This window comes from Punica granatum, chromosome 3 (assembly GCF_007655135.1).
Source record: "Punica granatum isolate Tunisia-2019 chromosome 3, ASM765513v2, whole genome shotgun sequence".
Classification (NCBI taxonomy): domain Eukaryota; kingdom Viridiplantae; phylum Streptophyta; class Magnoliopsida; order Myrtales; family Lythraceae; genus Punica; species Punica granatum.
In genome coordinates this window covers 2,290,919-2,432,178 of record NC_045129.1, presented here as the reverse complement: position 1 = coordinate 2,432,178, position 141,260 = coordinate 2,290,919, and the positions used below count along the sequence as shown (strand labels likewise).

Genomic DNA, 141,260 nt, shown 5'->3' with positions numbered 1-141,260 from the left:
TATTAATGGAAAAAAGAAGAGGGGATAGGCTACGTGTCAATTGGCGACGACAGTATCTCGCGGAAAACCTCATCCACTTCATGCAGCCACCGACACGCGAACATAAAATGCTTCTATTCATTTTGCGTATTGGAAAAGTATTTTTTTTTAAAAAAGGACAAATAGAAAGTATGTATGACATGATAATTCGCTCGAGTGGAGGCCATTTGTTGCAAGGGGCTATCTGATGTATTCGAATAGTTTCATGACAAAAGGCTGGTAACTTTCCTATCATGCAATGCAATATGCAGCCCTACTCTATCATTGTCATGGAAACAACGTTATCCGATGACAAGATTCCTTGTCACTTATTGATCAATCCATCGTATGCATCTCACTTATATCTAATAGAAAACTCGAGATGTACATTAAATGACTATTAACTATATCTCTTGTTTTTTTAAAAAAAATATATATACCAGCTAATATTCGAAAGTTTAATAAGTTCCGATTAATATAGATATTCGAAGCCCTACAAAAAAGAAAATCGAAATTTGAAGCACGTCAGTTCATTAAGAGATAAAAACTCTACCGATCGTTGATTTTCTCCATTCACAATATTCAAATTCGAAATCTTGTTTAAGAGAAACAAATACGAAATTACTCAAACAAATCCATGTAGATTTATGTATTTTTATTTACTAGGGTTGATATGTCAATTGTACACATATATAGCTCAATCCACAGAGATCGAGAGCCCATGTGTTGGGACGGTTTCTCTCCAATATGGAGAATGGTGAAGGTAGGTATTGAAGGTAATCTCACATGAAAAAGTTAAAAGGAAATTCATAGGTTTATAAAAGATAATGATATAGTAATCTATTGACTTAAACTTTTGAGTTGTGAATAAATCGGAGTTCGAAGTGGACCCGTGAATTTTTTCCTAAGACTATGTTGGTATTTAAAACTTGCAAGAATTTCCTGCCAGTAATTTGATCTGGAAAAGGAGGTGGACATGCCTTACCTTCTTGCCAATCAATAATGAAGACAAGATCAGATCACCATGACATCATATAACCAAAATAAAAATAGAAACTTAGGAATTATAACTATACTATACGAGAAGTTATTAGTTGATTCTATCTCGTCATGTGACGTGAGAAAGCACCAATTAAATTACATGAAACTCGACACTTGGTGCTAATAATTCAAATAATTATTATAATTATTTTTTATTAAGGAATTCTTATTAATTTTTTCTTATCATATCATTTAAGGTAAAATTATCTAGTTGAGATCCAAAAGTTATTACTAGGTGGGCTGCACCGTTTTATATAAGCTTTTAAATTGATTTGTGTATATTTTTAGAAGCAATCATCATATATATAGTAAAAAGAAATTTAGTAATTGCGAGTGCTTTTCTAGCCTTCATAATTATTGAAGGATTTTTTTTTCTCTGGTAGTTACGCAAATGGACAAGCAACAAGTATGGAATTAATAAATAAATTACCAAAAAAATAAGAATAAAAATAAAAACCACTTGATTCCAATTTTCCATTCATGACCTCTCCCTCTCCCACTTTATCCCCCTTGCACTCTCACTACAAAAAGCAAAGAGAAGCTAAAATCTTCCCATACCTTGCAAAATCTCTCTCTCTACAATCCAAGAAAAAAAGGAGGATAAGAAAGGGGAGCAAATGGCATCACCACAAGGCGGAATCACCGTCAACACATCCCCGGAGGGCCTCTCCGGTGATGCCGAATTGCCGAAGGGAGGAGGTCAATGCCTCTGCTCTCCTACCACCCACCAGGGCTCATTCCGGTGCCGGTTCCACCGCTCTAAGTCATCTGCCTGGATGAAGCGCTCGAATTCGATGCCTGCTAGAAACGGCAACTCCGGCACCGCGGTCTCTTCTTCTTCCTCCTCATCTTCCTCATCTTCCTCCTCCTCATCATCGATATCTCCGAAGTCCATCGAGTCAGCATGAGATCGGAGGTTAAATCCACTGGAGAATAACGATAACACACATATAGCTACGCGTTCCTGTCGAATAACCATTTGTCGTGATATGTTATCAAGTAAATTCATGTGTACATACGGCTTTCCAGTGATTTTTGTTTTTTTCTTATTTTCCTAATGATGAATTATTTAAGGTATAATATTATATGTTTCCTTCCGTACATGCATGTTGAATTTTATTTTATTTTTCCCCCACGGTTTTAATGATGATGCATGTAAATAGATTATTTGAGCTCAAATTAAAGGAATATATAGCATGATACGCATCAATTATTAATTTCTTTGGATCACATGCATCTCGAATATTTTATTTATATAAATATAAATATGTATATATGTATTTCTTCAGTATATGCGATGAACATATTTCATTCTTGTCATATCTTATATAATCTAGTTAAAATTTAATGTCAAAAATGAAACTTTAGGCAAGTTCGATTCTCGACTGAAAATTCTAATATCTCGAGCAGTTATTTTGAATTTAATTAGGTCGTCATTCTTCTTAATAAGGTAATCGAATCTAATATTAATATATAATTTTCTTGTTATCTCGTGGGCAATTATTTTCTAATTTATCTTCGCTTTTCTTTTCCTTTTCGTCTTTTTTCCCTAATATTTTACCTTATTATAAACTCTTTAATTAATTTATTCTCCTATTTTCAAAGAACTAAAATAAGAAAAAGAAAATTCCTCTTAATCCGGCACATGAACAGGAAAACCGTGACCCCACTCTTTATTGTTGATAATCTCATGCTTATACTGTTTACTTAAATTGCACCAAAAAAAAAAAGAGCTAATCAATAATTCTAGAATTTAGGAGTTTAAAAACAGAAAAGGTGGTCTTATTAGAATTTAAGTGTAATATCACTTTCACTATATCTTATCGACATTTTATGGACTGCAACTGAGGAAGAACTGGGATGTGCTTTGAATGGCTTAAAACAATTTCAGGACCCACTTATTTTTTAAAATTATTAAATTGATCTTTGTGATATATTGAGTCTATGAGGAAGATGGAAAAAAATCGAAGTTTTCCATACCTAAGGCAATAATCACACGAGGGCCAATAATTGAAACATAATGTTTTTCAATAAAAAAACAGAGGGAAAGAGGAGGGAGGCCGACCCGGCTGGGGGCTCCCTCGACCCTTGACTCTGTTGCCGACGTCTCTTCCTTCTTCCTTCCGCCTCCTCTTTCGGGCACAGCTCCACCAGTAGGTGTGCTAAGAGAGAAAAGAGACAAGATTATGGGGTCAAATTTAAAATATAAGAAATATTAGGGTCTTTTTAAAAAAGCTAATGGGACCACAAGTCCACGTGTTGTTGTCTTATTAGAGCTTAAAAATCATTAGTCACGTCACCAGTCATTATCATGCCATGTCAGAAAAATTGACGGACTAGGACTAGAAATGAATGTTAAATTTGGACTATGCTAGATTTGAGGAAAAAAAGAATTACTGCTAGATTTGAAAAAAAATAAAAGTTAGATGATTATTTATGAAATTAACCCTAAAACATAAAAAGATTCCTTTAATTATTGAAATCATATCACATAATATGTTCCATAATGGGATATAGATAATATTTTACTTGAATAATATAGCATATGAATTTGTCTAGCATATCGTATGTAAGTCTATATTGTATAATCAAAGGCGCACCAAGTACCCAATCAGCAATGCCTAAAGATCAGATCTCTGAATAATATTTCTCCAGCAAGTCCGCTTTCAATCCGTACTTACTACAAAAGAACACGTAACAGTGAACATTGATGTGAAAGGAACACGTACCAGTGAATATTGATGGGACAATCTCCTACAATACAAGGACGAGCCCAGAATTTTGGTCGGGAGTGAGTCCTTGGTCTGCCGAATTAGAGTATCGAATATAAATAATTTCATTAAATATGAAAAAAAAATTTACGATTTTTCATATCATATTAAAATTTTAGGTAGAGCGATTATCACTCCTGGCCCTTCTGAATTCATCCTTGTTATTATATATTATTGGTCACAACTCATATAGCTTAATCCAACGCACGTGCTACGTAAATGTGTGCAGTACGTCCATCCGTTATTTATTTATTAATTCTAGAAGGATTAATCCAATACAAATAATTATTGTAAGCTCTTGCTAATTAGAACTTAATTACGTGGCCTTGATCCTGTGATGATGCCAAAAGGACCCTACAATGGATCATGTCAGAACATAAAGTAGGGGTCTTGGTCCAATGTTTTTAAGTTCTAATTGATTATAAGCATCACAATGCCTACCATTCGATATTCTGTATTTGCAATTATTGTCCTTTCTTCTCTATTTTATTTTAATCTAAATGCTCAGTTACATCGAATTTTCTTAAGAGAAAAAGTGGTCATGTGCCACATCATCCATATCTATGTCTATACTAAATATAAAAGTACGAGGTTGGCTCCTCTGCTTCTCCACATTTATCTACCAAAATTGTCCCTATCAATGTTATATTATTTCAAATATACCCTCTCTCTTTCTAAAAGGCACCATACTGAAGGAACAACACCGATCACTGATTCTGCCGCCTCCAGAGATGTCTCCCGCCCTCCCAGCAGTCATCTCCTGCCGAACCTGTCTATACATATATTATTTATAGTTTATTTTCCTTCAAATAGTGGATTCAATAGGCTATTATAAGTATTTTGCTTCACAATTGCAATAGTTGTTGCTCGACGTAAAATCTCATTTTTTGCCCAATAGTTTTTCGATGATATGCTTCTCTTAGTAGCCATGAAAAATTTTCACTTTCGAATACAGAGCTTACTCTAATCTTACTGTCAGTTTGCTAACCATTTCTAGGCTGCCCGTTTTCAGAACGGTTGTTGTGGACCTGTGCAATTTTGCCTTATCTAAATCGGGATTAGTTCCTTACAGTCTTGCGACAGTGCTCTTCATTTTCCAACTCGTGTAAAGCATTCTAATATGGATTTGACCGAGTATGCAACTAGTTGATTTCTGCAGCTGCCGATTGCTTTTGCACGATTTCATTGAAGTCTTAGGTACGCGCTTCTCTTAGTCGGCCTGAGCATATGATCCGACTTTTACACCTCTAAATCTGAGATTGCTCAATCACTGTTCTGTACATCTCCGTCAATTGCTTAGCATCAAGATGCCTTTTTTTTTAATTGTTTCTGTAGATGAGTCTAGTTTTGCTTACCTTGATCAAGATTAGCTCTTTTTAATTATGGAATTATGCTCTTTGTTTTCCAACTCAAGTGTAGTAATCCAATACGTATTTGAAGGAGTGGATACCTAATTGTATGCTGTATTATTGACTGCTTTTACATGATCTCGGTCTCTCTTTTTTTAAAATTTACCTTAAGGGCCTTTTGCAATGTTTGCCTTTAAGGGTAGGGAAATTATATTCATTATATGCCAAATCAATTGACTGATTTTTATCTATAGCATTTTTCTATAACAATGATATATGTGATTTATATTGTGGTATGTACTAAGTAAGTTATTAGTACAACTTCATTACTTATTATTGGAACCGACTTGTCGTCCGCCAAAAGATTAACTTTGTTTTTCCCTGGACCTCTAATTTCATTAGCATTTTACTAAAGACTATTTCTTCCTACTGTCAAAAACATGCTTATGATATTATTGAAAAAAGTGCCTCGTGTTTGTTGCAAGCAATGCATCCCAATTCATAGTATTATCCTAATGCTATAGTATTTTCATGAGTTTCATTTAGCATGCATTGGATGGGCATGGGCCTCAAAATGTTTTCATTTATATTTTTTTTTGGCCAAGGCAAAGCCTAGCGATTTTCAACTAAAAATCATGACAATAGCCACTAAAGAATTTATCTCTTAGCACGGTATAAATTTAGTGATCTTGAGGCTTTTATGGCTACACACACACACACATATATATATATATACATATATTGTGGAATTAGGGGGGACACTTGGGTCATGATCGGAGGGATGACACTTTTGGGAAGTGGATATTGGGATTTACAGTTGGAGAATTATCTCTTAGATCTGCTAATTGTGTAATTTACTTGCACAAGAGGTCAAGAAGTTACAGATTTCATAATCAATTTGGTGAAATGTTCAGAAGAAGATTCAAGACAAATTGATCAGTTTGTGTCGTAGGAGGTTGGTTTTTTGTAATTTCCACTTGCCAGTATAACAGTTTCATTTCGTGTAATAGCATACCAAGTTATTAGCTTTTATTTCAACAGAGCATCAGATGTTATATTATTTTATCTAATTGAAGATATATAGATGTTAACATTTATTATTTGTAGCGAATGATATTCCTTCAGGTGATGTTGTATTACTTGACGGTGTTCAGTGTCCTAATATTGTGTGTCAATAGTTATCAGGGCGTAATGTGAATTGATATTATCCCTATAAATTGTACGAATCGACCGTGGGCTGTTACATTCATCTTGGATATCCTGAATATTTGTTTGACAGCTTCCATTTTTTTTTCTTTCTGTAATGATTTGTTTGATGTTGTCATGATGGAGATCCCAATTGACTTGCTTTACCATGTGCGAGTCTTCATCAGTGGAAAAAGTAATATGAAGGAAACCTTTCTTACTCTATCCCCTTCGCGAGTGAGTTTGAATAGTAGTTTAAGTAATTATTATTTTAACCGTAATGAAGATGGGAAAAGAATGAATTTTTTTGGGCAATTCTTTCTCAATCGTGTGGTTGCTCATTTCTTCTACATTTGTGGATACTTGCACAAGATGGATTCCTATTAACTGCCGGTTTTTTATCTTTAGTCATTTGGCTTCGTCTTGATCTCTCTCGTGAGCACATTTGGGAAACATTGTAGCATTTCCTCTTTAATATAACACTCTTCACCCATGTTGTGCTACGCATGGGATTACATGAACTCAATTTGATAAATGACAATTATGGGAGTTAAAAGAAAGTAAAGAAAAGTGAGGGGCTTTACGAAAGAGAAAAATTACGAGAGAAAAAGCAGGGAGAGAGTGAGAGTGAAAGAGGGCCACGTGGTGAGCTAGATAAAAGAGAGAGAACATTTGTTTAGAGGACAAAAGTTATATTGTCATATCATCATTTTATCCTTTAGATTGGTGATTTATTTTGTTTTTATTCGATGGAGAGTGAGATTTTGAGGATAATGTCATCAAATTATACAAAAAGTAACTACAGTAAGACACCAACTCTTTCATACATACATACATACATACATACATATATATGTGTGTGTGTGTGACTTAAATAGTAGGGCAAACATTGACATCATATGGTAAGGGAAAGAACTCACGCTTTCGGAAACACTGTAGCACTTGAAGTCTATGAATCGGAGCACAAACCGACTGGATAAGTTAATGTTAGAACTTAGGGGCCATTTGTTTTGTTATGAAAATCCCCTGAAATCGGATACGGAATCATTGATTCTGATTATTGATGTTTGTTAACCAAAAATTCGATTCCAATTGCCTTAGATACAACAGTCCATCTCCCCCAACAACCGGATTTAGAAAACCCTCATATAGTCAGGGAATCAGAGGTAGGAATCAAAATTTTAACGCTATAATTTCATGAAAATCTCAACTAACTTCCCGCTTCTGCAACTCATAATTATCACGAATATATTAATTTTAAACAGATATTTATAAAAAGAATTAGAAAGTATCCAATTTCGATTCTAAGCTAAAATCAAACAAAAATCAAATTTTATTATTCTGCTTGCAATCCTGTCCTATTCCATTTCCATTACCGTTTCCGAATCCGAAGTCTGAAAACAGCCCCTTAAAGAATTTTGCAAAGGAAAATAGTTTCTCTGCCAAAAAGTTGGTCTGCCGATCTGCCGATGTGAGGGATCAAACAATTAATTTCCCATGATTAGGCCTTAAATTCATATCTAGAGAGAGAATTTTCTCATTAGTTGTTTTCATGTCATCCATATTGAAATTTTTTCCATATATACAAGATGCATGTCCATGCTATGCACAGTTTGTCATAACTTCTTTTTGTTGAAAATTCTCGATCGAATGTAATTATCCTTTTAGGTTTTTAATGATTAATTAAAGTAATTGAATAATAAAAAGATTGGAGAGAAAAAAGAACGAGAGAAAGTGAGGGGGAAAGAGAGAAAATAAGAAATAGGAAGTTGAAATTAGATTTTGATTTTGATTTTGAGTGGTATAAATGGGGTTCACTTTTGACTTTGTATGTGTTATGTTGTTTTGTTGTGGGAAAAAGTTGTATAAATGAGGCCCACTCTTTGACTTTGTATGAGTTATTTTGTTTTGTAGTGGGTATAGTTAAGTTAGAATTGTGATTTTAAAATACCATCTTGAAACCAAACAAGCCAGAAAACTGGTGGTTAAAGTTAGTATCTTGTCCTTTTAACTTCATCCAAATTTAAATAGTTCAAATTTGTAATTTTATTCTCAAATGGGCAATTTCAAAATAAGAAAAGTTACCCAACTGTCATCCTATTTCCTTTTGTAATATATATATATATATATATATAATATTTATACTTGTCTATATTGTTGATATTCATAAATATTGAAATTCATGTTCCAATTTCTTCTTCTTTTTTCTTCCTTAACATTTTATATTGTGCCATTAGCTGTATTACTTATAATTTCATAATACTTTTGCAATATATTATCTGCTTTAATTTATTAACATATAAAGAAGAAAGCAAAAACTAATAACCTTCTCCGGATTAAAATTAAGTACTTTCACATGCAACGTAAGCAATTACCTACTAATTATAGAATATGTGTAGGGCCGACGGGATATAATCCCTCCTAATTTTCACGAACAATATCACTTTTGGTATTTAATGATATCTTAGAGAGACATCATATTCACTCATTTGGTCGAACAACCTTTTCCATCTTTTCGTTCCGTCCTGCTAATTTTATCGCATTTTACGAAAAAATGAGGCTAACTCAATACGTTGGACACTTGGACCATTAAAAGAAGATGTGGACCTCCAAAATTGAAAAGTGCAGGGAATGATGACATGCCTAAAAGAATTCATAAACCAAAAATAATCAAGATTAATCAACGTAGAATTAGTTCTTGTGGTTTGGCATCCGCTCTCTTTAAGCATGGTCTTTGATTCGAATTTTCTGAATAAAAAAAAATCACAATCGGAAGACATTTGCTTTTTAATGGACCGACCTGCCTAGAAGCTGGATTAATCATAACTCATTGGACTTTTAGATACTAGATAGCGCACACTGAAAAGTAATCAAGACTTGTAAAATATCCAGCCATTGATCGACACACTTTGATTGCCCTACATTAAACTTGGTATTTTGCGAGCTCACACAGGTTCGCAAATACGTGAAACGTACTCTAATACAATGTGAAATATTCACCCTCTAAGCTTATAAGAGATTTGGTCAATTTTCTACTAAAAAACTCAATTATGATATCCTATCTCTTGTAAACTTGTGATTTCTATTTAAGTTTTTCACGTGAGACTTTCATCAAGACTATTGATTATTAGTCAGACTTCTTTTATATAGATGCCACATTCACGACCATCGACAAACTAAGTTTAGGAAAGATTACCGCTAAACTACTCCATTCGCCTCAATTTTCAACGAAAATACATATATTTTTCTCTAAGTTGAAAAATTACTTCGTTTGGTTTCGCAATCGAATTTTAAGATTTTAATTCTAACTTTAACTCTACTCACTACACAACAAAAATCAACTCTTTAAAGTAAAAAAGGCGGACCCCATACATAAACTCACATATAACTCTATTATACTCAATTCAATTTTTAATACTAAAATCTCTCAACTATTCATTATTTTTTCACACTCTTTCTCATAATTTAACAACAAAATCATTACAATCTAATTAAAATTTCAACTCAACTCAACTCAAACTCTAAAATCAATCGCACTATTATATTTGTATTCGTGATTAACAAAAGACCCCACCCCGATTCAAATCCTGAATCCGCGTCACACTATGCTGAAATGTGTCAAATCTGATGTTTGAGGTGGATGAATAATGTGTCAGTAAAAGCACAAGAGCAAGACAAAGGAACCGCCCGCCCAAGCTTTTCTTACACCCCCAACCGACAGAGCAAGTGAACCTCAGTTAGGACATGACGAGGAGCAGACTCAGCACCCAGTCATCACTCCTCCAAGAAAGACAACATAAAGACAAAAAATTTCTCTATTTATTCTGAAAAAGGAATCATATCTGCCCAATTCAGTCACTGTCTGATCTGCTCTCCTTCGAGAAGAAAGTTTGTGTTGAAATCATACATGTAGTTAATGGACTAATAATAAAGCACAGGAGTGATTTTGCTACTAAGAGAAAATTCGTATCGAAAACATGCATGTCTTTCTTTCATCTCGCAGGACAATAAAAAAAGTTACGTGAAGATTGCATTCATCGATCAATTATCGTTCTGGTCTCTTATCAATTATCAATTATCGCAGGAAAATTTGTGCTGAAATGATACATGTAGTTAATGGACCAGTAAAGCACAAGAATGATTTTGCTAGTACGAGAAAATTCGTATAGCAAAAGGAGAGTTACGTGAAGATTGCATTTGTGGATCAATTGTCGTTCTGGTCTCTTACCCTTAGATGATCGATACAAGCTAAATTTTCCTCCATAGCACCGCAAATTCAAATTATCGCATATAATGCAATAGGAAATCACGAGCGAACATCTTATTACTCAATACAGGTTACGCGCATTAAATGGAATAATCAACGATTTTTTTTCCCCTCGAAAATCAGATTCTTAGGCTAGAAATTATTTAATGTATATGTATATGGATCGTCTTGTCTTGTTAGGACAAGGATGAAACAAACGTGCGTTTGAAAATGCAATAATATCAAAATAATCATAAATTAATTACTCAGCAAAGAATCATTTATAATCAGATCATCCTATATATGGAGCCCACATGATTTATAATAATTAATTTGCCCTCGTACACCGATTTCACTATGTAAATGCGTATATATAGAGTCCCCATATCTGATCGATCACCCAGCTAGATAAAAATTGAAAAGGGCGAAGAACAACGCGAAGAAGAGAACTGATAGATCGATGTGCCACCCACAAGGAGGGCAGTTCGTCTGCCTCAAGAGGTTCGTTTTGCAGACATCGAGACCTCATAACAGCTCACCGGGCTTGCAATTAGTCGAGACTGTGGTCAGAGCAGCCAAAGGTATCGGTGGGGCTTCCGCCACGAGCAAGGGGCGGTGCGTGTGTTCCCCGACTAGGCACAATGGATCCTTCCGTTGCAGGCACCACCACGCGGATCGCTACGTTTGGGACAAGAAGAAAATGGGCAGATCAACCCGATGAGCACTATGGGTGGAAATTCTATATCGTACGAGAAACTTGTTTATGCTCAATGTACGAGAAACTGTGTGTTAGCTTTATTTTACAATGAATCAGCATGGATGCTCTTTAGTCGATCTAATTTGCTTCAGTGGAACCCATTTTGATAGAATCCCGCATAGGATATATATATATATATATATATATATATATATTTGGTTCATTAAAGCGCTTAATTAGTGACACGTGGCAGTACATATTGCCGGGCTTGGTGACGCGGGGTTGTGATCCAATGTCGCACGGCGACATTAAAGTGTCGGAACCAGCCAACCAGGAGGGCCTGCTAGGGCCTGATGCCGAGCGTGGCAAGATAAGATAGGAGATGAGATTTCTTTTATTTTTATTTAGTTTATTTCCAATTTAAGATTATTTTGTTTTTAATCTTATCTTATAATATTATTTAAACGAGTAGTTTTGTAACTACTTCCTAATTAATTGGATAGTTAAATAATCCAATATATTCTTTATTATTAGTTCATATATTATACAATTAAAAATAAAATAGATAAGTTAAACGATTCTATTATCTATTTAACTTTACGTTGTTCGTCCTCTCTCTTTCATTTCACAAGTCTATCTCTCTTATTTTTTTTCTCTCTACTCTCAAATTCCTAATCCAACGTTTTATCATATTAGTTTTCCTCTTCTTAAAAAAAAAAATTTGTCACCAAGTCTTACTTTTATTTTCTTACAATTATTCTTTTCCTTCCACGGTCGTCATGCACTACGCGCTGGTAGAATCTAGTATTATCTGAAGCAGAAGATTGGGTTTCACCCAAAAAAAGAAAAGATTACCAAATTATAATTAGCTAATAAATTTTTAAAAACAAAAGATCCTAACCATTAGTTTGATGCCCCCAGAGGCTTGATTGAATAACAAATCCTCATCAAGTTCTCCCCATCTTTTTCCATCCCTAGTTTCTTGTGAACATCAATCCTAATTTCTCGAGAAAACTATTACTGTCATCCCTTTACTTGTACCTTGCCACCACTTAAGTCCCTCATCAATTTTTGCCATCAATTTTGCTTAAACGTTGGGGTTCCATCATTCAATTTAGTCCCAGCCGTCAATGTCACTAACGGATGTCTGACGTGGCTGCCTCGTTGGACAAAACGGTGCCAAAAAAATAATTTTTTAATCTGACTTTCCAAAACTATCATTATCATCCTTTTACTTTTCTTGAGCCACCAATTTAGTCCCTCCTCAATTTTTGCCACCAATTTAGCCCAAACATAGGGGTTCCATCTATTAATTTCGTCCTTGCCATCAATGTCGCCAACGGATGTCTGACTTATCTGCCTTGTTGGAGAAAATGACTTCAAAATATTATTTTTAATCAGAGTTTCTAAAGTAAAGTCGCTTTTGGCAGTTTTTTGAAAATTTATTTATTTATTTATCTATTACTTTAACGGATGAAGGGGTAGACTAGCGAGACCTCCCTAGACCACGGGGGCAGTGGCCGGCCAGGGAGGGCCCAGTCGGTCTCGCCCCCTTTTTTGAATCCCTCTGTTTTACTCTTTCAGTGAGGGTGATGCTGCTAATTGAAGGAAGAGATGCATTAGTTCGTTGGAGAGGAGGGAGGTTGCTCGGAAGGGCCTGTGACTGAGCTGCTACGATGGAAGAACACTGAAAAGGGACTAAAGAGGCAACCTGAAATTCGCTATAGCTTTTAGGTAAGGGAAATTGAGGTTAGTCGTTAGAGTTGGACACGAGGCTGAACTGGGAATGACTTCGGAGCTCCTGATACTAATTAATCGGATAAGGAGACGGATTAGTAGTATCAAGAGCTCTGAAGTCATTCTTAGTTCAGCCTCGTGTCCAGCTCTAACGACTAATCTCAATTTCCCTTTCCTAAGAACTATAACGAGCTTCATGTCGCCTCTTCAGTCTCTTTCAAGTGTTTCTCCATCGTAGTAGCTCAACTGTAGGCCCCTTCTAGCAGCCTCCTTTTCTCTAATGAGCTTATGCATCTCTTCCTTCGATCATCAGCATTACCTTCACCGAAAGAGTTAAACAGAGGGATTCGGGAAGGAGGGGAGACCGATCGGGGCCTCCCCGGTCGATCGTTGCCCCTTGGTTTGGGGAGGTCCCGGTGGGCCTACCCCTTCATCCGTTAAAATAAATAAATAACTTTAAAAAAAATTACCAAAAGCGACTTCGTTTTGGAAACTCTGATTAAAAATAATTTTTTGACCTCATTTTTCTAACAAGGCAGCTACGTTAGACATTCGTTAGCGACATTGACGAGGATGACGAAATTAATAGACGAAACTCCAACATTTAGGCCAAATTGGTGGCAAAAATTGAGGAGGGACTAAAGTGGTGGCTTGAGAAAAGTAAAAGGATCACTGTGACAGTTTTAGAAAGTCATATTAGAAAATTATTTTTTTGACACCGTTTTGTCCAACCAGGCAGCCACGTCAGACATCCGTTAGTGACATTGACGGCTGGGACTAAATTGATTGACGGAACCCCAACGTTTAAGCGAAATTGATGGCAAAAATTGATGAGGAATTTAAGTGGTGGTAAGGTGCAAGTAAAGGGATGACAGTGATAATTTTCTCTAATTTCTCCGAGACGTCACCGGCAGAACGTTATGTATCTACATCCTTTTCCCCTTCTGCTTTATAATTTTGATACCAGCAAATGCTTGTTTTGTATCGAAAATGCAGGATTCAACAATATCATTTATTCTCAAATATCAACGAAAAAAATTATATAAGTTCTTCTTTTTTTTTTTTGGGTTCCTTTCTTGAAGTATTGGATCTTGTTCATGCCTTATCAACCAAATGTAATATCTAATAAATTAAGAAAATAAAGGAAGAACAAGAGAAAAGAAAGAAGCCAGACGGGCAACACGATGGATATCGTCTCATTTCAAGAATCGATCTTGAAATTCTAAAAGGTCTGTATATCCTGGTATCTTTCTTCTTCTCCAGATTAATCGGCATCATCGGTCTCCTTAACAGGTTCCTTGTCACAATACCACGATCCACATCCCCATGCAATCATTGCTACATGTGCAATCATCTTCTTGCAAACCGTAAATTCGACTATATGTAACCCGCCAAAGCACTTGAAAGGGGATAAGCTTATGGTGTTCTTAACCTCCAATGTCGTGGCTGTTCTTGCATGTCCATCAATAATTCTTAAAATAATGTTCGATCCGGTTAAACCGCTGTCAATGGTTCTGCGATTTAATGATCCAAGATCTTCGATAAGAGTATGTTGCTGGTGACTATTGGGGCTGTGTGCGTCAGTTATTTCACAAACGTGTCCGACCACTTGCTATATATATAGATTTTCTGCGAAGTAGCAATCATGGTCATATGCTTTTCAGGAAACATGGTCATTTGGTAAGGATTACCAAATATAATTACAAGGATTATCATTGAGATGCCTAAATGAAAGTTTGTAAGATAAATTAATAATTTAGGTGTCAAATCATAATTACTTAAATTAACTATTCGAAGGACTAAGTCCAACATCAGAAAAAAGAGATCCTTGTAGCCGAAAAATAAGAGGGAATAGAAGGGGATGTTGCATAGTGGCACACGCCTTCGACTGTTGCATGTCCGATACCTAGTAGGACTATCCGTGCCATTTTATTAGTTATTTGAGATTTTTCTTTCATTATATTAAGTCTTGAGTCTCTTTTGTAACTGAAGAAAAAAGAAAATAAGAGAGGATAAAGGATTATGTAAAATGATTATAACAGAAGATTCATATTTCTCATTATTTTGTTTCATCATTATATGGCGCTTTACATGGTAATATTTTTATTTTTATTATAATCAAATGTATATAATTAATACAAATATGGTATGGATAAATAAAAATAAAAAATCAAATAAATACTTCTTCTAATGTTATAAAAATACAACAATATATTTATATACGTTAGTCGTGTATATATGTATATATATATATAAAATTTTCCTGTATATATATATATATTACATTTTCCTTAAAGAGATGATACACGGTAAAGGTGGATAAAAAACTAAAGCCAATCGAAAATATATGTGTAAAAATATATTTTTTAAAGACTATCATTTATAGAATTTTCAGTTTATTGAATTTGAAAAAGTATCTCGTACCTTGATGACTTTTTTAAAATATTCAAAAACTTCAAATTCATAAAAGACTCATAATTATCTATCAATATATACAAATAAAGTGGACATATATTCGAATTTTATGAAATGTGAAAATATAGCTATGAGAATCTCCTCATTCAAAATTAATTTTTTTGAACAGTAAAAAAGACAATAAATCACGAGCTGTGGGTTTTAAAATAATGGCCTCTCAAGCAACTGAATACGTCTCACCCAGCTAAAAAATGAAGCTCTCACATTTGGTGATTCGACTTTTATATATTATATATATATATATATATTGATATATTTCCTTTTCCAAAGAGAGACGTTAGGTTCATAATTTCTTAATTTTTCACAGAACAGTGGTACTTCTGCTATTTGTGGAGAGTTTGGCACAGGCAAACATTCTTCCTTATTGACACTCATATAACATGTTACAAGAGGCGGTGTTCACCACCTCTTGATTTATAAATATATGGCCTAATTAATGTACAAATATTTTGTTCACCAAAAAAAAAAAAAAGTACAAATATTTTGCCCAAAAAATACGATCCCGAAGTTGGAGCATGAAACTACAATTTGAATGTCGCATTATTACTGAATCCCTTCCAATACGTTGTTCCATCAAGCCATACAGTATAGCGGGAACCGTGACATTTCTCTCATAATATCTTTTACTTAAGCCTGATAGGAACTTCATTCACAATCGAGGTTGATGTTGTATTCCTGCATTTACACAAACAACTCGAGATCTTAATGCGGGCGGACGATTGATAGAAGTCCTACAGTACTCTCTAGCACTAGTTTATGAAATCTACATATTTTGAAGAACTATAGCTCAAAAACACGGTGCAGATGATAGATATAAACATTTATCGCAATACCGAATTCAACATCAAGGCAAATTTAGAAGTCCGAATGCCCAAAACCATCTTTGTCGAATAGATCTAATTTTCCTCCCCTTGTACCTATTTAACTTTCTTTTCATTGGATTTGGCCTCATCGCAAGGAGAAGAACCCCACACCGAAAGCTTTTTAACTCTTTACAGCAATCATATAAACAACACGTAGCGGCATCTACCGCCGAGGCTGTAAACGAAGGGGGCTCTCTTGCCAACCCATCAGGACACGGGGGCCAGACGAGGCTCCATTCGGGCCAGCCACATCCCAGCGATCCATGCCCACTCGAACCATTACTTTTTGGCTCAATAGATTGCATTCGATAAGTATTTTTTACTTTTTGGCCAACGAATTAACAACTCTTTTTTTTTTTTTTCAATTTTATTTTCTTCTGATTCTTATTATCAGCTTCGGACCTACCTGGAAGTTACGGCAAAAACTAGCAATCCATGGCAGGAGGGAGTTTCTAAAAGCAGGGCGTGAATCCCGCGCCCCTGTGTCGGGCTCAAATTGGTTTCCACTGAACGCTCGATAGTTGTTATCCTGTGTTGCAGCATGCAGCGAAGCTAGCTTCTGCCCAAGAAATTGCTTACTAGAGAAAGCACAAACACATTCTACGCAAATAGATCTCCCATAAAAGCACGCGCCTCCAGCAAAGGACGACACTCGTGTACGAAACAATCTCCGAAATTGAGTAAAATTGTAGAGAATATGAGAAGGAAATAACGCCCGGCTGCAGAATTCACCAGGAAGGATGGATGGAAACTTTTCAGTCAAGAACTTGTTTTTCTATACTTTATGTTGTCTGTACATGAAACGATTTTATTCTCAAATTTGAGAGTGAGATTATCCACATAGCATGAACAATAAATAGTTACACCAGTGAGCAGTGCGTGTAAGATTGCTACAAAATGCCCTAAGCCTCCATATGCGCCGAGTTGTAGGACCCTTAATTTCATAAAAGCTAGGGGTATCAACATCACTGCACCAATGAAAGACGTGAGGAAAAAGAACGGTCAGCTGGTCTTTGTTTACAAAGTGACACCAAGGACTTGAAAAACTAAAACAGCAAATATATGCTGAGCCAACATCTGGCCATCTTCACAAGTGATTATTAATCCAGGAGTGTCTTACCTCAGGGGAGCAATCTTGATGGACGATAGTCTGGTTCTTCGTATTTACATATACCTCACAGGATACTTTTGCCTGATACAACGCGAACCAGCACAAATACTTGATCAGAGAGGAGCTCGATCTAGCTATTGACATTGAAACAAATCAATACTCATTACAAGCACCTGATCACCGTGATGTGTACTTGGCTGAGTACAATTCCAAATTAGATCATGGTACAGAGACCCAATAGAAGATAAGCTTTTATGAGCGAAAAGTAACTTTAAGTTTCTTCCTGGTTCTAGGGGTGAATTGGTTAACAAAGCTTTCACTAGAGGTTCAATTCATATGTTACCTTGGAAAAAAAAAGTATTTCGATATTGTACGACCTAACGATCACTCTCTAGCTTCAATAACAACAGAGCCGTATCGTGCATAGTAAGTCTTGACATTTCTTCTATTCATCCAGGACAAGGTTGGCACATAATTTAACTGACCTAAGGAAATTTCCGCTGGAGTAAATTCGTACCACCAATACTGCACATCCCGTCTCACTATTGATCCTACAAGAATTACCATTGTCCTGCCTTCTCCACTACACCTCATTCGTGCTTTCCAATTTTGCATTTGTGATTGAGGAGAGAAATTTGTCCTACTCCTGCCTTCAAGAGAAGGACTTTCAGAGCTATCCCAGCTCCCCCAAGAACCCAACAACCGATCTTCACAACTAATAACAACAGGTTTACCATTTTTTGCAGTATTCATAAGTTAGACAAACATCCGAACCTGCATTCGTGAAAACTACGCAACAACGACAACTACAGATCGTCTCAAAATCCCATCTTTCTTCCATTGGATTCTCTAAATTTAAGACAAATTTCCGACTGAAATGCCAGAGCTTGACTAGAAACATCGGCATTCAGCGAAAATTAACGAGTCTACAAGCTATCACTATCACTTAATCGGAAAATGCAGCAATTTCATAGCTTCAGTTCAACTGCTAATTGGCGATTCACAAAGTGCAAAGAAGTAGCAGATGCAGCAAGTACCTTGATTGGAACGCTGAAGAAGAAAAGCCCTAGCTTCCCTTCGACCTGGGAAATCGTATCAAACGGGATAACTCCCTTGGACAAATCCTCAATCAAGTAGATCACATCGTGCACGACCTCGAGGCCGTCGAGATCGAGCGTCGCGTTCACGTACGACGAGCCCCTAGCCTTAATTTTCTCCCCCTCCGACGTCACAACCCCGAGCTCCCTCCCCCTGTACCCGACCGAGACCAGCAGGGAGTCATAGTACAGGGAGAAGAAGTCCTTGTTGCGGACCTTGATCGTGAGTGAGAAGGAGAGGTCTAGGGTCAGGCTCGGGGAGGAATTGACGCGGACGTGGTTGAGGTGGATGCGGGAGAGCTGGACGGTGGGGTCGGAGGGGAAGAGGAAGAAGACTGCGACGGCCAGGAGGAGTAGAGCGGCGCCGCCGTAGAGGCATCGGCTGAGGAGGCGGTGGCGGCCGGGGCGGCGGGGGTAGGGGACGAGGACGACGACGTTCTGTGGAGGGAGAGCGTCGTAGGGGACGGAGGAGAGAGAGGGCTCGCGCTTGGAGGTCATGTTTGGCTCGGTCGACGAAATGCGGCGACCCTGAATTGGGGCTCCAGTCCGCTTCGGAGCCTTATTTGGACGCGGCCAAACAGTACCGTTACACGCAATCTAGTAATCCAATCCAACTCACCAGCTGCACAGATTCTGAGAATCGGAAAACGAGAGCGTCCGCTGCAGAAAACGATCTCCAGTTTTCCGTTTTTAACAAAAACAACAGGTTTTCGGGTTCCGAGTTTCTCTCTATTTTCCGAACCAGAAGAAAAACTGGAAGATGGAAACATTGTTCCCGTTCTCCTACGCATATTTTGGTCACTTTAACTACATCTAGAATTTTATTCGAATCGAATTCTCGATGCGCCCTTTTCAAGGAAATTTCGTCGCGTAACCAGTTCAGTAGCTCGCTTAAGTGGGAATTGGTAGGTATATTGTGTCTCATATGTAGCTTCACTGATATGAGAGTACGAAATTATGCTCTCATGAAATAATTACATTGATAGAACGTTCATTACGCCACACGTATTGCCTAATATGGATCGGACTGGACAAGAGATGGCCCGCATAAAAGGTCGGAAGTGGTTATAGCACTGTAAGATTTGACCCGATACCTAAACAAACAGAGACAAACTCGACAATCACATCTGAGTCAAAATCAAATTCGATTTTGGTCGCGTTCGTACCGACTCTTCCTCCCTCTACTTTTCCTTCCCTAGTTAACATTCTCTAGAACCCACTTTCCTGGAAAATTCGAAGTCAGTGACCCAACACTTTCCATCATTATATGTGCGTCGCCCTAGCTTGCATGAGAAAATAAGATCAGATTACAATTTATTTTTCTTTTTTAAACCATATTCACTAGAGTTTGCCACTCTGAGATATTCAGAAGAACCTGAAGATGAGTTCCATTGGAATTAAGATCAGCGAAGTTTTCGCGGTGGCTGTATTCGTGATCTTGATAATGACGTTCTTGCAGGTGCAATCGGGCTTTGGGCAGAGCATTGCCATTTCTCCGGTGCCGGAGGGCTTCATATCCGGCAATGGTATGTGCACATTTACTGACTACAAGATCATCAAGAAACCCTTCTGATCAGTATAGTAGGCAAAAATTTTCATTTTCCCAAACTGGCTTTTAATTTTTTTTTTCTTTACCGACAATTTCTAATCATTCGGTAATTTTGCAGGCAAGACAACTGATCAAGGAATTGCTTACACTCTCCTGCTAATGGCACTGATATTTGCTTACGTCTTCCATTGACCATATTTACACCACACAGTTCACTGTAATGAATAAAAATGGTATTAAAAAAAGAAGAAGCAATTACAAGGAAAAGATGCCTCTGTCATATATGTCCTCCGAACTTGTATTTTAGCCTCCTATACAAATAGTAAACTTAAGAATAGGTCTGGCTATTTGTGTCCCGTCGTGTCTATGTGGGTTGAGTCTAAACGAGTTCGTGTAAAAAATGTCTAAATCCGAACACGACGCGTTTAGTAAACTTTGTCAAAAACTAAAAACCTGGATACAACCCCTTTATTCCGAATTGACATTGATCTACCTACTTAACCTGTTTAATTAAATTTGTTTAATTGTATAAATATATGCATGCATACCTACACGATACAACACGAATACCTAAATTGTTTGTAGTGATGGTGGGCGGTAGAACACCGGCATGGCTCGCGGAAATCCAACCTACACGGCTTGATCAGATGACTCTATTATCCTTACTTTGGACGAGAAAAATGAAGGAAAAGAGAATAAAAATTAGTCTGAAATTTTCAAAAGTTGATATTCGATAATTGTCGTTCCTTCCCTTACTCTATATTTTCTCGATTCTGGATTCAAAGAGAGGGGAAGATAATTGAAGGAACAGAATAATGGAATTGGTTGTTAGGTGATCCACCGCACATGTCTACAGCAAAAGGACACCTACTTTTTAGAATCTCTTCTATTATTATTGGAGGTTTCTTGCGGTTTTTTAATTTGGCTCAACAACAATTTTTTTTTTCCGGTACGCCTCATAACATTCTAAAATTTCATGAGTTTTCAACTAATTCGATTCAAGTCAAGTTGATAGAACTTTTTTAATATATATTTTAACCATTCATAAGATTTAAATTTAAGATCTTAAAGATAATAAGCGCTGAACCATTTTAATCAATACATAATTTTGAACTCAAATATTCCTGAATAATTAAACTATTATACATAATTGTTTTCTTAATGCTAATATAATAATGTAAGAAATAAAAATAAAAAATCTCTCTTTTTTTTTTCTAGGTTATATGAAAAGGTCTATGAGCCTAATATATTGAAAAAGAAATCATAATAGCTAATAAATAGTCATATGTGATTCCAACGAATATTGAACATGAAATCTCTTATTTCTCAGGCGAAGTCATATGTCACTGTACTACACTCTCTTTTGATATTCTTTTTTTTGTTTTTCATTGGCCGAAAGAATGAGAAAAACCATATTGTTAAGTGTTGGTTGTTGGTTGACTTTCGAGGATTCGCAAATCAATTTCATGGGAAAGCAATAGCAATTCTTTTGCCATATGGATGCAAATGACGAGTGGACAACATTATAATATGCGATATACATAGGGACTTAATTACAAGTGTTGATGGGTATACCAAATGCACAAGACATGTTGTTTAGGGGTGCATGCAATGTTTCAAGAACGTAGCAACACGTACATCGAAGTCACTCCATTTATAGTGTCAAGAAGAACGCGTTATGAGACCTCTTTTAGCTCGAATAGTGTATGTACATCCAACCTCAGTAACTGATGGATCGGCCGGATCATACATACATATATATATATATATAAATAATATTAGGGGTATTATAGGAAACCTCTTTGTAAATTGTATATATGAATATGTTATACCGACACTATTCCGAGACAATCGGGGAAGGTCATATATATTTGCATCATATAAAATGCCATCAATTGTTATGGACATAAATATATTTATGGTCATATAGGTATGTGTTTTACGATTCAAAATATATATCGAGCTCGGTCAAGCTGGACCTTGAAAATTTCAATCGATTAAAAATAATTATCTAGCGTGTCCAATAATTTAATTGATTTGAACTTACACCAGGTTTCAAAGTTAAGTGATCCATTGTTTAATTTCTCTAATTTCAAGGATAATCTTATATTTTTTTTATAAAAAAGAAGGCTCAATACATATATAAGAAATAAAACGAAATAGAATAATATATAAGTTTCACTAGTGAAAATCATATTCAAAACCTACCCATTCCTCCAATATTATAGAATTAATTTGTTCATCTTTCTCAATGATCGCAACATATATTAATTCCCTATTGAATTAGACAAAACATTAACCTCTCATGTCTGTAGAGCCTATAAGAACCTAACGTGTCGGTTTCTCTCAATGACTAGGTCGACCAAGCATTTTCTCTGTCTTTGTCGCTTTTGAATGGACCATGGACTCGATCAGAGACCACGTTCACCGAACCGATTTGGACGCAGACACACCCCACATCGTACGGGGTCTAATAACGTTAAACCTTATTAGATACGGGTGATTTTATCTATTCATTACTCAATACGGTTTTTAAAAGATTAATTTTATTAAATACGGTTGTAGGGTTAATCTAAATAAATCGGTCACTGGCTTTGTGTCTTTTTCGGTTAAGCACCTTCATTTTAATTTTTTTTTTCGATTGCAAAAATTGTGAAAGAATTACTCTCGCAATTCCAAAATATCGAGCATTTAAGATTATTTTCTCTCCCAACAAGTGAGATTCCTGGACTCGAACTTATGTTCTTCTTCTTACGATGGTTGGAGCTACTTTTTTTTTATGGGTATAAAGGCTAGGTCGGATTATTAGTTTGTTGTGGCTGCCCCAACTAAGTGAACCTAACCGTCACAGAATGTTCCTTTCGCCATAGCTCGCTGAGACTTTGGCCCAACTTGGTCACCGCAGCCCTACCAACAAACTAGTCAATTAAGTCCAAGGCCCATTGGATCAAGTATTATGAGCCGGCCACCGCCTTCCCATAATACACCCATATAGTGGTGAGCTCTACATCCTCAGTGAGGTTCGAACTCGTGATGTTCAAGTGGAGCGCTTGATATTTAACCACTAGACCACCGTGCCGGTGGTGTGGTTGGAGCTACTTAATTACTACTCAACTAGTACTTTGTTGGTATCTTCATTTCAATTTTAATTATTTGAATAAATCAAGGCTCTCAATTAATTTTGAAGAACATCTAATCTGCTCCCGGTCGATGCCGAATGAGCCGCAACTTGGTAACATACATGTCTTCCTAGAGCAATAGCATTGCCAAAGGACCTTTAACCGGGCAATTATTATGGACTTGGTCGCATCTCTTGAATGATGTTTGGCGCATTATCAGATTACTAGTAATTTATTAGATTTCCACTAAGATAAATTTTCATTTTTAAAATTACTGATAATGTTTATTACCGTGTTTGGTAAACACATTACTGATAATCTTGTTGGTAATCTAAATAGTCACCCCAATTGGGAAAGTATATTACCAATTGAGTGAAAAAGTGTATTACCTTGACTATTCAGATTATCAGTAATCTGTTTCGACTAAACATGCATTGGCTCATACCAAATGCCCTTTAAGGACTTGATCATGAGAAAATTGACGTAATGGAACCTAAATCAATTATCCCCAAGTTTAGGTACCGTTTGTGCTATATTGTACCATAACCCATAATGGTAAACTCTTGTGATAACCGTGTGACAATAACTGAATATAACCGAATCAAAATTAGAGGATTTCACTGGATTTGATTCGGTTACACTAATTAGTAGGGGTGAGAATTAGAAATGAGAAAGGGATGTATAGTGCGAGAAAGTCTTGTATGTGACGGAGGTACCACATAGCATGTGTCGCAAATTAACTGATGTTAAATACTTCAGTATAAGTGGTTATAAATTTATGAAATGTTGCTGTTAAAAAAATAAATATTCTGTCGTGTCTTGTGATGCAGTGTCACGTGATACCTTCAATACATGTAAGACTTTCTCGTATAATGCAGCGGCGTATATGTAAAAAAAAGTTTTAAATTTGATTATCACAAATGAGATTATCTGCGATCATTTATTTAACTTTCTATCTAGATCCATTTTGCCTCATTTGAAAACATGAAATAATTTTTTTTTAAGGAAAATAAAGTTCGGATTTTTTTTTTTCCAGTTGGGAAAGTCTAGAGATTTACATTCGTCATAGATCATGTTGTGATTATAAATATTATTGCTCATTGTGAGAAGCCCGCAAGGCTTATATAAGTATATATAGACATCCATAGGCAGTAACGCTGACGTCTTGGCTTGGGGACGATAAGCATAGAAAGAAGATGGCAAATCATGAGCAGCAGAGCAATGGAAACGGAGAGATGAACCAACTCAAGATCCCGGAGATAAAGTTCACCAAGCTCTTCATCAATGGAGAATTTGTCGACTCCATCAAAGGTCAGCAGATCCATCGTCGCGTCTCTATATACATCTTCAACTTTTTTCAGTACATGAATTTCATTCTCAGGCGATGAAAATATTTCGGAGGATGAATATTCTTTGTTCCGGGTTTCTCAGAAATTCGAATAGTACCGATATAGATAGATTGGCTAAGCCAGAGATGAATACGGGTTACGGTTTTGATGCTTCCTTTCATCTTCTTCGCTATATATATATATATATATTCATTCTACGGTTCTTGATCGTTCCTCTGTTCTCTTCCTTCCGCTTGAGTTAATTTGTCATCTTGCCTTGGCTTGACGATGACCCATATCCAATTTTCTTCCTTTTTTTCTTCTTGAACAGGTAAAATGTTAATATTCATACGATTTTGTTTTTTTTTCTGACCAGAGAAATGAATTGAAATTCAATCACTCTCTCTTGTTTCCTTTTGATGGATGAATCCAAAAGGGCTGATGTCTATGGTATGGTACCTTTGGAAATGGCATGCAGAATATGACTCTTTCTCATAAGTCATTAAAGAATGGGCCCTTTTATTACGTCTCTAGCTATTATATAAAGATTCCCCATCGTTGATTTTGCTTCCCCTTTTCTTTTTTTCCCCCACCGAAACCTCGAATATTACTCAATTTTGTTGTTTCCGGCACTTGCCAATTATATAAATGTTTAATTAAACTATCTTTTATTTTCACGAACTAATGGCCCGTTTGGTTTCAAAGTAAAAGTAACTTTAATTTTGATTTTGATTTTGATTGTAAAAAATGACAAATGAGATGATATTATAAATTTGACTTGGGAAACGTATATTTTTGTTGTGTAGTGAGTAGAGTTAAAATCAAAATCATGATTCTAAAATCAGACTATGAAAACAAACGCAGCCTTAATATCCAACGATTAGAATTTCGAAGGATAATTTTTATATTGCACTCCATAAACTCGAGATCATGATTATTTAATTATTAACCAAACAGTCTGTCAAATATCGTGTGTGTGTATATATATTCGAAAAACAACATATATATATATATATAGACACTAATTTTAGATTTTGTGTAAAAATTATATAGGACGAAACTTCGAGACGGTGGACCCAAGGACCGGGGAGGTCATAGCAACTGTCGCAGAGGGTGATAAGGAAGATGTTGACGTGGCCGTGAAGGCAGCCCGCACAGCCTTTGATCAAGGTCCATGGCCCCGGATGTCCGGCTTTGTACGTCTACTATGACCTTTCACAATTTATTTGATGATGAATTACCAAATTATTGAATGCAATGGTTGAACAAATGATACCTTCACTGATTGTCCGTACTCTTCAATTACTCAAAAAACAGGGTCAGAAAGATTCTAATAATTACTTCATAACCTATTATATTGGATAGTTACCGATAAAAATAATTTTCAATTAGGTGGAAATATAAGCTAATTTCTTTTTTGAGTGAAAATATAAGCTAATTAATTAATAACTTCTTTTTTAGTGCATAAATGGTGATACCAAAATTATATCGATTTATTTTAATCCAACTCCGAATGATGTGGTCGCTCATAAGTTACGGCATTAGTGAAAAGAAATCGCACAAAATGATTTACACAATTTATACATGTTTTACAACTTGTAAACAATCGATCACCAGCAAAGGGCAAGGATCATGGAAAAATTCGCGGACTTAATCGAGCAAAACAACAATGAACTGGCGGCCCTGGACTGCATCGATGCCGGGAAACTATTTATGATGGGCAAGTTAGTGGATATACCTGCAGGAGCGGCCAGTCTGCGTTATTACGCAGGTGCGGCAGACAAGATCCATGGAGAGGTTCTCAAGTCCACACGATCACTCCATGCATACACCCTAAAGGAGCCAATCGGGGTCGCGGGCCACATCATCCCATGGAACTTCCCGACATCTATGTTCCTCATGAAGGTCGCACCGGCCTTGGCCGCAGGTTGCACCATGATCGTCAAGCCCGCTGAGCAGACCCCCCTGTCTGCCCTCTTTTATGCTCATCTTGCTAAGCAGGTCAAAACCACCCCAGCTATATACAACTTTTCTGATATTCTTTATACCATGGACATGGTGCATGGTTCGACATTCAATATCACTGAAATTCTTCAATTTTTGATGATTTGGCTAGTCTCATTCAGGAAATGATTGTTATATGAATTATTCAGGCTGGTGTTCCGGATGGAGTGCTTAATGTTGTAACGGGTTTTGGACATACAGCCGGTGCTGCTATCAGCAGTCACATGGACATTGACATGGTAATTATATATATATATATATATATATATATTTATATGTTGTTTATCTATCCTTAAATCATTTGACAAACGGCAAGACTAATGGTAATCACTTTCTTAATTAAGTAAACAACAATTTGAAAAGATAATTAATTAACTATTATGAATTATTAGGTTTGCTTTACGGGGTCAACTGAGGTCGGGAGGCTAATAATGCAAGCAGCTGCAACCAGCAACTTGAAGCAAGTCTCACTTGAATTGGGGGGCAAGTCTCCTCTTATCATCTTCGACGATGCTGACTTGGACAAAGCTGCTGGGCTGGCTCTACAAGGCATCGTCCATAACAAGGTAACCAAAGCATGCTTCTTGCTTGAAGAATGATGGAATTTCCCGAAAATAATTTATCCCTTCGTGAATTGGATTGTATATATGAACGAAGGCCAATCGAAAGAGAAAATATATTGATCTAGCGAACTTCTTAGCCAATTATTATCATTTAAACCTATTCTACTAGGGTGAAGTATGTGTGTCGAGCTCTCGAGTTTACGTCCAAGAAGGGATCTACGATGAATTCGAGAAGAAATTGGTTGAGAAGGCGAAAGCTTGGAAACTGGGTGATCCTTTTGATCCGAATACTCGTCAGGGACCACAGGTATATATATTATAGTGAATCAAACCAAGCATGGCGGTGTGAATGATTAATAGTTCACTATATCAGTTAGGGGTATGATGTGTTTATACTCGGTGCAGGTCGATAAGAGGCAGTTTGAAAGGATACTTTCTTACATCGATATCGGAATGAAAGAAGGAGCCACCTTGTTGACAGGGGGTAAGCCTTGGGGATCCAAGGGGTACTATGTGGAGCCTACAGTTTTTGCGGACGTTAAGGTACATAACATATATCTGTTCATGTCATGCTATGCCAATTATCCATTTCTTTGATTTTGTCAAAGAATTAATTAACCATTTCATGTCAACAATGTCAAACAAATCACCAGGAGGATATGCAAATCGTAAGGGAAGAAATCTTCGGACCGGTTATGTCGCTCATGAAATTCAAGTGAGTAGACCCTTCTGACGATGACATGCTAATTTTACCGGTAAAATCGTGCTTACGAGGCAAGTATAGTGAATTATCATGTATAACCATTAAAATGGCTCTGTTCTAGCTAATAGATGTAAGATCTCCTCATCACTGCACAGGTCTAGTCGTTATTAGTGATACCAATCAAACTCTGATGGGCCTTTTGCAGGACTATTGAGGAGGCAATTGAAAGGGCCAACAATAGTAAGTACGGCCTTGCAGCGGGAATCGTGACGAAGGACCTGAACGTGGCGAACAGAGTCTCGAGATCGATTCGTGCAGGGATCATCTGGATAAACTGCTACTTTGAGTTTGACCTCGACTTCCCCTATGGAGGCTACAAGATGAGTGGCTTCGGGCGAGACTTAGGGCTCAATGCCCTCCACAAGTATCTTCAGGTCAAGACTGTCGCGACCCCGTTGTACGATTCTCCTTGGCTCTGAGAAGAAGCAAGTAAAGCCGGGATTTGAATCAGTTGGTTTCCAGTTCAGAATTTTCATGTACGAATAAATTTTCTGTTGTTTCAATTCTTTCCTCACGTTGAGGCGCCATTGTGAGTCGATGAAAATGCAGACATGCAAATCCTTATATGGTTAGCAAATATACTAACTTCCATATCATTTTTTGAGCTATTTTGTGTGCCTTTTTTGGTTTAAACACCTCCGTTTTAAGTACCTTTGGATAAACGATCCCAGTTTTAAAGTATATATGTATCTAATTCCATCCCTTCATGAGAAGCACTCGATATATTTCTGCGTTCTCAATAGATGCCAACCCACTGGTGAGCACGTCTTCCTAAAGCAATAGCATCGCCGAAGGCGAAGGATCTATGGATGGCCATGGTCATATATGTATATATATTTTGGATAAGTGGCAAATTTCATTCAACTCAAAAAATTATATATATACAACAGTGAGCCACAAATCCAAGTGCAACTCAATTCCGAGCTAGAAGAGACTCGATCATGAGAAAATTGAAGTAATGGTCATATATCTAAGGGGACTTGATCAAGCACTGTCTGTGATCTCTGTAATCCAGAGATTTTGAGTTTGATTGTCATCTTCTGTTTGGCGTTTTATTTAGCTTTTTTTTTTTTATGCAAATGCCATTAAAATATGCGTAGCCTGTCGTGAGAAGCCCGCAACGCTTATATATGTGTGTATATATGGAGAGAGACATATATATAGCGACACTGTTATCTTGGCTTGGGGAGGAAAGAGAGTGATAAGCATAGGAAAGAGATGGCAAATAAAGAGCAGCAGAGCAATGGAAGCGGAGAGACGAAACATTTCAGGATCCCGGAGATTAAGTTCACCAAGCTCTTCATCAATGGAGAATTCGTCGACGCCATCAAAGGTCAGAATCGAGATTCTCTATACTATACACATTCTTTTTCGAAACAAGAACTTCGGTCCTTTTCCTTGGAGGAACTTTTTTTGTTCCGAGTTTCTCAGATATTCGAATTTATACCACCGGTATAGATCAGTCGATCTGCTCAATCGGGATGAATATAGGTTATGGTTTTGCTGCTTCCTTTCGTCTCTTGTTCCCTGTAATCTATGTTTTTTGGTTGCTCTTCTGTTCTTTTTTCCAGTCTTCTTCTTCTTGGTTGCTCCTCCCTTCTTTTTCAATCACTCCTATTACTCAATTTTTTTTTTCGGTTACAAGAGAGGCTATGTGCTTTGTCAGCACCCAATTTTGGTCCACTGGCTTCAGAGGGGCAGAATCGTCGTTTTTGCCACCCGTGAGGGATGTATTTCCAATTAACTACTTGAGTATTCACGACTTTTTGAAAATGATATTTTCTTGATTTAACACCAATTTTATAATTTTTCAAAAAATAATACTATTTGGGGACGCTTTTGAATTTCGCGTACATCGACGTCAATTTTTAAAATTCGAGACAAAATTCGAGATTGAAAATATTTTCATCGCATAATATCGATCATCAAATTTTTCGGAGCGTGATGGTGGTCTCGAATTATTTTCCGACGTCCGATCAAGAAGACGAGATTTTAAATTTGTACGCCCGTCGATCTTGAAATTCGAAAAAAAAAAAAAAAAAAAAGTCCCGTTGCCTGACTTCTCATCATTCTTCCTCCTGTTCTTCTTCTTCCTTGTTCTTCTTTCCTTTCTTTTCTTTTTCTTTCTTTCTTTTTCCTTTTCTCCTTCCGCTCCTGGACGGCGACGAACCCGAGCCCGTGACCGCGCGGCGTCAGAGGCCTGCCACACGCCAATTCCTCTGCACACTCCAACGTTTTCCTCTGCACACGTTAACTCCGGCTCGCACGGAAACTACCAAACCGGCTCTCTCTCTCTCTCTCTCTCTCTCTCTCTGTGTCTCTCTCGTTTAAAACCCGTACCTCGGCTCACCGGCTCCCTCTCCCTCTCGGCAGCTCACAGTTCGGCCGGGAGGTCACGAAAAAATCCCTCAACTCACACGCGGTCTCCCATAGCTCACGGCCCGCAGCTCGATTTTTCGCGGAAACCCGGAGCCCGTTCGGTCCGGACGCTCGCAGCTCCCGATCTCGAACCCCCGCAATTCGGATCCCGGTTCTCACGCCTCCCTCCGCACATTCTCCGGCTTTCCCTCACCTCGGCTCCCTCAGCTCCCCGTTCGGCCCTCAGCTCACCCGAGCTGCCACCCGAGCCGCCCCGAACCTCCTCCCTTCTTCTCCTTCGTTTTCATTATTTTTGCTAACCGTCGGCTCCTCCTCTCCGGGCCAGCACAGGCAGCCACCCAACCGCCCAGCAGCCCAGCCATTCGGTCCGACCCAGCGGTAGCCGTCCAGCCCGGCCCAGCAACAATCCCGTTCGGCACGGCCCGACCCACCGACGGCCCAGTCCAGCACCCAACAACCCAATCGGCCCAGTCCAAATCTCAAGGGCCCAGTCCGGCCCAATTCTCCCTCAGCAGCCCAACTCCCCGGCGAATTCTTAATTTTTTATTTTTTTTATTTACAGAATCACCCCTCAACTTCCCGAACTAGGTAAATCTCCGACTTAGTGGCATGTTTAGGGCTCCGATTCTGAATATTAATGCTTGCTTGGACGAATATGATGTGAAATGAGCGTTATTGGGTCGTGCGAGTGATCGGATTTGTTGCGAACTCGATTTTACGAACTTTTCATTTAGTCTCATTTCAGTCCAGAGGACGCATTTTTATTTTTCTAGATCTGTCCCAAATTTTAAAATTCCTTTCAGCCAAGTCCCAGTCATTTGTACCATTTCCCATTCAGTCCTGGAATTTTTCGAATTTTTCAAGCACTCCAAGGAACTTTTCAAGTTGTTTCAATTTAGTCCCGGGGTCATTTTCGCCTTTTTCAGATCAGCCCTGAATTTTGAATTATTTCGGTTCAAGTCCCGGTCATTTTAATATCTTCGAATCAGTCCCTGAACTTTTCGGAATTTTTAAATCAGTCCCTGAACTTTTCGGAATCTCCAGATCAGTCCTGAACCTTTCGGAATTTTTAAATCAGTCCCTGAAGGTTTCGGAATGTTCACATTAGTCCCTGAACTTTTAGAATTTTCACATAAGTCCCTGATCGTTTTGGAATTTGCAAATCAGTCCCTTAACTTTTCGGAATTTTCAAATCAGTCCTGAACATTTTCCAAAGACATCCGGCCCTTCCTACTTGGATCACCGACCGACAGCGCGTGCGCCATGTTTAAATATTTTATTCTTGTAATTATATGTATACGGCATGACAACGTGTGTGCTTTGCATGATTTTCCGCTTTCCATGAATCGGTGCCGTTTTATCGATTTCGTTGATATCGTGTTTGCGTGTATGTTTGTATGTGTTTATCATGATCATGGCGGCACCGGTTATATAAATTTGTATGTTCGCCGTGCTTGATGTGGTGATATGCTCTTGATCTGTGCTTAAAATGCTTTATCGTTTAAATCGAAACCTCTCATGAATCGGGTTAATCATGCAAACTCGACTTAAAATTAATTTTTAAATCCTAAGGCGATCGGGAATTAGGATTCGCATCGGACGGTCCATCAATGATCGGCTCGACGGTCCGAAACCCGAATATTTAGAGCATTTGGCAAAACATTAATTAATTTAATCAATAATTTCACTAACGGGGTAATTGGACGTTCACACGATTAATTAATTCACTTGGCCCTAATAATTTTGTATGAATTGGTAATAAACCGGTAACACGCGTCGATAGGTTGCAAACATGCGTTGGTGCCCTTCTCAAAACTTGCAAATTTTATAAAACTCGAGACACGTAGTTCGATGTGACATGGATGTCTAGGAAGGACTTGCGCGTCTTGACTCGAGGCCTCACCTGATTTCAGGAAACTCAGGTCTGGACGTGGAAGTTCTTCTTAGATCACTTCCGGATAGATTAACCGATCTTTTAGCTCTTTTAGGGTTCTTGACAATCCTGGAAGGTCCAGGGGATCGGTTAGCGCCGGTCACAGGCCGAGGTGGCCCGCACCGCGTAATCTCTCTTTCCCGAAAACAATTTTTATCTCGAGGGCAAAATCGTCTATTTGCAACCTAGCGACACCCCCCTAAGGTTAGAATAAGAGAAACATGCGGTATCAGGGTAGGGATGGGCTACCTATCTAGGCGCAGGTTCATCTGCATAGCCCGCCCTATCCGACCGATGAGTTTTTGTTATTCTAGCATAGTCTCGGGTAGTTAGTTCGGGTGGATTAGCTCAAAATACTGCTAGTTCCACGGGGCGCAACGGAAGCGAAAAAGGAACAGAAATTCAAAATTTCCTACCCGTGAAACTAATTCCAAGACCTACTAGAAGAATAAGAGTAAATAAAAACGTACCTGGAATATTTAAAGTTGTCGACCGAGCGTCCCACGCGTGACGCCTCTACTGGAATCCACACCGACTTTGTCGACGAGTCTTCGAGATCGGCGGTGCTAGCGACCAACACTCGAAAGAAACACCGATGCGACACCCGAAATTTTCAGACTAATGGACCTAATTTGAGTTGAACAATTCAACCCAAAATATATATATTTTATATGCACACATATATGCACGTACATATATATATTAGCATATATATATAATGTGTGCGTTTTTATATATAAGCATATATATATATAATCATGCTTACTGCCCCTTTTTATAAGCAATATGGGGGGGTGAAGATGAAATCCCAACCGATGTGGGATTTAGGGAATTAAGGTTCCCTTATGACATGTGTCCTTACACATGTTAATCCACATAAAAGCCATGTGTCACCATATTAATCGTGCATCAATTTGGTCCATTTAATCTAATAAATCGAGTCTAATTAATCGACAAATTTAATCTCATTAAATATCCAATTAATTAGTCGCACCATAAATCATCTAATCTCTATTAGATGATTTTATTGTTTCAAAATATCTCGTCAATTTAGTCGTAGTGTGTGACCCTGTAGGTTCCCAATTACGTTGACAGTAATATCAAAATCTCTATTTCAATATTACAAACAGTGAGTGGCATCTAGCAATGCATCACTGTTACTCAAGTAATCGGAAAGTCAATTTCTCGACGAACCTTGTGACCTCCGTTACCGTGTAATATAATCCCTTTGTCCTCTATATCTCTATTGAGCCCAAGGCATGGTCGATGACATCCTTGTATGGCTCAATATCTCTTTTTCTTGGTTTACCGGGTAAGTCTATCAGAACAAATGAGCTCGATATCATTATATCGACTCATTTGGGTATGCATACACTTTTAGACTTAACCACCAAGTGGCCGTGAGATATCGCTCCCGTTTCGTAGGAGGGACAAATCCTATCTTGATCACTCACATTCCTCTCCATGCTCTGTGGTATACCCAATAACTGTCTTTATAACCATCCTGTTACAGTGGCGTTTGACAGTATCAAAGTATATGACATTACATGTAGGAATCTATGGTGACCTCAAGTCAAAGGACCATTACACTATAGTCACTTTGAGATATGCTAATGACAGTCACATAACAACCCATGTAGCAATCTCATGGCGGATCAGTCCTATACACATTACTCTTAATGTATACATGTGGTGTGATTTGATATCTCCATATCCATGACCTATGAGATTTGATCATCAATCAACACTTACACTAATCTAACCGTATTATCGTTGTCCTAATTAACGATAATACTTTGACTATGGACATTTAGGAATAATGTTCAGTAATTATAGGATCTCACAATCAAGTCACACTTGATGCCTATTGAACCTACTATTCCAATGACATTATTGTGTAAAATCATATTTAGCGCAATCTACACAATAACAGATATGCCTCGTAATATAATGAAATACATGTCATATTACAGAACTGATGATAGATTGCATCTAGGACATACACCAATTCCCAACAAATACAAATACCGAATTAATTGTATACTCGGCTAAGACAAAATGGGCAATAGTGGGATAGGCACTACGTTTTAGGATGTACAGGCGGAATCAATGTTTGGTAATAACCTGTAACAACCGTAGTGTCACAACATAGAACAACCCTAAAAATAACCCACAAACACGAGGCTTGACAACAGACGTCACGTACGTCAGGTCCTCATAAAATAATGCCAAATGCGAAATACCTTCCCGAGGCGTTCCTTGATCGATTCACACCTTGTACCTACTTTGTTTGTTTTAGGGTAGGATTTGTATGCCAAGATACCCCGGTTAATAATTGGTTAATTCACGTAAATTCGGCAATAACAAGATCCCATTGTTTATTTATGTCCGCTTGTTAACATTCTTGCACTTGTTTGTTATGCGGATCGAGCCCGATCCTTTAGGATGCGACCCATAGGGGATCCAACGCCCCACCGTAGATCACGGGGTCTACCCCCCCTAACACTGAGCGCATCTTAATTTCAATTCCGATCTTTTCAAACCACACGGTGAGCACGAATGGAATAATAACCGAACGCGATTCGACCGGGATTCAGTTGCTGTAATTTGTATTTTATTTATTTGAGAGGACAATGTAAGGATTTATGTTGTACATTGATTCATGTAAGAATCCCGGTCGGAGAGTGGACGGTCGGAGTGTTCCTTCGAATTTACGGTGTCAAAACGCGTAAGATGAGCGGAACCTAATTAAGCGGTAATTAAATTAAAATGGCAAGCCTAGACAAGCTAGAGTACCGATAGGGCATGCGAGATATAGGCTCGCATGTAACAGAACCCCCGAATTCGGAACCTCAGGTTTCGCAGACCATATGCCTTAACAATTAGGTGTACCCCGTACCCCTAGACCCGGGTAACTTGCCGGCCCTCGACCTTTCGGGTCGTAAAATGGCAAGTGGCGACTCCTTCTCACGTGCGTCCGTCGCGCGTCCCCGGGAAGGTGGACATTCCCAAGCCGCGTTGCATAGGCGCGCGCACGCGTGCCCCGACGAGATGAAATTCGGGTGCGCACATGCTTATTACAATGAAATAAAAATGTCATTATCTAATAAAGGAGTATGAGTAATCTCATTTAAGTATCGAATCTAAAACCTATTGATCATTAAATAAGGACATACGCCACTGGGTTATTTCCTTAATTTGATTTTTCCTACACTTGCATGTGGTTCATCAAATTGTCTAGAATTGCACAATAATTATTATGAATGTTTCGTTAACTTTTTTTCCCCCTTTCCGAAGCCATTCAAATTCTTTCCCAAGATTGGAGTTTGAACGAATAAAATATACAAATTTAACATGGAAAAACCCGAAATTAAACAAGTCATATATGATGCCAAAAATCCTTTACCACAAAGTTGGAGTGTCGGCCACCGCACTAAGCATCCCTTGACATATATATTTTTTCGGTGTGTATCCTAATATTTGAATACCTAACATGTTTCAATTAATTCAATTTGATTCGGATCAACGCATTATAAAATAAAGTTATCTCAACGTGAATTTTTTTCACTCATACGACTCCAATCTGGGACTTTACTTTTCAAGAGTCAATTCTTTCCCCCAATAGTCGTGATTATAATTAAGGCGAAGAAGGGAAAAAAAAATACAATTGTAGGGACATCACTTGTCATCCTAAAAAATAGGACGTTGGCCCAATGTTGTCGAGCGTGCATAATGCGTTTATTAATAATTATTGATTAATATTTTTTTGCTCGAAATAATTATTATATTGATTGATAGATGGTTTGGCTCTGTGGAATATCACATGAGTGTTATAATATAATAGCTACAGTTAAACTCGAGATCCGACTTTTCAATTGTAACAAATCAGTTTTTCATGTATAATTACATATACACATATGTGTACATATTTTTCTACCAAAAACAATTAGTACGTATACTAATTTTAAATAAGTTAATTTTGGGTAATATATATATGTGTGTGTGTATGTAGGACGAACCTTCGACACAGTGGACCCAAGGACGGGAGAGGTTACAGCAATAATTGCCGAAGGCGATATGGAAGATGTCGACGTGGCGGTGCAGGCGGCTCGCACGGCATTCGATCACGGGCAATGGCCCAGGATGTCGGGCTTTGTACGTGTACTTATCTTTCACAATTTTTTTGGTGATATGTTACCCAAAATATTGAATGGTTGAATAAATGATAATGCATATGGTCAGCAGGTCGAAGAATTCTGATTGATTAATGGCAACCTCTGAGTTATAATGATGCATATGGTTAAAAATTACATTTTTCGATCAAAGAGGGTGCAACGCAATAGTGCATGTCATTACTTAATAATTAAGATATTTCAAATTTGATATTCAAGTCAGACTACTCGTGTCTATTTATTAGATTATATTTTTCAGTGTTGACTGCTTGGTATCTGAAAACTTAGCCCCAAAAATTTAATTTCTAAAATTTTGACCAAATCTAGATATATTTTGGCCCCCCTAAAATTTATCATTCTTCATAATATTAGCCCAAAAATGTTAGTTTCAAAATTTTGCCCCATATTAAGAAGGTTTCCACCTCTCAATATACATGGAAAACCTTTTAATTTTGCCCCAAAAATATTAGATTGCTATACTTTAATATTTCAAATTTAGCCCAAGCAAAATTATTCACATGTCTTAGATTTGCCATTAAAATTTTATGGCCTGTTTGGTTTGAAAGTTAAAATCACTTTGATTTTAACTGTAACTTTAACTCAACATACTACACAATAAAAATACACATTTTCCAAGTAAAAAATTTTAACTTTAACTTTAACTCAATACACTACACAACAAAAATACACGTTTTCCAAGTCAAATTTATAATCTCAACTCATTTGTCATTTTCTACAATCAAAATCAAAGTTACTTTTAACTCAGAAACCAAACACACTATTAGTATTTATAAGGCTCAAATCATAGGCTTCAATGCAGACTAATTCGCAATATAAGTAAATTTTATGTAAGCCATGATTTCTCTATCAATTTTTTCCTAAAATATAAATCCTCAATATCTAGACATGAAATTGCATCCTCGAGCTATTTCCTTATGGTTTGATAACTTCTCGCTAACTCCAATTAAGAAAAATCCATGGTCATTCACTATAAGCATTTTTAGTCTATTTCAACGATATCGTATTCTATTAACTCTATTAATTTATTATTTTCAAAATGAGAAGTTCATCAAGGGATAATTCTAAAATTCTATAAGTTTTATGAAAACCTCCTATTCATTAATGTAAATATTTTTAATGTAGTTTTACCATACAATCTATGCATGAGTAATATATGCCTAATATATGTCAATTCATTATTTCGCCTTTGTTGAAAGAAAATTCTAGCTCCATTCGTATCCGAAAATTCAGTAGATCTTAACTAATTTAGAATTGCACCAGACCAACTCACTAAGGGGTAAAACTCTCTCAACGTAAACTTTTTATATTAATAAGACTCAAACTTAAAATATTAACCTGCATTAGTAATAATAAATTGTATTAAATTAAGGCAGAAGTATAAGCTAATTAATTAATAAATTTTTTATTGAGTGGCACAAATTGTGATATACAGTAATCCTTTCATATTATTCAGAACAAAAAGTGTTGGGAAATCCATATGCTTATTTGAAATTGGACTATCCGCAATCCAAAAGTTTAAAACAAGTAATTGGATCTGATCTCCCTATAAATTTGTGAATTTTCTCTCCCCAAGTCGATATGTGACAAACCTTTTTGTCCCTCTACTCCCAACAAAAGGTAATCCTTTCATCATGTTTATATATTGTAGATGAAAGTAATTCTCTCATTCGCAATTCAAAAGTCTATGTCAAATGGTTGAGTTCAATCCTCTTATTATGAATTTCCTCCCCCAATCAATGTGCGACAAACACTTTTTTTTCCCCTTGACTTTACCACCGACAAAAATTAATCCTTTCATCACGTTTATTTATTGTTTTTTTTTTGGTAGGATGTATATATATTGTGTTTGCTTGTTTGTTTGATGGCTGACAACAGCTGTCACTCATGAATTATATAATTTTTGTACCAAACCTTATTGATATATACTGCTTAAAATTAAGAATAGAAACAAATAAACATATATATATATATATATATATATGTATACATTGTCATAGATGTAAAGGACAGTGTTGGACGTATCAATGAGAGTTCCTCATGGGTTGGTTTTTTTGTTTTGGTGTGGTGTGTTGGGGTTGGGGGGGTTTACACCCTACAGCAAACAAACATAAATTACTATCTTATGATCTAGAAGTCCAATTATATTCTAATTCAACTCATCATTTGGTGATTCATAAAATACACCATTACCGAATACAACTTGTAACAAATGATGATTTCCACTCACTTTATTCTTGATCAATTTTTTTCATCACAAAAAAGACTCATAAATCTAGTATAATTAAATAATTTTTTTTTATAATAGGTAGTCTCATCAAATATCAAAGTTGAGACCTATTGATTATCAGATGAGAGCATATACCACTGTGTTACATCCATTGTGATTATTCTCAATCAATTTTAGACCTAATAAATATGTATACATGCATATAAGTTTCTTCGCACGTATATATATATATATATTTTACAACTTGTAAACCATTGATCAACAGCAAAGGGGAAAGATCATGCACAAATTTGCGGACTTAATCGAGCAAAACACCGAGGAACTGGCAGCCCTGGACTGCATTGATGCCGGGAAACTATTCATGAGAGGCAAGTTAGCAGACATACCTGGAGGAGCAAGGCTTCTACGGTATTACGCGGGTGCGGCGGACAAGATCCATGGGGAGGTCCTCAAGTCCACACGATCACTCCATGCATACACCCTAAGGGAGCCGATCGGGGTGGTGGGCCACATCATCCCATGGAACTTTCCAACATCCATGTTCTTCATGAAGGTTGCACCAGCCTTGGCCGCAGGTTGCACCATGATCGTCAAGCCCGCCGAGCAGACCCCTCTATCTGCCCTCTTTTATGCTCATCTTGCTAAGCAGGTAAAAACCACACCCCGACTATAGCTTTTATTTAGATCTTCTTCAGTAAACTTAATTTCAAGTTCTTCACAAATGTCGATCTGGCTAGTTTCTCTTATGTGAATTATTCAGGCTGGTGTTCCGGATGGAGTGCTCAACGTTGTAACAGGCTTTGGAAATACAGCCGGTGCCGCTATCAGCAAACATATGGACATCGACATGGTATTTAATTATATATTGTTTAATTATCTACCTAGTAGAGATCCTTAAATCATTTTACAAACGAAGAAAATTAATGATAATCACTTCATTAATCAAGTAAATAACAAATTGAAATTTTATAATAATCATTTGATTAATGGTGAAATTTTTATCTACCAGGTAAGTTTTACGGGGTCCACGGAGGTAGGGAGGCTAATAATGCAAGCAGCCGCACTCAGCAACTTGAAGACAGTCTCCCTTGAATTGGGGGGCAAGTCTCCTCTTATTATCTTTGACGATGCTGACGTGGACAAAGCTGCTGAGCTTGCTCTAAACGGTGTCGTTTATAACAAGGTAATACCAAAGCATGCTTATCGATTAAAAAGTGTTGAGATTTCCCAAAAATAATATTTATCGCCCTCGATGAATTTTAAAAGTGTAAAGAATGATGTTAAATAACTTCTTGCTCGATTCTCATTTAAACCTATTATACTAGGGTGAAGTATGTGTATCGAGCTCTCGAGTTTACGTCCAAGATGGGATCTACGATGAATTTGAGAAGAAGTTGGTTGAGAAGGCGAAAGCTTGGAAACTGGGCGATCCTTTTGATCCGAGTACTCTTCAGGGACCACAGGTGGTAGATATATGAGAATTCGAGAGCAAAGATTGCCCGGTAGTATCGACAATTAATAGGTCACTAACTAGCTGTTAGTTCGGGGTATTATGTGGTTATACTCGATGTTGGTGCAGGTCGATAAGAGGCAGTTTGAAAAGATACTTTCTTACATCGATATTGGAATGAAAGAAGGAGCCACCTTGTTGACTGGGGGTAAGCCTTGGGGATCCAAGGGATACTATGTTGAGCCTACAGTTTTCGTGGACGTTAAGGTACATAACATATAACTGTTCATGTCATCCTATGCCAATTATCCATTTCTTTGATTTTGTGAACGAATCAATTAACCATTTCATTGTCAACAATGTCAAACAAATTGCCAGGAGGATATGCAAATTGTAAGGGATGAAATCTTCGGACCGGTTATGTCCCTCATGAAATTCAAGTGAGCACACCTTTCTGATGATCACATGGCTAATTTTACCGGTGCAATCGTGCTTACGAAGCAAGTATAGTGAAGTATCATGTCTAACCATAAAAATCACTCGGTTCTAGCTAATTGCTGTAAGATCATCACCTGATCACTGCACAGGTGTAGTCGTTATTAGGAATAACAAAACCGATTTTATCAAATTCTGACGGTCCATTTGCAGGACAATAGACGAGGCAATTGAAAGGGCCAACAATAGTAAGTACGGCCTTGCAGCAGGAATCGTGACGAAGGACCTGAACGTGGCCAACAGAGTCTCGAGATCGATTCGTGCAGGGATCATCTGGGTAAACTGCTACTTCGAGTTTGACATCGACTTCCCCTATGGAGGCTACAAGATGAGTGGCTTCGGGCGAGACTTAGGGCTCAATGCCCTCCACAAGTATCTGCAGGTCAAGACTGTCGCGACCCCATTGTACGATTCTCCTTGGCTCTGAGTGGCATAGAGCATCGTTGGGATTTGAATCGAGTGGTTTCTATTTCAGTAGTTTCATATACGAATAAGCTTTCTGTCGTTTCATTTCTCAACTGCTATGAGATGCTAAGATTGCGACGAATGAATGTCAAACAGAAGTAGAGATTCTCTTACCCGCGATAAGACCAAATGGGCTTTTGATGAAATCACGGCAGTGGATGATAATTTATGAAGAATCGAAAGCGAAAAATACGGAGGTGAACCATCAAACGTCGTGTTTGTTTACGCGTGGAGGTTCTACCAAACGATTGCTCACTTCATTATCTTATACAGGGATCAATACTTTAATATGACAAAGGCGATCGCGTGCCAGATTAAGTATTGAACCAATATTGGAATCCGTATTATTCATTCATCAATAAAAAAGGTCGATCTGCAATGAAAAGCAAAAGCAATCGCAAGGAAAAGAGCATATCGCCCCAAAGCAAGAGATTTTATATTTATTTTGATAAAGCCCGTTTGGTACGGTTGAATAGAGAATAATGGTGATTTTTGAATTGATATAGAAAATATGATTGAAAGTTAATAAAACACTTATACATATTTCTCATAATAATAATATTCTAAACATAATAAATAAATAAATAATTCATCTATTTTATTTTGTTTTCAAAATCCATTGAATTGGTGGAAAGTTTCTTTAATTTTTTTAGAGAATATTCATTCCATTAAATAGATGAAAAATGATATTACAATTCTTAACCATATGTGAATTGGATGAATAATCTTCATAGCTCAACTTCTATATATATATATATATATATTTGGCCAGAATGACTATTTTTATTCATCAAATAGACCCGTAGCCATTCCTACATCATCAAAGTCTCGAATCTACATCAGATACTGAAATCGAAATTATATATGTTAGCTACTACTTTATATCGCCCGGAAAACGAGGCTATTAATTTATTTTTATCTTTATAATATGAAATCAATTATCATGACAGGCTCAATGTCGTAGCTCTTTTAAATTGGACAAGTCGGGGAATAAAATAATGGGAATCGGTTGTCCATCGCTATCATATCATATCTATACAAAGAAAAACGGAAATTCTAGGACACTCTTTTTTCTTTTTTCAATTATAGAGTAGGTTCAAAATATAATACAAGAAGATAATTTTCTTAACAAAAGGCTTCAGATATTCTCATTGAGTGAAAAAGTGAATCAATTTATGATATCTTGGTCAATTCATTTTTGGTGAATTCAATTTATAATATCTAAGATACTTAAGTAAGGATGCGCGACGTTAGACTAATTTCTCTTTCTAAAAATGATAAAAAGCTCCAACAAGAATATATTCCTATTAATGGTTGAATGTTTCTTGCAGCATTTGGTTTGATTATTATCATTATTATTATTATTATTGGTAGGGGAAAGGGTAAGAATCGAAATAGAAAATTAAAGCATACAAAAGTGGAATATGGAAGCTCTAATGATATCATTTAATATGTGATGACCAAGGCTGTTAGAGCCAAATCAATATAATGTACTTCAAGTGAAAAAGATGAAGTTCTTCGTGCAATCCGTACAGCTATTACCCTCCCGGTATATGTGAATATGGGCCGTTTGGATTCAGAGTTAAAGTTACTTTAATTTTGATTTTAATTTTGATTGTGGAAAAAGACAAATGAGATGTGATTATAAATTTGACTTGGGAAACGTGTGTTTTTATTGTATAGTGTATTGAGTTAAAGTTAAAAGTTGAAATTTTTGAATTGGGAAATGTGTATTTTTATTGTGTAGTATGTTGAGTTAAAGTTAAAGTTAAAGTTAAAATTCGATAACTCTGAATCCAAACGGGGCTATTTCTCAACTTTCCAATGAGCTCTCTGATTTCAGCAAGAATAGGTCGAACATTTGGAGATCCAAGGTGACAAACAGTGGACGAATCGACTTTAATAATAAGCTTTCGACATCCTATTGACCAGGCAAGTTGACGGCCCGATCGACCTCCCCGCATCTCCGCTAGGACGGATGTTGCATTTAGTTTGACTTAAAATCACATAAATTCCAAACTCAAAACTTTCCTGAAAACACTCAGTGGGGTTGTTTTATATATCGTATCGACAATGCACCTGAAATCAGATTTAGCTAGCTCCTCAAATTTTTTTTTAGTGAATAAGGATCGAAGCCCAATTGCATTAAAAATAAATCTAAACAGTAATAAACGAGTGTGATGACTCCTATGATATCCTCATACAAAAGAAAATCAAGCCCAGTAGGACAAGTACTTAGTTTACGGACCCCGATGGTAGTGAAAATGCAAAATTTGCTAATAAATCCACAAACTTGTTTTCTTCATGATATCCATGTTTGATCGCTATCGCCCAGTCTCGATGAACCAGAGCCTGGATGTCATGGACTAGAGCTTCATGGCCGCCCAATTGAGTTGGATTCGAACGCAAGGAGTTGCACAGTACCTCAGAGTCTGCCTCGAGGATCTACTTCCGAAGTCCGAGCTCCCAAGCCAGCTCGAGTCCGGTTTTCACCGCCCATAATTCAGCAGCTATAGAGGTCGTAATCCCAATGTTTTGAGCAAATCCTCCCAACCACCTTCCATGTTCATCCTCCAGCACTCGCTTTCCCGGGGTTGCCCTTTGAGGCTCCATCTACCAACACGATCCACTATCCACGTAGGGAAAGAAGTCTCTATACATATGTAACACTATGAGAAAATAGGAACCTATCTTGCAAGCTCCGTCTACCACTATATTCAGGAGGTCTGCACAATATATGCAATGTGCAATAAAATCAGAAATAATGAAAGTGCAACATTTACACTAGGCTTTACAAGCGATTGATGCCATCTCTAATCCAAAAGCACCGGCAAATAGGAGGAGATGATTGATGACCCAGGCATTTTTTTTTTCTCCGCACTTGAACTGATTAATGATCACGAATTCCACTATCAAGGTTAACTAACTTGAAGCGCACATTGGCTGTCTTGAAACTAGAGTTATGAGCCCACACGGAAGCATATTCCATTATGATATACCATGTAGAATTTCACTTGATCTACAAGCGATCAAGCTCATTTCCAATGCAAAAACTCGAGTTAATAAATTATGTATCCGATATCTTATTGTGAAGGATTTCTTTCTATCTTTTAAGTGAGATTAACAACTTTCAACAAAATATAAAAAAGAAAATTACAGTGATCGCCTGTCATGTAAGGAGTCTTTTAAAAAAAAATTGTGCAAATCTATAAATAACTAAGCAAAAGGTGAGATATTTGCATGCGCGGCTGAAAGCCTGAAAAAGCAATTAATTATATCATTATCAGCCCTTTTTTGGGTAAGAATAAAATAATGGAAGACATTGCTCTTGCAATTCAGGGAGATCGAACGTGAAAGGTTATTTTCACTTTCAACAAGTAAGTTTTCCGGGACTCAAACTTGCGTTCTTCTCCTTATGGAGTTGGAACTGCTTGCCACTCAACCAACACTTTATTGGTTTATTAGCCATTATTAAGAGAAGCCCCCGGAAGGCTTTTATATATGTGTGTGTGTGTGTGGATATATAGATTTAGCGACGCTGTCCTCTTGACTTGGAGAGAAAAGAGTTGGGATAAGCATAGAGGAAAGAAGATGGCAAATCTTGAGCAGAACAATACAAGCGCAGATCAGTCCCATTTCAAGATCCCAGATATTAAGTTCACAAAGCTCTTCATCAATGGAGAATTTGTCGACTCCATCAAAGGTCAGATCGATTGTCTGCACAAAGATGTACGTTTTCGATAACTTAGTTCCATTAATTCCATGGAAGAAAATTCCTTTTTTCTGGGTTTTCTCCAGAGATATTCCAATATGTCGGCTTAAGACCGGTATTAGCTAAATCGGGGCCGATAACGGTCATAAGTTTTGGTGCATCATTTCTTCTCCTTCCCCTCTATTTTATGTTTTTGGTTGATGATCTGATCTATTCTTTTTCTTTCTCGATCTTCTTCAAATCTTACTCAAAAATCCTTATTAACACTAATTAGTTCACTATATATCGATAAAGCAATGAAAGGTGCCATGATTTAGACGTGCTGTAAGAAGCATCCCTCGACATATATCAGCTTTTCAAGAGTCGGATATATTTCTCCGAACCGAGAATCGTGTGTTTATTATTAACTCGAATTCGAACAAGAAAAATGAGAAATTATTCTACATCGCTAATAATCTTCTCTCTAGTACGCCCATGGCCAAGAAGATCAATAATTTATGTCACTGGCCTTGTGAAATACGAGTCTTTTCCCCAGTTGTCGATCATGCATTATTGGTAGATCGATTGATTGTGTGTGGAATTTGATTCTTATATAGCTAGTCAGTCTTTCAGCTATATAAATGTACACATACTTCAGCAAAACATATATATATATACATACATTCCCTATATTTTCTAATGTTTAGGTTTCGTCCAAAACTATAGGAAGAACCTTCGATACCGTGGACCCAAGAACAGGGGAGGTCATAGTAAGAATCGCAGAGGGAGATAAGGAAGATGTTGATGCGGCCGTGAAGGCCGCCCGAGAAGCATTCGATCATGGTCCATGGCCCAGGATGTCCGGTTTTGTATGTCTACTATTACCTTTCACAATCTTACCTATCTGGACTGACTCCGTTCCAGTGAGGTTTTCTAAAGTAACCAATAATAATTAATAATATTTTTTTTCGCTTAGGCAATAATCATATAATATATTTATGCATCCTTTATTCAATGTTTATATGTTGTGTTTGGTGGTCTAATTGTTTCATGGCAGACACTTCCCTCATAAACTATAAATAAAGTCCTACCAAACTTATCATATTGATTCTTTTCTAAAAAGGAAGAAATTATATATATCTAAATAATAAAGGGTGCTTGGCTTTAGAAATTAAATAATGATCATTTACCCAAAAAATAAAGAATTTACCGAAAAAAACAATTATCACTGTTATGGCATCTTCAACCTTCCCCTGCGAGTAACAGGGCGTATGCAGAAATTAGGAATCAGGTTTACTTTTCTATTGAACTTGGGTTTCAGCCCCTAATTCACCAAAAAAAAAAAAGAAAGAAAATGGGAATCAAGTTTAATTAGTTTCTCAGTAACATATATATACCATGCATGCCATCTGTTGTAATTCATATCGAATGTCCATTTTTTAATTCTACTCCATATCATATATACAGCGATCCATAATTAAATTATCTAATCAGCTGTATTCCCAATCAAAATGTTTTTTTTTTTTGGAGTGAATCATCAAAATATGTTTCAAACATCCGTATATGTTTGAGTCTAATCACTAGTAAAATATTCTAACCAGCAAAGGGCAAGGATCATGCTGAAATTTGCGGACTTAATCGAGCAAAACATAGAGGAACTGGCGGCCCTGGACTGCATTGATGCCGGGAAACTATTTCTCTGGGGCAAGCTTGTGGACATCCCTTTCGGGGCGAGGCTTCTGCAGTATTACGCAGGTGCAGCGGACAAGGTCCATGGAGAGGTCCTCAAGTCCTCACGACCACTCCATGCGTACACCCTAAAGGAACCGATCGGGGTGGTGGGCCACATCATCCCATGGAACTTCCCAACATCAAACTTCTTCATGAAGGTCGCACCGGCCTTGGCTGCGGGTTGCACCATGATTGTCAAGCCTGCTGAGCAGACCCCTCTGTCAGCGCTCTTTCATGCTCATCTTGCCAAACAGGTCATCAAAACCATCCGCAACTAAACTTGTTCCTCAATACTACAAACGGCCGTGGTTCAACACATACGGAGAATTTTTGGAGTTCTTCAACTTTCCAAGATCCTTCCTTGTCTAATTTAGGAAATGATTCTTATCAATAATTATTCAGGCTGGAGTTCCGGATGGAGTGCTTAACGTGGTAACGGGCTTTGGACATACAGCCGGTGCTGCTGTCAGCAGCCACATGGACATCGACATGGTAGTCCAATGTTGTTTATCTACCTAGTAATAGAGTTCCTTAATCATCATTTGACAAACCTCATTAATATGGTGATTTTTCAGGTAAGTTTTACGGGTTCTACTGAGGTCGGGAGGCTAATAATGCAAGCAGCTGCAACCAGCAATTTGAAGATGGTCTCACTTGAATTGGGGGGCAAGTCGCCTCTTATCATATTTGACGATGCTGACGTGGACAAAGCTGCTGAGCTTGCTCTAAACGGTATCCTTTTTAACAAGGTAACCAAAGCACGCTTCATAATTGAGAATTTTCAAATTTCCGACCCGAAGATATGGTCAATCCATAGCTTGTTAATTCTGATGTTAAACTAACTCGAAACTATCTGATGGTTAATTGAGAAAAATCTATTCTGTTAGGGTGAAGTATGTGCAGCCAGCTCTCGAGTTTATGTCCAAGAAGGAATCTACGGTGAATTCGAGAAGAAATTGATTGAGAAGGCAAAAGCTTGGAAACTGGGTGACCCTTTTGACCCAGAAACTCGTCAGGGACCACAGGTATAATAATGTATGAGAATTTGAATCAAAACAATTTCAATTCGAATCAGTTTAATGCTGCAGGTTATAACTCGATGTTGGCGCAGGTCGATAAGAAGCAGTTTGAAAGGATACTTTCTTACATCGACATTGGGGTGAAAGAAGGAGGCACCTTGCTGACGGGGGGTAAGCCTTGGGGGTCCAAGGGATACTATGTTGAGCCAACAGTTTTCGTGGATGTTAAGGTATATAAGTTAATGTTCATGGCATTTTTATACCAATTATATATTCCTCTTCTTTTGGGAACAAATATAATTAACCTGATGAAATCACCAGGAGGATATGCAAATAGCACGGGACGAAATCTTTGGACCGGTTCTGTCGCTCATGAAATTCAAGTGAGTATATATAGACCTTTCTATGTTCATATATATAGCTAATTTTACCCCTTAGGCAAGGTCTCGAGTTCGAGTTTTGTAAATAGAGAAAATTCACTATGAGAGAGTTTTATTAGTGGGCCGACCCGGCTCGATTAGATTAGTCCGGACATAATTGAGCTTTCGGATATCAGGTGCACACCAAAGATAAGATCGTGCTTACGAAGTGTAACTTGCAGGACCGTCGAGGAGGCAATTGAAAGGGCCAACAACAGCAAGTACGGCCTTGCAGCGGGAGTCTTGACGAAGGATATGAACGTGGCGAATAGAGTCTCGAGATCTATTCGTGCTGGAATCATCTGGATAAACTGCTACTCCAGTTTGGATGTTGGCTTTCCCTTTGGAGGGTACAAGATGAGTGGCTTTGGCCGTGAGTTAGGGCTCGATGGCCTCCACAAGTATCTGCAGGTCAAGACTGTTATGACCCCTTTGCACGATTCTCCCTGGCTCTAAGGGAGCACGTAACAACAGCCGTTGTCCGAATTTTAATCGACTGATGACCTGCACTGGTTATCTCGACTGTTGTTTGGTTTACCTCCTCACAGGTTATCTCGCCCGTGCAACGGGTATATTTCATGTTTATGTTCGACTGCTCTGAAGTTTTTGGTCAAAGAATTTAATATCAAAGTTCAGACTCGGTGTTGGTGGGATCAGGTCATTGTTTCAGAGGTGCTAAAGAACGTCTTGAACTATCATCATTATCTATACCCATCCACTTATCACATTCACAGGTAAACTTACTTTGATTTAGGCATGATGCTCTCTGCTTAGACTGTCATTGCTGCTCAATCTACATTTTCATACATCGAGTTATTTATTTTAATTATTTTAATAAACCAAATATGATTTCAACTGAGCAAAAGATTATATGTGAAGTATATACTGCATATATTGTCTGTAGTGAATACCACCAAAATGGAAGGCACGATGAGGACTATTATGTATATGAATTCTAGGTTTTCTCTAGCTGTCTAGTCAAACAAAATATCCTTCTCTCTTTTCCTATCCAAATCTTTTATTATGAGCATGAGCTGCATCCCGGCATAGAACTATGACCGACAATTGAAAAATATTGTTGCATCAGCTGAATCGGCAGGATTGAACATTTCTTTCTTAAAGAAGTCTTGTTTCGGAATATTCAAGATCAATAGAGAAAACTGGTTCTCTTGTCCCTTTTTCTCTTCGTTATCATTAAACAAAGAAGAATATATGATTGTGAATTGAAAAAAGCAAGAGCCAGACATGATCTTTAGTCTAATTTAATAATTCTTCTTCTGTCTGCACTTGATATGCTAAACGCTGCATTACTTGTTTGCATGACATAGAGGTTTGGCCTTTCAAAAGTACGTTTTTTTCCTTCAAGTTTTGCTGCAAAATGTTACCGATGTTCTTAGGCCTGCATGTGTTATACGCCTATCAATTGATACACACGAAGTCAACATCACCTGCAATTGCAGTCTATAATTTGCGCCTCTATAATCGAGTTGTGATCCGAGCATATGTACTAAGGGGCTATTATATATTGTTATGATTTGGACAAAGTAAAGAGTAGAAGAAATATACAACATAAACAAAAAGTTCATATCTATTGTTGTAAATAAAAAAAACATTAATGATGATGAAGTTATGGAAGTTGAGAGAATACTTTGATGTACACAATATTCTTAGTGTAGCTTGTGTATTTCTCATCATTCTCCACGATGAGTATTTTGAGTGTTTGAGGGGCGGTTACCCTTGACAATGTAAATCCATGAGAAAATACAAGTTTTGGCAAATTCAATCCGACAGAATTCAAAGAGTGACCTTGACTTTTTATTTATGGTCATTGCATAGCAAACCTATAGTGGGAATTGTTTCCTCCGCAAAACAAAAGGCCACTTGGAGTTCTTTGTTGTCAAAACTATTCGCGGGATGAGCACTTTTGCACCAATATTGGTTCCGCTAATTATCTTTGCTTCAATTATCCAAGTCCCCAACTACGTGATGATGAGTCTTGTTCCGTTACACATTCCTAATGCAGGGTTGATGTTCCTGAGAAGCATAATTGGCATTCTTTCTTTCAGTTGCAGACAATGATTTGGAATTCCCGAGAGATTAAGAGTATTTAGAAATTCAATAGGACGCGCATAATTTCTTGATTGGCGATATTCTCTAATGCCCGGTCGATCCCATTTGAACTTATGTATTCCCTGCTTGTCCCTTGAAGAAGATGAGAAATGTAGTCATTGATTTCGTCTACACTATCATTCACTGGGGTGAGAATTGCCCTTTCTCTTAGATATTCTTCATCTCGATCATGATTTCGAAAATTCTGATACGTACAGTCCTCCCTGATTACTTTTCTGCTAACAAAAATAAATCAAAGAAGTTAATAACAGTTATGAGACTAAAACATAGTAATTAATAGCTACAGAGGAAGGCATAATCAGCTTCTGATTTTATAGCTAATGAACACAGTAATTTCACTTTCCAAAACTTATATAAAGAAAATGGAGTTTTCACCCACTTGTTGAAGTATTTCATAAACGATGACATCGTAATAATTGCACGACCAAGACCAGTTATCCTTTTCTGCAGGGCAGGAGCAAGACCAAATATCCTTTTTCTGCCGGGTAAAATTGTGGGATATTAACACACATCATCTCATCTTATATATCCATCGTCATCACAAGTCTAGAAACGATGAGAATCCACCACCAATAAATACACATGAATCTTAGTGCTTTCATACCTTCGTTCATCTCATTTGCTCTGTCTCTTCAAATGTTGACCGGTTGGAAAGATGCTTGGATTGTTGTGAGGTGTTTCAGAAATTGAATCTCCATTGATTCTCTTCATGGAAGGCCGAACATAAGACCGAGGTTGAGAGATTTTCGCAGTCGTTTACTTTGCTCTGTTGTCTTTGAGGTTTCACTTGCTTAAGAGGCTAGGGCAAACTTTAGGGTTTTCGAGGTTGTGGCTGATGAATTTTCTCTTCCTTTTATGTCGGCAGCATTTTCTCATTATTAATGTCATTATTTTTCTAATTAATATATCACCCATGCACAATGACAGTGACCTTCCTTATTTTCTATTTGTAAATCCATATGTATTCAGTAGGAAGATATATTAGGATAACTAATATATTAGGAATAATATACATGGAAAATATTTGTAAATCTATATGTATAAAGTAGGAAAATATATTAGGATAATTAATATATTTGTAAATTAGGAAATATATTAGGTTAATATATATTTGTAAACTAAATATATATATGGAAAATGTCCTTTTACTAAATTGATTAGATAATTAGCCATATCATCCGTTAATAGGACATTGAACTTATTATCCGTGTGTTATATGGAAAATGTCCTCTTGCTAAATTGATTAGATAATTGGCCATATTATTAGGATATCGAAGATAATATTTATGTGCTGCACAGACTGTTTGAAATACTTATAGATTAGATTAAATTAGTGTAATTAACTTATAGCGTAATTATCTTATAGTGTAATTAACTTTGTCATATATACGCGTAACTGATATTATTTCTCGGTCTCATAATTTCGATTATAAGATGTGTTGATTTGCTATCTATGGATGTTAAAAATACTTGATTGGAAGGTCAATTACGTAAAATAAGTAATATTAATTTTTTCTTTTCTTTTTAAACTCAAGATTCTATATATGCATACGCACTTAATAATTTGCGCGTTACACATTGTCAGTTCCTAATATATGCACTGTGCAATCAAATGTCTATAATAGGTCTATAAATAAAAATATTTCTGGAATTAGCTCACTACGATGTGGCTTAATTGTCTTTAACAGTTAAGAGCTTTAGTCCTTTCATTTGCATAAGATACATACATATATATATATATATATATATATATACGTATCTCCATAGGGACGGATCCAAGGGGGCACCGGGGGTCGCCTCCTTGGACTTGAAAAAAATTACAATTTTTTAATATATTTTAGTAAATTTGATATTTTTTTATGAAATTATTATATCTCGTCACCTTAACTTTACGAATATACTTTTTCTTCACCTTCTCTTTAATTTCGCTCCCTTAAATTGAATTTCTAGATCCGTCCCAGATCTCCAATGTCCTCCTATGTTAGTTTCTCGTGTTTTAAGATGTAGCGTGTCGCGTGTGCCTTGACATGTACGAAGTATGGTCCATATTTAAGCAGTTATACCCAGTTTTAAGACCCATATCGTGATTCTTCTTGCGGCGACGAATTGAAGGGATAAAAGAAAAACGATGCTGAAGACAGACTTGCCCGGTTGACATATCAATAATTCAATGTGATAGGACAAACACATGTGATGGTGAAAGACCCCCCCTTTCTATAGTCAATGCAATTAATAATTATATGCAAACAAGACTACACGTACGCTCGATATGGTGATATTATGATATTTCAATTGCATTAGCATTTCCTTTGATTCCGATAATGTGGTTGCTCCAGTTAATTTGCGCTCACTTCAGCAGTTATTTAATTACGTAGCTAGTCATACACCGACGGCTTCTAATTCGGTACCAGTTTCTCATACAATGAGTATCATTATTAACGTTTTGGCTCATATATATGGGTTAGTCTAACTTAATTATCTCGATTTGTACGTAGCATGGAGTATCTATTCACCAAATGATATCATTTTCGTCCTCACAATTAGGGGGCAATGTATTACATTCGGTTGGCTAAATAAATTGATTCAATAAAAATATCATGTTAATTTTTTTTTCATTCATATATTCTCTATGTTCGGTAGTTAGTAGTTATAACAATCCCTTTTTCTTTTTCTGGTAATCAAATTAATTTTTTGCGGTTCAAATTAAAATTATTCATGAGAACACAGCTGCACCTAATCGAGCATACATATACATATATAAATTCGGGGACTGCTGCTTGTCTTTCCGTCCTTTTTTCCTCCCCCGCCGCCCGCCCCCCCCTAAAAAGCATTTAATGATTCGGATTCGCTCTCTGGTGCTTGAATCTATTGGACTTACATATATGTATAATAATCGTATAAATATAAATATATATAAATTATTACCCAGAAATAATATATGTATATATGTAAATGCAATACAGCGGGTTTTTTGTATGATATTTCTTTTGACATATAAATGAAGGATTAATTACAGTAAACTACGTACTAATGAAGTACACAGGTACTCATTTCTTCACGTGATTAAATCACCAATATATATTATACATTGTTTCCCCTTTTTATTATATACACAAAAATCATTATTGAGTTGATAATATCCCCGAAGAATTAAAACTGTCAACATCATCATTGATTTTACCTCTTAATTTAATACGTGTAATTAACAATAATTAAATCAAAGTCACTGTTTTTCTTTTTTGTCCTGAAGGGCAGGATTCGCGAGCAGATCACATATATTTCATTTAATAATAGTAGTAATATTATAAAGATAATTAATAATGGGGGGGCCGGCCAAATTAATTATCGGAACAAACGGTTGACTTGGAGAGAGTTTTAAATAATACTACTCACACTAAAGTGACAAAGAAAAATCAATAAAAATTATTTAATAAAAAATAATTATGATAATTATTCAAATGATAAGTATCGATTTCTCTATTTTATACAATTTAATTGGTGGTTCATCACGTCATGTGACGAAGTATAATCACCTAATAACTTCTCGTTGACTTATTTATATATTTAATCTAGTTAGGTAAATCAAAAGTAAAAGTTCAATTAAATTTTCGTGGGCCTGGCATGTTTATATCTATGCAGCTCATATTTATATCGATCTATGCAACTTTTTTTTCTTGATCATCCCTTTGTCATTTTGCGTGGCCGCGTAGTCCCATTCCAGTTCTACGGTATTAAATGTTACTAATTTAATCATACAAATGATGTTGCAGTTAATGGATGTTACGTACGTAATATACGAGAATGAATGAAACTAAGGATCGAAAATAACTCCAAGTGAAGCGAGAAATCGTTATTCTTGCATCGGGCAGTCTTTTGAATTAGGGTTCGAAACAGCATTATTTTATCATGCTGGATCCAAACACATCGATATTAATTCCACTGCAACACATCAACGACGTCCATAAAGTTTAATTTGCAGTTTTGCTGTGACATTTTGAATCAAATATCTTTCAAACGGCAACCTTCACTACCATTAATGTTTTTCTCATGGTTTTCGAACCGTACGTACGTCTAGGACTTGGTATCAGCTTCCCGTTTCATGCCCCATATGTCAATACTAATTCACTTCACTTTTATTTTCCTATACGATCCATATAACTCCGGAAAAAAAAAAGACGTGCTAACAAAAACAACGACGTGGCAAAGTACATTGTGTCTCCATTCTACAGCATTTGGATGGACAGATGCCACGACTAACAGATGCCACGATCTTCTTTTTGCAATCTACAAGGTAAGAGATTTGTATTTGGTTTTAGAGTTGAATACAATTGAGTTTTGGTTTTAATTGATTTGTAATAATTGTGTTAAAAGTGTGAAAAAGTAATGAACAGTTAAGAGAAAGTAATGATTGTGTTGTTGAATTGTGGAAAAAATAATGAATAGTTGAAAAAAAGTAATAATTGTGTTGTTAAATTGTGAAAAAGTAATAAATAGTTGAGAGAATTTAGTATTAAAAATTGAATTGAATAATTAAAAAAATTGAAGAAAAATAAAAAAAATCATAATTATATTGTTGAATTAAAAATAAATAAAATTAAATGAAATAAAGTTCCAAACGGGGGTAAGCCGACCCACCAATCCGATCCATAGTATTTCCACCCCAATCTCTTTGGGATGCTAACAAGTCATAAGGGAGAATGAGATTTTTGAATCTGACCTAGATGCTATTAATTCAAGCCGAAAAAAAAAAAAAGAAGAAGAAGACATAAATGCTATTAAATATGCGGTTAGAGTGGGCCCAATCGAGTGAAGAGAAGTACTCTTCTTTGTTTTCTTCCCCCTTCTTTTGATAGTCAAGAAGAAGACATAATACGTGTGTGTGTATATATAGGGACACTTCTCTGGGATCGGGGAAGAATAATAGAGAGTAGTAAGACCATCGAGAGCAAGAGATGGCAAATCACCATCAGAGCAGCAATGGAAGCGCAGAGATCCATATCGAGATACCGGAGATTAAGTTCACCAAGCTCTTCATCAATGGAGAATTCGTCCACTCCATCAAAGGTCATATTGTCTATACACATCTCATATATACATACCTAACCATATCAAAGCTTCTTTATCTCATCTTCATTTCCCCCCATATAAGAAGCTAGAATTGTGCTCTTCTGATTATTATCACGAGAGGGTCGAAATGAAAGGAAAATGATTATCTTTTGATTTCTGCTCAGTTTGTTAGAAAATAATAAGTGGATACGTTAGTATAGAATATTCATCTATATATATATAGATATGCAAACACTAGACCATCACGATCATATAGTATCAATATACCGAAAAAATACTATTAATTCCTTTTTTTTCCATGAACAAGTAAATTCGTGGCCAAACAAGTAATTTAAGATTATTTTCAATAAAACGCTACTATTCACCCAAAAAAAAAAAAGAGCATCCTGTCGGGTGGACCCGATGTTACTCATTATTTAGGTAATTTAGCCAATGGTATTTCCTCTCCCCCACCTTTTTTTTTTTTTTTTTTTTTGGATAAATGATGAAACTTCATTGATAACAGATGAATTTACATCAGAAACCAATACCATTTTCCTCTATACGGAGTAAAATAAAAAATACCCAAGAGCTACTCCCAAGTCAACTAGTTGCAGTATCAAAATGGTGAAACATATGCCTCGCAATGATAGAGTGTGCAATTTTGCATGAGAATCGAGGGAGAACAGACAACTTTGCTTTCACATCCGAGAAGATCCTTCGTATTATAATTGTTGGAGGCGAGACTTGATTCCGGTAGAGCCTGGCGTTCCTCTCCCTCCAGATGCAGTAAATGTAGTGAGTCCAGAGAAGTTTAAGACAAATAATATCCAGCTTCTTTCCACGGAGAGAGGAGACCCAGCAAAGTTCCGTATTCCAGTCGACATTGTGTTTGTTCATTCCAACACGGTCTAATAAACTTCTCCAAATCCCTTGGGTGATAGGGCATTCAAAAAAGAGGTGATTTCGGGTCTCCAATTCCAAACTACAGAATTCGCATTCGGGTGCAGTAATCGAGATTCTCCAACTCATAAGCCTATCTTTTGTACTCAATCTATTATGAATACAAAGCCAGCTAATGAAAGAGGATCGAGGAAACTGCCCCTCAAACCAGATTGCGTTCCTCCATTCCATCTTCTGGCTTCTGGGACTAAAGCATTTCCACGCACTAGCAACAGAAAATGTCTCGGATTTGTGAGCCGTCCATGTGACCCTATCACGATCAGAGAGTTGAATTGCATTAGCGAGATCACGGAGCAGGCCAGCTTGCAGATCCGAGCTTCTAGGCCAATGCCAGCATCCATCAACCAGAATCGAACTAACTGTTGCGTGCTCCCTAATCGACGGAAAGCACTGGAGCCCCCTGGTGCAATAGTTTATTAAAGAACCGACCGGTAACCACTTGTCATACCAGAAAGATACATTCGTACCAGGGCCAACACAATAGCGGATATAGGGAGACATCAAAGTCCTCAGCTGCAAAAGTTTTCTCCAGTTCCAAGAACAATCACCAGGTATCCTTAAAGACCAAATACTTCGGTCTTTGATTAAATATTTAGCAACCCAGGCCACCCAAAGAGACCCTGAACGCACGAGGAGAGACCAAAGGTTTTTGAGTACGCATACCTTATTCCACAGGGTTAGGTCCTTGATACCGAGTCCTCCATCAGACTTTGGAAGACATAGAGTTTCCCACCTTTTTGGTCTTGTTTGCTACTATTACTATGAGTGGTAACCTGTCGGGTGGACCCGTCCGCAGGAGACTCCTTAGTCCTTAGAATATGTTTTGACCTTCTTCTTTCTTGACACATGAAAATGGAAATTAAGTCTCCTTTTCTTCTGAAAGTTAAAAATTAAGTTTGAATAATCAAATATACTCCTAGTTTCATAACTGGCTGTATAAAAGAGGATGGTCAGTGTTGTGCCCGGGTCACCGTGAATTTATATCGTGTTCCTTTATTAACTATTATGATTATAATTTTTATTTCATCATGATAGGTTAATGAGGCACTCTAAAAACTGACTATATATTATTTCTTAGTTTTCGCGATAACGCTGAAAAGCCTTTAAAACGATAACAATCATCTACTATCAGATTTAAGTTTTATTGCGGATATGACTATTCGAAACCTTTCCGATGCTCTTTGTGCGTCGAAAATTTCTCGGTTTTTCTCAAGATTCATTCATGCAGTGATTATTAATTTATTCATTCACTAACAAAAATATTTTCCAAAGTTTAAGTTGCTGAAAAAAAAAAGACGTCATTTTAAGAATTCCTTTGTCTTGTATTAATTCCATCTCATGCATACAATGAGAAAAGGAAAGAAAATCACGAATTGTATATGCGTTTCTAGAGGCTCCGCCGCACCTTTTTTTTTTTTTTATGTTGCCCTTTTTCCTTAAAATTTCCTCCAAATCAAAACTCGCCCAACGCCACCCACAGCTCTCTCTGGTTAATATTTGACATAAGAAAAATAAAAATAAAGCGAAAAACCGGAAATTCGGAAAACCTAAAACCCTAAAAGTCCTTATGGATGGTTTTTAAGCGTCTGTAAAATTCACCCGAAAATAATGGGGATCGATTGAAAATTCCGCTGGTAACCCACCCGAAAAATCATACATATATATATATATATATATATACACACGTGTTTATATATATTTTCACTAAATTCATTCATAGATTGCTGAATTTTTTGAGAAATAATTATATTGTAGTGTTATTATACACCTAAATTCATTTGTGTGGCAAAAGAAAGAAAACTTACAATATATTTTTTTTGTGATTCCGGATTGTTTTCGAAAGTTTTTTAATTGGTCTTATAATTTTTTTCACTTTTGGTCCCAAAAAACCACTTGAAAAAATTGAAACCACGGGCGAGCGTTTTTTCGTATTCTAAATGGTTTTAGGGTGATTCTTTTGTTCTAAGAAAAGGGTTCGAACTCAATAGGAAACGAAATATTTTGAAAAAAACCACCCGTACCCACCATTTTTCACCCATACTTACAACTGATTTAATCAAAATAATATACTGTAGTTCGTGTAAACTATGTGTTGTTAGAGTTTAGGATGGAAAATAAATTGAAATAATGAATGATATGTCTTTTTTTTTTTTGCTCAGAAGATAAATTTGAACAATATATAAGTCTCATCGATGAGACCATTCGGGATCTCTTGATTCCAAGTCGGCTATGTGTGACACTACGGCCCCTTCCTCTAACTTTTTTTGTTTTTTTTTGGGTTAATGTTTGGTGCCAAAATTGCAGGGAGGACCTTCGAGACGTTGGACCCAAGGACGGGGGAGGCCATTGCAAGAATCGCAGAGGGTGATAAGGATGACATCGACGTGGCCGTGAAGGCTGCCCGCGAAGCATTCGATCACGGCCCATGGCCCAGGATGCCCGGCTCTGTATGTCTACTTACTTTCGTTTCCCAGTTTGGTCCCTCTCAACTTTGTTTCTCTCAATCAAGTCCTCATAGTGACAGCATATGTGCCAATCCATCCTCCCCCCTCCCCTCCATTAACAAAATAATGTTCCCAATCTGTACATGTACGATAGTATTAAGTAGTAAATACTATTCGATGTGCAATTATATGGTAAGCTTAAACTTTTACATCCATAATGCTTTCTTTATATACAGTTTTGGTACGAGTTCCAATAGTTATGTTAGTGAATGTAAATTATGATTCTTGACTGTATGCGCGTGTACGACTACGATCTCGCGACCATCACCAGCAAAGAGCAAGGATCATGCATAAATTCGCGGACCTAATAGAGCAACACGCCGAGGAACTGGCAGCCCTGGACTGCATCGATGCAGGGAAGCTATTCTTCAGGGGCAAGGCCGTGGAAATCCCTTCAGCCGTGGGGATGCTTCGTTACTATGCTGGTGCAGCGGATAAGATCCACGGCGACGTCCTCAAGTCTACGCGATCGCTTCACGCGTACACTCTGAAGGAACCGATCGGTGTGGTGGGCCAAATCATCCCGTGGAACTATCCCACAATCATGTTCTTCATGAAGGTCGCCCCAGCATTGGCCGCGGGTTGCACCATGGTCGTCAAGCCTGCCGAGCAGACACCTCTCTCGGCCCTCTTTTATGCCAACCTCGCCAAGCAGGTAGGACCTGCTCAGCGACTTTGTAATGGCCTAGATGTGGGAAAATATAATTACAAAGTCTTTTACTTCCAAAAAACTGACTAATCATTTACAGAGTATATAATTCTTATGCAAATTATAACAGGCTGGTATCCCGAACGGAGTGCTTAACGTTGTAACGGGCTTTGGACGTACCACAGGCGCCGCTATCAGCAATCACATGGACATCGACATGGTTAAAGCTTTTTAACCCAGTCTATATATATATATCCTCAGATCATAAGACTACTATGAAAATTTTTCCTTAATTTGAATCTATTTATGAATTTATCAGGTAAGTTTTACGGGTTCTACCGAGGTGGGAAGGCTAATAATGCAGGCAGCTGCAACCAGCAATTTGAAAACGGTCTCACTTGAACTGGGGGGCAAGTCTCCTCTTATCATATTCGACGATGCTGATGTGGGCAACGCTGCGGAGCTGGCTCTAAACGCTGTGGTTTTCAATAAGGTAACATGAGACGAGAATATAGAAATTTCCTGAAATCAGTCGTAAGGCCAATCTGAAGAACATTGTTTTCTTGGTTTATTTAGGGAGAAATATGTGTGGCCGGCTCCCGGGTTTATGTTCATGAAGGGATTTACGACGAATTCGTGAAGAAATTAGCTGAGAAAGCGGAAGCTTGGAAGTTGGGCGATCCTTTCGATCCTAGTACCTGTCAAGGACCACAGGTATGAGATAAAACAAGAATGGGAACAAACTATGTCCGATGGACGGTATATCTCAGCTCGTGATTAATTCCATAGGGAAAAGTAAAAAAAATAAATAAAAAAAATCAGACTCTTCCTTTGTTCGAAGAAAAGTAAGTAATCCATTTCTACTTGCAGGTTGACAAGAGACAGTTTGAAAAAGTACTTTCATACATCGATATCGGGATGAAAGAAGGAGCAACACTCTTAACTGGGGGTAAGCGTTGGGGGTCTAAGGGGTACTATATTGAGCCTACTGTATTCGTTGATGTCAAGGTATGAGTCCACCGTTCATGCAAACTGAAAAGAAGGAAAACCCTCAACTGTTAGAATTATTAATGTCTCAAAATATTTGATCAGGAAGACATGCGAATCGCGACGGATGAAATATTTGGCCCAGTTATGTCTCTCATGAAGTTCAGGTAACAATGCCATTCAGTTCATATCAATTTCTTCCAGTATTGACTGAATTTGCTGTACTTTGGAAATAGTTTACATTTACCAGCAGAGATACTGTCTTCAATTATGTTCTGCTGGGCAATTTGCAGGACCATTGAGGAGGCAATTGAAAGGGCCAATTCCAGTAAATATGGCCTTGCCGCCGGAATCGTGACGAAGGACCTGAACGTGGCAAATAGAGTCTTGAGATCCATCCGATCCGGAATCATCTGGATAAACTGCTATTTTGAATTTGACTCTGACTTCCCATATGGAGGATACAAGCTGAGCGGCTTTGGCCGAGATTCGGGGCTCGAAGGCCTCCAAAAGTATCTCCAGGTCAAGACTGTTGTGACCCCATTGCATGATTCTCCTTGGCTCTGAGCAAACATAAATGCAAAATTGCGTGTCATCAACATTTGAATTCGACAGAAACATTTTATGTTGTTTTGTTCTTTTTACCAACATTTGAAGGTTGATATTGTAAGTTGTATTCTGTACATTAATAAAAGTTCGGACATTCAATAATGACAAATGGTTTTTTTTCCTTTCAACTAGTACATGATGGTATTATTTAGTTGCGTAACGATCATATATAAGTTGATTTTTAAGAATATTTTTGTCTCCGGCCTCGAGCTTCACTCGAAAATACACGAGTGAGCTGAATGTCGCCTTAGACCCCCTAGTCCGGTAAACTCGCTTGGCCTGAGGCTGATTCCCAATTTGCCAACTTGGGTTGTTCTTGCAATTTGGACCGACTGGAGAGAGAATTAACACATCGGGGGGTAAAGTGCGACATCACAAAAGTACATGGGCGACCCCGGAAATTAAGGCCACGGTAATCTCTGAGGCCCAGGCCCAAGCCCATTTTTTCGAAGATAGGACCCAAGGCCCAAGTATGAAAAAAGTGGCGCGAAAGTGGTCCCGCTACTTCGAGGAGTGAGCTTCTCTCACTTCGCACTTTTCCAGCTTCTCCTCTCTCTCTCTCTTTCTCCCCGGAAAAGCGAAAATGCAGCGGCAGAAGTCTATTCTCTCCTTTCTCCGGCCTCCGACGGGGGATCGGAGCTCCGGCAGCGAGAATCCGTCGGCTAAGCGGCTTCCAGCGCAGCGGCACGAGCAGAGCGCCAACGGTTCCGGTCAATCCACGGCTGCTTCCGCAATGGACTCGTCTTTGGAGGTTAGGGGCACTGATACTCCCCCGGAGAAGGTTCCGCGCCCGATTTTCCCGCAGAAATCCGCGAACGGAGGCTCCTCTCTGTTCTCGAGCATCATGCACAAGTTTGTGAAGGTCGATGACAAGGCAAATGGAAGGTAAGGGTTGTTTTCGCTTCATTTCTTTGCTGAATATTCGGATTTTCGTGATTCAGTAGCCTTTCTGTTATCTGCCTGCACTGTGTCAGTTGCATCCAGCTCGCTCGGTGAAGAAGCTGCAGCTTACGACAAATAGATGATGTGATTTGTTCAACGATATAACCATGATACATGAATTTCACCTATATCATTTGCCTCCAGCTCGTGTTCAGATGATTTTTTCGTTCTCGTATTTTTTGAGTTGATAAACGGTGCAGGAATCAGGCACAGGCTGGTGCGTTGAATGTCAGTTCATTATCCAGCGCAGTTGGAGTTTCTGCAGTTTCTCAATTCCCTGAAAAGGACAACTTTCTTGAGTCCTGCATGACAGTTAATCAAGGAGGCTTCGCGGATTCTAAACTTCTCGATGTCATTGGCCCAGAAACGCCAGGAACCAGACCGCTTGTCCCTCGTTTCAAGCGTATTCAAGAGGAAATCCCAAAGTTGATTGCGGAGGATGATCATCCATTACCGCATCCCAGCAAAAGAATGAAAGTTCTTAATGATGATCCAGTAGTGAACAAGAAAGACGCACAAGTATGTGACTCGATCAGCAAATTTGACTGGCTTAACCTTTCTCGAATTCGGGACGCTAACAGGAGGAGGCCTGAAGATCCTCTTTATGACAAGAGCACACTCTATATACCACCTGAGGCTTTAAACAAAATGTCTGCATCTCAGAAGCAATACTGGAGCGTCAAATGTAAATACATGGATGTGGTGCTGTTCTTCAAAGTGGTTAGTTCACATGTCATCGACATTAATTCCACTTTGCATTGAGAATGCTTCTTACATTTTAATGCCCATCTTAGGCTATAGGTTTTAAATTATTATCTTCTTCTTACATGCACTTCCTTATATGCTTCGGGTTTTCCTGCCTCATAATTTTTAAAATATATTTCCAGTTGCGTGCTTAATATTACCATATGCTATATTTTCATTTTATTCTGTTATATTTACAGGGGAAATTTTATGAGCTGTATGAGCTAGATGCAGAAATTGGCCATAAGGAGCTTGGCTGGAAAATCACATTAAGTGGTGTGGGAAAATGTCGGCAGGTACTCTGATTGGAAATTTAATTGTATTAATTTTAGCTAGTTTGTTCAAGTTAAGTCTTAACCTCTTGAAAATAATCTTCATTGCGTAATAATGGATCATTTATTAGGTTGGTATCTCTGAGAGTGGAATTGATGATGCTGTGCAAAAGCTGGTCTCTCGAGGGTGAGAAAATCTAGCCCTTTTACATTTTTGTTTCAATGAGATTTTGATTTAGCTCAACATTTTATGGCTTTGAAATATTTGCCACCTTGTTCTCTACCAAGTCTATTTACTTAGAAATTTTGTTTGTTTATTCAAGATACAAGGTTGGTCGGATGGAGCAGTCGGAGACATCTGGTCAAGCGAAGGCCAGAGGTGGAAGTTCTGTGAGTATTTTGATATTTTCTCTTTTTCCATTCTCCCCTGTGGAGTGAGTGTATTCTCTCTTTTGATGTGGACCCTAAAGGATGTTATAGTCCAAAGTTGTTTTGCTTCGGATGGTGATCTTCTTATGTTCGTTTACCCTTTCTTTGTAAATTTTGTTTGCTCTCATCTTCACATGTTCAACGTTGAGTGCTTTTTATTGCACAGATGAAACTAGAAACTTAATGCTTTACATACTGCATTCTAATGTCTGGATTACTATATTTCAGGTGATATCAAGGAAATTGGTATCTGTAGTTACTCCGTCAACTTTAGTGGATAATAATATTGGCCCTGATGCTATTCACCTTCTTGTTATAAAAGAGGTTGGTATTGCTTCATCCTTCCTCAGCTTCATCTCCATGTACTTGCATTCAAACTTCATATTCATCTTATGCTTCATAAAGTCCCACACTTTACTGGCCTATTATATTTACTTTTTGTCAGATCAATAAGAGCAATCAAACAGTGGGAGCAACCTGAAAAGTTTATAGTTCTTATTTTTCTTTTCTTGTATCATCCAATCTTCATTTTCCATTATATCTGATTGTATTGCTCTTTCAGGGGGAACCAGGACCAGATACTAGTTCAGTTGGTTATGGATTTGCTTTCGTTGATTGTGCTGCCTTGCGAGTGTGGATTGGTTCCATTACCGATGATTCTTCCTGTGCTGCTTTGGGAGCTTTATTAATGCAGGTAAAAAGTGATAAATTTCTCATCTGATTCTATTCAAAACATTTACATGGCTTTTGTTGCAGGTAGCACCTAAGGAAGTTATTTATGAGAACAGAGGTAATTTCTCTCAGTCACTATGCATATGCATGTGCTGGCATGTTTCTGCACATTGTGTGATAATCCATTCTACAATTCTTTTCATTTTCTTTTTTATATGTTTGATTGATTGAGAAATCTTTGAGAGATGTCAGTAAATATTTTTTGCATTATTGAAGGTTTATCGAAAGCAGCTCAGAAGGCAGTTCGAAAATATTCAGTTACGGGTAAGGACTGGCTGACTATGATGTGTTTCTTGAAGATTATCGAAACTATAGATGCTGAAATTGTTGTAAGGATAAACTATAAAAGTTGTTTTTGCTGTAGTGACCATGCAAATGATAGTGGTTCATGTTAGTGATTCACATAGGGTTTGTATGGGTTTTATTTATTTTATTTTTTTCATTTCCTTATGATTTTTTGTTTTCCTTTTCTTTTGGATAAATTTTGTAGGTACTATGGCCGTACAATTGACTCCAGTGCTACCAGCCACTGCTTTTCCCGATGCCTCTGATGTTACGGATTCAATTAAATCCAAGGGCTACTTTAAGAGGTCATCTATTTTGTGGAACCTTGCCCTTGATGGTGTTGCACACCATGACCTTGCATTATCTGCAATGGGTGGTCTTATTGATCATCTTTCACGATTAATGGTAAAGTTTCTTTTGAGGGCCAGTTTACATCAAAGCGCTGAGTGGTTTCTTGGTTATGTTATCATTTTCTGACGATTTGCACATACACTTTTGCAGCTAGATGATATTTTGAGGAATGGGGACGTTTCCCCTTATCAAGTCTACAAGGGTTGCCTCCGGATGGATGGGCAAACGTTAGTCAATCTTGAGATTTTCAGTAACAATGCTGATGGGGGTGCTTCGGGTAAGTTTTCGCCTCATTCTTCACTTCAAATAAGCTGGTAAAATGTTAAGGCGCCATATACCATGCAATTCTATAGTTTGCCTATTTGGTCTTTATGCAGATTCTTTGTGCCTAATGATTTTCAGGTACATTATATAAGTATCTTGATAACTGCTTGACATGCTCCGGCAAGCGGCTTTTAAGGAACTGGATATGCCATCCGCTGAAAGATGTTGAAGGCATCAATAATAGACTTAATGTTGTTGATGATCTAGCTGCTCAACCTGAATTTATGTTACTTATAGCTCAAAGTCTCCGCAAACTTCCGGACTTAGATAGACTGCTTGGGCGGGTCAAGTCCAATGTACAGTTATCAGTCTCTCTGTTACTGCCTTCAATAGGCAACAAAGTGCTAAAACAACTTGTGAGTGTTCACACCTTTGGTTTTCCTCTCTGCATCTATTTGAAATGGTTTCTATGAAATTTCGTTGCACATTGTACAAATTCTGTTCTTTTACTCAAAAAGTTCATCCTACATGCTCTTTTAGTTCTTGGGGCATGCAAACAAACTACTCAGAATCTTTGTCATAGACAGTGAGTTGAGAATGTTGATAAGTTCCTAATGCTTTCTTCTTTAAATTGACCAACTGAATATTCCACATCTTCTTTATCCTATCTGTTTCCTTTCTAACTCTTAGTTTTTTAATCTTGTCTTTATTAGACAACAAGGTTCATCTGTCATACTTCCTCTGGGTTCATTTTGGTTCACATTAGCATGCCCTTGATAGAAATTTAATATCCCTGATTCTTGTAAAAATGTATTTTACTTGATAGATGAACAATTGCTTGAACTCTTGTCAACATGATCTAATATGTAGATCTTGTACTTACTCAGGTAAAAGTGTTCGGCTCTCTTGTGAAAGGTCTCGAGATTGCACTGGATTTGCTAACACTGTTAATGAAGGATCGGAATTTAAGCATATCGTTGTCGAAGATATTTAAACTGCCCATTCTGGAGGGTAGCAATGGGATTCATAAGTTTCTCACCCAATTTGATGCTGCCATAGATAGCGATTTCCCAAATTACCAGGTTTCCTTATCTTGCTCATACAATAGCTTTAGACATATTTCCATTAATTCGTTTTCATCACATTCTAATTTATTTTTTGGTTTTCTGTCCATAGACTCTGCTAATAATCATATTTCGTGTGATAGAAAATTCTCATTTTTTTTTTTACTTTTGCTTACTAACTTAAATTTACATGACAAATTTTTGACACCAGAACCATGATGTGACGGATTCCGATGCTGATACACTCTCTGCTCTCATTGAGTTATTCGTTGAGAAATCAACTGAATGGGCTGCTATAATTCATGCCACCAACTGCATTGATGTGCTACGTTCCTTTACAATCACTGCAACTTCTTCATGTGGAGCCATGTGCAGGCCTCTAGTTTTGCCCCAGTCAAAACACATGGGCTCAGCCCAAGGGGGCAAGGGCCCACTACTTAAAATCTCAGGTCTATGGCACCCCTATGCCCTTGGGGAAAATGGAGGGCAGCCTGTTCCTAATGACATACTCCTCGGTGAAGATACTGAGGGGTTTCACCCTCACACGTTGTTATTGACTGGACCAAATATGGGCGGGAAATCAACCCTTCTGCGTGCAACATGCTTAGCAGTTGTACTGGCCCAGGTTAGCTTTTGTCGGAAGTTTATTATTGCAATCAAAATTAAATGTTCTTTTTTTCTGTTTTCAATTTATGAAATAATAAACATACAAGCGCATTCCCTGATTATAGATAAGTTGGCAAGTCGTCTTTCTAGAAATTCTAGATCATCTGATTTCCATGATATCCAGCCATGTTTATCAAGATTCTTTGTTTGAATGCAGCTTGGCTGTTATGTGCCTGGTGAGAAATGTGTTCTTTCCCCAGTTGATATAATCTTCACGAGGCTTGGTGCTACGGATAGAATAATGACAGGAGAGAGTAAGTTTTCCCACACTTTAGACTTAGCATGCCATGATTTTTGTTGCAAAGAAAATTGCACGTACTCTAAGGTTGAAAAAAACTTAAAAAAGAGTTGCAGTTGCAGCAATAAATGCCAAGTCTAGACTCATGCTCGTAGTTTAATTGGTAGAAATGTGAGAATACTTCTCTTTGTTTGTTTATTGTTAAATGTTGATTGTTGAGACTTTTGTCTGTACAGGTACATTCTTCGTTGAGTGCTCAGAAACAGCCACGGTTCTTCAAAATGCCACCGAAGATTCTCTGGTTATTCTCGATGAACTTGGTCGAGGAACTAGCACCTTTGATGGATATGCCATCGCCTATGCTGTGAGCACCTTATAATTTAGTATTCTTTCATTGTTGGCTCAATTTCACCGAATGACATCCTTTTCTGTTCTATCCTCTTACATTGTGCATGGAGCTGGCATTTAATAGAGCGTGACTCGAGCTTATAATTAGGATCTCCTCTGACATCATAATTTCATCAACACTCAGCTGTATAATATACTTGTGACCTATATTCGGCTCATGAAAGCAAATTGGAACAGGTACTTCGCCACCTAGTCGAGAAGGTGAACTGCCGGCTCCTCTTTGCTACACACTACCACCCTCTAACCAAGGAGTTTGGGTCCCATCCCCGTGTTATCCTCCAGCACATGGCCTGTGCCCTTCAGTCCAAATCCTCAACCCCTTCCGGAAGACCCGAGCAAGAGCTCGTCTTCCTCTACCGGCTCGCCTCTGGACCCTGTCCCGAGAGCTACGGGCTACAAGTGGCGACCATGGCGGGGATCCCTGAGAAGGTGGTGGAGTCCGCCTCGAGGGCAGGCCGCGCGATGAAGAGATCAATTGGGGAGAGCTTCAGGTCGAGTGAACAGAGGATTGTGTTCTCGTCTCTCCATGAGGAATGGCTGAAGACTCTGCTCATCTTGTCAAAGACAGGAGAGGGGGGCACTCGTGTTAGCGAGGATGACGATGCCTTGGATACTTTGTTCTGCCTGTGGCATGAGATGAAGAGCTTGTGCGGGAAATGACAAAACCATTCCGTTTACATAGTCCATCCGGGTTCGGGTAATATTTGTAATATCATATTTACCCATCTTTGCACAGGCGAAAGGCAATCTTCTGCAGCCATTTTGTGCCGGTTTTATCTGCCTTGTCAACAACTTCACAGATGGTACATGTTTTGGTCCATTATTCTTCTTCTTGTTTGGGAAGATGTGCAGATAATCCTTATCAACTTGATTATCAGGGGATGATAACCCGAGTTTCTTCTGAGCTAAGAAGAAACTCCTGATCGAGCTCCCCCACTATCTGATTACCACTGACCGTCCGGATCGTGATCGATCAGTTGTTATTGCATCTTTCTCAATTCAATGAAAATCAACATATGGGCCGGGTTGAAAACGACAGGAAATACTTACTGTTATTGCATCAACTTATTTAACTATAACCTCGTGTCCATTTATCTATCTATCGAATTTCAGCACGCGTCATCTTCTGAGTTGAAACCTCAAAACTAGGAGCGTTCGTAGAAACTTTCAAATGTCAAATGTCAACCATAAAAACTGAAAGCCTAAGACCTCTCCATAAAATAGAAGTCAGTTAAGTACACGAAATTCAACTTCCAAACCGTTTCTCCTTTCTTTCCTTTCTTGTCACTCAATGATGGAAGAAGCCAAAGATCAAAATCCGGAAGATGACCAGATCATCGCCAAGCAGAGGCGGAAAGAGCTCGGCCTCTCCTGCATGCTCAACGCTGAGGTTGGCGCTGTCCTCGCCGTAATTCGCCGGCCCTCCGACCATTACATCTCCCCCCAGGAGGAGTCCTTCGATTCCTCTATCCTCCATTCCCTGAAGTCGCTGCGGGCCCTCATATTCAACCCCCAGCAGGAGTGGCGAATGATCGACCCATCCGTCTACCTGTCCCCATTCCTCGATGTGGTCCAGAGCGATGATGTTCCTGCAGTCGCCACTGGGGTGGCCCTCTCGGCACTCCTCAAGATTCTGAAGCTCGGGATCTTTGACGAGAAGACCCCAGGGGCCAAGGACGCCATCAACTCCGTCGTGACCGGGATAGTCAACTGCCGGCTGGGGAAGACTGACCCTGGCTTTGAGGAGGCCGTGCTGATGAGGATCCTGCAAGTCCTGTCGAACACAATGAGGCACAGGGCCTCGATCCTCCTCACCGACCATGCAGTCTCCACTGTTGTGAATACATGCTTCCAGGTTGTGCAGCAGTCTGCTAGCCGGGGGAATCTGCTCCAACGGAATGCGAGGTAATACTCGGAACTGTAATACGAACTCCACCAATGAATTGAAGAACGAGAATGGTATATCCTCCCCCCCCCCCCCCCCAAAAAAAAAAAAAAAAAAAAAGATAATGTTGAGAGTGGGATTTGAACCCACGCCCTTTCGGACCAGAACCTTAATCTGGCGCCTTAGACCAACTCGGCCATCTCAACTTCATGTCCGTTGTTTCCAACCGAATTTACAAATTTCGGTTGACAGAGATTTCTTGACAGGTACGCTATGCATGAGCTCATACAGATAATATACTCCCGACTGCCGGAGATCGAAGTCAAAGAAGGGGACAACTCGGAGTCGGACACCGACGATGTGTGCAGCTTGTCCGAGTCTGGCTATGGCGTTCGGTGCATGGTTGATGTCTTCCAGTTCCTGTGCTCCCTGCTGAATGTGGTTGAGGTCGTGGAGACAGATGGAGCCACATCCCAGACGGCCGATGAGGATGTCCAGATATTCGCTCTCGCCCTCATCAACTCCGCGATCGAGCTGAGCGGAGATGAGATCGGGAGGCACCCGAAGCTGTTGAGAATGATACAGGACGACCTCTTTCACCACTTAATACACTACGGGACATCTTCGAGCCAACTCGTCCTAGCCATGATCTGCAGCACTGTTTTGAGCATCTATCATTTCCTGCGCAGGTAAGATTGCCTCGAAATTATTAAAAAAAGAAAAAGAAAAAAAAAATCTACTGTCTTTTTAATTGAACCATAGACTACAATGACTAGTATGATCCACTTGAACAAAGGAACAAAAAACACTGACGCGTAGAATTGTGTTACTGTTTGCAGGTTTATTCGACTGCAATTAGAAGCCTTCTTTGGGTACGTCCTATTTCGGGTCGCTTTACATGGAACGTCGACTCAACTTCAAGAAGTGGCAACCGAGGGGATTATAAACTTCTGCCGACAGCCTGCCTTCATACTTGAGAGCTATGTGAATTATGATTGCAATATTATGTGCCGGAACGTTTTCGAGGAGATTGGTAAGTTGCTATGCAGGCATGCATACCCAACATCGAGTCCCATGACGAGTTTACAAATCCAAGCATTTGAAGGCCTCGTGATCATGATCCACAATATTGCAGATAACATAAATATGGAGGATCCGAGCTCGTTTGAACCCCATACTATGGAAATCACTGACTACCGGCCCTTTTGGGAAGAAAAACCTGAGGAGGAGGAGGAGAACTGGGTCGATTTGGTGAGGCTGAGGAAGGCCCAGAAGCGGAAGATTATGATCGCGGGGAATCATTTCAATCGTGATGACAAGAAGGGGCTCGACTACTTGAAATTCTCTAAATTAGTCTCTGAAGACGCCCTGGATCCTAAGGGCTTCGCATTCTTCTTTAGGTTCACCCCTGGCCTTGACAAGGATGCCATCGGGGACTATCTAGGGGACCCCGACGAGTTCCACATTAAAGTGTTGAAGGAGTTCACGAACACATTTGAGTTCTCCGGGATGGTCCTTGACACAGCCCTGAGGACTTACTTGCAGACTTTTCGGCTCCCCGGTGAGTCCCAAAAGATTCATCGAATTATTGAGGCATTTTCTGATAGATTCTATGACCAGCAATCCTCGGAGATTTTCGCGAGTAAAGATGCAGTTTTTGTTCTTTGCTACTCAATAATTATGCTGAATACCGATCAGCATAACCCGCAAGTGAAGAAGAGGATGACTGAGGAGGACTTTATACGGAACAACCGGGCGATCAATGGGGGGAATGATCTGCCAAGAGAGTACCTCTCTGAGCTCTTTCACTCCATCTCGACCAACGAGATCAAGATCTTTAATCATTCGGGCTTGCCACAAGAGATGGGCCCAAACCGATGGCTTGAGCTCATGAATCGGTCCAAGTCTGCTAATCCTTTCTTCCAGTGCAACTTTGATGGGCGAGTTGGCAGAGACATGTTCGCCACGATAGCGGGACCATCAGTGGCAACCCTTTCTGCCTGCTTCGAGCATGCGGAGGAGGATGAGTTCCTCCATGAGTGCGTTGAAGGGCTGTTTTCCGTTGGCCGAATCGCACAATATGGGCTAGAGGACACCCTCGACGAGCTCCTTGCCACATTCTGCAAGTTCACCACGTTGTTGAATCCCTATGCCTCATCAGAGGAAACACTTTTTGCCTTTAGCAATGATTTGAAGTCGAGAATGGCGACTCTTGCAGTTTTCACGATTGCAAACAGCTTTGGATTTGCTATCCGTGGAGGATGGAGGAACATTGTTGATTGTCTCTTGAAGCTCAAGAGGCTAAAGCTTCTCCCTCAGACGGTGATTGAGCTGGACACTGATTCCGACGTATCATCTAGTGCGGGCTCGGAGTCGATCTTCTCAAACCAAGACCCAGAGTTTGGTGGAAGCCGCCAAAACTCAGGAATGATCGGTCGTTTCTCGCACTTCTTAGCTGTGGACAGCGCGGAAGATTCCCTGACTCTCGGGGCAAGTGAGTTCGAGCAAAATCTCAAGATTATCAAGCAATGCCGAATTGGGAACATATTCGCTGGTAGCAAGAACCTACCTGACGAGGGCTTACTACATCTTGGGCGGTCACTAATATTTTCTGCTGCTGGGAAAGGCCAAAAGTTTAGCACGCCCGTTGAAGAGGAAGAGACCGTTGGTTTCTGCTGGGAGCTACTGAACGCCATCATAACTGCAAACATTCACCGATTCTCGATGTTTTGGCCCGCGTTCCATGAAAATCTACTAGCAGTAGCACAGTTCCCATTATTTTCGCCGATTCCTTTTGCGGAGAAGGCCGTGCTATGTCTACTGAAGGTATGCCTCAGGCTAATCTCTATACGTCGTAATGATATCTTGCCTGAGGAGCTCATCTTCCGCTCAATAACCTTGATGTGGAAACTTGACAAGGAGATACTCGAGACGTGCTCTGAGTCCATATTCAAGTTGATCAGTAGAATGCTGGTCGAGTTCCCTGATAACATCCAAAGCCAGATCGGCTGGAAGTCGGTTCTCCATTTACTAGTTGTCACCGGTAGAAGCCCTGAGACCTTTGACCAAGGAGTTGAGACACTAATCACTATCTTATCGGACACAAACCATCTCTCGCGGATCAACTACGTGTGTTGTGTAGATTGTGCATTCGGGTTCATTGGCCTAAAGTCTTGTCCCGTGGAGAAGAAAATCAAGGTCCTCGAGCTATTGACAGACACGATAAATCTATTGATCCAATGGCACAGGCACGGGTTTTCAGATCCTGGAAATAATTATAGCACCACAAGCAACACAAGTAGTTCCTCATTGGAGGACCACTCCAAGGCGCTCGGGACCTCAAATTTAGCATTGAACATGTTTGTTAAGCTCGCGGAATTCCTGAAGAACACAAGTCTGGCCAGGCGGGAGGAAGTCAGGAATCATGCGATCCAAGATCTTGGGAGGATCTTCGCCCCAGCCAACAACCTTGATTTATCGTCAACGAGTTGCATAAAATGTTTCAACCTTGTGGTCTTCTCAATGGTTGATGATCTGCACGAGAAGGTGGTCGTCTACTCCCGGAGGGAGAATGTGGAGTCAGAGTTAAGGAGTTGGGAGGAAAGCCTAAAGCTGGCAATGGAGGTACTGACTGATATATACTTGCACTTTCTCAATCTCATCTGGGAGAGTCCAGGTTTCCGGACTTTCTGGTTGGGTGTGCTGAGGAGGATGGACACGTGCATGAAAGCTGATCTCGGGCCCTATGGGGAGCCGGGCTTGCAAAAGCTCGTGCCGGAACTGCTGCGCAGGATGATCACGAAAATGAAGGAAGACAACATTCTTCTGCCAAGGGACGGTGATGATCTTTGGGAGATCACTTATATTCAAATCCAGTGGATTGCCCCTTTCCTCAAGGAGGAACTGTTCCCGGACCTCTGACGATGAATTGACGTTCTTCAACGGGCTGAGAGAAGATGTCATCAGTGTGGTCCATGGGAACGAAACACCAATAGTAGGTCAAGGAAAAATTTCCTTTTACGTATTATAGAGGTTCATGGTAGAGGTTCTTGTCCAATCTAACATAAAGCATAAGAAGCATCGTCGCAAGCAAATAGTAACATGTTTTGCCTTTTGATTTGTAGAGAATGTTTTAGTTAATCATCCATAGGAGGTCGGTCCTTGTACGTACGTATGATCTTAGTTTCAGAAGGCAACTGTTTATTCTGTCAATATAAAATATTTATGGCCTGGGCCACTTTGGACTTGAAATCAAACCAATCTTTTTAGATCAGGTAGTGATGCATTTTGTTAATAACAAACTATCGTAGTATATAGATTCCACTTATTTTATAGGCTGTACAACCCAGATTGAAACCGGAAGAAAACAGAAAACATTTTACCGTTTTGTTCCGCAAATCCATGATCCCCATCATTCTTCCTTAAACAGCATTGCAAATGTCTGCTAAGGTAGTTTCACTTCACTTCCATGCAGCTTGTCATTCCTTTCTCTCCATACAAAGTACACAAAAGCTTGCCATGCCAATCTCGGTAAGCAAATCCGAACTGTTTTCCCTTGTAAATGACGAGTAGAGCCCATGTAATTCAGTATTTTAATCGCAAGCAGCCGTCCTGTCTCGAGTTGATCGCTTGTTATGAATCACAAGCCAACTGACGAAGCTGTGCCTTGGGGATGTTTGGCTGGGACTACTCATCACAGTCCATACAACCTCATTTCTCTTCTCTGAAATTAATTATCTCAAGCTACTGATAGCAGGTTGCAGATCTTGCCTTCCCACATCTCTGATGTATCTACCAATCCATGTAGCACCTTCTCTCCATCACTGATATTGTGTTCGATGAGAGGAATGAGCAATGTCATCCCTCGATCTTAGAAGCATCCTCCAGGCATAGGAGAAGGAGCTAGGAACTTTGAAAGTTCATCATTTAAGGCGTTAGAAATTTGTTGATAACACAAATTTTTGGATGGGATTATTACATGCAATTTGTAGACGGGATTTGATCATCTAATGAGCCCACCCGCCAGCATATAACTGTTCCACCCTCATTATACCAACTTCTAAATATGTTTCTCGGTATTTTGTTGGAAACAAATTTAAGTTCAAGCAGGGCTAGAATTGAATTAGGATGATCCGGGACAAGACTTCTTGTCCCATCTCAGAGTCACCAAGCCTGAACATAGCCCGACGTGTGAACAGATGTGCTTTGCTGCTGCTGCCACTTTTACATTGAGGGCAATGTGGGAGCTGACAATGCAAACAGACTCGACTCATGCTTCGCCTCCGACTCAAAGGATATCTTTATGTCCGGCGTTCAGTTTCAGTATGCATTGGTGAACTATTGATATGACATGACAACTCCTGGATCAAATAATTTCTCTTAACTCGGCAATTGGCAACTTGAGCAGTTTATGAGAGGTATTTCACAGTCGATTACTTGTACTGGCAATTAAAAACCGAGGAATATGCTTTCACTATAGAAAAAGAGAAAACAATACTCGATGTTTCTTGAGACAAATAGATGCAATCCCACTCTTTAATCTGTCTTATACTTCATGGGCGGTACGAGCTGCGGCAATCAGTAGCCAACATGGAAAACAAAGGGAAACATTAATGCCAAGTGGGGAAACCTATGTTTTCTGGCTATTTGCAGCACTGCTTCAATGTACAACATTTGGGATTAAACAAAGCACGACATTCGGCTTGGAATCAATATCCAGTACATGCAGATGTCTCCATAAGCTATTGAAAACAAGTTATATTTTGCACAACAACCAACTCGATCTCTGTCTGATATGATAGTATATGCCGAGACAACAACTGCCTTAATTCCGATCTGTAGGAATACTCCCTCCACACAAAACTAGACTAATGCCGAGAACAAGTGTCGTGATGGGCAGGAGAGCTAAATATTAGGTAAGCAACGGACACGAAACATGATCTGAAATTGTGGTATGAACAAAAGCAGATTCACTCTTCAATTCTCATCCTTAATTTAGTGGCATCTGACTCGGCTTCTGGACTTATGGTCACAGGGCAGTCATTCACAAAGACTTTCCAACATCTTTCAAAGAAAAATCTCTGACGTTTGTACCATAGAACATCAACATTATGCAAGGATTGTCAAGTTTTTAAAATGATTTTGCCTTCTCGGAGGAAATCGCTCAATCCTAGGATTTGCTGATCTTATTGACGATGGCAACAGAGAGTCCAATCCATCCACGTAGGAGAGATTTAAGATTAAACGGTAAAGGCCTCCAAAAGTAGGATGGATACGTACACTTGCGCGACCAGATTATAAGTTGGAGTTGATCATGATAAGTTGTGAAACATACATCTTTCTCGCAAATGATAATGCTGTTGGACTGATCTCTTCGAAATAAAAATGATTCATCAAGCACAGTTATCCTGGACAAGTATTACACATGATGTTCCAACTGATTCATGTACATCCAGGAACCGGCCGGTACTTGCACTCGAGTGTCCTAGGGAAATATATACGGCACATGCACTCTGCAGCTTGAATCACCTGGCGCGCACCAATGCTCCTTAGACCCATCGCGTATTGCTGTAGCTGGAAAACCAAAAAATGGTAAACATGGTTCCACCACCATAGTATACCGCGTAATTTATTCTATTGAATCCTATATCATTCTTTATTATATATACCAAACGGGCCATTAGCACTATTTAGTGACCAGCAGGTACGTACTAAGACTATAGTCTAAACTGATGAACTGCTATGTATAAATTGACCGGCACGTACCTATAGGTCAAGGCCGATATATTACCCTTCATATAACACTGATTTTCAAACTTCTGGAAACTCAAGAAGGTCGAGTCATTAGGCCGAATTGCATTTTGGACAAAACACATTTATATAATAATGTCGGGCTTTCCTTCCCTTAATTTTTCCGTAAGAACGGCATGTTCCGCCTAGGACACAATTTCAATATGCTCTAATCCTTTAGGGCAGTCAAAGCATGACGTACAGACAGCTCAGATCCTCATTAAACCTTAAATTAGTTCGTAACAATGGAAAAAGGTAGACTACTAAAAGTGAAATCATTTATGCTCAGATTTAGAATATGTAGTGTGTGGGAACATGAAGTGGAGCAAGTCCTCAAATTGACATCCAATTCTCAATAATCTGACTCCACCCGACAACAGTAACCATAATCTATTGCAACATTTCGACTTTTGCGGGTTGCCAAAGGTCAATAAGTACATGAACCAGAAAGGGTAGGGTTCAAAGCAGCAAAGGTCAGGAAATATTACTTCAATTTAATACACACATAAATATACGTATATATAGATGTGTCTGGAGGCAATAATGCTTGAATCTGCTTTCTGTTCCTGTAGAGAAGCAATTCGATCCATTTGAAATGGTGGGAAACCAGAAAGTAACTTTATTTTCACTAATGGGGGCCTTTAATGCAAATGGAGAATGTCGCTCTCAGGACTTTATAAATTGAGCTTTCTTTGAGTATTCGATCGATATGAGTTCTTGCTCTTCTCGATTCACATAATTAGGAATCGGAGCTACTGTCTTATTTTCTTTTAAGTCAACAGTTCACTCAATGTGTTACGATATTGTGCGCTATGTCACTTGAATACCAAGTTGAACAGTGCTCCATCTCTTCGATCGTGATCGATCCTGGTTTACACTGAATCCCACATTAACTCTTTTCTACAACGATCAGTAACTGTCATCGATGTAGCACCAATGTGTGTTCGGAGAGTGCCCCCTTGGACGATGAACAGAGTGAGACTGTTGGTGGTATGGTGGCAAAGATTTCATCATGTCAGCATGAATCTAATTGATAAGCAAAAGAATAATGGAAGACACGTGTATTCCCATTCCAAGGATCACACCCGTATATCTATAACTGTACAATGAACTCGTATAAAGGATGTCATATACGTAAGAAAAGAAGTGGAGGTCACTCGAAAAAGACAAAAAAAAAAGAAAATAGAAAGAAAGAGGTGAGCCAGACATAATTTTTGTGTTATTCTTCTCACTTGACATGTAAATATGGTAACAGATATTTGTTTTTCCTTTTCTAAAAATAACATTTTTTTCTTTTTTCTGAAATAATATGATTTTCTAACATAGTAATAGATAAGGTATATTACTTTCATTGACAACTATATGTGATGACTTAATAATAATGATAATAATTACGTAGGTGCGACCTTAAACAAGCGCATGAGAAAATTTGTTAGAAGAAAGTACATATTTCATACTAGAATCGGTAGATTCAAATTGCATATTGGGAAGGGTCATTAGATTCAAATTGGACATTAGGAAGGATCATTGTTGATAACGTGATTGAAGAAGGCTCATTTACCCATACGTAATAATTACGGAACTTCTCATTGACAAATACATTGGGACGTGTATATATTTACCTATATTTGTTGGTTTTTTTTCTTTACATTATGTTACATTCAACATATTTATAATATAATAATATTTCAGCTTGCAATTTTTCTTGACTAAAAAAATGATTACCCTCCTTCAATATTATATTTCTTGATGATACTTGTTTTGATTTTGGGACAACACTGGCTTTGTACCCTAATAAAATTATATTTTTCTTTAACTGGAGGCATTGGCAACTTGGTTCAAATATCATAACCCTCTATTTAATATTTTGGATAGTATTAAGTTTCAGTCCATTAGTTGATGAACCTTCAAATCGAAGACTGTAATCCCGGCAAGTATTATGTAAAGCTTGTGAATTATGTGTTTTCATTAGATAAATGCATATGATATCTCAGCCGTAGAAAACGACGAAGAAACTTAAAGAGTTAAAACGAATAGTAATATACACACATATATAAGAGTAAATTAATAATTTGGTTCTCGAGAGATGCATGTTACATCAAATATGATCTCAAGAAATTTTTTAGTGTATATTAAATGGGCCATTCCGTCAATGTCCCGTTAAAAAATGGATGGAAAAATATTTAAAATTATTTTTTAATTCCTTTTGTGATTCTTTTTATTCTTTAACAATGTATTATATTATTTAATCTCATAAAAAATAAAAAAAGATATCTTAAAATTTTTTTAAAAAAAGTTTTTCTTCTGCAAATGACTGAGAAAGAGAGAGGGAGAGGGTATGGGCGAACACCGACGGTGGGGCAATGCCATCGATCACCGCCCCCAAGCCAACCTTGCCTATAACGTCCCATGTCCGGTGAGGTCGCCTGTACCCGGCCATGGCAGAACCAAAGCCCTAAGATGACAAGCTCCTTCACTCCGACCATCGATTGATTACTGCCAAAGCGCTCTCTGTCTCTCTCTATCTCTCTTTCTACACAGACATGCTGCTGAGCTCTCTTCCTTTTTTCCCTCACTTTTGTCTGTAAATCGATTGCTCTTCCTCTTCCTTCCTTCCTTCCTTCGATTTACAGACAGAAGCGGCTCTCTGTCTTTTTTCTCCATCGATTGATTACTGCCAAAGCGCTCTCTGTTTAAATCCGAATTTTCGTGGTCCTAACAAGAAGTTTGATTTCGGTTTCAATGGAGCAGCAACAACTGCTTCTGGTGAGGGAGGAGAAGAAGAAGAATGAGCACAGAGAATAGGGAGGGTGGGGGCGTTGAGGTTGAATTTGAACAGCAGGTCGGAGTTCTGGTCTCCAACTGATGGGGCGAGGTGAATGACTCGATCCAGTGGCAGGACAACATCTTCTTCTCAAGGGGGCGATGGCCGAAGGGGTTGCACACTTGACACCGATCCGCTTCCCTTTCTCTCTCGAGCATTCTAAAAAAAAAAAACCGGTTGGAAGCAGCTAGGACGGCAATGGAGCTTGCGGGGAGTTCACGGCATCGGAGCTCATCAATGGCTCTTGTGGCTCGTCTTTCTGTTTCACGTTATGAGCTGACCAAATTGTTCTTTCATGCTCGTTCCGATGAGCTCCAGAGATTGACACCATGGATGGGAGGGGGGAGGGCAATGGCTGGCTGAAGCCCCTACCCATCGTCCTTCAATGAAAAGAAAACGAAAAAACAATAAAATGCACTTCAGCGGATGCCGTCCATTTTTCACGGAGACTGACGAAAGGCCCATTTAATATACACTTAATATGTTAATGTTCAATTTGATGTAAAAAAAAATTATTGATGTCAGATTTGATGTAACATGCATCTCTCGATAATCAAATAATTAATTTACTCTATATATAATTGGAGTTTTTACCACATATATCTTATGGTTTCACCTTTTGCTCAAATCTATCGTATGCTTTTAAAAGTATCAAAAATATCTCATGATTTACATTTTTTTTTCAAAATCTATCCATTCATTATATCTTCTATCAACATTTAACGGTCTTGTCACTGTGGTCCTTTTATCCGAGATAGATTTGAGAAAAAATTAAAACCATAAGATAGATTTGAGAAAATGATTAAAACCATATGATATATTTGAGAAAAAAATTAAAACCGTGGGATAGATTTTGAGTCTACTCACGTTAACGAAAAATATAATGGTTGAATAGATTTGGAAAAAGAAAGGGTAAATCATGAGATATTTTTGACACTTTTAAAAGTATAGGATAGATTTGAACAAAATGGTGAAACCATATGGTATATGGTGTAATTTACACTATATAATTACTGGCATTAAATCTACAAAATTTGGTTGCTTACTATTGAAATTGTACGCTCAAAACTCACAATCATAAATTAATATAATAAAATTATAGAGACACAAATCATGCAACACACGTGGTCATTCAACTAGTATATATATATACTAATAAGATTAAAAGTTATCTATAATTATCAAAAGATGGCGTACCGCAATGACGCATGTAAGTGATTCCAAGTTTGATACTCGATAGAATTACTCATGCTCATTTATCAGTTATTTATATTATCAAAGATGGTGTAGCACAACGGCGCATGTTTGATAACCAAAAAGTTCTAAATTCGATACTAGTTGGGGACTATTCGTGTCCCTTTCTTAGCTATTAGGATTAAAAAGAAAAAAGATATCCCAGCCACATAATGTGTTCTTGTTGATAAACTGCAAACTTGATATAAATGGATTTTACATGCAATTTACAGCTCGAATCCTGTTAAAAATATCTCATCGTCAAAATTAATTAACTGACATTCAAACAAGAATTAATTTTTCATGAGAATATCTCCTGAATTAAAAAAAATGAAAAGGAAATGTTGATAATCCAAATCTCCATTTTCTTTATAAAATACGGTCCCCTTCTCTATCTATACACATATGTTATTATTCCCATAATTAGATTGCCTTCTCTCAAATATTTTAATTAACCAAAAGGCATGCATCACGTAGTATATATCATCATCCCACCATTGAAGATTCTCATCGGAAGGTCATCACCATGTGGGGTGCGAAACGACGACAGCTTGACTCGTAGCTGCTTCGAGGCTCACATGTAATGAACGATAATATATTATAATCTGTAATAACAACAACGATCGCCACGGCGACATGCATAAAGAAATTCAGTCTCAATATATATGATATATTGGAGATTTAATCAGAAGAATCTTGACAACCATTTTTTATCTCTTTCTTTAGCTCCTTGATTTCAACCGTGTGTATGATGTTAAATTATTTGTATTAATTGGTGGATGATGATTCTTTCATACATACATACATATGTATATACGGGATCCGACTCAACTTTCAACTTAAAAACTTGACCTGATAAATTGTGAAGCTCAATTCCATATAAACTATTCTATTTTCTTTTATGCTTCCGATGTGGGATTAACTTTTTATATTCCCAACACCCGCCCTCACGTGGCACCGTGTGGTCTTTCTCATGATTTTGCATACACGTGCCACCTGAACCTTAACTGCCCGCCCTCAACAACTTACCTCAAGCCGGTCTCTCCTCTCTTCTGGACTTAGACTTTAACTACCTCGAGCTAGACTTCTTCTTCCACACTTGGGCGAGGGGGATCAATGACTACGAGCCGAACTTCTACTTCCGAACTCTTCACTGGCGTGGTGTGGGCTCCTGCGCATACGCGCCTCCAGGATCATTACCATGGGCTCTGATACCATTTTAAATTTTCATTTGGACTTATACGAGCTTGGACTCAACTTTCAACTTAAAAACTCGATATATATATATATATATATATGATTATTTCCCATCCAAATGAGAAGGTATTCTTATTCTATTGAATAAAATTAAATCTACTAACCAATGTGAATTGGTTCAAGAGATTTTGCGTTTGTTCCGTTTAAATAAGGTCTCGTGTTCGAGTCTTTGTACGAAAAATCTATGCTGATAGAATTTTATCATTTAATGGACCAACTCGGCTCGACTGGATTAGTCGGGATTGAATTGGGCTTCTGAATACTTGAGTTCACGTCGAAAAATTAATTCTACTAACTCTAATATTGACTTATCATGACGACAAAGTACTTTTAATCTCAAACTCCTGCAATACTGTTATGTATTTTTTTAAGCTGGTGGTATACAACGATCGAGTTTTTTAAGAAAATAAAATGCCCTTTTTTTTTCTTTTTCTTTTTTCGAGTAAGTTGTAGGGAGAAGGGATGATTCATTCATGGATCCATCGATGTCCTTGATCAGAAAATGACAGGAGACAATGATGTCTCGTGGGTCGGATTAATGCTCGATCCAGATTTTAATTTCAAACCATTTGCCCAATTATTCATGTTATTCCACCAATTCGTTGGCCATATTATAAGCTGAAATAATTGAAAAAAATATTCCCCCACTCCAAGTCTCGGTTCTTGGAAGCTTTCCTAGCTAGCTAGGAAGTTATCGTGGCATTATTCCAAAACGTACTTAGTCTCTTCTTCTGGCAAGGGAGAAGAGACGTTTGAGCTTTCATGATAAACTCAGCCTCTTCATGCATGATTTGTCAAACCCTAACAACTAATCAGCACATCACGAGCAAGCAGAAAAGACATCAACTTTTTTTTAAAAAAAAATAAAACGTCCCTGCTTTTATTGAACCACAACAACTTCCTAGAACTCTCCGAGGATCAAGACAATCAATTTTATTGTTTTGCTCTCTCTTTTCTTTTCTTTTTTTGCCCTTTAGAAGAAAGATAAAATTAAAAGAGAAAATAATAATGATAATAGGAAACTACTATTCATTGTCGCCCCCAATTTGTTAGGACGTGGAAGCAATAATTGACTTGGTTGAAATGATCATGAAAGAGAGTTGTATGATTAAATTAGTTACGTCCACATTATTATAATAATAATAATAATTATTATTATTATTTATTTCATAACGTGGGTGTTTGGATTTCGTCCAATTAATCCTACAGTCCACGTGTGTACCCTCATCTGCAAGCCCACGAGATATATCAATCTGACCACATGCTGTGCATGTGACTCAATGACGAGTATTCTCGTACATAATTTCTGAGTGATTATTATTATTATTATTATTACTACTATTACAACAACAGCAACATTGTAAGCAAAAATCAAAAACCTCTCAACAGAAGATGAGCACTTGCGTTTCAAAGTTGAATTTCGTGTGTATGTGTATGTGTGCGAGACAGATTTCAAATCTTTGTGATGTTATTGTGTGTGTGTGTATGCACAATCGGCTTGAACAAAGCTTGAACACTCCATGTCCAACTGAGGGAGGCTTATTTGGGTTGCAAGTAGACATTTCTAAATCTCTTTCAATTACTAATCTCATCAATGGCATCGTTGTCTTATGTGATACTTCAAATCACAATACCAATTATATGTGTGTATATATATATATATATTAGTCGATCCTTAAGCAGAACCTTTATGTATATGTATGTTGCATCTCAAAGCATCAGTGGATAATATATATATATATATATATATATGTACAGAGGGTTCTTTATTATAATTTTTGGAATTAGTCACACACAATAATTGCTTGTACGCGACACATTATTTTTAAACACAATTGTTTTAATTTCAACCAGAAGACCTTACATCTATCGGGAAGGAAACATTTTTTATAATAACCCGAGCATTGCACGTACTATTTATAAAAATTCATGAGTTGCAAGCAAGAGTGGGTGCCCAGGACACAACACATATGTTTTCTCTCCTATCCGCTTTCCACTGATTCTGCCCTTTTTCTGTCAAATCAAAGCTCTTACTGCTTCACTGTTCGTCCAACTTCTAAGTCGAATGCATAATGTGAAAACAGCTTTTGAGACCGAGAGAGCCGACCACGTTGCAAAATTACATGTATATATATGGAGATTCATCCAAAAAAAATATATATATATATATATATATATATATGAAGTCATCAAAATGTAAATGACTAGCACACATTCGAAATATTATTGCGCCAGCTATGGGGTCACATGTGAACTCTCAACGCTAATCAACTAAGTAAGGAGATTCCAGTATACTTACATCCACTCTTCACTGGTAAAATAAAAATCACTTTTGATTTTATTTTCATTGATAAGGCTTTCGCTTTCTTAAGCTTATATAGATCCTTCGTTATATATAAGAAAAAGGCAAGACACGTATATTTTCGATATGTATTATGAAAGACAAGTGAATTTTTACTAAAAGAGGTCGAATCGGTCGGTGTACTAGTACTAAAAGATAAAGCTATTTCCGACGTATATTTCCTGATAGACGGCAGAGAGAGACATCTCTTACGTTAGCCAACCAAGAGACTGCTGCTGGATATGTCTGGGTGGGAGCCACTGTCGAAGGTGGCCAATCATGAGACGGCTTATGGGGCGGCAGGAGTCAAAGTTTGTCTTCAAATGGGGGGATCTTGGAGTTGGCGTGTCTTTCGAAATTCTCTTTCTCATGCCTTTTTAGTTCTGCTGGGGAAGGGTTTATTTGCTGGGGTGCGCTTTTAGTTGAGTTGACATGCGCTAAAACCTAAGTTACAAATGTACACCAAGGGTTTAGGCCCCGCATGGATATATCCGAAGAAATTACGTACTAAGGCCGAGCGTGAATGGCTGATGGCAAGAATTTGATTCGCTCGAGAGGTGATGAATTAATTAATATAAGCGCAAATTATGCTAGACTTTACCTGATTTTTACACCAATCAAGAATTTACAAATTATCAACATATCAATTAAATCCCGTCACTAATTCTTCCTTAATTTCCTTTCTGGTAAGACAGGAGTCTGACTCTTGTTTTGCCTCTCCTATTTTTCTCTCATGCCGACGCTTCTTCGGAACGTCGATATCAAAAGACTGAGATCTACATGGATTGATAGTTTAAGAACTGTTTCTCCTAGTTTTTCCTATGTCGTTTACGAAGGAGGATCCATCCGATTGTATCCGATCTTGTAATTACTATTTTTTGAGCATTTTGTCATGTCCTCTTTTGAGTAATGAATGACTTTTCATTACTCCCTAGAAGAAGAAGGAAAAAAAAAAAACCAGAGTCTAACGCTCCTATGGGCTGTGGCAAAATCCCAACCCTGCACCCAAGAATTTGAAAGAATTCTATGGTCGGTCAACGACCCCTAGATGCTGAAGGTGTCTTCGGTTGATCTTATATTTCCGACAGGGTGAAGATGATGGAGTTAGTCCATAAATTTTCCTTCCTTTTGTCGTATTCCACTCAAAGAGTTGAAGGGAGATAGTGTTTAATGCTGTATTTGATTTCAAAGTAAAATTTTAAAATCAGATTTTAATTTTGAAAAAGAGTGATATAAATAGGGTCCACCCTTTGACTTTGTATGCGTTATTTTGTTTTGTTGTGAAAAAAAGTGGTATAAATGGGATTCACTCTTTGACTTTGTATGAGTTATTTTATTTTATTATGAATAGAATTAGGTTAAAGTTGTAATTTTAAAATCACATTTGCAAACCAAACAAGTCCCCCCCTCCCGAAGATGGAGGTGAGCCCTAGCTAGTTTGGTTGGGGGCTATCTTATTTTCCTTTCGAACACCTTGGTTGCCCACTTCCGTGATGACTTTAATTAGTAGAACATCTAAAAATTGACAATACCAAAATAATAGTATGTTACTCCATTGTATCTTTCCTTCTTCTTTTTTTCCTTTTTTTCGGTGGATTTTTTTTTCTTTTAAAGTAAAACATCTTCTTCATAAAAAAAAAATGAAAACGGGCCCTTCTGATTTAGGGGGCGAGTTGGGACGATTTCCCCACTCGCTTCCTCCTTCTTCTTCTTTTTTTTCCTTCTCCTCTTTTTTATTTTTAATTTTTAATTTTTTTTCCCTTTTTGCATTTTAAATTCAATATGAAAAAGATATCACGTAATTCGATTGATGCATTATGCCAAAAGATCCGATCATAATGTTGATGCGTTACACCTTTTAGTAATTTCAAATTCGATTCCAATAAGGTTCTACGTAATTCGGTCGACGCATTACGCCAAATGATCCGATCATTAGGTCGAAATGTTATGGCTTTTTAGTATTTTCAAATCTAAATGTGTTATGCCGAAAGATCATCTCTTAAGATTGACGCGCTATGCCTTTTTAGTGATTTCATATTCGACCCAATAAAGTTCCAAGCGATTCGGTCGACGTATTGCGCAAAATGATCCGATCGTTACGTCAAAAATTACGACTTTTAGTGTTTTTAAATCTAACCCGAATAAGGTACCATGTAATCCGGTCGACGTGTTAGACCAAATGATTTGATTGATAGATTACATCGCTACGTCTTTTTCAAATCTATCATGAATAAGGTACCACATAATTCGGTCAATATGTTACACTAAATGATCCGATCATAATCTTTTTTATCATTTTTTGCAATTTTCATTTTTTAAAATCCGCTCCCCTTTTTTTAAGGCTTTCAAATCCTATCCGAATAAGGTACCGCATAATCCGATCACAGGTTGTCAACCGTAAGGTCGGCGCATTACACCTTTTTAGCATTTCTAGATCTGATTGCAATAAGGTCCACATAATTCAGTCGATACATTACGCCAAATTATCTAATTGTTAGGTCACAAGTTACGACTTTTAGTGTTTTCAAATATGACCCGAATAAGGTACCTTGTAATCCGATCAATTTATTAGGCCAAATGATTTTATCGTTATAGTCGACTAATTCCAAAAAATACTTTTGTCCCAATTTTAATATAGAAAATTAAAAAAAAAAACTCAAACTAGAAGAACTAGATATACAAATTACAATATATGTAATATTTTTTTAATTTTAGCTTATGAATGCGGTGTCCCTTTTTTCTTATTTTCCTCTCTTGTCCAATATGATATATGTGTCGATATGATAACATGACAACATCTTGAAAATAAAGATTATTTACTATTAATGAGAGGTTATAGTTTTATTATTAGTTTTAGTTATATATTGTATTGATTATTACACAAAATGATTATGACGAATCAAAAAATTGAAGAAAAGTTTCTAACCGGCAGCACCGTATGGGCGGGCGCTAGTCTGTTTTACAAGCTTTGTCAAAAAAAAAAAGGTATGAATAAGGTCGCCTTCAATGAAGACAAACCTGTACATATTTTTTCTCGCTTTGATGGACAGATAGTTAATCAAAATGCAGGGCATGAAGACGAAGAAAATTAGTAATATAAAGGCTCCGTGATAATGATATACTCGTTATTGACACCTTAATACTAAATGTATTGAGGCCGATAATGATATGTGTATTTTAATATATATATTTGTATAGGTAATTTACATGCATAATTAATTATGTATATATATTTACCAATTTATATAATGATGGTATTCCCATATATATATGTTATATGTTGTGTATATAATGATGATTTACATGAATTCTCTAAAAGTCATTATAAGATAATGGTCTCCGATCAGTAATTCCATTTCCAGGACTGGTAAATGACCTCATGAAGGAAAAGAACGTGGTTGAAAACGTCATGGAAAATCCTCACTTCCTTCATTACAGTGAGGTGATTAAGATTAAGATTAAACTATCAATTTGGTTGTCAAATATTTAAATTGCCATCATTTTAATATATATTCAAAAAAAATTATCAATAAAATGGTCTAACATTGTCGATCCTGTTATACAAAATATTCCGTTCAATTCATTGACAAAATCATGATGAGAATCTTCAACCAAAAAAAAAATCATGATGGGAATCCTACATTGAGGTTGACGGTGCCTCATGGCGCTTTGAAAACCAACAAACACGTGACATGTGAAAATGAAATTATTTTCAAAATAACAAAAACAAAAAAAAACAAAAAAAAAAAGAGAAAGAAAAACAACTAGGGACAGATGGTGGGTCTCCCCATCAGGCGCCAGCACCTCTCCTCCTCACAGGAGAGGTCGTTGGAGGCGTCATGGACATCAATACGCGAGGTTGCCAAAGTCGAAAGACAGATTGGCCGGTGATTGACGGGGGGTTGTGTTGGGGGTGGGGTTGCATATCGGGAAGCTCCCCTCGAACCATCGCTCCCAACGGGCGAGGATGATGATATCAAATGGTCGGTTACGTAAAAAAAACCTATCATTGAGGAGCTGAGGATTTTCATAATAAGTTTACGTGACAATTCTTTATTGAAAAAGAGATAAGATTAAATAATTATATATATATATATATATTAGATAGCTAATAAGCATGAAGTTTCTAATTGACACGTTAGCTCTATGTAATTAGTTCCTGCAGATATTATACCTAACTCAATTAGCTATTTGGTTCTTTTTAATCTATTTGGTTTGATTATAAATTAATCGATATCCATTCATTGCGCAATAATTTATATCAAAAATAGATAATCAACAAGATATGACACATAAATGGATATAAAAAAAAAGATTTGTAAAAAACTATACTTAGTATCAAACAATATAACAAGCACCTGCAAATTGTAAGTGAAAGTTAAAATGGCAAAAAAATACTCATTCTTAGAAAATTAGAAAAACTTATAAAATATAGAAAGCCAAGCATAATGTAACATGTATATAGGTGAGGTACCTAAGTGAGAATATTACGTAAGATGTTATTGTGGATGAAAAAGATGTATAAAATGAGATTTAAATTATTGATAAAGTTATTTAATTATCTATGACTCTATACAAATTATATGAATAAATATTCAAAATTCGTTGAATGTTATAGGAATAAAATGTAGTGAAAGTTCTTTTAACTGTAATTGAAAGATTGATTCAACTTGAAGTTGAGGGTTTTTATAATTTGACTTACCTGACGCTAAAACGTATTGCCCTCCGATTTTTATATATTTAGGAATCATATACATATTACAACAAAATAGTTGTCAAGCATAAACTCTACAAGAGTAGTACATGCAGCCTGTACGCTAGCTAGGACCCAATATTTTGTTTCCAACAATTCGTCGAGCAAGAAAATCAAGACATAATTGTATGGCATTAGAACCAAATATATGCATGTGTCTGGTCTAATGGAACCACATGATAAGTGAGTCGTAGACGTCTCTTCGCATTGTGAAAAGAAGAGAACGGGATTTACCATTTAGCTCTTTTGATTTCTGCGAAGAAATGACATGATCCCCCGAGTGGACACGTATCTACTGCTTTTTATCACTTGCAATTAAATTTGGCCAAAAAAAATATATTTTACGCGCATATAAATGAGGTTTTTTTTTTTTTTTGCGAAGAAACGAGCTGAAGCCCAAAATAAATACAAAAATTGAATAGTATAGTAACAGGGCGAAGAGACCCAATAGAATTGACTAAAAGAAGCAGCTCAAACCGATAGGCGGACTATCGAGTATGTGCAAGTCCTAGAAGAGATGCAATGCCCAACGAGCCAACTAGTTAGCGCACCTATTCTTTTCAACACTATAATAAGTGGAGAATTTCAAATTGTCAATCATGTTTGAGAGAACCCCCTTAACTCAGCCAACAATGTGTTTGCGAAACCAGGGGTAGATAATTTCCAGTGTCATAAAATATCATCAAAAGAAAATTAGAATTTTTCCTGATCCTAAATGAAATAATAAATTGGGATTAATACGAAAATGAACGTATATTTAGGACACTTAATTCGGATAGGATAAGTCCTAACAACCTCAGAAAAGGATAGCTCCTGTTGTCTCCCTCCTTTCCAGTGTTGAGCTCAGTCGTCCAGCTTTTGCCTACTAATCATGCCCTTTTCTCCTTTTTCATTTTTCTTTTTTTCTTTTTTTCCCTTTATTAGTAAACATATTTCCAATTAATTAATTAATTAATAGTGGTGCTCTCTTCTATATAAATACGCAATTGCTCCTCTCCTTTCTCACAAACCTGCCTAAATTCTCGCTCAATACTACCCACACTACCATTCATTTCCATGGCCATCAATAGCTCGGGAGAATCATTCAACAAGGTTAATTTTGCCACCCCAAGGAGCTTTGCCACCACCTTCAGGTCCCATGCCAAGGAGACCCTATTCCCCGACGATCCCTTCAAGGAATTCAAGAACGAGAAGCCCCTCAAGAAGGCATTGCAGTACTTCGTCCCGATATTCGAGTGGCTCCCCAAGTACAACTTGAGCCTGTTCCGATATGACTTCCTTGCCGGCATCACGATCACTAGCCTTGCCATCCCCCAGGGCATCAGTTATGCCAAGCTCGCGAATGTCCCTCCCATCATTGGCCTTTGTAAGTTTCATGAATCACAATACTTGACCGGACTGACTTGATTTGTTCGTCAATGTTGTCATTTGATTCAACCAATGATTATATGATGGATAATGCCCTAATGGAAGTTATTGATAATTATTGACTGTTTTATTCAAGGCCGTCCTTTAATTCTTCCGATGTATGTAATGCAGATTCCAGCTTCGTTCCACCCCTTATTTATGCCATATTTGGGAGCTCGAAACACATCGCCATCGGCACGGTGGCGGCTGCTTCACTGCTTATTGCGGCCATGATCGAAGAAAAGGTCTCTTATGACGATAACCCGTCGCTATATGTCCATCTGGTCTTCACAGCTACGCTCTTCACCGGCATTTTTCAATCACTCCTGGGAATTTTCAGGTAATTAGAAGAAAAGTAAAGCCATATACCATTTATGTGCGTGTGTTGATGCACAAGGCCGAAGATAAGATTCATATTGTAACCAAAGATGGCAAATATGATGATTAATATATTCTTAATTATAAATTAAAAACTTTGTCTTATAAGTCAATCCCATTTGGCAACACAAAATTTTTTTAACTCTACCTCACTCTGCTCCACTTATCTTCAATTGAACAACACAATTATTACTTTTTTTTTCATTTTTTTAACCATTCAATTCAATTTTTAATACTAAATTTTCTCAACTATTCATTACTTTTTTCACATTTTTTTCTCTTAATTTAACAACACAATCATTACAAACCAATTAAAACTAAAATTCAACTCTACTCAACTCTAAAACCAAACACAAATTTTGGATATGGAAAAGCTTTTCGGATAAATTCAACCATATATGGAAAAGCTTTTCGAATAAATTATCATATAATAACCTGACAAATTGTGTTGTATTTGTAAATATTGATTGGTGGAATGAAAGAAACGAACGCCTTATCCCAAAAAAGAAAAAAATTGACAAATTTGACTGGTCAGCATGTCGAAAATAAATATGAAAATGGACTCTGTATATTTGATAATTAATTATGTTGATTTTCTTTTTTTGGGGGGCAGGTTGGGAATATTGGTGGATTTTCTGTCACACTCCACCATAATAGGGTTTATGAGTGGGACTGCGATCATAATATGTCTGCAGCAACTGAAGGGCATATTTGGATTGACACATTTCACTACCAAAACCGATCTGATCTCCGTAATGCATGCAGTTTTCAGCCACAGAAATGAGGTACCCAATTTTTCAATTAATTCTATTTTCCTCCTCATTTCTTTTCTATTCCTTTTTTGGCTTGATCGGATATTCGACTTAGGGGAAAGAAAGCAACATCTCTCTCGCTTTCATTTCTTTTCGAGATTTGATGTGTTTCATGAACATGTAATTATTATAAATGTAGTCATTCCAAGACGTCCAAAAAATTGACCAACTATATGAAGAAAGTACGAGGCATGACAAGACTCCGAGAAAAGAATATGCATGATTTGTTCCATTCCATTCCACAAAATCCTGAAATAATCCCCTTAAATTACGAAGTTAATTCATATAATTGAGATTAGATTTACTTTAGGGGTTTAGTGCTTGAGACTTGCAATAAATAATTCCAAAAGTCACAAAAAGCTATTGTAAAAAATAATTATATTATATACTGAATGGAATATTAAGAGTGCGTTTGGATTTAGAGTTGAGTTGAGTTTTGGTTTTAATTGGTTTATAATGATTGTATTGTTAAATTATGAGAAAAAGTGTGAAAAAATAATAAATAATTGAGAAAAAGTAATGATTAAGTAATGATTATGTTGTTGAATTGTGAAAAAGTAATGAATAGTTGAGAGAATTTAATATTAAAAATTGAATTGAATGGTTAAAAAAATTTAAAAAATGAAAAAAAGTAATGATTATGATATTGAATTGAAGATAAATGGAATTGAGTTGAGTTGAGTTAAAAAAATTTTAAAAAACAAACACACCTTAAAATTATTTCACTACACATGATTCTGAATTCGGAATAATATTTGGATATTTCAAATCACCAACTATATAAGATTAATGATCAAAGAAGATCTAAATGAGAGATTATCATAAATGAAACGATTCGTTTCTTGCAAAGTGATGTGACCAAAACACAACCTGATCATGTCTTTCTCTCATATTGTCTTTGAGGATAAAACAAGATAATTGTCTTTTTCTTCCTTTTTTATATATTTATTAAGATTCTTTTTGGCTCAGAAAAATTCAAAGAAAAAATTAATTTGTCTACCTTATATGCATATAATCAAAAGCGAAAAAAAAAAAAAAAGAAGAGCAAATGACTGATGATTTTATGTGGTGGGGTTAATTTCTTTTTTGGCAGTGGAGATGGGAATCCGCGGTTGTAGGAATTTGCTTCCTTGCTTTCCTCCTCTTCACTCGGTATTTGGTGAGATCTCTCTCCCCCGCTCCGTCCACATATCTTTACTGCATAATTACATCACCTAATTCATTTGACTGAGTAAATTAAGAAACCATCGTTTTAGCTTGTTGATGAGTTTGATTTAAATGATCTCCAGTCGATTAGATCTAATCACCAATTAAGTAAATTTCCTTTTTCCTAATGTTGGACTAGGCAATTGACTTAAGAGAGTGTAGTTGCGCTAGTACCAAACGACCTTCACTCGGAAAAGAAAAATAAATTGTATGGCCCAGGTAGCATTTCTTTTCCTCTTCGACCAACCTAAAATACATTAACGATTATGTTACATAAAGTTGATGTAGCATTAGCAATTAAATAATAACCAAAAGTTTATTCAATTTCAAGAAGGCATTTTTGAATATAAAAAGGAAAAAGTGGTAGCTGCTAAAAGTTATTATATGTGAACAATTTGACCGGTTCTTAACTTTGTTTTCTCATTTGATCATGGGATAAACACTGAATTACTTATATATAAAATAGTTAATACATCTAAATACTAATTGTTCCTTTATGATAATTATTTATGCATGGGCAACTAATTAAGGACGTGGAGGATGATTAATGTTTAATTTGCAGAGGAAGAGGAACCCAAGGCTATTTTGGGTGTCGGCTATAGCCCCAATGGTGACGGTCATAGTTGGAGGCGTGTTTGCTTATTTCGCACATGTCGAAAAACATGGCATCCAAATTGTAAGTTCCGTTGTCATCATGTTTTTGTCCTCCTTAGCTCGATCGGTTGACTGCATAACCTGATCGGGAGGAGTACACAATTGCAAGTTCACATCATAAAAATTATATATATGACAATATAACGTCTGACGTTATAAAATCGTTTTTGAGAATATATAAAAAATAAAATTCAATATATCACTTTCATCTGCACCTGACGAAATGTCGAGGACCACGTAAATTTCCGACAAATCATCTCTTGCATCGTCGCGGGGCACGCAGTGGGATTTGCTTACTTACGCAACTAAAACTAAACTACTTCAAGGAATTCCATGCAGTTGGTCAGGATTTGGCTTGAAACTTCGACACAATTCTTATCATTTACTAATTCGACTTCTTGTTGCAATTTGGATATTGATTTTTTCCTACCAAAAAAAAAGATATTTTATACTTAATCTCAATGAACCACAGTACACGCGGAGTAATGGTGACATATGCACCTTTCATTCTCTTGAATTAAATTTCATATTAAATATTAGCCGTAAGCCTTTACATTTTTGCATCCTATATTATATTATATATATATCTAAATATATCTGTGTGCGTGTGTTTGTGAAAAATGATATATACACATGCATATGGGACCGGGTGGTATGTTTTTGTTCTTGTTAATTATTTTATGTGTAGGGCTTAATTTTTTACTATTTGTCCTCTCATGCGTTAATTTTTAATGCATTAATTTATTGTAATTATAATTCTGATCCTTCTTTTTTTTTTTTCGTTTAATTCTATATCAGGTGGGCCACTTGAAGAAAGGGTTAAATCCTCCTTCAATTCAATATCTGAACTTCGATTCCCAATACCTACCCGTGACCCTGAAAGCTGGAATCATCTCTGGAATTTTGGCCTTGGCAGTATGAGCACCCGACTGCACTGATTAATTTTAAATTCTTTTATTGTCGACCAATTATTTTGCAATTAAACAATTTTAATTATTTGCAGGAAGGGATAGCAATAGGGAGGAGCTTTGCAATAATGAGAAATTATCAGACGGATGGGAACAAGGAGATGATTGCTTTTGGATTCATGAACATCGTCGGATCTTTCACTTCTTGCTACCTCACCACCGGTACATACAAGTCACACCCCATACTTTCTTACGTTTGAGAATTGCACCCTCAACTTCGAAGTTTTTAACCGACTAGGTTCGTGGAATTAATTAGTTTCTCCTATTTAATAGGTCCATTCTCGAAGTCGGCCGTGAACTTCAACGCCGGGTGCCGGACGGCGATGTCGAACATTGTGATGGCAGTGTGCATGATGCTCACGTTGTTGTTCCTGGCCCCCCTGTTCAGCTACACCCCGCTGGTGGCCCTGTCTGCCATCATAATGACCGCGATGTTTGGGTTGATAGAGTACGAGGAAGCTTACAGGCTCTTCAAGGTCGACAAGTTCGACTTCTGCATCTGCATGGCTGCCTTCTTTGGGGTCACCTTCATCAGCATGGACGTCGGGCTCATGATGTCTGTGAGTGTTCCATCTTTTCTTTAATGCATTGTTATAAGCCATATACGTTCAAAATCAAATACCACAATATATATGGAATTCTGAGATTTTGAATTCAATTCTCATCATGCCTTTGTTCCCCTTCACTTCAGGTGGGTTTATCAGTGATTAGGGCACTTCTCTACGTAGCTAGGCCTGCCACGTGTAAGCTCGGAAATGTCCCAGATTCTATCCTTTTCAGGGACATAGAGCAGTATCCAGGTTCAAATGAGATTCCTGGCATGTTGATTCTTCAATTGGGATCCCCTATTTATTTTGCAAACTGTGCCTACATCAAAGAGAGGCAAGACTCCAACTGTCAGCACAATTTTTTCTATCGAATACCCTTTCAAATAAAAAAAGGTGCTTCCATCTTCATTTTTCATGAATATTGAAGTGATCTTGAAGTTCGATTTGGCCCCTTTTTTATCAGGGTTTGGAGGTGGATCAGGGAGGAAAACGGCATTTCGAACTCCAAAGAAAACGTAGTTGAGCATCTGCTCCTAGATTTTGGAGGTACATTCCGAATACATTCGATGTATTTAAGGGGTCTGATCGTGTCAAAAATTGTCAATCTCTTTCTATCACATTTGCCACACAAGGGAAGAGTCGGGAAGGGTTGGACCAACATAGAGAGGCCCATCACATATTGGATAAATGGGCCATAAGTTGTTTTGAATTAATATTCATTTCAATGATGGACCTAAACCCGTAGACTTTTGAAGCCCAATACGGCCTAAATGTAAAGCTGGATTTGTTCCAAATCCTCGCCTGAACCATTACATGGAACCAAAGGGCATCAGCAGATATCTTAATCGTATATATGGATATTTTTGCCAGCGTTGTTCTGATATCAGTTGTGCTCTTCCGCAGGGGTGACAGCAATCGATATCGCAGGGCTCGAGACGTTGCAAGAGCTTAAGAATAGCTTGGATTCGAACGAGATCAAGGTATTAAGATATCCAATCCTAATTTTCCAATTTATTGTTCAAGATAAAAGATCCTTCTCTCAACTTCATCAGCTCGACGTCAACTAGCAGTAGCTGAAGTGATAGTTACAGGCCGATAGGACCAACCTATTGCAGATTCATCACTAGCAGACAATGCTAATGCCATGCATCCCTTCGTGCGTTTTGCAGGTTTCAATCATAAATCCAAGGATCGAGGTGATGGAGAAGATGATCTTGTCAAAGTTCATGGAGAGGGTTGGGAAGGAATCCTTCTTCTTATCGATCGAAGATGCAGTAGAGGCATGTAGATTCTCGATGCACCACGAACCAAAAGCAATGAATGGCTTCTCAGGGAACCTGGAGGCTCCCTAGACTGAGGCGATGCTCTAGTACGTGGAGGTAATGCTGTTAATAGATTTAGCTTTGAGGTTGCACCGAGTGGTTAAGAGTTTGAGCCAGAGTAATAGAAATGGTCGGACGCAGTTTCGATCAGATAGGCATATAATTTGCCTGTACCTTCGGATTTAACTGTAAAATTTCACAAATTCTACAAGGAACCGAAATGATACGATCTCGCCAGCAATTACAGGATGCAACAGAATGACTGTTGTGCAACGTGCATACTGCAAATGAGATGAACACGTCAATACAATTCAAGTCAATACATCTGAAGAATACAACCCAATAGACAGTGCAGTAGATTTGTATACTCTGTTGCACAAGTTCGACTTTCCGACATAATCCCCTGACAATAGCAAGTGAACAAAGTTCCATTCGAATCGGAGTTTCCAAATAAAATGGCGAACTGGGAAAGAACTTCCATGAAAAATGTTCTAAAACGAACAGACAGACAGAGCTTAAGTTCGAGTGTTCGTTCCACTTACAAGCTCTAGAATTTCTGAGATAGCAATCCTGCTGGCTACAGAAACCCGAAAAGAGCTCTCTTTTCCAGTACAATTCTTCCGCCTCTTCAGGGAAATGAACTCGAAAAAACAACATAAGCTTCGCGTTTTCTTTTGTTCTCCTTAGCCGGTGATCATGGTTCCGGTCCCTTCGTCGGTCATGATCTCGAGAAGCAAGGAATGCGGAACCCGCCCGTCGATGATGCTAGCGGTCCGAACACCCTGAGCAAGAGACCTCACGCAGCAATTCACCTTAGGGATCATACCGCCAGCGATCTTCCCTTCATCCACCATCCTCTTCACGCCCTTGATGTCGATCTCCTTCACGAGGCTCCCTGGGTCGTCCCGCTGCCCGAGGATGCCAGGCACATCTGTCAGCAGGATGAGCTTCTCGGCCCCGAGGGCTGCAGCCAGCTCCCCAGCCGCTGTGTCCGCATTGATGTTATACTTCTGTCCCTTCTCGTCCATAGAGACAGAGGCTATCACGGGGATGAAGCCTTGGTCGGTGAGGTGGCGGAGCACCGAGGGCTCCACCCTAGCGACCTCCCCCACAAAGCCGAGGCGGGCGGCGTCGGGACCCGGACGGGCGGTGAAAAGGCCGCCGTCGAGGCCCGAGAGGCCGACAGCGGTGGCTCCCGCCTGCGAAATGAGGGAGACAAGGTCCTTGTTGACGCTGCCGACGAGGACCATGGAGACGACCTCCATGGTGGCGGCGTCGGTGACGCGTAGGCCGTCGATGAACTCGGGGCGAATCCCAAGGAGGGTCAGCATGGAGTTGATCTCTGGGCCGCCGCCGTGGACAAGGACGGGGCGGAGGCCGACACAGGAGAGGAGGACGAGGTCGTTAACCACGGAGGCCCGGAGGTGCTCGGACTTCATGGCGGCGCCACCGTACTTGACCACAATGGTCTTGCCGCGGAACTTCTGGATGAAGGGGAGGGACTCGGACAGAACATCGACCCGGAACTGGCCCTGAAGCCGCGGCTCAGCGGCGGCGGAGGAGGAGGAGTTAGTGACGACGAGGGAGGACGGGCCGCGGCGGGTCTTGAGGGGGGAAGGGAAGGTGAGGGGGCGGAGGGAGCGCCTCGACGGGCCTCTGAGGAGAGGCGGAGACAGGCGAGGCAGAGTGGGGTTAGGGTTTTTAGCGGCAAGCATTTCCGTCTCTCTCTGTCTCTCTCAGTAGCTGCGCTGAGTGAGTCTGATCCGTCTCCCTCTCACTCTCTCTCTCTCTCTCATGAGAACGAGAAAAGAACTATTTTGGTTTTTTATTTTCTTTTTATTACTTTTTGGAAGTGGTGATATATATTTTTTTTTAAGTAAGAAAAGAAATGGTGATTTTTTTTAGCTGGAGAAAATTGCACCGTACAATTTGGCTCATCATCTTTCTTTACACTGTAGTACAAATTACTTCAATTTCATCATATATCATAAAAAAAAATTAATGCCACAATAGCTTTCCATCTATATTTCGTCAAAAAAATAAAAGGAAAGTCAACGTGATGGGTTTTTTAGGAGCCTTGCATAAATTGCAACTTACGGGATCTAGAACAAATGAAATAGTTATGAAAAAAAGTATTCAAAGAAGTATTAAAATGAAAAATTCTAATCGATGAATAAATCCATAATTTTAAGAAAATTAAGAGGTATGGTGTATTTATTCTAACTTAATTAAATAAGTGTTTAAAATTTAGTGTATATTTGTTTGAACTTAAAATTAAGTGTTTAATTTTAAGCTCTAAAATTTTAAGTAATTAATAGAATAAGTGCTTAATAGAGCATGTCAATCTTATTCGATTAATGGTGAATTTCTGACTTATTTCACTCATCTAGGGCCTTTTTCATTTATTATACCAGTACCCTCAAAGGTTTATTGAGTTTGCAAATCAGTCCACCCCTCTTCCCCCAAACCTGAAGAGAGAGGGAGGAAAGGAGGCGTCACCCAGCCTACCGTCGATGATTCTGGGCGGTGATGGCCCCATCGCCGGCCACCACACCTCCAACGAGATTGCCTGGGTCTCTCAATCTCGCCGAAGGGGTGGTGGCCGACGACGGGGCCATTACCGCTCGGAATTTTTTGAGATCTCCTTCCCCCTCTATCTCTTCGGAGAGAGAGAGGGGGGACGAGATCGCGATTGCAGTGGATCGTCGTAAGCCACTACAGGCCAGGTGACGTCACCAACCATCATCGCCTGGAATCAGCGACTGTAGGTAGGGCGGCGGACCAACCCAACACCATCACCCCCCATCTCTTTTGGGGTTTGGGGAGAATAGGGGTGGATTGATATGCATGCATGAAAAAACTTTGAGGGCATCGATGCAATAAATGAAAAAATGGTCCCTCAGCTTAGCGAATTAAGTGAAGAAACAAGTAAAAAATTTCTACTTAATTGATTAAGTCGTGATTCATAGAATTTTTAACTTAACTTAATCAATTAAGTCAACTTAAATTGCATTTATCAAACAAATTGAATTAAATTAAGTGCTGAAAATTTAATTTCAGCATTTAATTTTGGTTATCAAACATAGTTACAAGTTAGTTATAAGGAAAAATGAATGAAAAAAATAGAGAAAGATGAGAGATGAGTGTCTAAATTACATAATCACTAAGTACAAAATCACTTAATGAAATAAGTAGAAAATTTTGACTTAATGAAATAAGTTATTTTTCAGTTATTGGTGCTATTTGCTCCTCACAAAACTTTTATCATCCTTATATATTTCATTCTTTAACTAATTAAATACTTAATTTTTAAGCACTTAATTTAACATACACTAGTTTATTGATATTGCATAAACTTAAAGTTCATCTAATAATTTTTTAAAAATTATATCTAAACTTAAAAAAGCTCAATTCAGTAAATCTTTCATAAAAATAATTAGGATGTTTTATCTAAAAATCTTTAGAGTAATAAATTTAATATATGGAATGTGAATAAGGATAAAATACAAACACTGAAGTTTAAAATTATAAAAGCTCTATTATTATTATTATTATTATTATTATTATTCCTGGAATAAAAGTAAGGATTTTAATTTTAATTTGTTAGAAATTAGACTAATAATTAAAATGATGTATATGAATGTATTTCATGAATTATTTTCTTATGAACTCTTCAGTTAATATTTTATATAATTCTGTGTCTGAAATTTACTACGTTAAATTATTATGTAAAAATACTTTTTGTATATCAATATTAACTACAAATCCATATGAATGAATGTTTTCATATTTTTCACCCAAAAAAAGTTTTTATATTTAATATCTTTTAATAATTTTTTTTTTTGTTTTTACAAAGTTCATTACCCTTCTGCACTACAAGACCTTAAACCCTACAGACCTTCCTGGCGGACCAACAATGAGGATCTTGCTCCGTTACACATGGAGGTCCCTCAGAAGGGTTTCCCGGAATCCTCCCATGGCAGTCGAATTCCCATTCCACGGCTTCAATTCCATCAGACCCATGTCGCAGTCCACCTCAATACCCAAGAAGCTCCTGAGGGTCCGCGACCACGGTTACGACAATTACATGGAAATCGAGAAGAAGGTCCGGAAAGTGCTCAAGTTCCAGTCTTTGATCCTCTCACAGCACAATCAGACCCTCCCCGTCTCCCGCCTCGACACCCTCGCCGGCCGGATTGGGTTCAAGAACCACGAGGCTGGCGCCTTCCTGCTCAAGTTCCCCCACGTCTTCGAGATTTACGAGCACCCTGTCCAGAGGGTTCTCTATTGTCGGCTGACCCGGAAGGCAATCCTACAGATTGAGCAAGAAAAACAGGCGCTGCAAGCTCAGGTCTTTCCCGACGCCGTGACCCGTCTGCGGAAGCTGTTGATGTTATCCAATATGGGTCGCCTCCGTCTCGAGCATGTGCGAATCGCACGGGCCGAGTTTGGGCTGCCCGATGACTTCGAGTACTCGGTAATTCTCAAGCACCCGCAGTTCTTTAAACTCTTCGATGCCGAGGAAACTAGGAAAAAGTACATTGGGCTTGTGGATAAGGATCCCGAATTAGCTGTCTGTGCTATAGAGAAAGTCAGGGAGAGGGAGTACAGAGAGAAGGGAACTGATGCTGAGGATGTCCGGTTCTCATTCCTAATCAACTTTCCGCCCGGGTTTAAGATAGGGAAGTATTACCGCATCGCAGTTTGGAAGTGGCAGCGGACACCCTATTGGTCCCCTTACGAGGATGTTTCGGGCTACGACTTGCGGTCCCTCGAGGCCCAAAAACGGATGGAAAAGAGGGCAGTCGCGACTATTCACGAGCTCTTATCCCTGACAGTTGAGAAGAAGATCACTCTGGAGAGGATTGCTCACTTCAGGCTTGCGATGAATCTCCCCAAGAAGTTGAAGGATTTCCTCCTTCAGCACCAGGGGATCTTTTACATATCGACGAGGGGTAATCATGGGAAGCTCCACACAGTGTTCCTCAGAGAAGCTTATAACAGGGGGGAGTTGATCAAGCCCAATAACCTGTACTTGGCACGGAGGAAGTTGGGTGAGTTGGTGTTATTGAGCCCGAGGAATGCAAGGGTTGACAGGGAGTTGGTTAGTTATAGACGAGATAGAGGGCACGATGATATCGAGCGGCTAAAGAGGGAGTATGTGGATAATGGACCAGAGAACCTGGGGCCCCATAATGCCATGGAGGGGCAGGCAGCTTCAGATTCGGACTTCAGTTGCGATGGTGAGTTTATGGACGAGGATAATGATTGTGAAGAAAGGTGAACAATGAGGATGGTGCTCGTGTGGCTGATTGACCGACCTTGGCGTGGCACGTGTTCACTCAAATTATAATTCGCGGACCTCTTGGACATCAAAGTCAAGATGCAACTGCAGAGAGATGAATTTGACCTCCCTTGAAAATTTGCATATGAGCTATTCCTTATGGGTGATTTATGCCTGAGGCTTGGTGATTGATTGATTATAGGCTAGAAGGGATTTGCTCTTACAAGCGCATTCCTTAGGAGTAATAATAAGTTGGCTGTCAAATAGCCCTCCTCAGTCCCTCATATATCGAGGAGAATAATGGGCCTTGTGGTAGCAATACATTGTGGTTCTCTTCTCCTCTCCAAACATTTTGGTTACAAATATGGGAGCAAATGTGTTATTCCACAGCAATTGGTTCACAAAGAAGTGTACGAGACATGTATGCAATTTCTGTTACACATGCTGTGCAGATTTGCACAAAGTTTGACGCCATATGCTCATGTACCTGATTCCATCAAGCAGAGCTGCAGAAGACTGTCATTGATTGTGGAGCTTGTCGGCATAAACTTTGAGTTTCCGCAGCTAATACCAATCAAATTCGCTGGCTACACAGTCGGCCTCACATTATAAAGCAGCTTTATTGAAGCAGGCCGCTCCTTCTCTGTTCAGCTCTGGTGATAGAGTTGAAGGAGCAGAATCTCCTTACGGCCGCTCCTGTTTTTGGATCCATCGGCTGCTCCACTCTTGCTTTTGGATCCATCTGCTGCTCCAATTACTTGAAGTACGGGTTTCATTTACACCGACCAAATGAGTATGGAGGACCCCATGGCTGAGGACTCAGTCCAGGCAATTGGAGCTTGTAATTGAGATTTTTGACTTGGCACGATTTAATGCCCATCAGTGATAATAGATAGTTTCTATCACTCGAAAAACTCTTTTTTTTTTGCCCTTTCTAAGTTTCATGTCTATCTCCCAGTTCGTTTACATGAGAAGAACTATTCTTGCAGGCTGTAAAAGCTTTATTTGATACTTGAACTTGTCTTGGTTTGGTTCTGGCATCTGCTAGCTCTTGGATTGCAGTGATCTCTTGTTAAGCAGCTGTTGCCCCGTTAAGCCTTAAAGCTTTGGCCGATAGACGAGATTTTCACCTGATTATAATTGTTCAAACTCATAGTATAGGGAGGTCAACAGCAATTCCGTCATTCTGCTTCTAAACCATTGCAGATATTCTGCCATTCTTTCCCCTTCTCGTCTTGAGCATTCCGACCCACCAGCTTCTGTTACTTTGGCAAATATCATATGTAATGTCCACTCGAGAATAGATGCGAAGAAATAGGCATTAGATATTACCCGACTTGGGCCATTGGAGCGATAACGTAATGATCAAGACTAATGCATCCAGTGACCCACAGCAAAAATGGATCGAATGATTCTTGTGGTTTAAACTGCTCGGCTTTCCATTACTCATTTTTCACCGCCCCCAAAAGCAAAAGAAAAACAAAACACGATAACGATGAAGACATTCTATCTCGTTCTGGAATCATAATCACTCTCTCTTTTTCTTTGGAAAGCACATGACCTCAGTAGAATTCAACACAACTCTTTAATTACTAAAGACAGAGTGGCCCTTAATGTCAAAACAATCAAGATAGGAATTTTTTTTTTAATGGATATAAGATAGGAGTTACTTGATACTGCGAAGAATTGCCCATTTCGGGGTAAATAATGGACAATTAATGATAGAATAAAATCCCATAATTCATCATCTCTCTTTTCAAGACACCATTTTTTTTTTTTTGGTAGTGAATGTTTTTCTCATATAAAAAGAACAAAAAAATATACAAGTTTTCAAGTTTTCTCCAATTTCATCAGGCAGATGCTATTACTACATTACACTTCAGCAGCTAACATAATACATTCTTGTTATTTCATACATTGTAAGTTGGAAATTTCCGATAAAACGCGGAACTCAAAGTTTAAACTACAGTAATGCAAAGTTTAGTACTTCCAAGGGGACGAAACATGATTGTGTTGGTCCTGATAAGCCTCCCGGTTCTGCAGTTTTGAGTCGGCTGAAGCAATTTTCTGCAATGATCAGGCCCAAGAAAATGGCTCTTAGAGTGAGCGTCTATACACCTACAAATGCTTTAACAATTAACAAGATAACGAATTTGCACATAGTCGTCCTTAATGCAGTCATAACAATAATCGGGCAGATTGCAACCAAAATTATGGAACAGAACCCAAAAGATAATGTGTTTTGATTTAGGATTTCTCCTCTTTGGGAAAATTATCATTCCCATTCTGGTAAAACATTATATTCAGTTAGTCACGAGTCGATAATCGCATCATGACCCAAGTTTGGGATAGGGCTCTGGAAAACAAGTTGCAACATCGATCTCATCAGTTGTGTTAATAAGAAAAGCAAGTCCAACGCTGGACATCTCTCTCCTGGGTTGTACAATGTGCAGTTAGCCAATGCAATTTCCCGTTCACCCAGAAAACAAACATACTGCCTTGTAGGAAAGCGGAAATCGTTCGATGAGGTCCGGTTCCCCTTTTGTCTATGCAACTCAACGTCGCGAACATGGAGATTATATTCCTCGTGTTGGTGCATTCAACCCCGTGATCTTGTATCTTCCGACGGAAAAACTGTGTACCGTCCTCTATTGGCAGTATTCCACAAAATGTTCCCCGCAAAATTTCCAGAAAGGCGGCAGCTTTGTTAGGATATCTTTGCACAGTTACGTGATTGCAAACGGGCAGCAAAAATACTATCCTTGAAGAAATCAAACCCGAAGGTGGCAACGAGTATTAGATGATTGAAATCTTGAAAACATTTAAAATGTAAATAGTATCACATTTTCATTTAAATGCTATGAATATTAATATAATTGCTGAGTAATTTTACAAAGTTTTGAGGCATGAAACGCAAATTACTTTGAGATTTAAGGGACTATCGTTAAACAATTCATGAAATTAAACTTTTCAACCTGGCTCCCTAGCTTATCTCAATCCAGCACTACACTACATTGATATATTTAATTTGGATTCCTTTTTTTTTTTTTGGGGAGGGTAAAGGTCAAAAGACTTGCATGGTACACGCAAAGCGTGACTTCTTCAGTGAAGTTTGTCAAAGGTTCGTCCTCTTCTATTCCATGAAGAATCATCGATCACATGCACTGACTCTTCAGTGCACATATACATATATATATATATATATATATGTATGAAGAGAAACTATTCAATGGCTCAATAATATTCGAGACAATAATGTGCGAGCAATAGCTCATGCCTCCCCCAATAATTCGAAGTCTCATGTCCCATCCCACTAATAGTGCTACGAGACAAAGACACGCTTGCTAGGTTGTCAATGGTCTATCTATATATATGTGCGTATATATAGTATATAAAACATATACAGCTACATTTGATATATCATCTACTATACTTCATTGGATTCAAGTTAATGTAAATTCTTTCTTCCTACAATTTTTATTTTTATTTTTCACTGTTTCAATATTTTTGCTCACTCTAAGCAATGACTTCTCTAGTGCAGATATGTGTAATATATTAGAAATGATTATATATGTGTATATATAAAGAAATCTTTCTTTATGGTCGAACTTCGCGTGTCTGATCATCTTATGCATTTCTTAATCATTGTGCAATGTCACGAGACTACTATGCATGGATGAACACTAATATTTATTTCCCAACTTAGATCTTAAAGACAATTAGGTATGTACACCCACCCACATAGTAAAAGGTTTCCCTTTCATCGAACTTTTGTGTAATTAATTTATCCATATGATCACCACTCACGAGTTCTCATGTCGTTGAAATGATGGTCACCAAATGAATTTCATTCCAAAATTATTTCATTCTCATGAGCCAAATCATCTATTAGTTTTTTTTTCTGGGTGAGCACTACTGGTATCTGAAAGTCCAATGAGCTTCGGCTAATTTAGGTTCGTACCAAACCGGTCCATCAAGAGGTCCTGATCGCTGATTTTCTCCATTAAAAAGCTCGAACCCGAGTTCTTATTTGGGGACAAATGCCAAGCTAACTAAACTACTTTATGTTGGTTTATGGGAAGATTAGTAGTAAGTTTTACGAAGGAGAGGTTTGGGGTAGATTTATTGCTAGCTTATTAAATGGACTCATCAAGGACACTCTGAAGTTTGAACTGACACTTTTAGATAATGGCATAACAAATGTCAGAATGAATGAGTATCTATATCATTACAATTACCTAGATTATATTGGCTTCATGAAGTTATCGCGTTCGAGTCAGATGAACCTGACAACTTATTCAGACAATACTTTTGCGAAATGATGAACATATGATATCAATCCGTCTACATGTCAATATAGAAAAAATATATGGTCTTTCTATTTGATTTGACTCGATAGACCTGATCTACGCAGCCAGAGCTTCGTCCATTGGATAATGGAAAATCAATGGGGCACATTGCCTTTTCGGATCAGCAGAGAAGTCACATGAAGAGAACTGGCATGAGCTGCTTAATTCACATGGAATTCCTCTGTTCTGAAAAAAAGGAGAAGGGGGAGAGGAAAGGGGGGGAGGAAAAAAAAAAAAGGTTCATGAACAGTGTTAGGATTATAAAAGGATGTCGTCTTTATTAGCTCATCACTCCCACATGACAAAAATCTAGTTGGAGTGGTTGGACTGGAGAGTATTCCCTTTCTTCTTCCTCTTCTTAGCCACTCTGCCTTAAGTTTCTTCGATCAGTTGATCCACTTTGGGAATTGGGCAACTCTGCAGTTTCTTCTCTTATCCTAAGTGAAGGTTTTTGAGCTTTGATATATATATATATATATACACACACATATCTCGGGTATCGGTCAGGTGTTCTCGGGGACGGTCTTATTCGGACCTTGAAAAATGGGGAAGATGATGGGTTTCGCGAAGATATTGGAGTGCTTCAGTGTGTGCTCATCGAGGTCGAGCTCTTGTTTCTGCGGGAACTCCGTCGACGAAGAAGATATTGAGAAGCTTCCACTGATGGAGATTGACAGCAATGGAGGAAGAAAGAAGAGACTGAGAGTAAATGATGTTGTTGAGAAGCAGACACTGGCTTTCCCGCTAAAGCCCAAGGTGCACTCTTTATGTCCGTCCTTTCAAGCTAAATGATGCTGTTGAGAAGCAGACACTGGAAATGGAAAGGAAAGGACTCACCGTGTGGGATCAAACTGACCCGTTTTCTAAACTGATTTCACCCTCACTTCATCTTTTCTTTCTTGATATAAAAGCGTGGCATCCTAGTGATCACCCGATCCCTGCATCGAAAACTTTACTAATACACAGTCTCTTGTTCTTTCTAGCCCTGAATTAAAAACAGGCAATCTAGTTTATCCTGACATTGAGGAGTTTGATATTTCATTCTCCGCGATCAGTTCTAATTTCCTGCAATTTTGATAAAAAACTGCAGATGGTGATGCTGAGGGTGTCCATGCACTGCCACGGCTGTGCGAGAAAAGTCGAGAAACACATCTCCAAGATGGATGGTACCGAACTAAATTTTTTCGCCTGCTACATATTTACAGTTATCGGTCCGAATTTCCGATTGTTACGGCCTCTTTGTCCAATACATACTCTTTCAAATGTGAACAGGGGTGTCTTCATACAAAGTAGACCTGGAGAGCAAGATGGTGGTGGTGATTGGGGATATAATCCCTTTTGAGGTGCTTGAGAGCGTCTCAAAGGTCAAAAATGCTGAGCTCTGGACTTCCGCAAAAGCTGAAGAGACCTGAATTTCTTAATAGGGACATATAATTTAAACAATTTTTTTAATTAACTTTTATATAAAATTCACACACACACACACACACACATATATATATATATATGTTATGATACAAAATTATAGGCTCCCCCATGTGTAATCCTTCTCCTTGTGCAGAAAGAGAATTATGCACATGCTGAAGGAAATCTTCTAGCTACTGTTTTTGCAATGGTTGGCTGTGTCTGTCAATGAATGTGCCTGCTAGCTATATATGTACGTATCACATGGATGCAATACTATTTGGCAGTGAAGTAATAATTTATTATATGTAACCATGGCTTGTAAGGCGAATGAAATTCAGTTGAGACCGGGAAACACTGTGTCGGGATGCCCCGATGCGTTGAACAACCTTGGACGGCTTGGAGTGCCTGGAGATCCTTCATTATATGTATATATTTTCACATGGTAATGTGACATATGCTAGCTGCTCTTGGTGGGGGCTCGGGGTAGTATCCCACGGCAGTTGATGAACCCAGCCACGCTTTCTTGGTTCGGTGATGGTCTTTACCAATTACCGCTGCAGCGATCCCCGTTGCTCTGGAGTCACTTGGACAATGCCGTGTGATCTAGGGGTCTCTAGGCGTTTCATGGATTTTATCTGATATTTATATAGATCGACTGGAGTTCGACATTGCCTTGAATACAAAACTGAAACAGAGAGGTTCCATTGAAGAAGAAGAACGTTCCGGGGCAACATCCGAAGCCATCTCCCTTATATATTACTGAGTCATTTCCCATTGTAACCGGAAAGTGTTACATGACAGACCACTAAATAGCATTAGTTCCTCAATCTACATAGAGAAAACTCCGTATTCGATTGCTGCCGGCCACTCATTATGCCACGAAGTTCTTGAGATACGCGTCTGCAAGCATGAGTCCCAGTCGGACCTGAGCCTCGGTGGTCAGGTGGAGGTGATCTTCCTTGAGTGGCAGTCCCTTTGCGTCCACGCAGATCACGTTCGGGAGATTGATTCGCAACTGCGCTTCCCTCACTTTCTCTATATACTTCGCATCTCCCGATGCAATTGCCACCTTAAATATTTCGATCATCCGTAAAATTCATTAATCAACAACAGTCTAATCCAATGGAGTAAAACAAGACATATCGAGTCAAGGACCACATTGCATAGAGAGTATAACTTCGAGGACTACAATAAGCAAAGGGCAAACTTAGAGGACCTGTATGACGGGGAGAGACGGCAAGCCGAGATCCTCCCGGACGTTGTGGATGAGGCGCTCCATGTTCGCCTGATACGCGTCGGCGTCGTGCTTTGTCGACGTGTCGCTCTCCCCTTGGAACCAGAGCAGCGCCTTGATCTCCCCTCCGACGCCGGCGCCGGCGCCCGCTCTGCCCTTCACGCTCTCCCTCGCCCTCTTGACCATGTTCTCGTACAGGTGCTCCCGGCGCGCCCACTCCTTGATCGCAGTGCCCCCCACCGCGCACGGCACCAGCCCCACCGACTCCGACCCAGCGCCACCCCTCCGAACCACGGCGTTGGCGAAAGCCATCCCCGGCCCGATGCCGCAGACCTTCTTCGCGTCGATGTCCTGGTGGAGGGGCTCCCGCGCCGGCTCCCACCGGAGGGCCGCGCTGAGGCGGGAAATGTCAGGGCTGGGGCGGCACTGCGGGGGCACCACCCCGTCCCAGCGGCGGTGATGCGTGACCCCGCCGCGGCCCGCCATGTTGCTCTGACCGGAGAGGATGAAGATGTGCTTGGGGCACAGCGGGTCCCGATCTGGGGTCTCCGGTTTCGGGGTTGAGCCGGCGATTTCCATCGGCGGAATTGGGAAGATGTCGAGATGAGGTATTGATGTTCAATTCCGAGAATTCCGTTCGTGCTTAAGTGCAATTTTGCCGAGAAGAGCGAAATCGTGAGGATTCAGTTATGGAGGTAGGTGGGATGAAGCTTCCCTGATTAGGATTTTTGCGGTGAAAGGACAGTGACTGAAAATGCCTCCGGTCTCCGGACGAAAAGTGATGTCGGGCGCGGGGGAAGTTCGGCCTTACTTTGCCATGAGCAAGACATAGTACGATGCAGCAACTTCATGTCGGAAGAGAGAGATAAAACGCTTGATTACAGCAATTAATCCGAATCAAAATTATAATAACCAATCATTTGTTTGTTTTAGAGATCACAAGATATCATCAGCTATTTGCTTGAGAAAATCTCGCAAACCTCAGCCATAAGGGTTCCGATGATTTTTGAACCTTGCACTACAAATATAGTCTGTACACTTGAAGGAATTGCATGCATTGCAGGATTAAGGAAGTCATTGGAAATTTGGAAGCATCTTTCGGCTATGGTCAAGCTTACGCTCGAATGGATGGTAATTTCAATTAATAGAGTGGGGATATTTCTTTGATCTTACCAAAGTGCAGAAAGGCTAAGAAAGGGAGTCGGTGCAATGAACATGCTCTAAACAACCAAGAGGTTACTAGATCGATTCTCTCCCGGAGCTCGCTCGCACCTGGGAAAAAAAGGAAGAGGACACAGAGGCCATTAAGCCCATCCTATTATTTTGGGCTACTGAGGCCCATAGTGGTCATCACTGTTCGGATTATCTCTTGCCCTAAATTTTCCCACTTTCTCGTTAATCAAGTAAAACGTTCTTCAACGTCCCGTTCTGATCTCAGCCGGCGAGCTTTCACAGGTCAGTCGATCATCCGAATTTCTTGCCTTTCGCCAAATGACCCATATTGAGAAATGAATTGTGGAGATGCTTACGCTAATCCGAACTAGCTTATAGTTCTTACTTGGTGAAATTAAGTTGAACTTCCCGAAAGCGGTTGTCTGGTTTCGATTAATCTTCTATCATGCCATTTTTCAATGCCTTGTTAGACATCTTTGTCGGCCCTGTGCAAGTCTATGTATTTCTTGGATACTTTGCACAGAATGAGTTCGATGAAATGCCCTCGTGACTCGTGGTCTGTTGCTTTGCTTCCGCTGACTCTGTTGGCAACGTCGTATCTTATGCTATATATATTGTGCACGGAATATGTTCAATGAAATGCCCGGCTGGCCTGAATTTGGACCTCTATGAACAACAGTTCAGTTTTTGCTCAGCTGTGAGTTCCATCGTCACGGTAATATGTTGTGGGTTTCATGCATTGCAGAGTATTTGAAAGCTTTAGTTCGTATTGGTCTTCAGCTTGATGCATTAATATGTCTTGTCGAAGTTCATAGATACTTCATCTTCGGTAGTATGTTATATTTGATCAAGCAGCATTTTTCATCAATTAAAAATAAAATTTTGTCCATTTCAATTGAGTAGAGAAATTGTTTAGAGATATTGTGACGAAGTATGAAATTGCATTGTCTATAGGTCAGCTAAGCCCTAACATGCCACATTTTTTCCTCCTGATCTTCTTGTTGGAGATTTCTTTAGGCGGCGCAGCTATTTCAGAGTAGCAAGGAGAGGAAGGCAAATAGCAAGTTCGCGTAATAATGGGAAGCCGATTGGGGAGAAGAGTGGTGAACTTCGCAAATTTGCCCATCAAGCTTTTGATGCCCAGCACCTTCACAAACATTAAGGAGATTGCCCTTAAGACCATACCCTCTGCTTCGAAGATAGAAATCAAGCGGGTCCTTGAGTCCCTGTATGGATTTGAGGTCGAAAAGGTCAGAACCCTCAACATGGAGGGCAAAAAGTGGAAGAGAAACTGGCTCCTTATGGCAAAACCGGACTACAAGAAGGCATATGTTACCCTAAAACACCCGCTTTCTATATCCTCGGATCTGTTTCCGATTCGTCTGATTGAAGAGAACAAGACGACCTCGGGCAAGAAGGGGAAGTCTAGCATTGTCGAGGAGAGTGAGAAGAAAAGGCACTGGCTTGAAGGGAAAGATGAGAACAGTATCAAGCAGGAAAGAGGCCATGGTGAGAGGAGCAGAGGCACTGGTGCTAGTCAGGCGAAGTTTCCTTGGAGCTACATGAAATCTGGTCCTGGTAGGTAGAGCCCGAAACGAGGTCTTTATGTACGTGCTGATGGCAACTTTGTTTTCAAGAGGTCGTGAAGCTTCCATGCTTAAGTTTAGTCATTATAGTGAGGAGGGTAATCTAATGAGTCTCTTATGTTAAATGAAGCTCGACCTAGTAAGTACATTCAAGACATTATGGTTTCGTCAAATAAGATTTTGAGCTCTCTTTCCTCACTGTTAAGAAAGTGGTTGAACTGCGCGCTGCATTTCATCCACATCGAGAACCCTGTTCGGCTCGAATCTATGGCGAAGCATTGTCTGCTTCTTGTCCATTTCTTGATGCAATGGACTCTGAACCATATTGATCTTGTGAAATCCATTACACTTACTTGATCTGCAGAGATTTTTTTTTAACCGTCACGAGAGATGAAACTTGCCTGCTGGCTGCTGCTGTCTTATCACACTGTTTTTATGCTGAGCATAAGTATGAGATGGGATTAGGATTTCTGAAAGCTTCTAATGTACCACTCGCGTACCGCATTGAAGGCCCGGTCCCTGTCGGATTCGACCTCTTTTGTTTAACAGAACAAGCATCCCAACTCAACGGTAAGGGCACATACCGAACTTGAGCGGTTACTGTAGGATTTTCCTAGAATCTGCCCTGCCTGCAGAGTTTCCTTTTTCTTTCGGGACAGTATGATTAGACAAGATGTGGGAAGTTTCGTTTGCTTTAACCTTCAGTTGTAAATCTAATGGCAGGCTCCAATTATTTTGATGTCTCATTTTACTCTTTAGTCCCGTCAGCTTCTGTCCTCGAATTTAAGCGGCATGCTTTCGACAGTGCAGAGGCAAGTTAAGATAATCGGTTTACGAGTGTAAGACTCGACGACGAATCAAAATAACATGGATGTTGTAATGTCAGATAAATCAGTCCCGGAATCGGATCCATACTGTAGCTTGTTTTGATCCTTCCCTAGAGAAAAGTGATGATACCCTGTGACGCGACCGGTATCATCTTTAAAGATTTTGGTATGATATCGATGTGCATGCATAGGGTGAGGAGAATATTTGCTTTCCTTAGCAAAGCCCTGTAAATTTCAAGTCGTGTATGCTTCAAGTTCAATCGCCTCAAAAAGTCGAGTTGGTATGAACTCATTAATCACACGAAATGACCGGACACTCGTAACATTTAACTATGAAAGAATGCAAGTGTTGATAGAGACTACGGTCGATATCCGAGCATCCGAATATAGACTGAAGTTAAGCTCCGGCTCCTATATTTGAAGGACGAGGAAAGAGGAGATATTTTCCATCACGATCTCGCTATATTCTCTTGAAATTTGCTCGATGGATGAAAAATAGAAAAAGGTATTAAAAAAATTTAAATCTTGCGAAAGAATGTTACTAATATTCTCTTAATAATCAATATAAAAATCCTTCTAATTTAATAATTTCACTCACAAAATGATGCCGCAATTACAATTACAATTAATTCTTAAATTTATCAAAAGCTAAAAGTAACCTATTGGCTCTAGTCTAGCATCACTTTACAATATAAAAATTCCCAATATTTGGCCGTCTATTTTATAAATTGAGAAATGAAAAGATTTCTCCAAATTCCAATGAGGGAGAGGAAAAAGTCCATTCAACGAATAATATCATCACAAGGCCAAAAAGTAAAAGTACGCGGAGCCGATTACTTGGTGCTTGATGACGTACACCCGATTTTTCTTTTCTGGAAGAATATGTATTTTTAATTTCTCTCTAATTAATGCTTCGCTAGTCTCGAGTGTCATTTTTCACATGCTCTAAATATTAATATTTCAGAAAAAAAAGGAGTGTGTCATTCGCAATCCGAAATTAAGAGGTCTTAAATTTAATTCTTCTAAATAGGCATTTCATGTTTATTTCTTATTTTCTCTTTTTCATAGTCTATTGATTTTCATAGGTCCCATGTAATGGAAAAAAAATATAAACATAGTTTTTTATAACAAAGTTAAATTAAATTAAATTAAATTAAATATAATTTGAGGAGATGAAGATAAAATAATTAAAAAATACGTGAGAAAATTTGAAAAAGAAAAGATAAATAAGTAATGATTGTGTTGTCGAATTAATAAAAAAATGTTAAAATTGAGAAAAAATGTTGAATAATTAAGATAATTTAATATTAAAAAATTAATTTAGATAATAGATAAGAAAAAGTATGAGAAAGAATTTAAAGAAATGTATTAAAAAATAATGATTTATGTCATTGAATTGAGTGACAAATAAAATAAAATAAAATTTTATTATCAAATATAACATAACATTTTTTTATGATTAATTTTCTATCTTGACACTCTTTTTTTCTTTTTTGCTCAAAAAAATATTCAGTCATGTGAAACAATACCAAATAAATTAAATATACAAGTCCCCTGATAAATTTTTTCTGGAAAGGTCTTTTGCTTATGGTATCAATATTATGAGAAATTGGAAAAAAGAAATATATAAAAAAATGAATTTATCTTTACCTTATTGAGTATTTCACGCGCTCAAGCGTTGCACGTCGCCACGTACCACTCAGAGCACGAGATAGTGCTTCGTGTACTTTTTCTGCTCAATGTCATCACCAGTAAAATTGTTTACATTAATTTCACTTTGCTCCCTCTAATTGTACATTTTTCCTCATCTCTTCCTCTTTAGTTTTTATTGTTTCATTTTGCCCAAGGGATTGATACATTTCCAAAAAGAAGGCCCTAGAATTTGTTGGCAAAAATAAACACAAGGAATCAGCTCGAATATCATTTGTAGCAGGTCAAGTAATACAACCTATGATTACTTAAGTCACCACAACTTTGAGGATTTTATGACTCTTATTCTCGTTTGGTGTGGTTTTACAGAGATAATATACTATTCGTTTGTAATTTATATGACATTAAATCATGTATTTTTCTTAAGCATTTTTTTCTAGTAAGTATATAATTTGATATTGACTTCTAATTAAAATACATAAATGATTTTCTTTTAAAAATAGCTCTAAGATTACTTCTGAAGTAATTCCATAATCATCAATAATTTTTCACATGTACAACTAAAGTGGCTGTGAATAGTCAACCTTCTAGTCATTGACGTTGCTATCGACACTAAAAGGACTTCGAAGTTAATTAAAAAATTAGTCTTTTTTTTTCAGAGGAAGACTCGAAACAAATTTTAGCTACTAAAAAAGTCATCTCACGAGTTTTAAAAAATAACTTATATGACGAACAAGATCTTGAGTAGTTTCTCTATAGGACAAGACCCATATGAAATGTTGCTTTTTACCCACTTGATGACTTCAAGTAGCGGAGGGATCGAGAGGAATTGAGGAAGGTACCCAACCTCCTAAAATTTTGTCGCATTAAGGAAATTCACATGTCATCGTTCAATTATTTATGAAACTCCTTATTTTTATCTCTTTATTTCAAATTTTTTTATTCTATTAGTCACTCAAGAAAGTTGCTCGTCCCAATTATAATCTTGGCTCTGCTACTACTTGTAGTGTTGATAAACGACAGATGATGAAAGATTGACGACCACTTTAGTAGTATATAAATTAATCGTGTATGAAATTTATCCAAGCAGACAAAAGCTATGTCTACTATGCAAATTTTAGAGAACGTGAAAATGCTAATAAATAATTACAGTGCATTTGGTTTCAGAATTAAATTAACTTTGATTTTGATTGTGAAAAAAGACAAATGTTGTGTAGTGTGTTTAGTTAAAGTTAAAATTTTTGACTTGAGAAATGTGTATTTTTGTTGTGTAGTGGGTTGAGTTAAAGTTAAAGTTAAAGTTTTTGTGATTTTAATCCTGAAAACAAACGGACCATTAATATCTTTGGGTGTATTCGTATGAGGAGGCAAACTGAGACGAAGATCAAACTGTAGGGAGCAGATTGAGGAGAGAAAGGAACACACCCGGGCTCCCATCTGAACGCGCTTGACCCGCGCGTGTGATTCCTCTGAATCTGAAGCGCTGAAACCCCAACAGCTCCCCTTCTCTCTCTCTCTCTCTCTCTCTCTCTCTCTCTCTGATTCCAACTAACAAAGGACGAGAAGACTCGCAGGGAGACGTCTCGTTCTCCTCTCCCTCCCTCTCCCTCTTCCTCTGTGGGTGACTCCATTGATGACTTGCAGGAGCCAAAGCTCCGACCTTTGCGTTTCGTCCAAGGTACGGCTCCGACGAATTCCTCTCCCTTCTCGTTCGATTTCCCCCAGCTCTCGGCGCTTTTGATCCCTCGTGTTCCCTGCTCAGATCCGTGTCCGCTTCCTCTCATCAATCGCGCGTTTCTCGATTTCGTTCCGTCCTCTGCTGCTTCGTTTGCTGTGTTTATGTGGGTTTTCTTTTCTCGAATTGAATATGAGAGCGTATGGTTGCTTTTAGACAATGTGTCGCTTCTTGTGGTTGTTGATGTGAAACTGGGTAGCACGATGTGGGTCAAATCTGTCGTGCGCTACAGTACTGTTGCGTGCTTCAGCGATAAATTGCTGAAGCTGCTGAGTTATATAGCAGGAAGTGCTTTACTTTGGGTTGAGATTGCAATGTCATTGTTCTCTCAGCCCACTTCTCAGAAGCTTGATTGAGTGTGGTGAATTCTTAGCTGTCAAGTTTGTAACTTTGCATTGTAATTGTATCGTGCTGTTTGCTCCAGCGATTGGTCATCTGAGTTGTTGCTCTGTGGGTGAAATTTAATAGATTTGGGGATGGAGTGATGTATAGCCTCTGAACTTGAGATGTTTTATTATGCATTTTTTATTTTTTGTTGTCCTCTTTTTCTTGTCCGTGCCTTCACTTTCTGTCTTAGTGGAAGGCGATATCGTATTAGGCATGGATTACTTTGCATCGTGTTCTTCTGTATTATTAGTAAAGCTTTCACGGCATAAAAGCTTCAAATGAGATAATCCATGGTTTTGGTAATATGATCAGGACTTTTGGAGGGTCCGGATTATTTTCTTCCTCGTGATTATTGAAGTTCAATTTACTTTTCCTGAGGGGAGGATTGAAGGCCCCGTGTTTATCCCTTCATAAAATATGCATCAGGAAGACAAGTTCTTTCTTTAGTGTCAAATTTCACCCTCGGTAGATTTCTCAGAGTTAATTCTCAGTCTAGTGTGTCCTTGTGAAATTCCTGATGCTTCTAAATCTCTACTATTTCCTGACCCATGTTTCTGGTATTTAAAGCCCTTCACGTAGTGTGCAAAGGACATCGGAGAAGAATCGTCATTCAGGTGATGCCTCAAGAAGTACAGGACTCCTGCAGGAATTTCTGAAATCTGGTCTAAGGGAGGCACTTCCTTAAGCTTTCGACAAGGTTAAGATACGCCCGCGCTCTTTAGAAGGCAAAATGAAAGAGCCTCCAAAGGCAACTATTAAATCAACCAAGAAGGAATCAAGAAAAGCTTCTAATTCTCCCATCAATCAGCCTTCTGCCAAGAAGCAAAATAGGAAGGGGGAAACCCCCATCAGATGCTCATCGACTCCTGAGTTGCCTTCGGATTTTGGGTGCTCAAAATCATGGATCTGCAAAAACTCTGCCTGCAGAGCTGTTCTCTCCATTGGTGATGCATTCTGTAAGAGGTGCTCCTGTTGCATTTGTCACTTGTTCGATGACAACAAGGACCCTAGTCTGTGGTTGGTGTGCTCATCGGAATCTGGTAAAGAGGACTCGTGTGGACTGTCCTGTCACATTGAATGTGCCCTTCAGTCTGAAAAGGTCGGGGTGGTTGATCTCGGGCAACTGATGCGCCTTGATGGTAGTTATTGTTGCGCATCTTGTGGGAAAGTTTCTGGAATAATTGGGTAAGCCTTCTTTTCTCTTGTCTAAATTTCGATTTAGGGAATCTAATCAACTTACATATATTCACATTTCAATTGCTATACTATAAAAAAGAGTTTCTCCTATTATATGTGTTTCATATTCTTTTCTAATTGGAAGAAACTTATTTCATGCTATTATTTTTCCTAGAACTTATGCATGAATATTCTGTTTTATATTCTGGGACTTTGCTGCTTGCATCCAATTTACATTGGTGCAATTTGATTAGTGAAGTTGACTTCTTTTTTGTAATTTTTTTCCTAAATAAATCCATTTCAAGAAAATTACATGGGAATGAAGATGGTAAAACCACTTTTTATTTCTCTAGAAATCAAAGCAATTGTAACAACCATATATGGCTTATAATTTAGTGTCAATGACAGGAATGTGAAGAAGCAACTTCTTATTGCAAAGGATGCCCGTCGTGTTGATGTCCTCTGTTATAGAATATACTTGAGCTTTAGGCTTTTGGATGGGACTTCACGGTTCAAAGAACTCCACGAGATAATAAAGGAGGCGAAGGCAAAACTAGAAACTGAAGTGGGCCCAGTGGATGGCATGTCTGCAAAGATGGCTCGAGGAATTGTAAGCAGACTGTCCATTGCAGGTGAAGTGCAGGAACTCTGCTATATTGCAATCGAGAAAGCAGATGAATGGTTGAGTTCTGTTTGCAGTGAAAGTTCAAATCAGAGAGGTGAGAAGGTCATACTGAACATTTTTTTTTTATTTGTTTGTTTATTTATTTTATTAAAGTGAGCCATTGCTTAATGTGTTTTTCTCCCCCGTTGCAGAGGATTCACTTCCTGCTGCTTGCAAGTTCCTGTTTGAGGAAGTAACTTCATCCTCAGTTACGATCATTCTACTTGAATTATCTACTGAATTGACAAATGATATCAAGGGCTATAAGCTCTGGTACAACAGAAGTGGAGAAGAAACCCGAGGTGAAGAGCCGGCTTGCGTCATCCCCAGAGACCAGAGAAGAATCCGGATATCCAACCTGCTGCCCTGCACAGAGTACACATTTCGGGTCATATCTTACACAGAAAAAGCTGATTTGGGCCATTCCGAAGCCAAGTGCTTCACAAAGAGCGTGGAGATCGTTAAAAGGAACCAGAAATCGCCTCTTCCTAGGTCTTCAAGCCCTAAGGGTGGCCCAAAGTCCTCGGCCGGTTCCTCTGGGTTCAGAGTTCGAGATCTAGGGAAGGTTCTTAGTCTAGCTTGGGCCCAGGAGCAGGGCCACCTTGAAGCAGAATGCTATGAGGTGACCAAAGTTGGGACAAAAAACAAATCACAAGATCAGTTGCCCTTGGTATTACCCGACTTGAATGAAGAATTTACTCCTCCATTGGAATATTCCCGAGACGAAGACAACGGGTGTACACTAGAACGTGCGATTGGGGCAGAAGATGATACAGCTTCCCATGAAGCTGAGAAGAATAACTTAGCGGGGTCGTGTGACAGCACTCTAGTAAATGGGTCCCCCTTTAATAATTCCGATTCTTCAGGGTCTTTGGATGAGAACTTTGAATATGGTGTAAAGATTATCAGGTGGCTGGAGTGCGAAGGACATATAAATCAGGAGTTTAGACTTAAATTTCTGACGTGGTTCAGCCTCCGATCAAATGAACAGGAGCGCCGGGTCGTTAACACATTCATTCAAACGATGATTGATGATCCAATTAGCCTAGCAGGGCAGCTTGTTGACTCATTCTCAGACATTGTGTCCAGCAAAGGCAGCCGCAATGGTATCTGCTAGAAGATGCGGTATTAAATTTCTGGCTAGGAAGGGCTGATTTATAGGTGACCTTGCCTCGATTACCTCTAATGTAGCTATTCATTGGTACCAAGGGTTCCATTCAGGTAAGATGCTCGGGCGACTGATTGTGGAGACGAGTCTGATTATTTGTCTGGAAGATAGAAATGCTTCTGATTTGTGGTAGTTGACAGTTGCCATTTAAACAAGCAAATTTCATTTGAAGCTGTAGGAAATTGAGAACTGCATTGTCTACAACTCATTTGTTGTCCAACGTTTTCAATCTTCAGCTTTTCTTATCTTTTCGTTCGAATTTTAAATTTATCCTTCCCCATGGTGATATATTGTCATGGAAGAAATAAGCGCTGGATATCTTCATGTATCAACCGATCCATTAACTGGATGTTTTGTGGATCGTACTCAGATTTATCACCATTGGATTGGCTCTTTCTTGTGCAGTGTTTCGTACTGTGTATCGATAATGTAATATCTGGGATACAGATTGATCTGGTCGTGTTTCCGTAACTATCCTAATGTCTAAGAGTGCAACATCATGTTTGCAGTCCCTCTGGCTCCTCGAGTCGTGGAAGCTAATGTACGGACAGAGTAAAATTGAATGAGTAAACAGGCACAAAGATGAAATTCACCAACTTTAATGAGCACGCGTAAGCCCCGGTCTGTCCTATACGATGGCATGGTGTAGAAGTACCGGTGGAAATCGCCCTTGGCAGGTGTCGTGGGAATGAAGGATCATTATACGCAAGAACTTCTTTTGCCATTGGTTGGAAGGACTGAAGTGCAAATTGAGAAGACATGAAGCCCCGACAGAAAGAAAGAGCAACGGCCGAGCTTTGCCATTGGATGTCTTAACGGATTAGATTCTGCTGTAGGACTCTGCTCTGACGTCATATGGAACCAAAACTTGAGGCCCAGAGGCACACTACTGACTACCCCCTCTCTCTCTGTCTCTCACTCTCTCCCCATCACCATTTTCAGTTGAGAGCTAAAAGCTCTATCTCTCTCTCTCTCTCTCTCTCTCCCTCTAGAAACAAGAAGGATGCAGCTGCTGCAAACGCCATCTCCACCATATTTGTCATTCCAGTGCTCAAAGCTCCATGGCTCAAGAAGAGGTAAGAAGGGAAGTTAATCCATCATCTCCATGAACAGATGAAGCTCTTTCCTGTGAGAACTGACCCAACTAACTGTACTTTCTGCTCTGCTTTAATCAGGATATTGTTTGCCGGAGAATTCCATTCTTCCATCATCCTCGTCGTCGTCTCTCAGCTGTCACCAAAATGCTGTTCAGCGGCAGGGGCCCGAGTGCTCCACCGGGGTGTCTCATAAACCGGCCAGTTGGAGCTCAGCCGTCACCAAAGCTGCCTCTGTTGAAGGTAATTCTTCTGCTCTGCAGACAGTTGCAGAGGTAGAGAAGTTCAAGGATTATTTACGGGGAACAGGCTTGATGACTTTTCATTAAGCATACATGTTTGGGTGGGGGAATTCATTATGGAATGATGAATTCTTTGGTGCGTTCGAGAAAATTGCTCGGTAGTTTAGAGAACATAGAAACCAATTACTGTTAAGAACTCACTCGAGTTCGATGCCATTGCTGTGAGGATCTCCTTGGCCCTATGGGAACCTCCAATTTGTTTTGTCGAGTTAAAGCTTACCACTGTCAAAGGCAATTTAATCGATGAGAACAAAAGGTGGAGACTTGATTCTCGGCTGTGATCTGTTACTGCATCGTTGAGCACTGTTGTCGTTTGTGTTATGAAAATGCCAAAGAAAATATGAGATCCCAGATCAAAATGGCCATCTGCGTCTGTGTCCTATGTGTGGATAACTGCAACTTTTTGCATTCGTTTCAAGTGATTAGTTGGAGCTGAAATAATTTTTGGGAACTGAAACAAAAAACCATGAACCAAGAAATACTGATTTTAGGGACCCTCAATCACATCGGTCATTCTTTGCAGCAGATACTTCAACGGTCTCAAAAGAAACAGCCCAAAGCGATGTACTGAAAGCTCTGTCTCAGATCATTGATCCCGACTTTGGCACTGACATTGTATCATGTGGCTTTGTTAAGGATTTGGAGATAAATGAGATCCAGGGAGAGGTGAATGAAGCACATGAACATGAAGCCTCTTGACCAAGCTTTATAAATGACAATGCCCTTAACTGTGACAACTTATATCTGGTCTCAGGTCTCATTTCGGTTAGAGCTCACAACTCCAGCATGTCCGGTCAAGGACATGGTAAGTTCGGATCTGTATCTCCATGCATGCTCATTTGGCTCACATTTATTTCATTGGGTCTTCTTCGTTCTTTCAGCTACATGACATATTAATCTGACAAGTTAAGCTTCTGGATGAGCTCAATAGCAATAATTCAGTATTTCATCCGAACTTACTCGAGTTTTCGTCTGGACTTACCTATAATTTTTGCACTGGGACACATGGTGCTTGATTTTTAGATAGACTCATCTATTACTTTTTTCCAAAATAGATGAGTACGTTGCTTCCGCACGATAATCTTGCATTATTGGCAATTCATGATAGGCCAGCGAGACCATTCCGTTAGTTTGATGACAGAATTGTGTGGCAGTTCGAGCAAAAGGCAAATGAAGTAGTTGCAGCCATCCCTTGGGTGAAGAATGTTCGAGTGACAATGTCTGCACAACCTTCTAGACCAGTTTTTGCAGGTCAACTTCCAGCAGGACTTCAAAAGATTTCGAGCATCATAGCAGTTTCGAGTTGCAAGGTAGCCTTCTCATCCCCATCTTCCACCTTTATATCGTGTTAAATCATGCAATCTCTTCATGGTAAAGTAGTTGCAATTTTTATTCGTCAAATATTATTGTAGAGCCATAGAGTCATGTCACCGCTTTTAATTTCAGCAAAATATAATTTGGGTAGTAGCATCAAAAAGTTGGGGGAAATGATTTTTCTGCACTTCTTTCTGAGTGCCAGTTTATTTCTTCACAATTTGTCCTTCAAGATCCGATCAATAATATTGTTATTGCACACGCTCGATCTTTTTGGTTTGTTTTTTGGCTTTCAGAAACAGAATTGAATACCCTTTAAGAGGCATCCTTTATTTTCCCCTTTATCATGACTCTTTCATGTCAGAACCATTCAGGGAGGCGTGGGAAAATCGACCGTGGCCGTAAATCTTGCTTACACTTTGGCAGGAATGGGGGCTCGAGTCGGTATATTTGATGCAGATGTGTATGGTCCAAGCTTACCAACAATGGTTTCCCCTGAAAATCGACTTCTGGAAATGGTAAGCACTCTAAACCTTCTTCAGTTGGCTAGGGACTCCTTACCTTACTCCTTGGAGAGTGCATCCTGGGACATGGTTTTCAGCCGATATGGGCGAGGCCTCTTGACGAGGCGCATATGAGTTTCCTGCTCCTTTGACAGCTCGACCAAGCATCAGTGTCGATCTTCTGGACCTTCTTATTCAAACTCCCAATTTAGTAATGTCATGAACTTACACCTTCTCAAACTATCTATAGAACCCAGAGAAGAGCACCATAATTCCAACAGAGTACCTGGGAGTGAAACTTGTGTCCTTTGGGTTCGCGGGACAAGGCCGTGCTATAATGCGCGGCCCAATGGTTTCAGGGGTCATCAACCAGCTTCTGACCACTACTGAATGGTAAATACTCGACCCAGCATCAAATAGAGAAAAAAAACTGTCTTTTCGCATTGAACTTCTTGGACAGTGTATTTGTCCATGTGACTAGATTAGCTGTGTTGTGCAGGGGAGAGCTCGATTACCTTGTTATTGATATGCCACCCGGAACGGGTGATATTCAGCTCACATTATGCCAGGTTCAAAATTTTCCTGTGTACTTTCTTGCATAAATATTTACAATCTTTGGGGGGAAAGTGTCACATTTCTTTTCTCTCAATACTCCTGCCAACATTTTGTTTTTTCATGAAGTATATGCATAGACTAAGTATTCATTTTGCTGTTTTCATGAAAAACCATACAATTTCAGGTAGTTCCGCTGACTGCAGCCGTTATTGTTACAACCCCACAGAAGCTCGCCTTTATTGATGTAGCCAAAGGGGTCCGGATGTTCTCGAAACTAAAGGTTGAGGATTGCTACACTGTATTGTAACTGTAATAATATCTTAAATACGTGTGTTGGAGAGTACATTCTCTGCTTCTGTTTCGTGCGCACTGAACTTTCTGTTTTTATAAGCAGGTTCCATGCGTTGCAGTAGTTGAGAACATGTGCCACTTTGATGCTGATGGGAAGCGATATTACCCATTTGGCAGAGGATCAGGCTCTCAGGCATGTGAATCACGTAGTAATTGATTCGACTACTCGTTTTATATGTAGAAAAGAAATACTTTTGTCTCTGCGTGTGTGTGTGTATGGGTGTTAAAGGATGTAAGAGCTGAAAATTATGTAATAATCTGCTGTACAAAATATCATATTTTATGGGAAAAGATTCTATTCTTGCATTCTAATGGTTTGATTGATAGTATGGCAGGTTGTCCAGCAGTTTGGAATTCCTCATCTGTTCGATCTTCCCATTAGACCAACTGTACATCTTACTTCCCTAATTCCTTTATGCTGTTCATTTTCTTGGTCTTTATGCGGAAATTTCATATAATTCATATGTTCTTGTAGCCAATAATTTGAATTCTCCCTTGGTAACTTTTTCCTCTGCAGCTATCTGCTTCTGGGGACAGTGGAATGCCCGAAGTTGTGGCTGATCCTGTGGGAGAAGTTGCCGGGACATTTCAGGAGCTCGGGGTCTGTGTTGTCCAACAGTGTGCAAAGATTCGTCAACAAGGTAAATACCAGAAAAAAAGTTGGCACATCGAGGTTTTCTTTATTATGTATGACACTGTCATGAATCGTGCGTAACGTTTTATTTGCTCGGTCCCTCTCTTCCATAACCCAAAATCAAAACATAGAGCATAACCTGGCTCCGAATCTGTTGGAAGACTAAAAAATCGATGAACGTCAAAACTTCTAAGACCTTTCTTGATGTGTGAATGTAACCAAACCTTGTCATCTCTCTTTCCAGTTTCTACGGCTGTGACATACGATACGTCTATCAAGGCGATCAGAGTGAAGGTGCCTGACTCAGACGAGGAGTTCCTCCTGCATCCTGCCACTGTGAGAAGGAATGATCGGTCCGCCCAAAGTGTGGTGAGTTCAACTTTCTTCTTCCATATAGTAATGACGATATTTATTCAAGTATAAGGTCTTTCCCTTTCAAGCCGATTTTACGCATAAGAAAACATAAACCCCACGCAGCTTGGAGCAATTTTTTCTTAACAAGTCGATCAAGACAAGTTTGTGATACCATTAGGAGGACCTAGAAGCTTATGGATGATGTTCAAATATGCCCACGTCTTTGACCGAAGTTTTCATATTCCATAACCTTCGAGAAAGACTTCATTTTGTCGCACTGATTTCTTTTTCGAAACAGGATGAGTGGACTGGGGAGCAGAAACTGCAGTACACTGATGTTCCAGAAGACATCGAACCCGAGGAAATTCGGCCGATGGGGAACTATGCTGTCTCCATAGTCTGGCCGGACGGATTTAATCAGGTAATCTTAACATGCTCCTCAATTTCCTGCAAAAATATGTTAGGAGTATTCCTATGCGCAGGAAACTTGCACCTTCGTGTATATTTCTCGGATCTATTTGAACAAATCTACAAGTTCGGCCAAATTATTTGCAGTATGGAGATTGTCCATGTGAACATATGTCGAATGTTTCTTTGCTAATATTATTAAATCTGCTTATTTTAGTAGATGAAAACATTTTATAAAATCTACTATCTACAGATCCTTATTCCTGTTCAATGCTGGAAACACTCTCCTTTTGACCCCTGAAATCAAACTTCGTTCTGTTTTTGGTTGCAGATTGCTCCGTACGATCAGTTGCAATCAATGGAACGGCTCGTCGATGTGCCTCAAATAACTCCGTTTTAGTGCTGCTATGACTTTTTTCATAAGAATGGATCAACTTACACCGAGCGAAGAGTTACGAGGAAGCTATCCATCTCTATGATATTCCCCGCCTTCATCTCTACACCGTCCGGAAGGCTTCTCGGAGGGAGGAAACTACAAGAAAGGGGACAGAGCGATTCGGGTGGAAGTAGATGATTAGTATCTTAAATCCTTTCAACCTTCCTTCTATCCGTTTATTATTTCGGGCATGAATTGTAAGTTATGCCGAAGATAAGGGATTCAATTTTTCATAAAATGCAGTAGCCTCTTGGTCTTTGCATTCGTTTATATCATCCTTGAAAGTTCTACAAGCATAAGACCATCTTATGGGTCCACACAACTTGATAATTAGTCGGATTCCACACAACTTGATAATTACTCGGATTCTGTGAGACAGATCGTAGAAGATCGAAGTTAAAGAAGATAATATTCCTTGGTACTACTGACGTACTTTACCTATTAGGAGTGCACGTGCATTTGGTTAGTAATATAAGAGATCGATGATCCTTCTCAACGGTTCAAACGGCTTTAAAATAGACAATATTTGGACTTTCTAACTTCGAATTATTTCTTGATGGACCCCCACAAGTTCCTAAAATTATAATCTTCGCCCATATTACTTGTATCGTCAGTAATAATATAACTCATGAACTGCCATAATGTGCCATCGTAATTTGTATTATCGCATGCTATACCCTCTCCCAAACCTAAAATCTGTCGAGCCACGTCGACCGACAAACTTTTGAAGTGATAGTTGATGTCTTTCTTATTTTCTGTAGTTTGACATCACTGTCATCAATCGTACAGATGAAGTTAACGATACTTTGCAAAGTTCATTGAAACTTGTACAGAGCAATCTCCGCCGACCCACATGCGTATCTCGGCAGGTCGGGTGACATAGAAGTAGCATATATAGGCAAGCATTCAATTTTTCGGAAAAGGATAGAAGAGAGAACAAGATATGGGTGGAGCATTTATTTATTTATTTATTCCGACGTGCAACATGGTATTCGAAAACCCAAAGACCCCGACTAATCTAGTTCGAGCTTGATCGACCTACTAAGATGTAAAATTGTCTCGGTATGAATTTTTTTCATTCATAAAACTTAAATTTAAAACCGTACTTAAAAGAAATAAATATCGAACCATTTGAACTAACCTACAGTTGGCGATCATTTAAGGCTTTACGTGAAGGGAAGAAGGCTAGTGTACATGAAATGGGAAAGCACAAGCTAGCAAAGCGCAAAGTGAAGAGTTGGGAGCATTTAAAACTGAGCCCCTTCCGTACGATCTTGTAGGAACCGACCTTTTAATGAGCACACCATCCCCTATACCGCATTTATCGCCATGAGATCTAAGCAGAAAGATATGGTCGGGGGAGAATGGCTGCATACTTATGTTCTCCTGTGTAGATTACCGTAAAAGACAAAAGTTCGTCACCATATATAGTAGAATTCAGATGAAAATCATGACGATATTACAAGATTAATTAATTGTATAGTCCGCATATTCGGCTCCTTTGTCGGTAGTGAATATATACGCTTCGTGGATCTGAAAAATATTACTATTACTCTAAAATATATGTTTCATTATTCATCAAAAAAATATATATGTATCATTTACGAAAATAAATAAGACAATGATCTTTTTTTATTTCCTTTTTTGGGTAAGTAATAATAAGATAATGAACTTACTATAGACATTATTGTTATGTCATATTATACGCAAGTAAATTCCACGATGGACGTTCCTTAATTCCCATTTTACCTGTCTAAATGAGATTTACGCTATATGTACCATAGAATGAGATTCCAAATGGAACGGGTGACTTTTTTTTTGTTATAAGGGAGGTTCATAGATTTAGTATAATGAAGTAGAAATCTTAATAGTTAATAAAGATATACGAATAGCCCTACTACGAGTATCGAACCTGAAACTTCTTAAATTACCAAGTAAGGATGTGCACTATTGTATTATACAATTTTTTTATAAATGAAACCTGTGACTTCATTACGAGGTTATTAATCGTATTTCCTGCATATTCTATCCAGCTCTCATATGCACAACTCGTTTCTTGGTGCAAACTTAGTTTCTTAATTTAAAATTTTGTCTCGATCTTTTAACTTAGAATTTTTTTAAAAAAAATAGACTGTGGTAAAAAATAACTAGTGGAGGAGATCATGAATGAGATTTTTGAGATAATAAAGTAGTTTCTTCTTTACTTTTTATTTTGAATATTTTCCTTGAGATTGGAAAATTTTTAGTAAATAGTTTGTGTATATGATAAAGTATACTGCTTTACAAAAAAATGGTGGCAATTGCAAAATGAATTTTTTTCCTTAAATAATAGTATAAGATATACCATGTTCAACTCTTTCATGAGTCATGGTTGAATCTATATTTATATATACCTGAGAAAATAAAAAATTTTAATTTTAATTTTTTGAATTAAAATATTATATATATATATATATGTAAATTAATTTGAGCGTAATAAACACAATTAAATGTAGCATTACAAGTAACTAAATCCCTTAATAGTTGAAATTTTTTAAAAAAAAGAACAAAGAATGGGAGTTAAATTTAATTAACAAAAAAAAAGAGAGAACCAATTGCTAAAATTCAAGAGAGGTGATAATAAAAAAATTTAACGAATGGATTAAATTATAATTGAAACAATAAAATTTTAAAAAGAAAAGAAGAAATAAGCAAAAACCAGTTTAAAGAAATCATGACATCAATAAACAATACGTTAAAAGATGACACTAAATTATAACTAGAATTAAAAAATTAAAAAAAATATTAACCATAGAGAATTACTTTATGATATACTTAAAAATAATATTTAAAAAAGGGTTTATAAAAGTATTTTCACAATCTACAAAGCTTATGGAATTTCTGAGTGTTGGCTTAATTTCTTGTTGACATAAGTACTTTGGAGTTAGAAATATTACATAACTACAATGAATTACGCTAGAATTGAAAATTTCAAAGTAAAAAATCAACCTCAAACGAAACAAAGGATTTCAATGAACCAAGGTTTGGAAAAAATTTTAATTCTTCATGCTATATGTATTTTTAATTATTTAGAGGATATATATTGCTATATATTCATAAAAATGCATGGCAATAATAATTTGCAAAAGTTTGAGAATATTATAATTATTCTTTCATTTGATGATATTTATTAATATATATTTTAATAAAATTGTATTAGTGAAACATTTCAACTTAACTATTGCTGCACGTATAATATTTTGAGGGGAAAAAAAAAGGCATAACACATTAGAAATTTACTGTATAACTTTTCATTTGTCTTTTTACACAGCACAATGTCGACCCTAGTAATCATTTACTGCTGATAAACAAGTTATACAGACAAATGATCTTGCAAGGCATCATGTCATGTATATATACAAGTGTGATGTGATGTTCCTTAGTCGCCATGGACATGGCACTATCCGCCACCTAACCTGTCTAAACATGCGGATTTGATTTTCAACCTTTCAGCGATTTGCTGTCTCAAAGCAATCCTTCTAGTATTTGTCCTCTTCACGATCGAGAAGTCAAAAAGCAAATCACTAACCACTGATTAGGCTGCTCCCACATCTTTAATCCTTTAATTTAGTTAATATTATCTGTATGCCATAGTTGGGCAAACTCTTACCCTACTCGATTATATATAAGCTATCCATAAGGGTCAATTATTTACAATTATTCGTGTTTAGCAATCAGTCAACATTCACAGATCTTGAAACTACTTGTATATAGACGTACAGTGAAGTAAGTCCAAATTGAAGCCAGTGCCATATATGAACTGAGGTATGAAGAAAAAGTTCTTCCATCTTATGAGGCACGCATGCATTTTGATGAAACAACGGTCGATTAAGAAAGTGATGGATGGGCTTTTCTTGAGTCAAGACATGGAAAAATACGCCTTTAGGAGATAAATTAACATCAAAGTTAGAAGAGCAGAAAATAAGTTCAAACTGAGATAGCAAGGTTTGATATATTTATTGATTCCAAAGTAAGAAAGCCCGGAAATTAAAATCTTTTATTGAACCATATTCTTCTTAGCGTCTTATTATAGATGAATAACCATCTTAAACTATAAGAAGAGTTTATAATCTTAACAATCTGCAAAGGGTTGAATCCTTGTCCAATTGCATTTGTGGGGAAGACCAAAACAAAAGAAAGCCAAATTTGCACTTTTCCTCCAACTTTTTTGTTGTTTTGTGTAATATTAGTCACAATTTTAGGTGGCGGAAAGTTAAAAAGTTTCCACTCAAAAAGGGATTATTGAATATTCCACAAGTTGCATGCTGTGCGTGAATTGATGTGATCATTTTGAAATCTTTATTTTAAAAATCTTCAAACTCCGATGAGATTTTCTTTATTAGTTAATTCTCCCGATCCCCATTTCCTTCGGGGTCCCATCGGATTTACGAATGTGATATAATACGGTCCGTGTATGCATCTCTCCAAATTCAGCCAATTTAGAGCGTAGGTGAGGTTGAGAAAATTTCCATTTCTACAAAATCGGCAACGTTAAAGGCGACCTTTTGAAAGCTGCTAAACTAATATATCTGACGATAGGAGCTAGCTCTATCCTCACATTAATAAATGTGCTAATGAAGGTATATTCTCATATTTCATGAGGTAGAGTTATGGCACATGTTTGGTTCATCTATTATCTATTATCCTATTCTATTATATATATATATATATATATAAAGGAGACAGTTTTTGTGTAATTTTTGTAATTCCAAAATTACCCGTTAAAAATATAACATAACAAATTAGTAAACCATTAGAGTAGAAGGTAGTAACGATAAAAGAGTAAACTTACATAATTGCTAATTACCATCCCACCACTTCTCTTATTATTTCTCCCTCTCGTATTTCTTCTCTCGCACTCTCATGCCTATTTTTAGGGGTGGCAATTCGTGTCGTGTCTAAACGGATTCGTGTTATCGAAGTCATAACTCGTATACGACACGATTATTAAACGGGTTAGGTTTTGGAAACCCATACACGACACGTTTATATCCGTGTCAACCCGTTTAGACACGTTTAAACCCGTTTATCGAAAAGTGTCATAATAGATACACGTATATACGATATGATTATAAACGTTATCAGGACACGTTAACACAACCTGTTTATCCGATCAACTCAGTTACCCGGATACATTAACACGACATGTTTATCCGATTAACTCGTTTATCCAAACACGTTAACACGACATGTGTTGAATTGGGTGAAAGTAAGGAAAAGAAATTAAGTTAGAGACTTAGGAAGTTAGGATTACGTGAGGATATTTTGGTAAATCAAAATACATAAACGAGTTAACATGTTACATGATTATAGTAACATGATTAAATATGTTTAAATAAACAGGTTTAATCGTGTATAATCGGGTTACACGGGTTCAACCCGATAAAACACGCTTATTAATCGTGTTTAAACGGATTGGATCCGTTTAGACTGATTATCAAAAATGTCCAACCCAAACCCGTTTAACTCCGTGTCGTGTGAAATATTGCCAGCCCTACCTATTTTCCCTCTCTCCTCCCTTTTATTCTCCGGTGAATTTGAATAAAATAATAGTATTTTCTTTAATTTTTTTCCTCTTTATATATTATTGCTATTATTTAAAATTCAATTACTATTAAGCAAAAGTTTTTTTAATTCTTATAAAGAAAACGATAAATTTCATGTGTAAGACGTAGATCGTGCACATGCCAATAATTCACGCATAAGGTAAAATTAGTTTGATACGTGTGCACAGATCTTTCTCTAGTCTATAATGCAGCAAAAGGCTAGCTTCTTACATGCGAATTTCTAGAAATACCCTCCAAATATTTTTAACATTTCAAATACGTGAAAAATTAGTCAAAGTTTTGAATGATAAAGTAAAAGGAGAATAAAATAATAATAAAAAAAACAACGCCTAAAAGACTGCCGCTATTCAGTATTCACTTTGAAAACTACCCAAGGCATAACCAAAGAAAACTGCCTACGTTCTTCAAAGTTCTAAAAATGAAAAAAAAAACAAAAGAAAAAAAAAAGGTTGTTCTTCTAGTTGTTCCCTATTCAACGAGTTGTTCTACTTTCTAGCAAAAAGTCTGAGCTTACCAACAGAATCTACAAAGTGATTTTTCTTCGTTTTTCCTTATGAGATTGTAATATTAATGACAAATAAATTAATGGAATATTGAGTGGAAAGACATAATTATATATAATTATATATATTTTGTGCTGTGAGGACTGAGGGAGACATAACACCCTAATGCAAGTTTCCTTCAAATGTTTGTCTGCATAATGCCACTCCCTTCACATGGCACATAAATTGAAATAGCACCTAAACATATTAATATCTTAATATTCGAAGTGTGTGTTTTAAGAATCAACGAAAGTTAGTAAAATATTCCCTAAAGCTTGTTAGTTATATGACAGAAAAAATCCACATGAAAAATTATTTTCCCTATTTGATTTCTACCTTGCAAATTGCGGGCACGCGCAGCATGTTTGACAAGGATAAAATAAAATAAAATAATTTCAAGCAAGCGTGGATTAATTAAAATAGTTCAGTCCTTATCCCTTAAGGTTTGGAGAAATTTCATAATTGGGATGGTTTTACCTTTTAGTAGGATGACCCGGTTCGAACTAGATTAGTCAGTGACTCGTTCAGTATTCAAGTATTAGGGTGCACATAGGAAAAATATATAATGTCGACTATATGCTTTTCCATTTTTCTAAATAAGTCCGGACTTCCCCGATTAATTTTCATGGTTAACATGAACATCCTTCAAGCTCATGGGACGGATTAATTCGGCCACACAGACCGCACAGATGGTACGATAGGAAGTATCTTCTCCAAAAATTTTGGAATAATTTGGACTTAGAATTTGACCCAAAAAAAAAAGTCCCTTTAACCATTGGATTAACTCTATTGAGTTATTTGTTTTTCCTTTATGAGATTGATCATCAAGGTCTTTATTATGACCTTTAAATACCCGAGTTACTATATTTTTTTTGCTGAATAAACATCATATATTATTATAGCCGAGCGTCAATACAAGGGTAACCCTCAAACATGCAAAAGGTAGCAAAATTTGATCTAATGCCAAGTTGACATAGGTCGTGAGCTTGAGAATTAGATAAATAAGGAACCCAAGTATAACGTTATTCCGTAAAATATGAGAGAAGATTTCTAATATCTAGAACAACATTCTTAATATGCTCCATTTGGTTTCGCAGTTAAAATCACAAAAATTTTAATTTTAACTTTAACTCGACACACTACACAACAAAAATACATATTTCCCAAGTAAAAAATTTTAACTTTAACTTTAACTTAACACACTACACAATCATTTGTCATTTTCCACAATTAATATCAAAGTTACTTTAACTCTGAAACCAAATGCACCATTAATATCCTAATAAACATCACTGGGACATAAAATAGGATTAACTAGGACTAAGGCATCTGATTCAAACCAAATCCTCGACCAGCCGTAGTTGAGTGCGAGAGAAGCTGCTATGAGGATTCATTTTCCTTTTGCTTGTAGCGGAGATGTAACTAAGATCGGAGCCCACCATGAATTAAGGATATTGCAATGATGCTCTTTTAGCACCCTGGCAATCGCAGTCGTCGAACCACAAGGCAGCATCTGAGTTGATTTTCTTCCAGCCTGGGTCAATACGTGGGGAGAGGTCCTGCGGGAGTTGAGAGGGTGCAACCTCGATTGTGGCTGTCTCAGTATGGAGGGACTTGTTATTGATGCTATCGGAGAGAGCTGGGAGGCTAGAGGCATCGATGTGTGGATTGCTCTTCCGAGGGCTCTTTGAATGATCTGCATATCCGCTGCAGCACTGAATCAATAACGGCCCTAGGTCTTCCATACAAACATTTTTTCCTTAAGTTCCATAATTCACAGAGAACAATTGAGTAATAAATTGTGAATAAATCAGGATCAACGCTGTCATTTAAGAGCAAAACATGTGGTTGGATGATAAAACCAGCGATATGAGCATGAGTATCACGAGGAAAGTTATCTACAATCAAGTTCCAAGGCGATTCCCTCCACTTAAAGCCAACTCCACTTCAAGTCTAAATGAGTGTTGAACCTAGCTTTTTGATCCAGCAAGTAAAATGACTTAACAGAATGTTCTCCATGAGATATGGGGGTCCAAGTAATAGAATCACCACTTTCTGCGGCAGCAAGGTGAATATTGAGTATATGACGTAACCTATCCTCATTGAACAAATTTATCAGCAAAGGAATATTCCAGCTTTTTGGAGAGAAGAGCCTTAGGTCACCTACCTTGACATCATTGTTGGTATGAATATCAAAAGCAGGAATAGGTTTAAAGTTAGGCATTCCTGGGATCCACGGGTCATTCTAAATGGAGAAGGTGGCACCATTACCAATAGAAAAGCACATACCTATCTCGAGAGTATCCCGACAGCATTATAATCCTTTCCATACCATTGATTGAGCAGATTTAACCAAAAGGTTACTTAGGCTCCCGTATTTTGCTTTCAGAGCTTTCATCGCTAGGCTGTCCTTTCAAGATATAATTGCCCATGCAGTCTTGGGTAACATAGCCTTGCTTATATCTTCTGCTCTCTGGAACCCGAGACCCCCACTGGACTTTGGCTGACAATCCCAACTCTTAGGGGCAAAATAGTTGCCTTCTTCTTCCGTTTTACCCCACCAAAAACGTTTTACAACCTGGTCCATCTTTTTGAGGATGGACTTGGGCAGGTGATAAAGAGACATCATTTAAATTGGGGTACTAGATATTGCATATTTAATCAAGGTGGCTCTACCTGCCCATGAGAGATTTTTTGTTTTCCAAGATGCTAATTTGTTCTTAATCTTGTCTAAGAGAAATTGAAAGGACTCTTTCTTCTTCTTACCACTAACAAAGAGAGAGTTGCCTAGGTAGTGGGAATCTAGTTTGAGCTTCTTCATACAGAGGTATTGTTTGATAAGTTGACGCCTAATAGCTCCTAGATTTTTAGAGAAGAAGACTCTGAATTTCTCCGTGCTTACCAGTTGTCTTGACCAAGAACAGAATTTTGCAAGTATCCCTTTGATGTGTTCGATTTCAGAATTGGAGGCCTAGGAAAACATGAGCAAATCATCCGCGAACATAAGATGGGAGATGGTGGGGCCTCCTCGGCTAATTTGCACACCCTTAATATCCTTGCTGTTTTCAGCTCTGTGGAGAAGTCTAGACAAAGTTTTCATTGCAATAATAAAAAGTATGGGGAAATGGGGTTGCCTTGTCGGACTCCTCTCCCTGGTTTGAAATGCCCGTGAGGGGATCCATTGATCAAAATGGAGAAGGAGATAGTCAAGATACACTAGTGGATCCAGGAGATAAAAGTGGGATGAAATTCGAAACTTTGAAGTACTTTGATGATAAATGACCATTCTAGTTTGTTGAACACTTTCATGAAGTCAATTTTCAATCCTATCCATCCTCGACAAGCTCTAGTTCTTTTCATGGAATGCAGAATTTCTTGAGCTAGTAAACCATTCCCATTTATCCACCTACCTTCAGTGAAAGCCGTCCGGTTTGTAGAGATGAGTCTGTGGAGGAGGAGCTTAAATGCTTTGTTTGGTTTCACAATGTGATTTTAAAATCACAACTTTAACATAATTCTACCCACAACAAAACAAAATAACTCATACAAAGTCAAAGAGTGAGCCTCATTTATACTTTTTTTCACAACAAAACAAAATAACTCATACAAAGTCAAATGATGGATCTCATTTATATCACTCTTTTTCAAAATCAAAATCTGATTTTAAAATTCTATTTTGAAACCAAAAGCAGCATAAGTCTCTCAGCTATAATCTTTTAGATAACTTTATAACAGACATTACAGAGGCTTATTGGATTATAGGGCAAGACAAATAAAAAAAATTTGTAAATATATATAATAAGATAAATGATCAGCGATATGATCAATTAAGAGAGGGGAAAAAAGAAAAGAAAATAATCTACCTAAAAATACAATATTGCTAATTACTTAATCTTTTTTTTTTATGAAATGCTTATTACTTAATCATGATCGCCGCCATTCGACAAACGGTTAGTAGTCAATTTTTGTTGTGTGTAGGACTTGAGAACTTCAATGCTGTCAGCTTTGAAGTCTACAGAAGATACATTGAATCTTAATGGATTGCCTCGCTCATGGGTCATTCATTTCATTCTATGTGCGTAGTAAATACTCTGCCAAATATTATTGATTTGGAAGAGGTCTTAATGCACACGGAAAAAAAAAAGTTATAATGTAGTGGTATAAGATGTTGAATCGAAACTAAAAGACCATAAATTCGATTCTCACTAGTAGGACTTATTCATCCAATTATTTAGCTCTTTTTTTTTATACTTATATTCAAGGTTTTCAGAATCGCAATTCTACCTAAAATCGGTCGAGAGTCATAGAATCGTGAATCGTAAGATTCTACATGTAATTAAAAAAATAGCACACACACACACACATATATATATATATATGTAACATACTTTCCTGAGCAAAAAAAATCAATCATTGTTCATTCAAATAAAGATCACAAATCAACAAATCAACAATAAGTGATAAAATGATAAAAACACAAAATATCGTTACAAACTATCGAAATTCAAGATCCAAAATTCCAAATCATAACTCATACTCCCGAAATAAAAAGTTAACAACATAAGTCATAATTCATAATATAAAATGAACAATTTCATATGGAACCATCATTCAGAAACAGAAATCACAATTTCATCTGGAAGACTGGAACCATGATGATTCAAGATTATCCATAAACAGAAATCGCATGTTATCATCTCTGGAACCATGAAGATTCTAAATCCGATTCATAAATCAATTAGAAGCAAGAAATTCACACACCGTGGAGATTCTGGAGAATCTCATTACTGTGACTCACACCGCGTGAGGAGGCCGTAGACTATAGGGGGGGTCGAGCCGTCGACGAAGGTGATGTCGCTGGGCGGTGAGTTGGTGACAGCGATCGAACCGTCGAAGCTAGTCGACGCAGAGTCGGTCACTGGGCAAAGGCAGAGCAGAGTCGGTCACTGTGGAAGCGAAATTCGAACTCAGAACTACGGACCCCTGGTCACGGAGCTTCAAGCTCGTTGGAACAAGAAGAGAATAAGAAGAAATTGCTGTAGAAATGTCGAAGACGGGGAGGCTAGGGCACAAAATAGAGGGGAGAAAACGAGCGCTGGAGAAGAATGAGAAAACGAAGGGGGGGGGAGCCTATCGGGCTTAAGCCTGGGTTTCACCAACTAAGAATGGGCTTCGCCCGAATCAGGCCTGGCTTCATGTGAATCTGGACTGAATCCGAAATCGCAGAATCGACCCGATTCCACGATTCCGCGATCCAACACCCGATTCACATGCGATTGTACATTTTCCGACTCAACCCCCTGACTCGGAATTGCATGGCCCTCTTTGAATCGTACGATTCTACGATTCGAATCATGATTTTGAAAACCATGCTTATACTAAACCCGTGAGTTTTTCTTATAACCGAAAAAGAAAAATTATTGAAATTAGAAAACAAAAATGGTACGAAGAGAAGCAATGATACATTGAACAAGTTGATGAGCTCATTGACCCCACAGGTCGACCCAAGTACTTAATTATTGTTGGGTTTCATGGTTCTCGTAATACCGGTAATAGTACGTAGGACATATATATGTGTCATATCTGCAATATTGAGGACACGTCTACCCGATAATCGCAATTGATAACATTACATAAAACTAGATATATATATATATATATATATATATTCATACCGATATAGTTATAATAGTTTTCGGTTACATATCTACATCTATCTATATCTATATCTATATAAATCGGAAGTATTTCGGAAGTTTTTGCGAAAAGTACGTTCGTTTTTCATACTCTCAAGTTTCTTTTTTATTTTTTAGAAAATGCGAATAAATTCATGTAAATATAGACATTACTTAACCATGAAGTAAGTAAGTAATAGTAGTAGTAGTAGTAGTAGTAGTAGTAATAATAATATAATTGTTCTTAATTTAATCTTATAGGTCGATCTATACAGTATTTAAATAGGAATTGTTCCTTATGGAACTTGAATAAGTCAACACTATTATGGATAAGATGCATCAATATAATAGCATAATAATGACCGGTCGAAGAATACATCATGTATTTTTAATAAGGACATTGAATTGTCAAAATTTTCATATGCTTTATGATAATTGTAATAAACTGAGGTAGAATTTAACTATGAAGCAAATAATATATATTTTTCATTATATATATACCGTGCATGATTTTATTTATTAATTTTCCCTACTAGTATATATATATATATATATTACTAAATATATAAAAGACTTTATTTTCACATCGATTGCTTTCAATCTTCTTGAAGACGGGTGGTTAATCATTTGCTTCATGCGCTGCAGCTCGTGACACCCGATATAGACTTCGTCGAATGGAGGGCACGAATTCGATTTTAAATATCTATCATGTCCAGAGAACAGAATCTCCCGTCGGGGCAAAGATTAGCAAGAAGATCAGAGAAAAAGCAATTGGATGTCTCGTTGTCGTTTGTTTTATCTATTTGTAATATGAAAATGTTGCTCATCGGTTTGTCCTATATAGAGTCAAGAATCTTCCAACAATAAGAGACCAAAAGGCAGAGTATCTGTCGACCAGACAAAAGAAGAGCAATTAGATTTGATGTCTTCTCCGGACAACGAAAAGCTAATTATGTCTATCATTGAATCCACAATCGAATTGAAGCAACAAACATTGCCTTTTTCTCCTCTAGCTAGGAAGGACCACACGGGTATATGTACTAATTGTTTCTCGTGTTCATGTACGGGGACTATGTAAGTTTCGTGGTATACATTCGCCCCATTTACATTTAATGCATCCTTTCACTGTTATGGGGTGGCACTGAGAAGAGAATCATACGTACCGTCCATTTTTTTTTATGGCAATAGTGCCATTTCTCCCATCAGTCTCTTCAGATATTTTTTTATAATATGCACGAGAAAGCATGACGCTGATGAAAAACTTTAACTTGAGAAAATCAACATAATGTAAAACTTATCCAAGACATTGTTAGATAAAATCTATGGTGTAGAAATAAGCATCTCTTGTTTTATGCCATCCATATTCTTAGTGAATAACGTCGGGTTTATATAATTCAGAAAAAATCTTTGGGTTTATATATAAGTCAATAATTTGAACCCTTTCGCTATCCGATGCCGTCATTGCGATGGAGTGTCTAGCTTTATTAATATTAGTCTACATTTCATTCACCATCATCGACCAACTCGAATGTAATTGGAACATATATGTATGAGAAAACAATTTGCTATGGTTAAGATATTTAACCCTAACACAGACAATGCAACAAATCTTGATGCAATGACCTTCCTTAAAAAGTTGCAGTGGGAAAAAGAGTACATCTTACGGGAAGCATATCTGTCCGAGCTTAGAATTATAGATCAATGATCGATGGAGAGGCTCAAGCAATCTCTGAAATACTCTTCCTATGAAGTCAAAAAACGGAATGAGTTGAATCAACTCTAGTTTAATCAATTGTATCGACAATTACAGTTCATAATATCAGTTGTAACACAATCTCAGTATTATATCGACTTCTTTTTTCTTTTTCTTTTTTCTTTTTTTTGTCAGTTATCGGTTTCTTATTAGTTGTATACGAGACATATATATGCGTGTACTGACAAAAATTGCTTTTCCACATTCAATTCGAGATATTCCTTACCCTTACAACAATGATTTCATTGATTTGATGGACTCCCGCGAATTCAACCTGCTCGTCCACACATGTGGCAAAGAGTTTTGTGCAAAATATCTATGCATTTTTCTTACTTTTTGACCATATATATTCTTTTTTTGTTTATTTTTATTGAGACCTTGAAGAATTTTCTCTTATAACTAATCTCATCAATATAGCATGTTATTTCCAGAATTAGTTGGTCTGTCAATTCACTCTAATAGTCCTTTCTTGAAGAATCTGTGACTTGGTTACTTCCGGCTCTTTGATTTCTAAATTCTACGTTTGAATTTTCCCAATATATAATACTAATTAAAAGAATTCGGGAAGGAAAATCTATCCGCATTTAAGAGGATGACTTTGAAATCTGTCTACTCCAGAAAAGTATTTTCAAATTATACATTTTCCAATCTGTGCTATTGTGAATAGATTTTTTGAAACAGAAGGATTTTTAGGAGGATTATTAAGAGGGTATATCAAAACTTGTATAATAAAGTTCTTCCCATTTTCTGCAACCAACAACAAGAGCTCCCCATGACTTAAAAAAGTTATTTATTGATATTTTCCCGTTTAATGATAATAAAGAAAAAAATTATATAAGGAAGAAATTATAGTTCAGCGGCACATGTTTTCGTCTAATAAAGAATAAATTTCAATTACGATTTTTATCACTTAAGACTACCATGCCTCCTTATATAACTTTTCATTTCATTCTATTAAACCCATGAATCTTCTTTGTAAATAAAAAAAAATCTCTAATGATTATTTTTTTAACTAATGGGAGCACTAGTAAAAACATTATTTTTACTATTGTCATAACCTAATTTTCTTTTTAGTATTTTTTCATTACAGAGGACGTAACATGGGCTAATAGGCTAATAAAGAATAAGAACTAAATAAAATGACATTAGTAGTCCTACTCTTTTTTTGGTTATAAGGGAGGTTTGTGTTAAGTACAATAAAATAGAATCCTAATAGTTAATAAAGGGGCACGGATAGTCCCACTGAGTATCAAATCTAGAATCTCTTAGTTACCAAGAGAATGCGTACACCGCGGTGTTACACTCTCTTTTGATTTTTAGGTGGGAGAGAGTATCTTAAAGAAATATTTGTTAATTATTCGCCCAAAAAAATATTTGTTAATTATTTTAATTTTAATCTTTGTTTGACATGTCCCACTAACGTACGTTAGTTTAAGCAGTTCGCTTTTATTCCTCTTAAACAAGAGATCAAGTTCAAATCTTATAAATGAAAAAATACATACTAAGAGAGTTTTATTACACACTAAAAGAGTTTTATTCTAACATTGACTTGACTCGAGCTGAATTAGGCGGCGTCTATTTAATTTTAGAATATCATCATATAGACTTAAATTTTTTAGCCAAACAAAGAGGGAAAAAAAAAAAGGAAAAAGAAAAGCACGTCCTCATATGGATAATAAATACGTGAAAAACGGATGCATATCTACCTTCCCCTGATAGGCTGAACGTGGGGGGCCCCACACCCTCAAATGGCGGAAAAGGTAGACTTTGGCCTTATCTCGAGCCTTCTTTTTAAAAAAATCCAGACATAATAGGGAGAAAGGACAAAAGGTGCCTTTTGGTTCCCAATCAATGTAATTTGTCATTATTTTTTCCCCCAATTGTTTTAAGTGTATGGTCCGCTTCCTCCTTGTGACTAACGACTGTGGTTGCCATTAATAATTGAAGAAAAAGTATGTTTCATATCAACATCACATGACCCGTTCTTCTTCTATCTCCATCAGCTGAGAATTGAATATGCAATGGCCAGTCTTATGTAGTTGTTGTCTTGTTGAATATTATATTAACTGGTGCCAAATCTATTCGTCGCTCGTGTCCCAACGAATCGAGTCGATCTTATCTTTAAGCACAGTGCAACCATTGGTGTACGTCGATCCTTTTTCTTAGTTATGATTCCTCTAGCCAATAAAATGTAAAGATTACAAAACCAGAGAAGGAAAATGTACAGCGAGTTATCCTGCCAATAAAAAAAAAGTACTGTGAGTTACAGTTTTATGTTACCATTTCTTAGCGAGTAAACTAAAGATACATAAAAGAAAATTAGATGGATTATTTTATTAAAAAAATTCATAAATGATGAGTCACTAATTAAAATCAACAACTTTTAATTTAGGATACTAGACAAGATACTATGTCTTATCAACTATTTCATTCATCATATTCTCATGACCCGAAAACACTATACAATTATCTCTAGAGAAAAAAGACATATATTATCATTTTTTTGTTGGCATGACTAACCTTAAAATGTGTCGGATATACTTTAGAGAGACACCATGATAGTTAGAACATATGTAGTCATTAATTTTTATATCCTAACATCAATTTGATTTGCTTAATCTAATTATAAAGTTCTCATATTTAAAGCTAGATTCCTAGTTTTGCCCTTTGTGTTAGTGTGCTAAGCTCAATGTTGACTAACTAAAGCACGTTTTGCCCATAATGAATAAATCTTCAAATCACATGGAATCTCTAAATAAACTTATTTTCCCCATTTTATTTTTCAAAAAAAGGGATGCTTTTGGAATCAAAATTACTAATTGAGTGCAAGTTATAGAATCTCGGGTATATCATTAGCAAGGTTGGCCAATAGCATGCATGTGCATCTGTCTTTTACAAAATATATTTTTTTTTCTCGATTTGTTACAAAATTATATTAAGTACAAGAAATGCATGCTTATATGTATATATATTGTTGCTTGCAAGATTAGAACTGCTTAGGGTAGAAAGAAAGCACTTGTATATACGTATCGATTGAAACATACGAGGACACTGACCTTTGGGATGATCAAAGTGGTAACTCATCCAATACCCAAAATAAATAAAAATATTATTGTGGATGGTGCATTGCCCTCCTATATTGCATGTGGACCTCACTCAACTATATACACTGTATATGCATCACATATGAAGTCAAAGTATTCCCCAAAACAAATTCATACGTTTCCCCAACTGCTAGCAATAAATCCCTGTCAACATTCCTTGCAGGGACTCGACCCAATCCCCTCCCTTTAGCGCTCCTTTCACATGGACGAAATCTTCGTAACATCGATTCGCCACCATTAAAATATGCACGTGTGTGAATATGTAAGTCTTTTGTCAAGTTTCAGATGCAGTCTAGGGGACTAACCATGTATTACCACACGTATATGGAGAATGTTTTTTTCGATTAAAGAATAACGAAATATAGTAATCAAAATCAAAAGTGAATGCAACATAATGTCGTGCGTCATTAT

At 38.0% G+C, this 141,260-nt stretch overlaps 15 protein-coding genes, 2 long non-coding RNA genes and 1 other non-coding gene across 23 annotated transcripts; 13 read left to right on the top strand and 5 right to left on the bottom strand.

Moving 5' to 3' along the window:
- Positions 1-17,109: 17,109 nt before the first annotated feature.
- Positions 17,110-19,397, bottom strand: LOC116201944. The gene is made up of 3 exons (XM_031533429.1): positions 18,531-19,397; positions 17,503-17,574; positions 17,110-17,350 (listed from the first exon to the last, which is right to left on the bottom strand). Exons 1-3 carry the CDS (start codon positions 19,086-19,088, stop codon positions 17,348-17,350), a joined length of 633 nt encoding a protein of 210 aa, XP_031389289.1. The 5' UTR covers positions 19,089-19,397; the 3' UTR covers positions 17,110-17,347.
- A 485-nt stretch (positions 19,398-19,882) lies between these two features.
- LOC116201511 lies at positions 19,883-20,618 on the top strand. The gene is made up of 2 exons (XR_004155886.1): positions 19,883-20,116; positions 20,258-20,618. It is a non-coding gene; the product is annotated as an uncharacterized LOC116201511 (long non-coding RNA).
- Positions 20,619-24,373: 3,755 nt separating this feature from the next.
- Positions 24,374-28,524, top strand: LOC116198463 (aldehyde dehydrogenase family 2 member C4-like). The gene is made up of 9 exons (XM_031528612.1): positions 24,374-24,569; positions 25,640-25,782; positions 26,204-26,587; positions 26,740-26,829; positions 26,983-27,156; positions 27,323-27,460; positions 27,559-27,696; positions 27,807-27,868; positions 28,062-28,524. The coding sequence occupies exons 1-9, from the start codon at positions 24,455-24,457 to the stop codon at positions 28,333-28,335; spliced, it is 1,518 nt and encodes a 505-aa protein (XP_031384472.1). The 5' UTR covers positions 24,374-24,454; the 3' UTR covers positions 28,336-28,524.
- Positions 28,525-29,116: 592 nt separating this feature from the next.
- Positions 29,117-41,217, top strand: LOC116199221 (aldehyde dehydrogenase family 2 member C4-like). Its single transcript, XM_031529505.1, has 9 exons — positions 29,117-29,249; positions 36,241-36,383; positions 38,914-39,297; positions 39,409-39,498; positions 39,658-39,831; positions 39,974-40,111; positions 40,228-40,365; positions 40,477-40,538; positions 40,747-41,217. The coding sequence occupies exons 1-9, from the start codon at positions 29,135-29,137 to the stop codon at positions 41,018-41,020; spliced, it is 1,518 nt and encodes a 505-aa protein (XP_031385365.1). The 5' UTR covers positions 29,117-29,134; the 3' UTR covers positions 41,021-41,217.
- A 3,347-nt stretch (positions 41,218-44,564) lies between these two features.
- On the top strand, positions 44,565-48,675 carry LOC116201797 (aldehyde dehydrogenase family 2 member C4-like). 4 transcript variants are annotated; one of them, XM_031533204.1, is made up of 9 exons: positions 44,565-44,787; positions 45,457-45,618; positions 46,351-46,734; positions 46,883-46,972; positions 47,056-47,229; positions 47,368-47,505; positions 47,592-47,729; positions 47,821-47,882; positions 48,056-48,675. In XM_031533204.1, the coding sequence occupies exons 1-9, from the start codon at positions 44,650-44,652 to the stop codon at positions 48,372-48,374; spliced, it is 1,605 nt and encodes a 534-aa protein (XP_031389064.1). In that variant the 5' UTR covers positions 44,565-44,649; the 3' UTR covers positions 48,375-48,675. The 4 variants fall into 4 exon arrangements, with proteins under 4 accessions (XP_031389064.1, XP_031389066.1, XP_031389065.1 ...); XM_031533206.1 differs by having other exon boundaries at positions 44,567-44,761; positions 45,476-45,618; XM_031533205.1 differs by having other exon boundaries at positions 44,569-44,787; positions 48,101-48,503.
- Positions 48,676-49,708: 1,033 nt separating this feature from the next.
- Positions 49,709-50,915, bottom strand: LOC116201798. The gene is made up of 2 exons (XR_004155947.1): positions 50,653-50,915; positions 49,709-50,263 (listed from the first exon to the last, which is right to left on the bottom strand). It is a non-coding gene; the product is annotated as an uncharacterized LOC116201798 (long non-coding RNA).
- A 4,037-nt stretch (positions 50,916-54,952) lies between these two features.
- Positions 54,953-60,927, top strand: LOC116198493 (aldehyde dehydrogenase family 2 member C4-like). Its single transcript, XM_031528655.1, has 9 exons — positions 54,953-55,112; positions 58,362-58,504; positions 58,833-59,216; positions 59,341-59,430; positions 59,530-59,703; positions 59,787-59,924; positions 60,081-60,218; positions 60,303-60,364; positions 60,491-60,927. Exons 1-9 carry the CDS (start codon positions 55,001-55,003, stop codon positions 60,762-60,764), a joined length of 1,515 nt encoding a protein of 504 aa, XP_031384515.1. The 5' UTR covers positions 54,953-55,000; the 3' UTR covers positions 60,765-60,927.
- Positions 60,928-61,330: 403 nt separating this feature from the next.
- On the top strand, positions 61,331-68,044 carry LOC116200819 (DNA mismatch repair protein MSH7). Its single transcript, XM_031531737.1, has 17 exons — positions 61,331-61,691; positions 61,949-62,468; positions 62,693-62,788; positions 62,896-62,951; positions 63,088-63,154; positions 63,422-63,517; positions 63,756-63,887; positions 63,950-63,983; positions 64,142-64,189; positions 64,416-64,615; positions 64,712-64,838; positions 64,964-65,241; positions 65,713-65,907; positions 66,101-66,514; positions 66,713-66,809; positions 67,030-67,157; positions 67,379-68,044. The coding sequence occupies exons 1-17, from the start codon at positions 61,390-61,392 to the stop codon at positions 67,859-67,861; spliced, it is 3,273 nt and encodes a 1,090-aa protein (XP_031387597.1). The 5' UTR covers positions 61,331-61,389; the 3' UTR covers positions 67,862-68,044.
- Positions 68,045-68,494: 450 nt separating this feature from the next.
- Positions 68,495-73,328, top strand: LOC116200818 (ARF guanine-nucleotide exchange factor GNL2). Its single transcript, XM_031531736.1, has 3 exons — positions 68,495-69,106; positions 69,353-69,775; positions 69,926-73,328. Exons 1-3 carry the CDS (start codon positions 68,496-68,498, stop codon positions 73,005-73,007), a joined length of 4,116 nt encoding a protein of 1,371 aa, XP_031387596.1. The 5' UTR covers position 68,495; the 3' UTR covers positions 73,008-73,328.
- Positions 69,212-69,292, bottom strand: TRNAL-AAG. The gene has a single exon. It is a non-coding gene; the product is annotated as a tRNA-Leu (tRNA).
- Positions 73,329-89,278: 15,950 nt separating the features above from the next.
- On the top strand, positions 89,279-95,827 carry LOC116198996 (probable sulfate transporter 3.5). The gene is made up of 12 exons (XM_031529279.1): positions 89,279-89,649; positions 89,823-90,030; positions 90,682-90,853; positions 91,974-92,039; positions 92,649-92,762; positions 93,539-93,655; positions 93,744-93,870; positions 93,982-94,268; positions 94,400-94,590; positions 94,720-94,802; positions 95,160-95,236; positions 95,426-95,827. The coding sequence occupies exons 1-12, from the start codon at positions 89,340-89,342 to the stop codon at positions 95,606-95,608; spliced, it is 1,935 nt and encodes a 644-aa protein (XP_031385139.1). The 5' UTR covers positions 89,279-89,339; the 3' UTR covers positions 95,609-95,827.
- Positions 95,828-95,857: 30 nt separating this feature from the next.
- On the bottom strand, positions 95,858-97,390 carry LOC116198998 (acetylglutamate kinase, chloroplastic). Its single transcript, XM_031529282.1, has one exon. It carries the CDS (start codon positions 97,291-97,293, stop codon positions 96,262-96,264), a length of 1,032 nt encoding a protein of 343 aa, XP_031385142.1. The 5' UTR covers positions 97,294-97,390; the 3' UTR covers positions 95,858-96,261.
- Positions 97,391-99,445: 2,055 nt separating this feature from the next.
- Positions 99,446-101,938, top strand: LOC116198997 (protein ROOT PRIMORDIUM DEFECTIVE 1). Its single transcript, XM_031529281.1, has one exon. The coding sequence runs from the start codon at positions 99,495-99,497 to the stop codon at positions 100,860-100,862; it is 1,368 nt and encodes a 455-aa protein (XP_031385141.1). The 5' UTR covers positions 99,446-99,494; the 3' UTR covers positions 100,863-101,938.
- A 3,564-nt stretch (positions 101,939-105,502) lies between these two features.
- Positions 105,503-106,920, top strand: LOC116200157 (protein SODIUM POTASSIUM ROOT DEFECTIVE 2). Its single transcript, XM_031530879.1, has 3 exons — positions 105,503-105,967; positions 106,302-106,377; positions 106,484-106,920. Exons 1-3 carry the CDS (start codon positions 105,755-105,757, stop codon positions 106,621-106,623), a joined length of 429 nt encoding a protein of 142 aa, XP_031386739.1. The 5' UTR covers positions 105,503-105,754; the 3' UTR covers positions 106,624-106,920.
- Positions 106,921-107,322: 402 nt separating this feature from the next.
- Positions 107,323-108,914, bottom strand: LOC116200155 (probable carbohydrate esterase At4g34215). The gene is made up of 2 exons (XM_031530877.1): positions 107,835-108,914; positions 107,323-107,687 (listed from the first exon to the last, which is right to left on the bottom strand). Exons 1-2 carry the CDS (start codon positions 108,429-108,431, stop codon positions 107,490-107,492), a joined length of 795 nt encoding a protein of 264 aa, XP_031386737.1. The 5' UTR covers positions 108,432-108,914; the 3' UTR covers positions 107,323-107,489.
- A 236-nt stretch (positions 108,915-109,150) lies between these two features.
- Positions 109,151-110,810, top strand: LOC116200156 (39S ribosomal protein L23, mitochondrial). The gene is made up of 2 exons (XM_031530878.1): positions 109,151-109,307; positions 110,043-110,810. The coding sequence occupies exon 2, from the start codon at positions 110,102-110,104 to the stop codon at positions 110,609-110,611; it is 510 nt and encodes a 169-aa protein (XP_031386738.1). The 5' UTR covers positions 109,151-109,307; positions 110,043-110,101; the 3' UTR covers positions 110,612-110,810.
- Positions 110,811-114,609: 3,799 nt separating this feature from the next.
- On the top strand, positions 114,610-118,622 carry LOC116199765 (VIN3-like protein 1). Its single transcript, XM_031530244.1, has 4 exons — positions 114,610-114,766; positions 115,778-116,395; positions 116,795-117,105; positions 117,203-118,622. Exons 2-4 carry the CDS (start codon positions 115,941-115,943, stop codon positions 118,165-118,167), a joined length of 1,731 nt encoding a protein of 576 aa, XP_031386104.1. The 5' UTR covers positions 114,610-114,766; positions 115,778-115,940; the 3' UTR covers positions 118,168-118,622.
- A 158-nt stretch (positions 118,623-118,780) lies between these two features.
- LOC116199766 (fe-S cluster assembly factor HCF101, chloroplastic) lies at positions 118,781-124,439 on the top strand. 3 transcript variants are annotated; one of them, XM_031530245.1, is made up of 15 exons: positions 118,781-119,294; positions 119,394-119,555; positions 120,138-120,280; positions 120,369-120,419; positions 120,769-120,924; positions 121,303-121,446; positions 121,682-121,824; positions 121,931-122,000; positions 122,171-122,266; positions 122,381-122,470; positions 122,673-122,726; positions 122,855-122,978; positions 123,216-123,340; positions 123,624-123,746; positions 124,065-124,439. In XM_031530245.1, exons 1-15 carry the CDS (start codon positions 119,222-119,224, stop codon positions 124,131-124,133), a joined length of 1,623 nt encoding a protein of 540 aa, XP_031386105.1. In that variant the 5' UTR covers positions 118,781-119,221; the 3' UTR covers positions 124,134-124,439. The 3 variants fall into 3 exon arrangements, with proteins under 3 accessions (XP_031386105.1, XP_031386106.1, XP_031386107.1); XM_031530246.1 differs by having other exon boundaries at positions 118,784-119,294; positions 120,141-120,280; XM_031530247.1 differs by lacking the exon at positions 120,138-120,280 and having other exon boundaries at positions 118,786-119,294.
- Positions 124,440-141,260: the final 16,821 nt, after the last annotated feature.

Excerpts from the sequence above, each read along its gene's own strand:
- LOC116201944 (XM_031533429.1), bottom strand. The coding sequence starts at position 19,088 with ATGACCTCCAAGCGCGAGCCCTCTCTCTCCTCCGTCCCCTACGACGCT. Across the intron at positions 17,575-18,530 it reads TCTTCAGCGTTCCAATCAAG|GCAAAAGTATCCTGTGAGGT; the intron begins GTACTTGCTGCA and ends GCGTTGTATCAG.
- LOC116198463 (XM_031528612.1), top strand. The coding sequence starts at position 24,455 with ATGGCAAATCATGAGCAGCAGAGCAATGGAAACGGAGAGATGAACCAA. Across the intron at positions 24,570-25,639 it reads ATTTGTCGACTCCATCAAAG|GACGAAACTTCGAGACGGTG; the intron begins GTCAGCAGATCC and ends AAAATTATATAG. Across the intron at positions 27,461-27,558 it reads ATACTCGTCAGGGACCACAG|GTCGATAAGAGGCAGTTTGA; the intron begins GTATATATATTA and ends TACTCGGTGCAG.
- LOC116199221 (XM_031529505.1), top strand. The coding sequence starts at position 29,135 with ATGGCAAATAAAGAGCAGCAGAGCAATGGAAGCGGAGAGACGAAACAT. Across the intron at positions 29,250-36,240 it reads ATTCGTCGACGCCATCAAAG|GACGAACCTTCGACACAGTG; the intron begins GTCAGAATCGAG and ends GTGTGTATGTAG. Across the intron at positions 39,499-39,657 it reads AACATATGGACATCGACATG|GTAAGTTTTACGGGGTCCAC; the intron begins GTATTTAATTAT and ends TTTATCTACCAG.
- LOC116201797 (XM_031533204.1), top strand. The coding sequence starts at position 44,650 with ATGGCAAATCTTGAGCAGAACAATACAAGCGCAGATCAGTCCCATTTC. Across the intron at positions 44,788-45,456 it reads TCGATTGTCTGCACAAAGAT|GTTTCGTCCAAAACTATAGG; the intron begins GTACGTTTTCGA and ends TCTAATGTTTAG. Across the intron at positions 47,506-47,591 it reads AAACTCGTCAGGGACCACAG|GTCGATAAGAAGCAGTTTGA; the intron begins GTATAATAATGT and ends ATGTTGGCGCAG.
- LOC116198493 (XM_031528655.1), top strand. The coding sequence starts at position 55,001 with ATGGCAAATCACCATCAGAGCAGCAATGGAAGCGCAGAGATCCATATC. Across the intron at positions 59,217-59,340 it reads ATGCCAACCTCGCCAAGCAG|GCTGGTATCCCGAACGGAGT; the intron begins GTAGGACCTGCT and ends AAATTATAACAG. Across the intron at positions 60,365-60,490 it reads ATGTCTCTCATGAAGTTCAG|GACCATTGAGGAGGCAATTG; the intron begins GTAACAATGCCA and ends GGCAATTTGCAG.
- LOC116200819 (XM_031531737.1), top strand. The coding sequence starts at position 61,390 with ATGCAGCGGCAGAAGTCTATTCTCTCCTTTCTCCGGCCTCCGACGGGG. Across the intron at positions 63,984-64,141 it reads AGTTATTTATGAGAACAGAG|GTTTATCGAAAGCAGCTCAG; the intron begins GTAATTTCTCTC and ends GCATTATTGAAG. Across the intron at positions 67,158-67,378 it reads GATATGCCATCGCCTATGCT|GTACTTCGCCACCTAGTCGA; the intron begins GTGAGCACCTTA and ends AAATTGGAACAG.
- LOC116200818 (XM_031531736.1), top strand. The coding sequence starts at position 68,496 with ATGGAAGAAGCCAAAGATCAAAATCCGGAAGATGACCAGATCATCGCC. Across the intron at positions 69,107-69,352 it reads CTGCTCCAACGGAATGCGAG|GTACGCTATGCATGAGCTCA; the intron begins GTAATACTCGGA and ends ATTTCTTGACAG. Across the intron at positions 69,776-69,925 it reads ATCTATCATTTCCTGCGCAG|GTTTATTCGACTGCAATTAG; the intron begins GTAAGATTGCCT and ends TACTGTTTGCAG.
- LOC116198996 (XM_031529279.1), top strand. The coding sequence starts at position 89,340 with ATGGCCATCAATAGCTCGGGAGAATCATTCAACAAGGTTAATTTTGCC. Across the intron at positions 90,854-91,973 it reads TTTTCAGCCACAGAAATGAG|TGGAGATGGGAATCCGCGGT; the intron begins GTACCCAATTTT and ends CTTTTTTGGCAG. Across the intron at positions 92,040-92,648 it reads TCCTCTTCACTCGGTATTTG|AGGAAGAGGAACCCAAGGCT; the intron begins GTGAGATCTCTC and ends TTTAATTTGCAG.
- LOC116198998 (XM_031529282.1), bottom strand. The coding sequence starts at position 97,293 with ATGCTTGCCGCTAAAAACCCTAACCCCACTCTGCCTCGCCTGTCTCCG.
- LOC116198997 (XM_031529281.1), top strand. The coding sequence starts at position 99,495 with ATGAGGATCTTGCTCCGTTACACATGGAGGTCCCTCAGAAGGGTTTCC.
- LOC116200157 (XM_031530879.1), top strand. The coding sequence starts at position 105,755 with ATGGGGAAGATGATGGGTTTCGCGAAGATATTGGAGTGCTTCAGTGTG. Across the intron at positions 105,968-106,301 it reads CTTTCCCGCTAAAGCCCAAG|ATGGTGATGCTGAGGGTGTC; the intron begins GTGCACTCTTTA and ends AAAAAACTGCAG. Across the intron at positions 106,378-106,483 it reads ACACATCTCCAAGATGGATG|GGGTGTCTTCATACAAAGTA; the intron begins GTACCGAACTAA and ends AAATGTGAACAG.
- LOC116200155 (XM_031530877.1), bottom strand. The coding sequence starts at position 108,431 with ATGGAAATCGCCGGCTCAACCCCGAAACCGGAGACCCCAGATCGGGAC. Across the intron at positions 107,688-107,834 it reads CGTCTCTCCCCGTCATACAG|GTGGCAATTGCATCGGGAGA; the intron begins GTCCTCTAAGTT and ends GAAATATTTAAG.
- LOC116200156 (XM_031530878.1), top strand. The coding sequence starts at position 110,102 with ATGGGAAGCCGATTGGGGAGAAGAGTGGTGAACTTCGCAAATTTGCCC.
- LOC116199765 (XM_031530244.1), top strand. The coding sequence starts at position 115,941 with ATGAAAGAGCCTCCAAAGGCAACTATTAAATCAACCAAGAAGGAATCA. Across the intron at positions 116,396-116,794 it reads AAAGTTTCTGGAATAATTGG|GAATGTGAAGAAGCAACTTC; the intron begins GTAAGCCTTCTT and ends TGTCAATGACAG. Across the intron at positions 117,106-117,202 it reads TGAAAGTTCAAATCAGAGAG|AGGATTCACTTCCTGCTGCT; the intron begins GTGAGAAGGTCA and ends CCCCCGTTGCAG.
- LOC116199766 (XM_031530245.1), top strand. The coding sequence starts at position 119,222 with ATGCAGCTGCTGCAAACGCCATCTCCACCATATTTGTCATTCCAGTGC. Across the intron at positions 120,281-120,368 it reads TAAATGAGATCCAGGGAGAG|GTCTCATTTCGGTTAGAGCT; the intron begins GTGAATGAAGCA and ends ATCTGGTCTCAG. Across the intron at positions 120,420-120,768 it reads CATGTCCGGTCAAGGACATG|TTCGAGCAAAAGGCAAATGA; the intron begins GTAAGTTCGGAT and ends ATTGTGTGGCAG.